Here is a 144,179-nt window from a genome sequence, read left to right as displayed (position 1 = left end):
AGCTCTTGAAAATGAACTTGATGAGTATGAGTTTTATTCCTTTTTTTCAAGGGAGGAAGGTTCATGCATATCAGCTTTTTAGAAAGACTGATTCCAAAGCATTGTGTTAAAGGGGTTCGAGAAGACAAACCCAAACCAGAAAAGTAAATTGGGGCAAAATTTCAGGATGTAAGTTTAAACTAGAGAAAACTGCAAAATAGAGTTCTAGAGCCTTATTCTATTGACAAAGAACTTAAATTTAATATTTTTTCCAATGTTCCCTCCACTGCCCCACCTTAATTGAGAACTGTCTTCTAATTGTTAACCCTGAATCTTGGAGAATTCTTATTTTATTAGTCATACTGGTAAAAGTAGTAGTGGTGGCTATTATTTGATAACTTTTGTTGATCACTATGTAGTTAATGTGTGGTACTGTGTGTAAGTTACATGTTGAACTGTATGACATTGCCATTCTTACTGGTTAAAACAGTAACAAAGAGCAGCAATTTCACACGGTGCACTTAATCCCTGCATCAACCATATGAGTTAGTTACTCTTATTATTAGGATTTCCATGTAAGGAGACTGAGGCAGGGGGAGGTTTATTTGCCCAGGGCTGTAAGAGCAGTATGTGGCAGAGCTGGGGTTCGAGCACCAGCAGTGTGGCCCCGGAGTTCACGTTCCAACACACCTGTCGGCTGCCTCCACGGTACCAAACCCTCATATCCTGGGTGATCCTGCCCGTAATCTGAGGAAATAGACACATGCTCGTTTGAAAGGTAAGAAACGTGACACGTGAAAAAGGAATCTGCCCATGGTGCCCACACAAGAAGAAACATCCGGATGTGAAGCTGGCCCTGGCTGACTCCTCAATGTTTTCCCTCAACCCCTGTCCTTCTTGGAGAGAGGAGGAAAGGTTGGGGACCTTCCGGGTCCCCACTCACGGTTTCAGCAGACTGCTCCAAAATCTTTTTCGGCTTCATTTATGGACGTTGTCAACAACCGGAAGTGTTCCACCCCCGCACGCTGATACTGTGAAATTCTATCCCTCTCAGGTCTACTCGGCATTGCCTTGGACTACGAACTGACATCAGTTGCTTAATCACATTTTATCTTACCTACTAATCCCTTCCTTGTTTCCCTTCAGGCCCAAATCATAGCGGAGGCTGCAGTTGTTTCATTTTCAATTTCCTAACCCCATTCAAACAGTCGCTTCAGTTTACCGGTTAATCTGCACCCTGGCTCCACCAAACTATCAATTTTCTCTAATTCTGTTCCCAGGCAATATGGCTATAGCTGGAGAAAATGACAGAATCGGGTGGGCTGGCCTCAATATGAATGTGTGATTTCCCATTAAGTTTCACCCTTGATACTACACAGTAATCTTTGTTTTTTTGAAAAGTCATTTCATTCATTTATCTCATTTTGAAAGTTTGCAAATACAGGCGGAAGTTGTTTTGAACTGTTTCTTCTGTCCTTAAACTGCCGGTTCTTTTCTCAGTCTTTCTACCCTTCCTCCCTAATTCAGCGAACAGTTAAAACTGGGCATTGCTCAGCTTCACTGCCATCCTCACCTCTCCTCGCAGACTCACACTACGTCCCACTCACAAGGAAAAGCTGCTCCATCTGCTCCCTCCCTCCGGAGATAACCCTGCTCCCAAAGTTTCCTCCTTTCCCAGGATTTTGAGCATTCCATTATCTTTTCTCCTTGGCATCATAAATCTCCCACCCACTTGTAATGAATCTCTTGTTCCTGCTTAAAAACATACTCAAGGCTTCAGCTGCTCTTTCCGAAAAGACAAACAAACCTGCCCTGGATCCAGATGCAGAGAAGACGGTCACAGTGGCAGGTGCCGGCCCCGCCCCGGAGCCGTGGAGGGGTCTCACTTGTCCAGAACCACTTCTGTCTTCTTTGTCTCCTCACCGAATGCTTCTGAACTCCTCCAGCTCTCTCCTGGCTCTCACCTCACGCTCCGTGTGCTGTTCACAGATTCCCCTCGCTCTCTAGCCCACAGGCTAGAGAGCAAGCATTGCTTCCACTGCAATCTATGCTGCCTTGTATTTTAATATTTATTAGTTTTTGTTTATGTATGTATGTATGTATTATTTTTTAGGCATATTCCCCTTATGGAGGATTCTCTAGCCATTTGACTGGGATTTGACTTCTTTCACTCTTTGATGTCTTGGATCCTTTCTTAATGACGCTCCCAAGTCTCCCCCAAGCACGCTTTACCTGTGTCTCCTACTCCAGCCTTCCTAGATGTTTCATTCTCTCGCAGTCGTGTTTTATTCTCAGCACTTGACTGAAACTACTCTTCCTGGGAAAATCGATGATCTTCAAGTTGAGTTTGTAAATCAAATTCTCTCATTTTAATTTTTTCCTCTTTCTCCTGTGCGGTCACATCATCTTTCTCCAGCATTTCTTTTTTCTGGATTCGTTGATAAGACTGCCACTTATTATTTCATTCTGGAAACTCTGGAGCCTGTTCCATGACATTGGTGGTATGTTAGGCTCTGAGACCAGGAAGAGGCACCCGGCTGGGCACGCCTCCTGCTGCGGAGAAGCCGGGGGGGGCCTGTGAGGGACGCGGCAGGAGCACCAGCTCTTGGGGTACGAGGCACCAAGTGCTATGAGGGGGTCCAGTGAAACCTGGAGGGAATATGGCAGCACAAAACGCATGAGAGGACAGTTTCTTGAGTTGGGGAGGTTTACTTTATCTTTTTTTCCTACCCCTTAATTATCAGCATTCTCCAGAATTACCTTTTCACCTTTTTGCCCTCTTTTCTAACACTGCTCTATCTTTTCTGTCTGATTTAATGTCCGACTCAATACTAGTAGCTCTCTTTCACCTGCTCAGTTCAAGACGAGTTGCTGCCTCCTGTAATTTCTTCAGTGCATTAAAAATACATTCATTTCCTTTCTTATAAAATCTGTGTTTCCTCCTGAGAAGTCTTTTGTAGCTAATAGTCTTATTTCTTCAGTCCCCAAGTCAGCGACCTCACATCAGTCGGGAATACCAGCACACTGTTTATCGTCTGGGTCTCCAGCTGAGTAAGAATGAACTGCTTAAAGACGGACCCTGGGCTCCTCTGTTTTCTTTTCTTTTTTTTGCAAAGCTCAGTGATGTTTCTAAATGACCACGTGAGAGGAGGGAGCAGCTTCAGAATCATCAACCACGTGGTAAGAATCATAGGCGGTGTTCGGGTCTGAGTCTTGGGAATGGGGAGGAAGGTCACGTCCTCCATCCTGAGTAAGGGGTGGAAAACGTACACACGCGGTGTGCTTTGACTAGTTCCAGGTGTGCGGTGTTGGGGAAGCTTGCAGGTAGAGCAGCTCAGGCTGTATTTGGAAATACGCTCTGGGCCTGACAAAGACAGGCATCCGAGAGGAGTCACTAAAGAGAAGGATGGGAATAGCACCATTAGAACTCGGATACGGGAAAACAGGAAAAAAATGGTTCAAAAGTTTTAACAATGACTAATAGTATTGTTTGGGTACCACTACAGACATGGAGACATCCAGGGGGACTCTCTGTCCACGGTGTTTCTGGTGCGCATTGAGGATCCGAGGGGCAAAGCCCCCGCATAGTTAATTAGGCAACTGGAGACAAGCTGGGGGGACGACTATCGAACCGGAATGATGTCTCATCACCAGAACCAAAGGCGACAGGGGAATGATGTTTGGTTTGATCCAGCTGGTGAATAACAACGACCCTCCTTCCTCACCGTTGTATGTAACAGCCAAGAAAAGAGACTTTTGTAAGGAGATGGTCAGCCACATCGAAAAAAATTGAAACTGCACCTGAATGAAGTAGAAAAAAAAACACCAACTGATTGTCGCATTTGGCTCAGTGACCTTGCAGAATGATCGGGGCAGGAGTTGGGGGGCAGGGGGGCAGGGAGAAACCAAGGGCAGAGGTCGTGAATGTAATGCATGTGTGAAGGGATCTGGCAGAAATGGAGGAAGAAATGTAGCATATTAACTCAAGAAGTAAAAATGTAAAAGTATTTCATCGTATTTTAACTTCCTTTGCTTCCCCTCCCCCATTTCTTTTCTTTTTTTTAACTTTTTTTTTCTTTCTTTACTTTTTTTTACTGGAGATGGTGGGGAATGGAAGGGTTCCTGCTTTGTCCATAGGTACACGGAAGGGAGGGAGAGTGGAAGAACAACATGAAACGGAATTATTTGAGCACAAACCCAGTTTAACGAATGGCTCCCTGGAAGGGTCTCGTGGGTTAAACACCGCTCAGCTGGCGTCAGGGAAGTCCATTCACTGAGCCAGGCTGCAAATAGTTCTTTCCGCGGGGCATAATGCTTCTTTGGTGGCCGGAGTCCAGGATTGTAAGGAGATTTTTTTTGCCTTAAATTGGGGATGTTCAAGCATGTAGAGATCTAATCCTATGCCTGACCTTTACATACTTTACTTTGTGGTTTTAAAGGAAATGGGCCAAGGCCATGAATGGGAACATGCCATTCACAGCGGGGAAGCTGGTTATGCACAATCTTGATATTTTTAGCATTTCTTTGCTAACGGTTTATTGGAAGGATGCAGAGTTAGTATTTGTTCAGGTGCAAAGCATAGGGATTTTATCAAGTGTAATAGTAAAATAAAATAATCAAAATCTTCTGTAGAAATTGATATATTTTATTGTAAATTGCCTTGGTGAATACTAATTCACGGAGGCCAATGTCACCCACCAACTTTTCCACGTGAGACCCCTTACAAAACAGAGAGTGCGCTGTGTTGTGCTCTATCTGATCGACAGCATTCCTATAATTAGGTGACTTCTCTTGTTTAGGGGAACGTTTCTAAAAGTTTTATTCATTATTAAGCAACATACATTAGTATGTACTTTTCTAACTGTTTAATGAACTCATTCCAGAATCCACATTTATTTAAAAACACCCCTTTTTAAAGTGATAATGTAATAACCTGATTCATTCCCGTAAGTACATGCTGGAGTTCTAGCTTCTCCTCCAGCCTAAGAGTTGCTCACGAGTGACGTACGCTGCTTCCTGTGAAGAGTTAACGCAGTGATTCCACATGACGAAAGCAATCTTCCACTCAATGCTGACATCCATTCACGTCCTCAAATTAGGTTTTATGTAAAGGAATCACAAGTTGTTTCATTACGTAGAACTACGAGCATGTCTGACCCAGACAAATGCCTAGAACTTGGTAAAAAGACTTAGTTCTTAAGGAAAAGGGGATTGCCCCTCGGTGCCCGCATCACTTGTGACGAGATCACCAGGAGTTGATGCCAGGCGCTGTTTATGTTCCAGGCCGGTGAGCAAACCCGTTCGATGTGCAGAATTATTTGTCTGGTAACCGGGTCTCGCCCAGCCTCTCAGCGGATCTATCTATTTGGGCCATTTCTCTCTGTGGCTGAGAGCGCCTGCTTTTTAAGCTCAAGGCAGCCCGTGAACTTGGCATTCCTGTTATCCCCCTTCTGAAAAACACTGCACGAATCTTATTTCCTGAACACCCGTGGGACTTCTCTGCAGCTGCCCAGCAAAACCGAGGTGGGGGGCGGCACAGAGAGCAGCGTCTGGTCTCCAGTGGGAACGTCTGGGACTCGACCCCAAGTACTTGCATAATTCTATGACACCTCATTTCAATTTAAATGTATTATATATCTAATATCAAGTATAAAATAATATGTACCATCTAATATTTATCATTTAAATGCTGACTAACCAAAACATATTACCAAGAATTGTCAATTTTATATAGGTATCTGACCCCAAGATCATTTAGAACTTTAATATTTGACAAAACCCCCCAAAAATCAATGAATGAAGAAGTCAGCAAAAACACAAAGTTTTCCACTAATTCCAAACTCACAGGCTATAGTTTTTATTGTCTTAAAGGTCTTTGTGATTATGCAGTTTTGTTAGAAGTAGATCCATGAAATTAGCTAAGAGTAATTTCTTCAGATACTATTGGTTTTGTGTATGTGTATCATCAGTGAATTCAATTCTAACTATGTTCTTTGGGATTTGTAATAGTTAATACAATTCCTGTTCACTATCAAAGTTAGTATGCTTACATGCTGGTAAGGTATATAATTAACGTATCCCTGGTTTTAGAAGTCTACAATGAGTGGTATGAGAAGTCAGAGGGGATAACATATTTTTGGAACATATTTCTTTGGCATACCTGTTTACTCAGAGAACTGTGTCTCAGATATTCTAATTGGCATGTAAATCATTAGTTCATTTGTTACTTTTTTTTGTACAGTGGGCAGTCTATTATCTCTTGGAGAATTACCGTCTCTTAGTATTTTTATAACAATTGGTCATGCAATGGTTTCTTCCTTGACCAGGAAAAATACAATTGTACTCATCTGATTTCAAACCCACATGAGTTTTGAAAACATTTAAGGTACAAACTTTTATACGTAAAGGGAAGTACATTTCAGTGCGTTGCATGTTGCAAATCTTAGAGTAGCTCAGATATTTCAGGAAAAAAAAGCTGTATACCTTATACCAGTGATTAAATATATTCGCCAGCTTCTCAAATTCAAATCTCAATCCTTTTTATAGCTCCATCTCATTTTGCATTAATTCAACTTTGATATATTTCATAAGATACAATGCCATTTTTAAAAAGTTCTCTTTTATGTTTATAGCACACGAAAAATGCTTTTAAGTGCCATTGATGAAAAGATAGACCCCTTTTGGCTCTGCCAAATCCGCCGTCTCGAACCGGCAATTAAAGGGTTATTGAATCGGAGAAGTTCAGAGTGGGATCAGCATTTCCCAGTGGCACGTATCTTTAGCAGCAAGTGTGGACGCCAACTCGGAAGAAACACGTTTGAAGTGGCAGAACTAATCATGCAGAAGCAATTTGTGATTTTCCCTCCCAGCCCAGATAAAGCAGAGCATTATGACATTGGCTGCGCCGAGCAAGGTCAATTTACTGTGAAAAGCCAGCCATAGGCCCCGACTTCAAATAGACTTTCATCCCCGGAGCTAAACCCGGGATTTACTCTATTGCTTACACTGCAGAGCGGGCAAAATGAAGTGGACAATTCAATTAGGACGCATCCGTACGTGTCACTAGTTTTTCTTTCTTTCTTTTCTTTTTTTTTTTTTTTAACTGTTTCAGAAAATCAGCTTGTAACTGGATCTCAAGTTTTTCCCCGGGAATGAAGCATGCATGCTTGGTTGCTCACGTGCTGTTCAATCAAGTTTTTTTTTTTTTCTTTAGTGTTTTTTAAATTTCAGCAATAAGAATCCACTGGTTACCTTTAAACAGTTCAATGCTGATTTTCTCTTATCCCACTGGATTACGTTTTGATTTAAAATGAAATGGAAGACTTCTCACAGAAGTAGGCCCCAAACCGTCTGTACAAAAATGCAGCCCGTTTAGAGCACACAAGAGCTTCTTTGGTTGAGCGTTCACGCAACTGCCATGCGAACGTTCGTCATCCCGAACGCAGGAGATGCCACCGGGAGAGGCCCCTGCTTCTGTGGTTCTGGATGTAAAATTCGCATAATTTTTGGGAATGATTACATTTGTGGGAGCCATCATATACACTGTTGGGCTAATCACAGGGCATAAACACACCCCATTCTCTTCGCCGTTCTCCTAGCCTACCCTCTTTTCTGGCTCATGTCCAGAGCAGATGATTCTTATGAACAGTGAAACAAGAGTATCCTTTAATTAGCTGCTCAAGGATTCGGCCCTCTGGGATGTCCATGTTTGAGAGCATTTAACTTTCTTAGGTGCCACTGATGATAGACTCCTTTGGCCACAATGTATATCGATAATGGTGCCAATCATCAATTCTACTCATAACCCCAGGAGAGTGGGCTGGGACTTGTTCTTGCAAGCCGAGCCAGAGAGTAAACGAAGATCGGATTAAATGTCATTGTTATTCGAGTTCATAATAGAAACACGCATCCCAGCCTCGGGCGCCACAGCTCTGCACATCAACGCCCTAGTCAACAGTTCTCTGGATGGTGTTCTGCCGCTCCCGTGGAGGTTTTGGCAGGCGGGGAACTCCACGGTGCTGACGGTTGCTTCTGGAACAACATCGAAGCGAGTCTTCCGTGCTCTGGTTGGCTTCCCGAGTTGCCGAGGTGACGCAGAGCTCACGGGTCTCACGCTTTACTCGCCCTGGTGCTCGACAGCCATGCGGTGCTCTTTAGCGCGTATGACTCAGGAAAGGACAGAGCTCTGAAACGCGGCTCAGGGCAAAGCGAGAAATAATATCGGTGACGAGGCGCTCATTTTAAATAGAAGTGTGGAATCATTACAAACTTGAAATAATTGAAAACAATGATGATATTTTGTTTCCACAAAGACTAAATGTTTTCTGCTTAGTAACAGTCAAAAATATTGAAAAATTGAAAGCAGATATGGGTAAATTTGCTTTTCATTTTTCAAACGTAAGCATTTTGGGTCATTTCCATATTTAACTATTTCCTTTTTGCTTTATAGGACATTTGTGATCTTGGATAACCCTCCATAATTCAGAGTCTATTGTGAATTCATAAAATAGATATAACATTTATAATTTATATTGTGAATTTCTAAAACTAGTTAGGGCCGGTGGTTTACAAACTCTGTTTCTATTGTACTACAGCACAGTTTAATTTCATTCTATATAACAAATTATAGTCCAGTCGATAATTTGCATACACTCTATTTTCACATAAATTTTTTTTTAAAAATAGAGTGTTTGCCCTGGCTGGTGTGGCTCAGTGGATTGAGTGGCAGCCTGAGAACCAAAGGGTTGCTGGTTTGATTCCCTTTGGGGTGCATAGAGGGAACCACACATTGAGGTTTCTCTCCCTCCCTTCCCCTCTCTCTAAAAACAAATATATAAAATCTTTTGAAAACTAAAAATAGAGAATTTAACTATGGTATCTGTTTTGAGTACCACTTTAACAGACGCGTATTATTCTCTAAACGCGACAGTCGTAGGCCACAGTAAGTGATGTGAACGCCCTCTTCACCGCGCCCGTCACAGTGCTCAGCTGCGCCGCAGTCCCCTGGCCGGCTTCGGATTACGTCGGGGTTGGTTTCACCGCACGGAACTGTGGTCTCATTGGTCAGGGATACTGCCCGACCCTACCAGATAGAAGTATTTTTGGTCTACATAAAGCCAATCTATTGGTTAGTTCATTGGAAATTGTGGCATAAATATCATAAGCTTTAAAGAATTTTTTTCTCTTGTTTACCCTGAGCATTACGTTAGCTCCTCATCTTGCCTAAGTAGAAACTAAATTATAATATTTTTCTTTTGTGTGTCTTGGAGTAGACCACTTTCTCAGGAATCAGTTTTCATCCAAACGTTTCGGTGTTTCATGTATGAAAGGACTTTAAAAACATTATTTGAAACGTACCTGTACAAATTGTTTCTTGGAATTATTTGTGGTTAAAGAATCACTACAGTGGCACTTTTTGGTTAAATCAAATTACATATGAAATGATACAATACATTTGAAAGTGCTTTTAAAAGGTAAAAATGCTACATAAATGTGAAGTATTGCTGCTCAAGTGCTATTTTGTTCAACAACAAGTGCAAGGACAAATGCCCTTAATTGAAAAGTCTTCATGCTCACGTTCACCCCTAATCCAAGCATTCTCATCATGAAGAATATTTGAAGCACCTTTTTATGCAGTCTGTCTGACATTTACATTCCATCTCACCTTAAGACTTCAGAGTTTGGGGGGTGTGTGTGTTCAAAAAGCAGCCTCTACTGTGGCACATACTTTCACATTGGGGTAATCTAATCATGACACGCTAATACTTTTGATTTAGTGTCCACATAAGTTACATCTTCAGGCTTGGTAATTATCAAACAAGTTATGAAAGTATTTTGCTTTCCAACCTGCCATGGCTAAGATGGTTGACTTACATCATATAGATTAATTACACTTAAAACTGCACACACCCCTTCAGAAGAAACGCACCCACGAAGGAAGACAGGAGTCTGAGACAGAGCCAACTTTCTGTCCATCACTGGCAACCGACAAACCAGCGCACAGACCCGGCTCTTGTTGTCTGTGTACATTTTGAGGTACAGATTTCTTAAAATTTCTTACAATTTATTTGACCACAAATGGTTTGTCAACAGTACAGCACAGCAAATGAGCAAAAATGAGCAAAACAAAGTCAAGTCCTCTTCCCCGCCACCCCTGCTCCTCTCAGCCCAGAAGGCGACCCTCCGCGCAGGGCACACAGCAGCTGGGGAGAGTCAGAGGCGGCACTGTGCGCCTGAACGTATCAGGCGTGCAATTATTTAAACACACACACAGAAAAATATCTTGAGTGCTTTATGGGAAGCTTTTAGCAATAGTTGTAAAATTAGTAGTCTTGAATAATCAAATAAAAATCTGAGCATAGCTATTTTGAGGGTCATCAGTTTGCCTCCCATATCGGAGAACAGAAATTTGCAGTAAAAGTTGGAAAAGTTAGTCATTAGTTCTGTGTAGAAAGGTGAAAAAAAGAAAAGGATGAAACATATGCATTTATGGGAGAATGGAAAACGAGGAGAGAAGTTGGTATTGGCATTGCCTCATAACGTATTTGTTGAAACTTTGTAAGCGAATTCCTTCCCTTGGATTGGGATATTCAGCTCAGTGTGTGTGTGCGCATGTCTGAGAAAGTTCTATAACCAGAAGAAAAGGTGAGATGGAAATAAAATGACTGATTGGTTATACTTATAAGAAAGCTTATACCGTATGATCTCACCTATAAGTGGAACCTAATCAACAAAACAAGCAAGTGAACAAAATAGAACCAGAGACGTGGAAATGAAGGACAGACTGACAGTGACCAGAGGGGAGGGCGGAGGGGGATAACGGGAGAAAGGAGGGGAAGGGTCAAGTCAAGGAACACGCATAAAGGACTCACGGACAAAGACAACGGGGGTGGGGAGGACTGAACATGGAAGGTGGGGGTGGGTAAGGCAGGGGAGAGTCATGGGGGCAAACGGGGACAATTGTGACTGAACAACAATAAAAAAAATTAAAAAACAAACAAAAATAAAAGCATCTAGGGTAACAGCATTATTCCCAGAAGCCCAAAATGGAGGAGTGGGGAGAAGAAGTCCAGCTACATTAAAAAAAGAAAGAAAGAAAACATTTGGCACGAGATGTCTAGAATAACAGAATACCACCAACCCATCAAAATGGAACGATCCTCATTTCCGAATTTCACTTTGGGATAGCAATAAGATGGAAGTTGTTGGTGGAGGAATACTGATTTTGAGTATTTAGCTGTCTTAGAAATTGAGATTATCCAGAATGACAGGCAAAGAGAAATAAAGCAGAAGGTGAATAAACTTGCAAACATACGGTTCTCCTGGAGGTTTTCTTCGGAGAGCTGTGCATTTCTTGGTTCTGCCCACAGTGGACCCCCTTCCTGGGAGTCATTGAATCCCAAGGCCCCGTGGCCAGGTGGAAATCCTGTCTGCCTCGACTGTATTGAAACCTGGGGTAGTGAGTATATTTTAATTCGTTATTCAACAGCAGCACACACTATGGATACTTTTTTCTTCTTCCCACTGCTGATTCGCTGCTACTCTTCTGGAAAGCCAGCGTGTCATGTCTGAGAACTGTTCAATGCCTTGTCTACAATCTGAAAGCTTCTCTCCCTCCCCCCACCCTCATAAAGGGGAGTAACCAGCACCCGCACATTGGCTGGTGGGGAAGCAACGATTCACTGCCAGGACTCTTGGGTTCCTACCAGAGGCAGGAAGGGCGCCGACTTGGGTGGCTTAAACAATGCTGAACATGTCTGGGGGTCATGCCGTGCAATGACCGTGTCTTCGGTGTTGAGAATGGTCTTCTTGGAATAATCGGCGTTTGTACTTGAAACACATTGGTTTTGAGACCATAAAGGTGTGGGTTAGCTGGAGAACGGCAGAGCCCCGTGGGGAGGTAGGCAGGAAGCATCGGAGTACCCGATTCCAGCTTTGGCTTCGCAATATTGCACAAACCAGCGGTTGCTCCCCGTCCGGCGGTCCTCTCCACAGAAGGAAAGTTGTGTGCTTTCACGCGCCACCAAGAGGAGAGGCGAACGCATGTGATTCCCAGGGCTGTTTCAGATGTTTCGCGTGCGATGATGAGCCTTGAGGCAGCTCTGCCTCCTCCATGAGGTATCTCGTGACCTAGCAAACCATCTCCCCCTCCGCCCTCTGCCCTGCCTTCCTGCTTTCCCAGGGACCCTCCTTCGAAGAGCCAGCCAGTGCAGGATGGCTGCAATGCAGGGCCACCGTTCCCAGTGGACGCTCATGCAGACGTAGGTATTTGCATGTCTACGTAGACAGACTTCAGGCAGATGGCAGTAAAGCATTTTGCTCTAAAAATATCCAACTTGACAACAATGTTCTGGCAGCTAGAAGTACAGTGTTTTGATGAAGGAGGACTGTTCTTCTGCTGAGCACAAAAGCGTTGTCCGGGTCAACGGCGGTCCATCCCACCTGTACTCTAATCGGATACAGGCCTGCCTTCCTTAGTAGACGGCGCTTCACGGGGGCAGGGGCTGTTTCTCGTGTCATGGCCTCGGCCCCATCTTTCTGCAGCCGTGTGACGTGCACACGGAGTTCCTGGGACAGTGGACAGCAGACTCTGCATCTAGACGAGACGGGGCGGGGTGAAGCAGAACGTGATGGCTCCTCTTACGGGTCTAGATCTTACGAAAGTTTTCACATACAAAATTTATACATGTCATTTTGTTTTTTAAAAAAGATCTTATTTATTTATTTTTAGAGAGGGAAGGGAGGGAGAAAGAGAGAGAGAGAGAGAGAGAAACATCAATGTGAGGTTGCTGGGGGCCGTGGCCTGCAACCCAGGCATGTGCCCTGACTGGGAATCGAACCTGCGATGCTTTGGTTAGCAGCCCGCGCTCAATCCACTGAGTTACGCCAGCCAGGCTATACATGTCATTTTCATGTATCACATACATAAGATGATATTATTTGTAATGCTTACAACATCCCTTACACACTTTCACAACCATTTTTTAAAAGTTGTTCTTTAAAATAAGTTTTCCATCACATTGGTCTGTCAGTGGACTTGGTGGTGTAGGCAGTCCATAGGCAGGCTGTCACAGAAATGCTTTCTGAGAAGTAGAAAATAAATTTACTCTCTGAGACCTCAGCCATAAATCAAGATATGATCCATCCAAACAGATATTTTCAAAAGCATCTTAGAAAGAGCCGGGCAAGACCTGCCTTTCATCCAGTGAAAGACACTGACTGGTCTGCACGAGGAATGCGCCCCTCAGGAGGGGTCGGCCACCTGCGTCAGGTCAGGAGAGGGACCCCTGGAAGCCCCACACCTTGCCTCTCCTGGACCGCGGCCGTGCCGTCCAAGCTTGTCTTCTAGGCCCCTGTGTCCTGGCTCCTAAAATCCAGAGTGACCCTTTACAAATGAAAATAAGATGATGTGAAGACTCCCAGGTGAAAACTTCAGTGGCTTTTTCCGGCATTTAGAACCCAGTCGCCGACCCAACCAAGTTCCACGTCAGGTGCTCTGATCCACGGCTCCACCCACATCTCGGGACACCCTGGCCCCTCCTTCTCGTTCTTCTCCAGACGCTCTGGCCCGCCTGTGCTCTCGAACGATTCTCCGACTTTCACTAGAGGTCTCTGTACTAACTGTCCCCCTTCCCGGAATGCTGTCTCCGACAGAGTCCCTTTCTTCAGCTGTCCTTTTAGAAGTCACGTCCTCCACGACAGCTTCTGCACACCGTCTGAGAAGAAACTCAGCTACTCTGCATTACGCTCATGAGTTCTAACCATCTCCACAATGTGCAGGCATGCATCCCTAGCTGATCTTCCGTTTGTTTGTTTACTTGGGGTGCACACTGTCTAGCCAGTCGTGCAAATTTGTGTACAATTGTTTTATACAGCAAGGAGCTTACCATCTAGTTGCAGAGACAGACAGTCAGGCTTGCCTGGAGACAGCCCTGTGGGCGGAAGCCGGGGGTGGGCCCTCCCGGGGATGCCCAGGAATCAAGCAGAGGCCAGGGAAGGGGTGGGCTCCTGGAACTCGGGGAGGCTGAATTTTAGGACAGAGATAAGTAATCTGTTCGCGCAGAGCCACATGGCTGGTTTTGGACGAGGCACTAGCTGGGCAATGGGAGTCCCACAGGACTTGGAAGAGTTTTTCGAAGCGGAGCCCGAGCGTGTGCTTTCCACGTCCCTGAGCAGACAGCCCAGGGCCCCTACCCCAAAGAATTTTCCCTGGGAAGCAGGTTTCAGCTTGCCAGCATGCCCCAGGAAGACAAAAGTAAATCCCATTCTGGAAGTAGGCTGACTCTGGCGCATAATAAACTTGGAACTAGGAGTCCAGCCTCACGTTGTCCTGGTAACTTTTCAAGGGCAATGCGGCCACGCCACGGGTCAGATTCTGCCCTCTTTGCTCTGGGTCTCCAGGCGCTGGGGCAGAGCTTCGAACACGTTTGATCCCAAGTCCAAATGTCCCCCCTTGAACCCCATTCCTTGAGCAGGTCTTCCAGCGCCCCCTGCGCCCCAAGCCTCTCTCCCCGGAGACCCCGCACCGTGGGGGAAGCAAGCAGGAACTCGGCACCTCCGCGCGTGTCTGCGTGGACTCATCCGCACGGTGCCCACGGCACTGGTGTGGGGCGGCAGCTTCAGTGGTTTTGAAATTGAGTTCCACACCTGTCTTGCTTTGTTTTTAATTTCGACTACTGTGAATTCCATCTTCGCCGAGATTAAACACAGCAATGGGGAAAAGTGGAAATTACAAGTCGGTCGACTTAAACATCAGGAACCTAGACAGAAGAAAGTTTGTAATTGCTGGCTGATAATCCCCGTGGCATGCGGGCCCGCAGCGCGCCAGATCGCTGCGGGGGGATTGTCGGCCTGGGAACCGGGCGCTTGGGCCCCGGGCGAAGCAGCCAGGCTAAGCTGGTGATTTACGTTGCCACCCATGACTCAAAGAACATCTATTCTTCCCAGTGACAGCTTTTCTCGTTTAAACCGTCCGCATGAAAAGGAACATGCCTTTCACTGCTGCATCATTGTTCCCGCGGTTTAACTTCTTAACCCCTCTTCCTGCGGAAGATTCCTGCGCCCCCCAGCCGGCCTGTCTGCGGCTCCGGCCCCCAGGTAGAACCCCACCGGCAGACAGACGCGGACAGGGGAAATTTAGGGGAACGGCCTCTTGCGAGGTGCGCGTTCAAATCGTCTTAAACTAATTCCTATTTTGGATTATTTGGCAAAGGCACAGCTTTTTCTGACAGTCTCTGTAATTAACCAAACCATTGTTTCTTGGTGAGCTTCATTTTTCCTTATGAAAATCAACACAGATTTTAAAGACACGATGATTATAATATTTGTTCTACCATAACTTGTTCATTTGAGTAATTTAATATTATGTAGCAGAAAAGTGTAAAATTGCTCAGAAAGTGTAAAGTTGTGTTATGATTGAATTTGATTTGTTGTATTTATGCTGCCGCCTTCAAGAGGAATTTTAAAGACAAATATATGTGTTTTTTTATATATTTTCATACAGATAAGAAGGCACCCAATATCGTGATCTTATTTATTTATTTATTATTATTAACACATTTAATGTATCTTTATTTCTTCATTCTGTAAACCCTCCCCTCAGCCTCTCCTAATGCTAACACCTTCTACCCCACGGAGCATTGAACAAAACGAAGAAATCACCACTGGTACCATTCTGTTAGCTAAACTGCAGACCTTATTGGGCTTGACCCAGTTTTTCCACGCGTCATTAGACATGGGTGCAAACCCACAGGGGGCAGGACACCAAGAACGACCCGTCGTGGAAACGGAGCGCAGGGCGGGGATCGCTGTGCAGGTCCGTCAGCCACAGCAGAGGGGCACCGTGCTGGCAGGGATGCGGGCCGCGGGGGCAGCTGTCTCTGGTTGCTGCAGGGCGGTGTGGGTCCTCTCTGAACCGTCCCCTGACGTTTGCCAGGAATCGTCAACTGCTCTGAAAAAGTAAAGTCTTTTTTTTTAAAGATTTTATTTATTTTTTTTTTTTTAGAGAGGGAAGGGAGGGAGATAGAGAGAAACATCAATGTGTGGTTGCTGGGGGTTATAGCCTGCAACCCAGGCATGTACCCTGACTGGGAATCAAACCTGCGACACTTTGGTTCGCAGCCCGAGCTCAATCCACTGAGCTACGCCAGCCAGGGCTTAAAGTCTTAATTTAAAAAAAGTTAGTTGACTGTATTCATATGTGTCATTTTCCAATTCCCTGTCATGTTCCATCGGATACCTGCATCCGTCTGTCCTTTCGTGAAGGCCCCGCTGTCTTGATTATTATAAGGTTGTATAGACCTTGCAACTGCATAGTGCGAATTCTTCAGCGCTATTCATCTTCTATAGAATTGTTTTTGGCAGTTTTACTTCCTTTGCAATTCTGTCTAAAATTTAGAAGCAGCTATTCTGTGTCTGCGACGGCGCCCGCTGGGGTTTAGCTGGTGTTGCCCCGGCTCTGCTGACGAAGCTGGGGAACACAGACGTCTGGACAACGCTGTTTCTTCCAAAATACAGAAAAAGTCCATTGCTCCCTATTTAGGTCTCTGAATATGACCAGGTTTTTTCTTGTCAAGATCCTGCACCTCCTTTGTGAGACTTATAGGGAGGTGTTTTATTTTGCTGGGGCTACTGTAAAATTAAACAAAAAATGGTAACTTCCAGTGTTTATTGCTGTCCTTGTAGGAATGACATTGACTTTCATATGCTTATTGACCTTTCAGCCAGCAACCTTGTTAAAGACGCTTATTCGTGCCAGAAGATTTTTAGTAGATTCTTTGGGATTTTCCACACAGGTGATTATGTCATCTGAAAATAGAGGTAGTTTTATCGCCTCCTTTCCGACCTCTGGGATGTTTCCCCTTTCTCTTGCTTCGTTGAACTGGTTAGAGACTTAAGTCTGACGTGGAATGGGGGTGTTGGGAGGTTCGGCCTCACCTCGTGTCTGCCCTTGGGAAGAGAGCGCTCACTCTCCCATCATTCCCTATGACACTCACGTAGGGTGTGTGTGGGTGCCCTTCGATAGTTTAAGGAAGTCCCTTTCAGGGATAAATTTCCTGAGAGTATTCATCATGCACGAAAGTTAAATTTTCAAATGTGTTTTTTCTGCACCTGTGGAAGAGATCATGTGATTTTTCTTAAGTCTGTTAATATGATGAATTACACGGATTGATTTTTTTGTATTAATTGACCTGACACTCTTGAGAAAACACCCAAATGGTTATGGCATATTTTTCTTTTCCTATATTGCTGAATTTGATTGGGTAATTTTTATTGCAGATTTTGCGTGCATGTTCTTGAGGCATATGGTGCTGTGTTTGCTTTTTCTCATTATGGCTTTGTGTGCTTTTTGTGTAGGAATAATGCTGGCCTGGTTAAATTATTTGGGAAGTATCCTTTCCCTCCTATTTTTTGGAAGAGATTGGAATCTGTTCCAAATTGAGAAGAATTGGAATTGGAAGTGTAGAATTGGAATTACTTATTCCTGTGTGTCTATTTGTTTATTACACTGAATATCTATTTTTCTACTTCTCTTTTTAGTTCCATCAGCTGCTGCCTCGTGTATTTTGAAGTTTTGTTTTAGGTGAATGTACATTCAGGAATCTTATGTGTTGGGAACTTAACTCCCTTATCAATATGTAATGTTTCTTTTTATCCTAAATGATATCTCCTGTTCTGAACTCTACATTGTCTCATATTAATAAAGCTAATAGAGTTTTCTCTTACTTGGTGTCTGCATGGTATAACTTCTGCCGTAGTTACTTTACTAGTCCTTTGTACCAAATCAGGTTCTTAAAGACAGTGTATGGGCGGGTCTTGACTTTTTAAGCAATCTGACAATCTTTAATTTTTTTCCTTTTTTATCATTGATACTATTATCGATGTCTCCCACCGCCCACCTTTATGTGCCCACCCCCCCCAGCCCCAGCCCCTGTCCCCTGGCCTTCGTCGCACTGTTGTCTGTGTGCACGGGCTACACATACATGCTTGTGTGTTCTTTCACTGATCTCTTCCATCCCTCCCACCCCGCTCTCTCTGAGACCTGTCAGCCTGCTCTGTGTGTCTGTGCCTCTGGTTTCATTTGGTTTGTTAGTTTATTTTGTCCATTAGACTCCACGTATGAGTGGGATCACATGGCATTCATCTTTCTCTGACTAGCTAATTTCTCTTAGCAGAATCATCTCCATTTCCATCCACGCTTTCACAAAAGGTAAAATTTTAATTTTTTTTTTCACAGCTGAGTAGTATTCCACTGTGTCAATGCGCCATAGCTCTATTATCCACTCATCTACTAATGGGCACTTGACCTGTTTCTAGATAGTGGCTATTGTAAATAACGCAGCAATGAACATAGGAGTGCTTATACTCTTTCTGATTGGTGTTTTGGAGATTCTTAGAGGCAATCTTTATTTTTTTTAGTTGGTGTGTTTCAACCATTCACATTCAAAGCAATTTTTGATGTGAATAGATCAAACTACCATCTTGCTTGCTTTAAAAAATTTGTTCCATTTTATTTTTCTGCTTTTTTGGGATCAGTTGAGCATATTTTATGATTGTGTTTTTATCTCTTTTGTTGAATTATGTGTATAACTCTTACTACAAAAAACACTGATTTCCAAGGCTTACCACATACATTTGTATTTACTCTGAGTCGGTACTTTGACGAAAAGGCGCTGCACTGACTGTGACGTCTGAGACTTACGACATTACACTTCTAGTCCTCTCCTCCTTAATTTGGTGATATTTTTGTCACAATTTTCCTCTTGCACATGCTACCAACACATAGTACATCATCCTACTGTGGCTTTAGGTGGTCGAGTACACTTTAGACCAGGTAAACAGGAGAAAGTAAATGACTCTTATATTACGGTTATTTATCCCATTCCAGAGGACTTTCTCTGCGTAGGTCCAAGTTTCTGATTGATATTATACTTCTCGTCCTGAAGAACTTCCCTTAACATTTCTTGTGGCAAGGAAGTCCCTCTGTTTTGATGATTTGTCGCGTACAGTTGAAGCTCTCCTGCCTGGGCGGGGCCCCACCGGACACCCTGTGCCCGGGCCTTCGCTCCCGTGGGCTGTGATTGTCCACATCCGCTGTCTGTCTCCCTGGCTTTGGGGCAGCGGCCTGCCCTGTGACCTTGATTTTCAGACGGAGCTATGGAGACTTGTTGATGCTGAATGTGCTCAGTTTCTTTGTCTTGTAAGGACACGAGCGACGACTTCAAAGCACTTCGTGTGCGGGATTGGAAACCAGCAGTCACGCTAGGTCATTTTGGTTAGGATGCGCAGTTAGTAAGTGGCCCTAAATTTGGTCTCTTTCATACTCAAGAGGAAACATTGTCTCTAGTTTTGGGGAAGACCTAATCTTCTTTATTAAGAACTTGATAGAATGCTGGACTATACATTCAATCTTAGTAAAATTTACCACACTCTTTACTGCATTTTTCCTAATCTTTACTAATTTTTCCCCTAGCAAACTTCACCAGTATACATAGTATGTGCACGCTTGTAGCAAAAAAAAAATTAATTTTGTGCTTCAAACTTCTTGTTACAGATTTTGCTTCTGTTGTAGATAAGGAGTACTCTGTGCAGTTGGGTCCAGATTCAGAACCAAAAGGGTAGTGATTTGGACCCCATACTTTTAAGGGATTTGGAATAAAAATGGCTTGTGTTTTAATTCAACTCTTCATCCTTGGGTTGCTTCCTTAACTTTTCTCAGCTTCAACTTTTTTACTTCAATAATGGGAAAAATAATACCTGTCTCAGAGTTATTTTGAAGATTAAAATGGAGATGCACAGGGTTAATCACGATGTTCAGCACATACATGGCCCTCAGAGTATTACTGCTATTCTGATGGGTCGGTAGGAATTTGGGATGGGGGAGAGAGAGGTTCCAGAATACGGCATGGAAGGTGATCTCCTGTGGTTACTCCCCAGCGATGTGGGCTGCAGTAAGGACTAACAGCTTTCAGCGCCTGGAAAGATTCAAGCTAAGGAAGGACACTCTTCTTTCGGGGATACAGGAAAGGAGCTTTTGGATTGAGTGATAGTTAACTACCTGACTCGTAAGAGCCCATGCAACTTGGAGTGTCTGACTTAATTAGAAAATGCCATCAGTAGTGTTCTGTTTATATATGAGTCGTCAAATTTAATTATTGGTTTCAGGAATGGTCTCTTTACCTCATTAAAGTCATTAGTGCCTACCATGCCTATCAGGGAGCATTAATTGATTTGAATTTTGCAAGTAGAATCTCCAGACTTGTAAAATCACTGGCTAGCCTATAAATTTCTTTAAAATATAAAACGCTTCTGATTAAGAAATGTCAGAAATGCAATTTTGCCTGCACAGTTTTTCTTTTAATGTAAATTGGTTACAGCTTTTAAGGACCATAAGTACAGTGGTTTGGAATTGATGTCGCTGAAGTTAATTGGTTGCAATGAGTCACAGCAGCTCTCTGGATGGAACTTACGTTCCCCAGTTAGCCACAGTCCCCACCACTCCCTCGTGCCCCTCACAGAGCCTGCCCTGTTCAATTTTGTTCCTTGCTTGTTCTCGCTAGGCATTGGGGCTGTAACCACTGCTCTGATTTATTTGTTGTTAAGTCCTGTCAATTCTTCTAGCTGTTGAAATTGACCCCTCAATTTTTGAACTTAGTATCTAAGTTCAAGGGAGGAAAACATTTATGAAATCAATGTTATTGAGTTTCTAGTAGTGTGTTTTAATCTAATTTTTTATAGACTGGTGAGATAAAAGAGTCATGGTCCTAAGTGGTCCAGAGATGAAGGCTGCAGTTGTGGGTCGGAACTATCTAGAAGAAGGAAAATACAAGTAAAACATCATGAGTCAAGAAAAACTCAGAGAGTTTGAAAAGGAAAAAATAGATTGATAGGTCAAATCTATCATTATGTCAGTGATTTTCAACCCATGTGCTGCAGGAATTTTTAAAACATGCAATACTTGAGCACTAACTGATATAGCTCAGTGGATTGAGTGTAGGCCTGTGAACCAAAGGGTTGCAGGTTCAATTCCCAGTCAGGGCACATGCCTGAGCTGTGGGCCAGGTCCCCAGTTTGGGGCACATGAGAGCAACCGTACATTGATGTTTCTCTCCCTCTCTTTCTCCATCCCTTCCCTTTTCTCTAAAAATAAATAAATAAAATCTTTTAAAAATGCAATACTTGACTATTTAGTCAGGGACGCTGACCTCTTTTTCCTTAATTGACAAATAAAAAATGACAACAGCCAACCCAACGGTAACTGTCCAGTGTGAACGAATCAAAATTATACCTCTATTTTTGTCAGATAGCAAAAAATACATTTTAGTGATTGGTTGGCATGTACCACGTGAGGGAAAAGGTTGAAAATTGCTGAGTTAAGTCCATCCGAGTGGCAGAAGTCGGCATCAGAATGATTTGGTAAAGGATAAATGCACTCGTGTGTGCCACCAATTAAATTCATGTACACAAATATAAATAAACATTAACATTGTAGATCAAATACAGAACCACCTGGCTGTTAGGATTGGATGGCAAATGAAGTATACTAGCTACAGGTTTTTCTTAAGATTTTATTTATTTATTTTTAGAGAGCAAAGGAACGGAGAAAGAGAGAGAGAGAGAAACATCAAGGTGCGGTTGCTGGGGGCCATGGCCTGCAACCCAGGCATGTGCCCTGACTGGGAATCGAACCTGCGATGCTTTGGTTCACAGCCTGCACTCAATCCACTGAGCTATGCCAGCCAGGGCACTACACAGTTTTTAAAAAACCTTTTAAAAAACATTTAGATGCATGCTTTAAAAACAAAATGATATAGCGTGGGGAAAATTTTGTTCAGAAACCCCAATATAGTAAAATGTACCTACCTTGTTATGTTTCACATTTACTTAACATTCAGTAATGTCACCCACTATTTTTTGTTCATTCCCTCCACATCTGGGCTGGGTAATGGGGAACTTAATTATGAATCACTAATTATCCTATATTCTTTGCTAAAATCATGATACTATAATTCTGAATATTTATTTGCTTATTGGTATACCTGTGTCTTCTAAGAAAAAATGGATTTCTCAGTAACAGGTAAAAATATATGCTAAATATTGATATTTTAGAATATTGATGGAAATCTGGAATCGTATTTTAACTACAACCTAATTCTTCATTTAGCTGAAAAAAGAATTGACTTTTTGGTCTTACAAGTAAATTTTACACAAATGACATATGAAGTATGAACTAATACAAATACGGTTGTGCTGCAGTAAGAACAGTACTTTTTATTACTACATGTCATGCTATTATTAGTTACATTAAATCCTATTTCAGAGGCTAGTTCCAGTGTACGTACCTATTTTGAAGGTCGCTTCTTAAACTTTTATAGGCAAAGTCCAATGGGCAATGAAAAAATGATTAAAAAAAGATGGTTGAATAGAAAAACAGCTGGCAGCAGTAATTCATTCTGGATACAGTTTTACTTTTTATGAATAAGTCTGCAAAATATCAACATAAAGGGCATACTTTTCTTGATGAATACAGCCTTAATGCCGAAAGCCAGTTCAAATAGTGAGCATTTAAAGATTCTTATGACGTGGGATTATACCCTCGTGGTCCACACAGCACATTGGTATATTGGTCTGATTTTATACCCAAAGAAGGGGAGAGTACAAGGGACATGATTTGGTTTCTTTACAAAGGATCTGCATTGTTTTATTTTCCCCTGCCCTTTAGGGAATGATGAGATGAAAGCCATACAAAAGTAGCATCTGTCTTTATGGGCATTTCAAATTTCATGCGCATTAAAATAACATAATCATTAGTAAATGCTCACTTTATGGGAAGTATGATCCAGAACCACTAGAAAACATGAGACTTGACCGCAGAGCATTTTGTGATTAAAGTAGGAGCAGTATAAGGCATATTTACTAGCCCATATAAACATTTTACCAGCTCCTCCTGCCCTGTGGAACTGAAGTGAAAAGAACTAGTATTTGTGACTGCTGTCCAGGACCAGTGGTTAAAGACTAACAAAGCAGGCAAACGACTTTTGTTCTCCTTAGCTAGAGACACGGAGTAGATCAGAAGATCAGAGTTCCCACTGAGATAGGGGCGTAGGTAGAAACACTTCACTTCCTCACACAACCAAAAGACGGAAAACAACCAATTTAAAAACAAACAACCAGAACTGCCAGAAAATCAAACTGCGTGGAACTCTGACAACGAAGGAGATAAAGGAACACTCACCCAGACAGGTAGAAGGGGCGGAGAGGACCCGTGGCAAGGCAGTGGATGGGGCTGGCAAGGTGGGGCTGGCTGGCTGGGCAACTAAGGCCTCAAAACCTCTAGCTGTGAACCAGTGCAGGGGCTGCGAAGGCGGGAGAAACTCCCTGGCGCACAGGAGACTGCGTTGAAAAGTGGGGAGAGGGTGGAGCGTTGTTCCCTCTCTGACCCCTCTGCCACAGACAGCACCACGAGGCAGCAAAGAGGGTCGCCCCATCCTGGTGATTACCTAAGGCTCCGCCCCTTACAATATAACAGGTGTGCTGAAACAAAGAAATATGGCCCAAATGAAAGAACAGAGCAAAATGCCGGAAAAAGAGCTTAGTGACAAGGAGAGAGACAACCTATCAGACGCAGAGTTTAAGAGCCTGGCACTCAGGATGCTCACAGAATTGACTGAGCTCAATCACACGATGAAGGAAGAAATGAAGGCTATACAAAGTGAAATAAAGTAAAATGCACAGGGAACCAACAGTGAAGGGAAGGAAACTGGGACTCAAATCAATGATTTGGGACAAAAGGAAGAAAGGAACATCCAATCAGAACTGAATGAAGAAAAAAGAATTAAAAAAAATGAAGAGAGGCTTAGGGACCTCTGGGACAACTTGAAACATTCCAACATCCGAATCATAGGGGTGCCAGAAGGAGAAGAGGAAGAGCAAGAAATTGAAAACTTATCTGAACAAATACTGAAGAAAAACTTCCCCTGTCTGGGGAAGGAAATAGACTTCCAGAAAGTCCAGGAAGCCCAGAGAGTCCCAAAGAATTTGGACCCAAGAGGAACACCAGAGCACATCATCATTAAGTTGTGCAAGATTAAAGATAAGGAGAGAATCTTCAAAGCAGCAAGAGAAAAGGAGACAGTTACCTACAAAGGAGTGCCCATAAGACTATCAGCTGATTTATCAAAAGAAACCTTATAGGCAAGAAGGGGCTGGAGAGAAGTATTCAAAGTCATGAAAGGCAAGGACCTACATCCAAGATGACTCTATCCAGCAAAACTATCATTTAGAATGGAAGGGCAGATAAAATGCTTCCCAGAGAAAGTCAAGTTAAAGGAGTTCATCATCACCAAGCCTTTGTTATATGAAGTGATAAAGGGACTTACTAAGAAATAGAAGATAATCAAAAACTATGAACAGTAAAATGACAACAAACTCACAACTATCAACAACTGAAGCTAAAAAACAAAAACTAAGCGAACAACTGGAACAGGAACAGAATCACGGAAATGGAGATCACATGGAGGGTTATAAAGGGGAGGGGCAGGGGGTAGAATGGGGGGAAAGGTACAGGGAATAAGAAGCATAAATGGTGGGCTAAAAATAGACATGGGTGGGGTTAAGAACTATAGGAAATAGTGAAGTCAAAGAACTTATATGTACGACCCAGGGTCATGAACTAAGGGAGGGGGGCGTTGCTGGAGGGTAGGGGGTGAAGGGCAGAGTGGGGGATAGAGGAGAGAAAAAATTGGGAGAAGTGTAATGGCATAATCAATAAAAAATACTTAAAAAAAGAAAGCAGAGCAAGTTATATACGTCAGAGTTCTGCCCTTTTTCTGATATCCTCAGGCCAAGGAGGCACGAAATCACGGCGATCTCTTCTGTGAACGATCAATTAGCCCATCAAATAAACGTGCAGGCTCAGAACACTTTTTATTTAAACCCCCCCCCCCCCTCCCGCCCAGAAAACTGTCTAGGTACATCCTGCAGTGTTTTCTGTAAAGAAATTTCAGAGCCACTCCTGTCCCGGGGGGCAGAGTGAAAGCAATGGAATGGCAGGGAGCTGCTCGCGGAAACCGCACGCCAAGGGGGAGGGACTCCAGTGGGGGGGAGGGGAGATTTCCCCGAGTGAGAATCGAAGTAACAAGGTGGCTGAAGCAGAACCTGGATAGTAGTAACTGTTCCAGTTATAGACATGAAATCACTACTGCATTTCTAGTAACTTGTTTATTTATACCCTAACGGCAAGAAAGAAAATGTACTAATTTTTATTAAAAAATAAATTTAATTAGTGAGGTTGGTAAAGGGAGGATTCTTCACTGAGAAAGATCAACTTTACTGATTACATTGAGTATATATTTTTTAAATGCAACTGTATTTTTTTAAGATTTATTTTTAGAGAGGGAAGGGAGGGAGATAGAGAGAGAGAGAGAGAGAGAGAGAGAGAAACATCAATGTGCGGTTGCTGGGGGTCATGGCCTGCAACCAGGCATGTACCCTGACTGGGAATCGAACCTGCGATGCTTTGGTTTGCAGCCCGAGCTCAATCCACTGAGCTATGCCAGCCAGGGACACATTGAGTATATTTAAATTTGGTTAATAATACTTCAAAATCTTCATATTCCTAATTTCTGATAGGCAATGTTTTCTTATAGAATTCTTTTTTCCATAAATGTAATTGAATTAAGGGCAAGTATAAGCTTCAGCCACCATAAATGGCTAAAGTAAAGATGGTCAGATTTGCTTAAAATAATGCCACTTTGGAGTTTATCTCATGTATCATTTTTACAAAACATAATATTAATTAATTACAGTATGGAAATGAAAATATTCAGAAAATGTGAAAAATTTGAAATCTCAAAGAAGTTCTGTTAATAGTTTAGTATATATTTTTCCTATTATGTTAAAGAATAAATATAGACATAAATGTTATATGTTACTTATTCAATTAGACTGAGATGAACTCAGATAATGCTATATAGATAGCATTGTATGAATATATTCATATAACAAAATATTTGTTCAAATATAATTTTTGATAGCTTAATAGTATTTCCACTTTGTGGATGAATTTTATTTACTTCCTGAACGTTAAGTTTGGGTTGCTTCCATTTTAAATAGCTCTGTGTTAAAATGAATATTCTTCCTACTCTTAACTAAATCTTTCACAATTTGGCGGGAAAAGTGGGTTATTAGATAAAACCTTATGACTATGACTATTGGAAGTGTCTTAATCCAAATTTCTCAAAAATTTCCCAGAAAATTTGCTACATGTAACACATTTCCAAAGTGCATGAAACTACCTCATCTCACATAAAGCAAAAATGAAGTATTGTTAATGTAGTCTTTGCCTTTGAAAAAATGTTCATAAAACATTATTAGTCTCACATTTTTATATATTTAAAAGTTATTTATGTGAATTGTTTGAGTATGTTGTGTCTGTATTAATTGACCTACAGAATTGTTAGTTGTTTTAATATACTTATAAGACCTCTTTCCATTTTTAGGGTATTAACCCTTTGCCATATTTATAGCAAGAGTATCATTGAGTTTGTAAATAATGGTTTTCTGTTTTGACACAAAAACTTTTGAAACACAGCACATTCAAGCAGATTTTTGTCATTGTAATGTTTCCCACTGCTTTCTATTTAGAATGTCTTTTCCTCCTATAAAGCCCAATAAATATTTATTCCAGCTGTGAACAGGCCGGGGAACTGTTAAGGGACAAGAAGGCTGATAAAAGCCATGCAGAAGACTGATATCAGGAATCGAAATAATAAACACATCATTAATTTATATTTACCTGTTGATAAAGCTACAGTTTACCACACTGAAAGTATTAAGTACTTAATACACTTGGAACTTATTTTCATGTACTGTGTGGCGTGGGGGGATCTCATTGATCTGTGGGTTTGTGCAGAGCACCTCTTGGATGCCGGGCATCCCTTTCAGGGCTGAGAACAGAGCCCCGGCCACCACAGACGCAGATCCCGCTCTAGTAGGGTACGTTGTCTAGTGACATCAATTTTTTTTTTAAACTCAATGTGTTTGCCCATTTCTTTTTTTAAAGATTTTTTAAAGATTTTATTTTTATTTATTCATTTTTAGAGAGGGAAGGGAGGGAGAAAGAGAGAGAAACATCAATGTGTGGTTGCTGGGGGCCATGGCCTGCAACCCAGGCATGTGCCCTGACTGGGAATTGAACTTGCGACACTTTGGTTCACAGCCTGCGCTCAATCCACTGAGCTACGCCAGCCAGGGCATGGCATCAAATTTTTAAATGAAATGCTTAACCAGTTTTCCAGCATCGTTTCCGTATTATGCCTGTCTTTCTCCATTTGTTTCTCAGGATATTTCTAGATTTTTATAAGAAATAAGACTATTTCTGGGTTACTTTTCTTGTGCTGGAATGACTAATGATTTATAGAAATACAGTTGATTGCTATAGATTTATAGTACATTTAAGTTTTTGATACGGTATATATTCCCTCACTCAATCTCTTAAAGAACTTTTTCCTGGCCTATTCACAGCCAGGATTTCACCACATGCAACTCTGAATTACTGGCAAGTTCCGCATATACAAAATTGTAGTGCTGAAATTTGAATTAGAGTTCTAAATTATTTCTGAAAGCCTTGACTTCTTTATATTACTCCTTCTTCTTCCCCAGGATCTTGCAAAGTCTCCTTTTTACTGAAGTCTCCATTTATCTCTCTCAGTAAAATTTTAACAGTTTTCTTTGTTTAGGTTTTCTATATTTCTCATTGAAGTTTTGCTCTTTATATTTCTATTGCTCTTATAAATAGTTTTGTAAGTTGAACTATTCCTTATTATTATACGGGAAAGGCTTTCTCTCTGTATTTATGTTGTACCTTGTCAATTTGCTGATCCACAGTACTTGTGCCAACCATTTTTCAGTTCCGTTTGTGGGGTTTTTTTTTGGACAGATAATTTTTATGAGCAAATAATTGCAATATTATTTCTTCTTTCTGGTAGCTGTGTTCCATCCTTATATTTTATACCCAACACTTGGACAAAATATCTAAATTTGTAACATCTAGTCTTTTCCCTAAATTAAAACTTTAAAGATGCTCTTATTTTGCTATTGAACATGGAGTCAGGTGTTAGCTTAGGGTAAATATTCTTGGTTGTGGTACAGAAATAGCTAATTTTCCAATGATTGCTAAGTTTCCTATTTTCTTCTTGGGGACAAAGTTTCAGTAAATTAATTTTTTTGCCTTTAATCCTTATTTAGTTACCCTCTTTAACTAATTGATATAGATCGTTTCTATTCCTATTGCAAATTATATTTAGTGTTATACATTATTTTTAAAAAATCACTTTAGGAATTTTTATATATAGGCAGTAAGTTACAGTTTCAATAGTATCCTTTATTTGCTCACTACCTCATATTTTGGAGTTTTGACTAATAAATTATTATTATTATTTAAAAAATTCTATTCATTGAGTTTTGAGAGAGAAAGAGGAAGGGAAAGAGAAAGAAAGAGAGACACCAATTTGTCGTCTCCCTTATTTATGGACGCGTGAGTTGTTTCTCGCGTGTGCCCTGACCGGGGATCCAACGTGTGGCCTTGGCGTGTCAGGGCCCGACTGCCACGAGAGTGATTTGAAGGCTTTTAATTGTCTGCGTGTGCTCTAGAATTACTTCTATTTTGTCATAAAATATATCCAATTACTGAAATTTGGAAAGAATTTCTTTGTGAAGCTATCGTGTCAAAAGTCTCATTCGAGGCTAATTCTTTGGCACCTTTTCCATTTCTTTTCCTGTTTTGTTTTACTTTTGTTTGAAAGCGAATGCTCTCGGATGAACCCACTGAGGAGCGCATCAGGAAGGACATACAAGAACTGAAGAACACGAACTGTTCTGCAAAATCGCATTTCAGTAATTACACCTGGAATGCTGGGCGCTCCGGTAAAGTCAACTCTTCCAGAACGTTCTTATACAGGTAAGCAGGGAAGAACACAGACAGCAGTGACTTCTCCTAGCCAAGGACTAGGAGGGGGATGGCGTGGATCATGATGGAAACGGCAGGCGGTCAGAATGTGTCACGCTCCACTGTGAACCGACAGTCTGGCTGGGGGCTTGGGGGCTGACTTGTGGGGGCTGCGAGTACCAGAAACAAGAGGCACCCCCCAAAAAAAAACAAAAACCCCAGGCGGGTGATGTCCAAGAACGGCTTTTCAGTTATGTGAGTGATCTATTTATCAATTCGTTTATATTTGTCATGTGCTTTTTTTAGGTCGTCCTCACCATGTTATCATGATCATCTACTATAGATCATGCATGTTCATTGATGTATTATATATTTACTTACTTATTTTTATTTATACTTTTAATCCTCATCCGAGGATATGTTTTTACTGATTTGAGAGAGAGAGAGAGAGAGAGACATCGACTGGTTGCCTCCCACGTGCAGCCCGACTGGTGATCAAACCCGCAACCTTTAGTCTACAGGACAACGCTCCAACAAGCCGAGCCACCCGGCCAGGCCAATGTGTTACACATGTAAATGACTGCTCACTCTGCATACATTTCTGTACAAGGTATTACGGAGAATAGCAAGAAAAATGATGATCACAATACAGTCTATTACAGTTTATGAAAGCATCTGTTCATCCATTACTAAATCACAACTTGCTTGGGACTGGGTTAAACCATAAATCCTGACCACGTGTTCCCGTGAGCTGGTGAGGCCAGGGGAGGCGTCCCAGAGGCAGGAGGAAGGAAACGGGTCTTTGGCACGGAGTATCATCCTACTAGGGATGAAGTACTTTTCTCTGACCCGAGTGTGTCATCGAAAGGTGTGGGGTAAGAGACTGCCATAATCAAATTGCTCTTCAGGATTATAAATCTGGAAGTTACGTGTAAAATGAAGGATAGAAGGGAGAGAGGCAACCCACTTAAAAAGCTGCTTTCCCCATCTGGATAAACAATCTGCAGAGCGGATCTGTGGGGGCTGCTGCCACAGAACGGCACCGTTGAATGAGTGGGGAAAACGGAAGGGAGACCACGAAGACCACGCAGGTGCCGCCCAGGGGGTGCTTCCCCATGGCGCTGGTGCCCGCGGCCCGCGGGAGGGGAGCACAGCGGCCGGCCGTGCTGCTGTGTCCGAACGTCTGAGCAGCTCGGTGACGTCCGCCCCTTGCTCGTGGATAAAACATAGATTGTGGATTACCTAGAAACTCCTTTCTGTATCTAGAATGTGGTGGTGCTGTGATTCAACTTTCAGTCTTCCTCCCGATCTTCTACTGGGAAGCAGTGGGGGAGAACAGTGCGTTTTAGCCTTTGTGTCCCCTTAGGCTTTGGGCTGGACCACTGGTCTTGGTCTCCACCGACGAGACATCAACGCGTTCAGTTATTAACCTCGGTTCCGTTCAGACGTCAGGCAGAGGAGTCGTGCGGAGGAGCGGCAAGAAATGCGTTACGGCCCACTTCATCCTGGCGTTTAACACCCTACAGAGTACGTCTTACACACTCTGAGTTTGCTAAAAATATTATATTTACATAGGAACTTTTATTTCCGGATTGCAAAAAAAAATTTATTCTCAGATACTAACACAGATTTAGACAATAAGAATTTGCATTTCAGGAACTAGAGCTATACAAACAATGATAAAACATTATTTTAAACAACAGTGTCCAACGTACTGTGCCTCCCTCCACTGGGAATTCCAAGCACTGCCCCCCCCCCCCCCCCGCCCCCATGAGGTGGCCACAGCATTGCAGAAGCAAATAGAAGCGCCAGAGGGTAGTGACCTTGTTTTCCAGGAAAGGCATGCAAATGAGCCACAGTATAAAACAAGGGGCTGTGGAAAAAAGATGTTACATGAAACGGGTTTCTTCTTCTTTTTTAGTGTCCCTTGTCCCTTTTCCTCACATCGCACTTATTACATATTTTCTACTCAAAGCACAAGAAATTTTACCATAATGGAAGCAGAAATTGATTTTTGAAGACCTTTTAAAAATTACAGTGCGTCTCGCCTGTGATAGACAGACTGATTGACACAGGTTCCAGGAGCGAAAGGAGGAAGTTCCAGGAAATGTCACCAATTGTGAGCAGGAGTATCAGCTTATACTTGTTACACAGAAAGGGGGCTTAGTGTCCATAAAAATGAGGAGAGAAGTAAATGCTTTTAATGGACAGCCCGGTTGCAAAACATCAAGGATAACTTTTCAGCCAGGCTAAATTTTATTCCCGTATTTTTTCAAAAATCCTGACACGTCCTCATGTCTCCTCTCAGTTCTTGGGAGTTGGCAGAGGCGGAGTTCAGGGTCGTCCCTAACTTAGAGACGTTCCAGAGCCTGAGTTTCAGCGGGTGCCGGGCAGCTGGCAGTTCCGCTGATAGGGGGATGTCGTAAAGATTTGAGGGTGGCAGCCGGTTCCTTGGGAGGAAACAGAGCTCAGACAAAGGGATGCAGGACAAGCGTTCTCAAGTCAAAAGCATGACCGTAGACTTCCAGTTATATCAAGAAATATTTCATAGGAGGCTTTTATGTAGACAACTATATGTGGGAAGTTTAACTTTAAAGAAAGGCCATGAAATACAACTAATTACGACAGGCTTTGTCGCCCAGTTTTTCTAAAAGTTAAATTGAATTAAAAAATGTCACCCTGGATGTTTTGGAATGCTTTTGTCATCCAAATCAATGACACCCATGCATCAACATGCACAAAATGACTGTTTCAGACTATATCTCTTATATGTTTCTTTGTACTGAGTTATCAATATAGTTGATTTAACTGGGCACTCTGTGAAACCTGTAAATACTTAGATGTTGGGGGGTATTAGATATTTCAACAAACATTGGACCTTATGTTAAAAGGGGGCATTTTTTTTGCCAGCTTTTTCCCATAAAATGTCAGTAACATGAAATTCGTTCTTATTTTAAAGTGGCACCAGTTCAAAGGGTTTTGAAAACTAAAAGCATTCTTTGAAGTGCTCTGATTTTGAAAAACATCGTCCACAAACAAATTTGTTTTCAGAGACTGCCTGCTCACTGACGCCACTTCAAAAGTCAGGGCAGGGCTGTGGCCAGGCGGGGAGGGGGCCTCCGCAGCGCCCGGGAGACCGGCGTGGACAGGCGGCGCTTTGGGGAGAGACTTGAAAAAAACGAAGTCCCGGGACAACGCTCTCAGACCGGAGGTGCATCCGCAGAGCGCACCGGTTTCTGTAACCGGAGCCTGCGGGCCCGACCTTGTGCCCCGGAGGACAGACCTTGTGAGGGGCTGAGCTTGGCAGGCACCTGGGTTCCCGACACAGAACAGGAGTGCGGTAGTGTCTTTGAACTTGGAGATTAGCAGTGCCTTTGCTCATCAGTAAAAACAAACAAACAATTTTCAGTCACATTACCTGTATTCCCACACTTTCCAAATAAACATACCTCTCTTAACAATAATTTTTAAAAATCCCATTGGGTCCTGAGAAGCTCTCGGTGCATATTGATGGAGAAAATACGTAAAAGGTCAAACTATTAAGAGTGTATAATATCTTCAGTAAATTTTAATTTTATTAATCAGGAGGGGGCTTAGAGTCCTTTGAATTCGAAAAACTCACATTAAAACGGTAGTTAGTGAAGCACTGTGTGGTGCTGGGGGCCCTGAGGCTCATGACGTGGAAACAGTCACACGACGTTTTGTTCCCTAGAAGTTTTTCTTTTCTTTTCTTTTTTACATTTAAGTTCAACTAGGGATGTAGTTCAATTTACAAGTTCCTGAAAAGTGGTTTTAAAAATTAAGTAAGGCATATGAATCAATGCAATAGTGGAGTCTATCACTAGGAACTTGTAAAATCTTTGGAAAATGAAGACTGATTTTGTAAAGTAAACAATGTACATTTCCAGTGCTTAGCACGTGGTGTACTGAGACACAGATTACCTAAGAGTTGGTCTGGATATGAAGGTATTAGACACTTACAATATGAAGCAAATCTTCAGGCAGGTAATCACACACTGTCTGACTGGTATGGGAGTACATGTAATAAATACATGTGGCATAGCGTAATTAAAGATTAAATGCCAATTGAAACATTTTTACTATACCTATAATTATTACATTCGAAAAGAAACAACAACCTGGCATTTCGGATAAAAGTGTTGGGGATCAGAAGGAAAGGCTGGACCACAAAACCGGCTCAATGAGAGGAGAGGAAGTTGTGAACTGGATTAATGACGACATGGGAAAGGCTGGGCAAATGTTGCATCTGTACCTCTGAGTCGCAGAAGGAGAGGCAGGCAGGGTTCAGGGTTAAAGTTAATTAGGGGGGAGAAATATATATATATAAGAGCCAAGGAGATATTTACAGTTCAAATTCTTCCTATTATGGGATGCATGAGTAAGAATGAGAAATCTTGAAATAAAAGTATGTCTGTTCTAAAAAACCCTAAAAGCTACAAATTTATTGCAAACTCTTTTAGTTACCATATTGACTTATATAATAATTTATGCCTTAAAAATCAAATGGCATAAAGTATAAAAATGTAACCATTCAAAATTACAAAACAATAATTTGATGGCTTCATTAGTAGAAATACAAGTAGCAATTAAAGGCAGCCATCAAAACTCAGTCACGGAAACTAAGAAGTAACAGATTATTGACTTTAACACTTCAGGAAAAAGAAATCAAGGAATGCTGGATTTGACATGCTACCAAAACAAATTCTCTGTTATATTTATACTGACAATATAGAGACTTTCTTACTCGGCGCTAATTGTTAAAATGTTATTACAGTTCTTGGATGCCGAAGAGTTACAATGGAACCATGTTAAAGCGCCCCATCATTATTGGTTATCATAGTGAATGAAGCAAAGATACATTTTTAAATGGACTTTTTTCTCAATCTCCATCCATCCTCTGCTCAGCAACTTGAAAAACAAATGTTTTGTGTGGTTTTGGTCACAGACAGTAATCAGGCCCACGGAGCTGTGCTGCCTTCAGTGGCCCAGGCTGCCGGGGGGAGCAGTGTTACTGGAGGAAGCCAGCCACCTTCAGTTTCTACGTATTGTCTTCCCCAAAATATATCCCTTGTGCTTCTTGAGGAAAGGATATCAATGTGTTATTGACGGTAAATAAAGGGCATGCGTAGAATACAGCACCTTATAATTTCTCAGTCAGATTGCTTATGTGTGTGTTTTTTTTTCTCCCACTAATAGATATGCTGAGGTCCAGACAATCCCTGGTTCGCTTTCTTGGCGTTCACTTCCTTGTAATCCACACGAACACCAGCAGAGCAAGATAAAATGCTACGGGATAGCAGTAAAGGGACCCAGGAGGTGTTAACCCAAGTACCAGGTATTATTTTTTAAAAGGAGAAGTCAAAGGTTCGGTTTTTAAAACACAGAGGCCTCGGTAAACCTCGTGAAAATACAACCTTATTTTCACGTCAGATGTTATGCGTTATTTGCTCGTGTCCATCATCCCCGCGGAGAGCGGGTGGATGGCTTTCTCCGCCGTGGAAGCTGGCGCTCGCCCGCTCCCGCCCTGGCGGCTGATTGATTGGGCCTTTCCGCATCCATCAGTAACCACGGCTCGCAGGAAGAGGCCGGCTCTGTGGCTCTGAAAGAGGATTTTTGTTTATTTTGGTTACTAAAGAGAGGGGGAAAAAAAGCAAGCTCGTATATAAACAGCAAATGCTCAAGCTGAACTTGAGATCGTAGGTGACATTTGCGCTAAGCATCACAACAAAGGGGCCAAGGGCGGGGGGAAATGTGAGGAAAAAGCAGGGAACTTTTGTGTTGCTGCAAATATACACAGTGTTCTAGGAGAAGATGTGGCTTATAGGAAAAAGTCTGGGTAAAATTTCAGGATTTAAGAGAATACCAATAAAGTGCAGATTGACGTTAACCAGACCAGGCTATAAATACCACACAAAGAGACCAAACCAGCACCCCCCCTCTCCCCAGGTCTGGCCACCTCTCCCCTTCAGAACAAACCCAGAAGGAGCCACCCTGGAACGAAACCTGTGGTTCTTTTAGGCCCAGCCCCACAACATGTTAGGGCGCTTTTGTTTTTGGGTGAGTTCACGCCGGCGTGCTCTCCCGCCCACCGGGTCAAATACACGCCAAGTCACGCAGCGCAACGGTGCCGGCGGCGGTCCACAAGTGCCATCGTTTCATCATCTCTGTTGTCGTTTTGTCCTATCACTCAGGCTAATGTATGGCTTCTCTTCCCTCCACAGCATTTTGACGTGGAGGAAGAAGCCACTTCCATGTTTAAGAAAAATCTCTGATGGCCTGCCCCCGGAAGAAGGAAAAGACTGACATGGAAGCAAACCTGCCGCCCTCTCTGCTCCACCTCCTGGAAAACGCTGCTGCACACAGCTTGTTCGATGCTGGTGGCTCTGGCCCATCTGTTTGCCTTTCCCTTTTAATCTTTTACCACACGCCTTGCGACTGCTATATTCTTGTAGGAGTACCATCCCCTGCAGTTAGTTATCTGTTACAAATGTTGGCCATTATTCTTGTGAAACAGGCCTGTCCAGAAAGTATCCGGACATGTTTCATGTCTCCTTGAAAAACAGAGACATTGACTAAAGAAGATACAAGATACAAGAAACACTGTGCACAGGACAAGGATGCCCCAGTCCCCTTCAGAGTAGGCACCTTGGGACCTCACACCGTTCTCCCAGCTGCCATCAGCTGCCCTGCTGTATTTTCCTGAATCTCATCGACGGCCTGATATCTCTTCCCTTTCAAAGGTGATTTTAGTTTGGGGAAAAGCCAGAAGTGTCAGGGCACTAAATCTGGGCTATAGGGGAGCTGAGTCTCCTGGGTGATTTGATGTTTTGCCAAAAAGCTGCACTGGATGTGATGCATGAGCAGGCACACTGATGTGATGAAGCTGCCAGTCACCAGTGTCCTATAGCTGCAGCCTTCTGAATCATCCGAATAGTTTCCAAGGAGGAATGTTCAAGCTTAATGCCAAATTTGATGCAGATTCTTTGCTCTACTCACTCAGTAATTTTGAATGCAATGGCCACACAGTATACACGCTCACTCAATGATGTCTACTGCCCCCACTGACTAGTACAGTGAAGTCGTCATTGTTCACCCGTAATCATTCCAGTCCACTCTCCTGGGCTGCCAGGTTACACTGATGTCACGCAAACCATTCTTGTTATATTAACAATGGCTGCACTTTTTCTAGACAGACCTTGTATATTAGTGAGTAATAAATGTGTTTTATTATTTACTGTTCAATAGTCTAACAATGATTACAAGTGTACAATTTCTGATAGAATTCTCTTTTTTTTATCCTCACCTGAGGACATTTTTCCACTGCTTTTTAGAGAAAGAGAGAGGGGGAGGGAGAGAGATGTGAGAGAAGCATTGATTGGTTGGCTTCTGAATGTGCCCAGACCAGGGATTGAACCACACCTAGAATTCTTAATAAAATATATCTTTCAGGAGTTTATCTATAAGTGATCAATATATGTAAGTGATATGTAAAGGTATTGATAATCGATTTCAATATCATCTGACATTAACACCTAATTATTATCTAATGTATATGTTGGTTAATAGCTCTAAATTTCATTTTCAATGATTACTTGATTAAGAAATGTTCAAAAATTATAATTGAAGAATTGCTGTGCGAGAGCAACATGATGGCTACTGAACTTATCATGTGGTTCAGAATAGCATCACAAAAGTGATGCTATTATATGTAACTTTCCAATAAAAATAAATATTCCACCAAATGAATATTTGTAAGTAATGCATTAAACGAATGTGTCCGTGTGACCAGTGGCTCCAACTGCAAATGTTGTTCTGCAAAGAAAGAGCACTCCACGACAGGTAATTAAGTGTCACAATGAGAATGATGATGCAGGAGGAATGCTTGACGCATTCGTTTCTAAAGCAGACGAGAGAGTCCTGGTCGAGGGTAGGCAAGATGCTGTACCAAGAGCCGGCCTTTTCGAGGTGTGCTCCACAGCTTCCCAGAGGGTTTTCGAATATCATTCGAGCGGGGACATGGATCGGAGGGCCTCCTTTTCACATCGCCAGTGCCGGTTTTCTTTGGAGAAAGAGCTGTGCTTCACAGGAAAGTTCTAGAAACCCCTGTTCTGTCATCTGTGGAGACAGTTCAGAAGAGACACACATGCTTGATTTTCATGCTTGAAAATCATCACGGCGAGAGCCTGGGCTGTTCTCCGTTACACCCTGGTCTGTCTCCAGGATGGCGCCCAGCCCTGGCGCGGGGCGGGGCTCAGCAAACGGCCATTGTTGTTGGTGACAATGACAGTGACAAACTGGCCAGTGCCATGTCTATAATCCATGAGCACACATCCAAGATATTCTAAAAGTCCCTAATCACATAAAATCTCAACAACGTGACTGGGCATGAAGAGGGATGTTGCGGATTTCCCCTTAATTATTGTATAATTCCCTCCACAGGCCAATATAAAATAAAACACCGAAAATATTTTACTTGTAAAACATTAGAGAAGGGCATACTGTGAAAAGTATTCACACTTTTTGTTGCGTTATTAAATAAATTGTCTTGTAGTGATGGTTGTAATGACTAAGAAGCATAAAAAAGAATGTAGGAGTAGTGTTTGGTTTTCTATTTTAAAATTCAGTGTATTGGCGTGGCACTGGTTAATAAGACTGTGTAGGTTTCAGGTGTGCACTTCCGGGACACGTCATCTGCATATTACACTGCGTGCCTGCCCCCAAAGCCCTGTCATCTTCCATCAGCATCTATTTGACCCTTCGCCCTTTGCTGCCCCCCCGCCTTCCCTCCGGTCACCACCACACTGCGGTCTGTGTCTATGAGTTTCAGTTTTATGTCCCACATAGTGAGTGAAATCACCTCAAAGCACTGAAAAAGAAGAATGAATGCAGCCCAAAGTCAGCAGAAGAAAGGAAATAATAAAAAAGAAAGCAGAATTAAATGACACAGAGAACAAAAAGACGATACCAAAAATTGACACAACAAAGAGCTGGTTCTTTGAAAAGATTAACGAAATTGACACACCTCTGGCTAGGAATAGTGGTTTTGAAAAAGCTGTTGCAGAAAAATATATTCAGCTTTTATAATTGTTCTTAAATGTATCACCTTTTATAACAGTGATACATGTGCCACGAAAGTATATATTTTATTAAGATTTGATCTTTCAACTGCATATACTTTTAGAGCTACTAATAGTAATAGAGCAATGAGTTTCAAAACTTCCATTTTTTTTAAGAAAGGGAGTTTATTGACTGTCCCCACGGCAAAATGTCAGTACAAATATTTGAAAAAAAGAGAAGAAACACTCCGTTTCCTAATAAAGATAGTCATTAGCCAGAATCAACTCAGAGGTGGCATGGCCTCCCCGCCACGTGGAGTTCACTGGTGTCTGGAGTACGGCAAAGAGCCTCCAGTCACCAGGTGTCGTTGGACACCTGGAAAACTGAGGGTCAAGGGTCAGCAATGGAAACAGAGCTTCGACATTTTGATCAGCAATGCAAACAAAATGTATTCACCGGTTTGAAACTTTGGTGGAGATAGAGTGATGAGGCTGGTTTTGCAAACTGGCATCGCTGAACACAGGATGCTAAAAGATGCATTTGAAAATTATTTTCCAAAGAATGATACTTTTAAAATGGAGGAGAAACGGTTATTCCACCAATTCCAACTGAAAAATTTGATAATTAAGGATTAGGAACAAATGCTGGATAATGAAACAATTTTCTGCTACTTCTTCCTCGGTCCTCCAGATGAGTTAAACTGAAGAGCATCATAAAATTGCAGGACGAGCTGCTCAAAAACTGTTATTATTTGCAAGTGTTCTGTGCAATGCAAATTTTGTTTTACATCACGCAACCCAAAATAAAATACAGAAATGATCTGGATGTTCAAGCTGGTATGTGATGTTAGGTCTTATTTACAATCACTACTTACCAATTTTGGGGGTTTGAAAATAATCTTTGTATCATTGCTGAGTGCCTTTAGAATAGATACTGTACATTAAAACTTAAAACATTGCATACAAATACATTACCATTTCATGTAGCGACTGCTTGTGATTCTATGTTAACTTCCATTTGGAGAAAAGGGTTCGTTTGTTCTAAGTGTTAAAAAAGCCGGTTCTAGGTGTTCTACTCAAGTGTTAATGTAACATCTCTCACTTCCTTATTTGAGACATAGTGATCACAATACTCAGCTGTTTGGGTTCTCAGAAGAACAACGACAGTACGTGAAGTGTTTAGAGATAACTTACGAGGCCACTTGAGCACTTAGCACAGCGTCCGTCGGGAAAAAAGGCATGCTGTAAATTCTGTTATTATCGGTGCGCAAGGAGTTGCCCACCTCGTCTTGACTGAATGAGGGGGGGTCCCCTCGGGTGCTCACTGGACTGTTTGGGACCTTCTGGCCGCCCCCTGTAGCAACTCCGTGGCTAATATTCCTTGATGTGGATTTTGCTCCAGTTCCTCCCGAAAACCTGATGAAGGCTGTGGACTTGCTCCTGCTCACGCGAACGTGTTCTGTTCTGTTCCCGTCCGCCCCGGCTTCCCACGGGATCCCACCTACCGCAGGCTCCCAGTCACGGCCCCTCCCTACATTTCTGGTCTGTGCAGCTTGTAATACAACGAGTTCCTCAGTAAAGGGAGCCCAGAAATTTGTTTCCGAATGCACATTAAACAATCAGAGCAATGATAGGATTTCGAAGCCCACCTCACTGATTTGCTATTCTGTTGTTTGTTTGTAAAGAACACTCCTACGGCTGCTAAGTCAGTTACTCGCAAATCAAAGTTCCAGTTTCTTAAAACTGACTTAAAATGGTCAGGATAGCTGTGAGGGAAGAACACGAGGACTGGCTTTCCTTTCTTCCAGCAACAAGCCTGTACTTTTCAAGAATTCCTTCCTCAAGCTACCAACGGGTGCTCATAAAACAGAAACAAGGGTATCTCGGGGAGGCACACACTACAGGGGGTGGCCCACGAGAGGCTGAAACTTTGACCACCTCTTCACATGCACCAAAAGGATAAACTTTGCTAAGGGAGCCGCAAGGGCTAGAACTCATTCCTTGTACATTTTGAATGTTTAAAAAAGCATTTTAAGATAAAAAACCAAAAGCATTTTCCTCTTCTTTCTTTGAAAGAAATAAGAGACACGGATGCTTGGTATTATAGTCCATCCGTTAGGGTCTCTGTTCTCTTCATCATATATCATATGTCAAAACTTCTCTCTTTAGAATAACAAAAATGACCTTTCGGTGCCATAAGCTCTGGCTGACCTTTTAGTAGCCATAACAGTGGCAGAGAAACAATAAAGATACATCAAGCGGGAGTTACTTCTTGCCAAGGGGGTATTCAGGGCATGAGCCAGAGTACTGTATGGGACTTGTGCTCCTAAATCTGTAAGGGGAAATTAACAAAAGGACTTTCTATTATAAGACTCCGCGTCACGACCTTGAAGTGGCATTTGAGCATCTCAGTTAACATAAAGCTTACAGCAGTCTGCACTTTAGAGAAAGTGCCATTTTCAGAACGTACTTTTGTGAGTGATGTAAATATCAACATTTTGAAAGCTGCAGATAGAGCTTAAAGTAAATTTATTAATGGAAAATAGAGTTGAAACACAGGGCTAGTGTGGCTTCATTTAGGAAAAAAATTTAATAGAGAATAATAGTTTTTTTATTTGACTTCTTCCCATTAATTAAAATGTTAACATCAGCTTGTCACAGAGAAACAATCTCTTTTCAAAAGACTTGGAGCCACACGCCAGCTGATGTTTGAAATGCTGTATCTATATGATTTATCTGCGGGGCACCGTTTGAACATTTATTATCTTTGCTGTCCGGAGCTTCTAATTTTGTTTATGTTTTTCATGAAGTGTGGAATCACAATTATGAATTTATGTAAACCCAAGCTCACTAGTTAAATAAGATGAAAGAGTCGGATTGCTCTGGTACATTCCAGCGTGTGCAAATTGGGACTCCGGTTACAATGACGCTCTGTGTGGGGGGAGGGGAGGGGAGGGGAGGATGCTTCCATCAAAGGGAACCGGGTCTCTTTGAGGGAGCTGTGCTCGCCAAGCACAGAGCGCCTGGCCCTCCAAGTAAGGCTTCTGTAGTTCCTTGCGCGCGTGATGTTTTCTGTGCATCCACAAACACCTGCGATCCTTTTTCTCTTGGCTAGTTTTCACTGTAGCCTCTTAGTGTTTTTCTTCATTACCAGCTTTTTAAAAACACACAAGCAGTCTCCAAGTCCATAGCAAGATAATTTGGAATCTCTCCTACCATAGTGGAGTGACGGTTCAATTCTCTTAGGCGTTTGCATTGGAAGTAGCTCTCAAAGCAATGTGTCTTTATTCACAGGTCTTTTCTCCGTAGAGTTCAAGTTTGGATTTAAGTGTAGAGTAACTTTCATTGCATCTTGTAAATAACTCCTGGCCTGGTTCATTGATTCAGCGGGCGTTCCGTTAAATGTCCCCCATGTGCTGGGCTCTCTCCTGAGCCTCTGGAAACAAAAAGTGAAGCGAACGTAACACCCAAGGAGAACACGCTTACCAAAAGGCGTCCCTGTTTGCACTCCAGTTCAGCCACGTCATGCTCAACTGGCTGACCGGTGGATTTCACAGAAACTGCTCTCTGAAGCACATCCGTTGCGGGAGGGCTCGGGAGGGGGCTGGGAAGGAAAGCAGCTCAGGCCGTATATTCAGTGGTTTTGAATAGGGGCTATTTTAAAGGTGCCTTTCGGCTTCCCTTTCGGACCGCCTCTGCTTGCTGCCCTTGCAGACAGAAACCCCTTCTCCCCTGCACGAGTCTTCCTCCCCAGGCGTGGCTGCAGCCCAGGCCCCTTCCAAGCAGCTGCCCTCCTCGCCGCCCCTCGGCCTGTGGAACGGGCTCAGGTCCCTACTGCCAGACCACTCCCTCGACGTTGGAATACATTGCTATGAGACGTGACCTAAATTTACAGTCGGTATTTAAAGACAGAAAAGAAGGATCCACAGCTTCTGGGGGTTTGTTTCCCCAGTGAGGCGCCTGATTGTACAGGACGCTGGGGAAGTGACTGTGAGAATATTTTTTATGCCATGTGGCCAAATACAGCGCCTCATGTATTGCTGGCTAATAACAACTATTAAATTATCTTAATAAATGAGATGAGGAAATATTAAAATTTTAGTGGGCTTTAAGTGACAAATATAATGATAGATTTTACCTCTCAGGAATCATGTAGAGTATTATACAGAGCGTCAAGTAATGCATTTCTGGGGAGAAAAGAATTTGCAGTTATTTGATAGTTTATAATCCTTTTCCAGGACCATTTATCCCCCTTATACTCTGCTGCACCCCCAGCCCCTCACTGTCACCACACTGCTGTCCATGACCATGGGTCCTTTGTCTTTTTTGCTGGATTCCACCCCCTCTGCCCCCCCCCCCCCCCACACACACACACACAAGACCTGCCAGCCTGCCCTCTCTCTGAGTCTGTCTCCATTTGGCTTGTTAGTTCGGTTTGTCCATCAGATTCCACATCCCGGTAAAATCATATTTCAAGTGGCATCCCAATTGGAAAGTGCTTCCTTCCCACACAGTTTAGGAAGGCTTAAGAAGTTTGTTGTGCTGCAATTGCCAAAGTCTTCCGATCCATTTTCCAAGTGGCAGCTCTTTTAAAGCAGAAATCTGAGACCCCCATCCTTCTGCTTAAACACCCCTTGGTGACGGACCGCCTCTGCTTTCAGACTCCTTCCCAATGGCGCACACGAGGCTTCTCAGGATGGCCTCTTCAGCAGCACCAGGCTTTCAAAAATCCAGTGCATTGGGATAACATAGGGTAACACCACCGTACACATTTCAGGTGCACAGCTTTATAACACGGCTTCCGTAGACTCTCTTGAGTGCTCACCACCCCAAGCCTTGGTTTTACGCCAGTGCCTTCCTCCTTCTCTTGCTTCGGGTCAATCATCCCTTCGGGCTCCTCTCTGACACCCCCTCTTCCCTGCTCTCAGCGCCCCCATAGTCCCTGACCGAGACTGCCCAGTCCCCCAGCGACTCAACTCCAGGGCCACGGTTACAGTTCACATTTCAGTCTGTTCTGACTGCGCCGTGGGAAGCCCCTCACCTAGGATACAGTGCGTCTGTGACAAAACTCTAAGGCCCTGTCTGTGTTGTAATTGTAACCCACCGCATGCTTTCTATCTTTTCCTCTAGCTTTCGCCCTCCCTGGCCAGAGACCAGGGCTCCTGCAGCATGGCCGTGGGACGCCAGGGCTGCCTTGCGTCGGAGCCCACAGGTGCACTCGGAAGAAGGGGGCGCTGCCTCCCTGGCCCTCCGTAGTCGCAGTGGCCGCCATGGGGTCTGGCGTCTGTTTTTGAAACAAGGTGAGAGATGCAGTTGCCACCTCCACGTAGTTTAATAACCACTGCAGCTGACTGAAACACCCTGAGGGCTCCCAGTCACCTCTGTGTCTCCGACGCATATTTTGGGATGCAGCAGCATTTAATCTTTTTAGGTGACTGTGTGTTCCTGAATATGAAAATGACCTCGCATCCCGCGACCATGCTGTATTCACTTATTAGTTACAGGAGGGTTTTTGGGAAGTCACTGGGATTTTTTAAACATGATCGTCGTGTCTGGAAACAAATTTTATTTCTTTGTTTCCACCACCTGTATGATTTCCTTTTCTTTCCTTTTCTCAGTCCTGCTGCATTAGCAGGACTTCCAGTGTGATGTTGAATAGGAGCAGTGAGAGAGGATGTTCTTGCCTGATTCTCAGTCTTGGGGGAAATTATCTAGTTTCTCACCATTAAGTATGATGTTAACTGTAGGTTTTCTGTAGCTGTTCCTTGCCAAGTTGAAGTTCCCTTCTGTTTCGAGTTTGCTGAGTGGTTTTTAATCCTGCATGGCTGTTGAGTTATACCAAATGCTTTTTATGCATGTATCGATATGAATACATGATTTTTCTTCTTTAGAATTCCGATGGGGAGGACTTCACCCATTTGTTGTCCAATGTATCAGTTTTGCACATCTGGAGTATATCCTGTTCTGCCGTGGTGTCTAATTATTCTTACACATTGTTGGATTCAATTTGCTGATGTTTTGTTGAGGATTTTTGCATTCATATTCATAAGATACATTGACCTGCGGTTTTCCTTTCTTCTAATATTTTCATTTGGTTTTATTATTCAGGGCATGCTGGTCTCACAGGGTGAGTTAGAAAGTGTTTTCTCTGCCTCTCTTTTCTTGAACACATTGTAAACAATTGGTATTATTCACATTATCTATAATGTTGCTTGAGGCAATATGAATATCCTAAAAATTAGGATATTAGGAATTAGGGGGAAATTAGAATATCCTAAATTGTATTGTATTCACACTATAAAGTTTTATGTGGTCATTAAAAATTATGTTACCAAAAATGTATGTCAAAAGTTGAGTGAAAACTCAAGATAAAATTAGATGCACAGTAAAAGTTTTCTAAAATAAAATATATTTATGTCTCTGCCTATGTTCCTCAATATAGTTTAGATGTGGATTAAAAAATATGCCATAGTTTTACATTTGATTCTGAAATCCATGTTGTACAGTGTGAGGTGAAGCCCCAGTATAAAACATTTATTTGGATAATAATAATGATTACTGTTGAGTCAATACCAATCGTTGCATTCTCACTTCACTTATCATCGTATTCAGTGGTTTTGCCAAAGCTGATGTCATGCTGAAGCCACTGAACATAATGAAACAAGTGAGTTTTCAGTCCGCATCATGAAAAACCACTTTAAGATGAAGATTTCAGCAATGTACTGCACGCTAAAAAAGCAAGGCAATTTATAGCACACCCTTGGAGTGAAACATAATCACATAATGAGGCAATTTTTTACAGAGTTCTGTGAACTCCATTTATAATTAAAACTATATTTGTAAATGTGTCTTTAGTGACCAAGTGTAAGATAAAGGAAGTAAGGCAAAATTGTTTTAGAAAAGTAGACTTGGAAAGTTATGAGAGATTCTGAAGGAAGTTCATAATTTCACCCACTGCTCATAATGATTACGCAAAAACCAGAGCAGGAAGAAGCTGGACTTACTCGAAGAAGCATTAAACAAAGCACTAAACCATCTCAGCTTGCAAACTACTGAATCTAGGAGCTATGCTCCCCTGTGGACCTGCCAGAGAAACATAAAAGACTAAGAATTATTGATGATATGAACCTAAGAAACAAAATATCCCACCTGGAGCAGCATTCTCAAGTTTTCAGATCTTGCTCCTTTCCTTAAAAGCAATTCGCATTATGCTCATAGTTGCGAGGAAGAGATGCCGAAATGTTTTCATGCAATTAATTGTCCCAACTTCCTATTTTTGTTTCCTATTGACGCCCAAAGTCCTAACTGCATACTTTTTCAGAAGTTCAATAGCATTCCGGGTTTGTACCAAATATTTAGGACTTTACTATTTTTTATTATATACTGTTCTCTTTAATGAGAGCAAGATGTGTTTCTTACTTGAAGTTATCCGAGGAAGGAGCTGTGTGTTCCATTTATTATACATATTTTCGCCAGGACCCAGGACTGTGCAGAGCAATGCTTAGTAAATATACCATCTAATTTAGCTAGTGTTAGTTTTTCTGAATCTAAAAACCTTTGTTTACTTGCACCCAGACTCGGCATTTCCCTCCTCCGCTGTGCGTTTGCGCTGCCACGCCCCGCCGCCACGTCATGTGTTTTCTGTGCTCGTTCACGGACCCTCCCATCGACAGCCGTTGTGCAGCCTGGCGCTCTTCTCTTCCGTCAAGGGCTTGGAAAACTTCTGAGGCACACAAAGTAAATATTTCGGGCTTTGCGGGCTACAGTGTTTCTGTCGCAATTACTCAACTCTGCCGTAGGAGCGCAAAAGCAGCCGCGACCGTGCAGACACGAAAGGGTGTGTGTGTGTGTGTGTGTGGGGGGGGGGGTTCCAGTATCATTTTGTTTGTGAAAACCAGCCAAGGGCAACGTCGGCCATCGGCCATCGGCCGCAGATTCCTGCTCTAGGCCATCTTTTCCTCGCTTGTACCTTCTCCACGTATGTGTCCCGATAACCACACGGCAGAATCTTCTAGAGATCACATCACTGCATTGATGATGAATCTTCAGTGGTACTAATAACATTCCCAGCTTATACAAGCTCAAGTCCACTTTCTAACGCCCCTAAACAAGCATCTGCCACTGCCACTGAACTCGTTGGCTCCCCCGAGTCCAGAAGACACCTTGAACATCCCATCCTATTGTCAGCAAACTGCCCTTGACTTATTTCCTGAAGACCCTCTTCCCCCATCGACCTGGCATGAACGGCTCTTTCTCTGCCCTCTGAGAGTTATTTGCGTACTTCATTTCGGCCTCTCTCATTTCCTCTGCATTTGTATCTCGTCGTTTATGAAGCATAATTGTTGTTTAAATGCTCTTACCTTTTGTTTAAAGTTTATCATCTTTATGTTAATTCGAATATGATTTATTAAAGAAACTGTTTCGTGCTTACGGATTTTCTCCACTGTCTCTGCACAGTGATCAACAAAGGGTACACGGCAGCCTTCCCGTCTCACACACAGAGCTGGGCCTGGACTGCAGACAGGACGTGGCATGGAAAACCTGCTTTTTTGTTTTAATGCAGAGGAGTGGTCCCTTCACTGGTGAGATGCCTTCTTCGATAGTGAGAGCAGGGATGACCTTCCTCCCAGTGGAGGACTCGCTGACTCTCATGGGCACGGATAATAGGGAGCCCGGGGTCCAGGAAGGCGTAAATTCAATGCAGATGGTTGAGCTGAGTGTGAAGGGAGAACCCAAGGAGAGAGGAGCACCACTCAAAGTCTGACTATCACTGGAGCGTCTCCAACAGATGAACAAACAGGGACCTTGGACAAGTGTGCGGGAAGGGAGGGAAGACACCACCTAGGAGAGGCTGTGGGGTGGGCTTCATGGAAGACCAGATCCCAGGGGCAGAACCTGGCCATCTCTTCATTCCTGCGGATCGAGTCCTTTGTGGCGTGATGATTGCAGTTAGTACCTTCCAGGAAAATGTGACCCTCTCTTCCCTTGGCTGTCACCAGGCAGATGCATAATTTTCAGATGTGCTTTTGTCAGTGAGATACATTGGTAAGAAACGCTATAAGCACTTAACTGACAAGTAAGTGTGTACAACTTACACACTTACCATTTGGACATTCCCAGCAAGTGCATGGAAACTTGTTTTTGAATGTGGCAGGTAATTTGTGACAGGGCTTGAATTACTTAATATATTCGGAGCCATCCCTTGCTACATAGTCATATACTTCCTTATATTTTTACTTGTGAACTGCTGTTGCTTTGATTATTAAAAACCAAAACAAAACAGTGCACACACAGCTCCACTGCCCAAGAAAAGCTCCCGGACAGGGAGACGAATTTTTCCTGGACCCTGCAGACAATGACGTGAACACTTCCTTAGCAAAACTCTCCTCGTTATAATAGAAGAGCTCCATATAACGGTGCTTATTTTCCAGTGAATGTTATAGTTTCAAAATTAAAAATAGTAGAATTTAATATGCACTTGCATTTAAAGTTTGGCGCCCTGTGATATGGTTGGGAAGCTAGAACTTCCCAGCGGTGCCTGTGTTTGGGTGCCGTGAAATGCACGGGCCACCCCGGGAAGCAGCATCAAAGTAACTCACGCAAAATCCCCTACCACTGTACGTGATCTATGGTAAGTGAATGCTCAGATGATAAGGTTGTTTTTTTTTAACGGTTTAGGACACAGAAGAAATAACAGAGGACAGTGGGAATTTGTAAAATGAAAATCAATGGGCAAGTCTTTTCTGGAGAATATGGAGAATGGTCTTTGTTTTCCTTGTTCACCTTTGAGGTGATATATCCTCATCAGAGTATTAGCCAACTGGACTGTTACTTTCCTTTGACCACTGGATGCTCCTCAAACTAATCTTCTTAATTTGCTTAGACCTTCTTAAATGACAGACATAAAAAGTGCTACCATTTGACTTCCAGCCAAGATGGAGGCATAGGCAGACATGCTGTGCCTCCTTGCACAACCTAAAGAAGGACAACAATAATTTAAAAACAAAAAGCAATGAGGACTGACAGAAAATCGAGCTATATAGAAATCCAACAAGCAAGGAGTTAAAGAAGAAACATTTATCCAGACTGGTAGAAGGGGCAGAGATGGGCAGCCTGGCAGAGAGGACTTGGGACAGGGTGTCAGCTGGTGGATCGGGCGGTCCCATATTTGCGTGCAGATAAACTGGGAGGAACAACCGGGGAGTGAGACAGACCCGCAACCCAGGGTCCCAGCGGGGAAATAAAGCCTCAAACCTCTGACTGAAAACACCTGTGGGGGCTGAGGTGGAGGAGAAATTCCCAGCCCCACAGGAGAGTTCAAGGAGAGACCCACAGGGTTCTAGAATGTGCACAAACCCATCCACCTGGGAACCAGCACCACAAGGGCCCAATTTGCTTGTGGGTAGTGGGGGAAGTGACTGGAAGCCAGCAGAGAGTGGAGCAAGCACCATTGCTTCCTCTTGGACCCCTCCCCTACATATAGTATCACAACGTAGTGATGTGGGTTGCCCAACACTGGCCAATACTTAAGGCTCCGCCCCTTACTACAGAACAGGTGCATTGAAACAGAAAACATATGGCCCAAATGAAAGAACAGATCAAAGCTCCAGAGAAAATATAACTAAGCTACAAAGAGATAGCCAACCTATCAGATGCAGAGTTCAAAACACTGGTAATCAGGATGCTCACAGAATTGGTTGTATATGGTTGCAAAAAGAGGAAAAAGTGATGGCTATGAAAAGTGAATTAAAGAAAAATGCACAGGGAACCAACAGTGAAGGGAACGAAACCAGGACTCAAATCAATGATTTGGAGCAGAAGGAAGAAATAAATATTCAACCAGAACAGAATGAAGAAATAAGAATTCAAAAAAATGAGGAGAGGCTTAGGAACCTCTGGGGCAACTTGCAACATTCCAACATCCAAATCATAGGGGTATAAGAAGGAGAAGAGGAAGAGCAAGAAATTCAAATCTTATCTGCAAAAATAATGAAGAAGAACTTCCCTAATCTGGCAAAGGAAATAGACTTCCAGGGAGTCCAGGAAGCTCAGAGAGTCCCAGAGAAGTTGGACCCAAGGAAGCACACACCAAGGCACATCATCATTACATTAGCCAAGATTAAAGATAAGGAGACAATCTTCAAAGCAGCAAGAGAAAAGGAGACAGTTACCTACAAAGGAGTGCCCATAAGATAATCAGCTGATTTCTCAAAAGAAATATTGCAGGCAAGAAGGTGCTGGAAAGTAGTGTTCAGTCATGAAAGGCAAGGACCTACATCCAAGATGACTCTATCCAGTAAAGCTATCACTTAGAATGGAAGGGCAGATAAAGTGCTTCCCAGATAAGGTCAAGTTCAAGGAGTTCATCATCACCAAGCCCTTATTATATGAAATGTTAAAGGGACTTTTCTAAGAAAAAGGTGATATGAACAGTAAAATAACAAACTCACAGCTATCAACAACTGAACCTAAAAAAATACAAAAACAAAAACAAACTAAGCGAACAACTAAAACAGGAACAGAATCACAGAAATGGAGATCACATGGAGGGTCATCATCGAGGAGGGGGAGGGAGGAGAATGGGAAAAATGTACAGGGAATAAGATGCATAAATGGTAGGTAGGAAATAGACAGGGGGAAGTTAAGAACAGTATAGGAAATGGAGAAGCCAAGAAAGTTACATGTACGACTCACGGACATGAACTAAGGGGCGGGGGGGAGGCAGGTTGGAGGGGGGTGGAGGGCAGAGAGGAATAAAGGGGTGAAAATGGGACAACTGTAATAGTATAATCAATAAAATATATTTTTAAAAAAGGTCTACCATGTGTTGTCTATTGTAGATATCACCTACCTTATAGTACCTCATCTTTTACAATTAAACTCAAAACAACTCAAAGATGTAAAAATGATACACATATATGAACATGTTTGTTGAAGGAAGAGGAAGGAATTAATAAACTTACATGGCTAATGAGTGATTTTTTTGCATTCAAAGGCAATTTTACATCTACAGTCCAGAGAAAGAACAACCTTTCTCTGTATGTATAATAACCCTTGAACATGAGTTGCTTACTGTAGAGTCGGCTTATCTTCAGTATGCGCCGATACATCAATCATGCAACACATGTTAATGATATGACATCCTAATGTGTTCCTGATGTAACATATCACGATGCCATCCGTCCTTTTGCGTCCATCCTTGTAAGAGTGTTATGCACAGTTTGGTCAGAACACTTTAAACAGGTATTGGATTGGCGACCCACAAGAATGCCCAGGTATTAAAAGACGCGAAAGCCTCGGAGAAGGGAAAACATGGGGTGGAGCCCCGCAGTGGACAGAGGAGTGAGTGGGGGCGGGGCCTCGGGTGTGCGTGTCAGGAGAAACGGTCCAGGACGCGGAGCCTTCAGGTACAACTTTTGAGAACGACACCTCTGGAGCTCGGGGAGTGGGGGTGGGGGGGCGCTAAATACTTGGAAATTTGAACTGCGTTTAAGCTAAGCTCTGGCGTCAGATAATTTCCCGAGTTTTCCTTCAGAATTATGACTCTTTGAAAAAAAATGGACTGAACGGAGGTTTCAGAACATATGCGCCATTATGTGATTGAAATAGAAAATCCACATGTATCTCCAGCAATTGCCATGTTTGACTTCGGCTCTCTCATGATCTTGATTCTCTTTTTTAATTAAAGAGTTGTTGCAGTGATTGGTTTTAAGATAGCGGAAGCACGGTATTAGTGAGGGTGCTTATCTCAAACCTGTTGGAGAATTCAGAGTCCAGAGACCATGTAGCAGGGTTTTCTCTTGGGTTTCCAGGCGTAATTTTGTCGTTGGAGCTTAGCACTCGGCTGCACCCATGGTCCTTGCATCCTCTTCCAGACCTGCTCATGGCCCCATAATCCACCTAAAGGATGCCCCAAGCTAAAGAATATTGCTCCGCAAGTGTGTGAAGCTTCTGGTGAGTTTGGTGTGCAGACCATTCATTCTGTGACACTTTTAAAGCATTCCTTTACGGTAAGTCTGAGCTTAGGGCATGAGGACGTTTTCTTGTGGTGCTTCTGAAAAGCGTGACCAAGTGCGTGCTACTGAATAAATCTTCAGACGAACTCCTTGACAATCCTACTCTTCCAAATAAAAACTGTAGAGTGAGAAAGAGGTGGGAAGAATTAATTTGGTAGTAGAGAGTCTAAGGAATCTACAATTTTTCTAACAGGGAGTTGTGAATATCGCTTAGGAGACAAGGTGACGGGTGTCAGAGTAGGGCCAAAGGGCTCTGTGATACTGGAAAGAGCAGAGATGGAAAGTCCAGAACACTCGCGTCAGACCTCAGACCTGCTCCTGCTAGTGCACAAGTCGCTTAGTCTGTGTCTTACTTTCCCCATTCACAGTCTGGAAATAACACCCATTTAAGATAAAATAAATTGTTAACCCCAACAAAGAATGAATCTTGCTTTTATAGAGGGGGGGTGGTTTAAAGCTTGTCCTTATGTTTTTTTTTTTTCTCATTGAAGTGGGAGTAGTTTCATCACAACAGAAACAAAGTGGGAAGTCTTCCTTCACAGGGCACCAGGCGCGCCTCCGCAGCGCTGGTTACGGGGAGCACACACATCACTGGAATTCTCCTGGGTCTGAGGCTGAAACCTGCAGGTCCCCGCGCGGCCGGTGTTTGCACAGATGCACCCATCTCTCCAAGCAATTATTTTGTAACAAAGTATTGTTTATATGTTGCCTGCAAATTGGTTTGGAGTGTTGCTTCGACAATCTTATTATATTTAGGAATAAAAACTTCCATCAAGAAATTGTACAAAAGGAAATAGACGCACCAGCTGGGGAAATCTATCATATGTGGGTGGTGGAGGGGGTGGGGGAGGCAAGCACTTTTAATTAGCTGAGTGAATGCAGTTTGCTGAACACGGAAAGCACAGCCTGAGTCATATTAAAATGTGCCTAATTTTCTGTGAAAAAGTCCCATCTGAACAGGCCTGACCACAGTCAATCATACTAAAAGCCACTGGTGCTTAATTTGATTTACCAATATAAAATGCAAATCAGGTTATTAAGTGGAGTGCCAGACTGAGTAGGGCCCCTTTCAAACCATCAAGTTAAATGCAAGCAGACAGCAAACTGGCTGTGCAAAGAAAATTTTAGCATATTCGTTTGATTAGTGCTACAAAAATTTAATTAGGTTGGCTAATTACTTGACAAATTGCTCTACACCAGAGAAAAGGCAGAGGAGGTTTTTTTTTTTTGCATTGCAAAGATCCTGTGTATATTTTAGCCCAAATGCTATCTGCCAATTTGCAAAAGCATTATTAAATGAATAGAAGATGGTCCCCAACAATAGCAAATTGTATAATGCATATAATTAGACAAGACCCATACAACTGTACCCATATGTCCATACTCTCGTGATTAAAAATATTTAGCACACTCTTTCTATGCAACTACTGTCAAAACAGGTTATTACCAACAGTCAGTTGTTCTCAAGAAAGAAAATATTGTGCACACGATATAGGAAAGAGACACTGGTGAAATCCTTACCTCCCAGAGGACTTTGGGAACCAGTCACCGAGGTAATGGTGACAGGTTGAGCTTCACCATCGCAGAGAGGACCCCCCAGCGCAAACATGGCTGACCGGAGACTTAGCCGGGGCTCCCCAGGCCTGAGGCAGCGTGGAGAACATTGTCTCCTGGTGACACCTTCAACATGCAAAACTGTTAAATAATTCCCAGAGTCCATGACATGTTATGAAACACATTTCATTCTTTTTCCCAAATGCTACCTATGATGCTTTCTTCCTGCCTCTCTCCCATCAGTACATGGTGGAGGGGAGACTTCCAAGGTCCATTTTTGAGAAAAAGCGGCAAGCTGGGTGACCACAGGACGGAAGAAAGTGTTGAGCCCCATCAGTGTGATATTGAGGGACTTGGGATGGTCCCCAGTCGAAAGGAGAGTTGGCTTTGCTAGAGAAAGCATGTGTTTATAGCAATCTTCAAGAGAGTAAGAAAGGGGATTTTGCATAATCACGGCATCGACTGGAGAATTCCCAATTGTTTTTTCAGACACTCTATTTTTGTTAACTTTCTACAGAACTAGTGAGCCTGTCCTAACTCAAGCCCCATGATCTTACACGCAGATACAGACTTTGCCTGCTGACGTGGGAAAAATAAGTATCATATTTTATAAACATAGAGCTCAGCAGTGAGTAATTAGATACTGCATTTAAACTGTTCTAAAGGGACATCTTAGGAAAGTACACGTTATAAGAAATATTTGTGAACATTCATTTATGCAGGCTGTACTTCGTTTTTGTTTTTTTTTTGCAATAAGCATTTTCTAACTTAAGTTAAAATCACAAATCTAAGTACATCGCCCAATACAAATGTCGTGAACTCCGTGTTTTAGGTAACACTCTTATCATTACTGCTATTTTACTCTAATTTACCACTTTTACTCTTCTGAGATTTGCCACAGTTACCAAAGGAGTTAGAAGTATGTAGGTTTTTCTGTAACCCTTAGACCGTGGAGGCAATTTGACAGATACAGTAAGGTTCTGGGACAGATCGGTGGCCTGCTCCGCCTCCATGGGCCGCACGTTGCCGGCGCCCCGTTGAAAGGCTGTCGGAGCGCTGTCTCCGCCCGGGGCTCAGGCCCCCGCGCAGAACAACACCCCACGGCACGCTGAGTCGGAAGGCACTTAACGCAGGTAGCAAAGCCGTCCTTGCTTTTCGCTCCGAGGAACTGTACCGGCCCTGCCGTTTCTCTTGCTTCAAGGGTTTTCTTGACTCTCTTTCTCTTCATGTGTTTAATTTGGTAAGCGGACTCGGGCTGATGTTTGAAAATATCTGGTAGACACAGTTGCAGAAAAGAATTGAAGTATGAGGCATTTTATGAAACGTGTGGGTAAAATTACTAACTTGCAAATATGTTTTGAGTGTGTTAATGTTAAGTGTGCCCATGACTGAATAGTGAGGGGTTGGTATTAAATGCACTCGGCTGTCCAATGAATGATGGTGTATTAATTGCTGAAGAAGTAATACACTCTTTGCCTTCACGTTGTAGAAACTCAATCAAAGATAACTAATAGTAGCACACGTGCCTGCCATTTGTTCTAAGCAACACGTACGAATTATAACGAGAGATTATTATGCATATCAATGGGTGGTAAAGAGTGATCAGTTATCTGAATGCCTTTCTAGATGTTATTGATGTTCCTGAATATTTGGTTTAAAAAATTTGATAGACAATAAATAATTTTTTTCATACAGAAATAGCAACCCTCTTGAAGTAGATTTGCATTCATGGAAAAAATTCCCAATAATGTCCCAATTTGAAAATGATCCTTCAGACACTTGAACTGATTTATACAATTCTATTTTAGGATTAAAACTATACAATTTACTACATTTTAAAATATATTATACCATAAATTATATGGTATTAATATATCAATATAATAACTTCAATGTCATACTCATGCTCTGTATTCAGAAAAGTATCCCCATTTAAGTTGAAATTTAGAGAAAAGTCATGCAGAATTATAGAACCTAAAAAAAATGAGTTAGTATTTTGGATCGAGTCACTTCCTCGGGTCTGCTTGTATTTCTCAGGCCCCGACTTCGTCAGGGTAAACACACAGCCTGTAGTATGTACGGAGCTCCCGCGTCCTAACAGGGAGCGCTCTGCTCAGCAAACGCTCGCTCCACCATCTGCAGGCCGGGGGACATTCCTCTCCCAGCCTGGGAGCTCTCCTCCGGCACCGTGGCCCTGCTCGCACCGGGTTTTCCTGGGTTCACAAAGGAGACTTCAGCCTCTGACCTGCGGTTTCACGTGACCCCGTGCCGCTGCGCGTGTCACCTCGATCCAGAGTATAAACACAAAGGCTGCCCTGTGGCTGCGGTGGGAGGTGCCCGCGCTGACTGAGCTGAGGGGACGCTGGGGGAAAATGCATGCTCTTCGCTGGCTGCTCCACGCCAGAAGAAAAAAACAATCCCCTGATATTTAATGCATACACAATAAGAAAAATCATCTTGGCAGAGGAAAGCAAAGTTCAAGCATTATACAACACCAATAAATCTGGGACTGATTTATGTGGATTACAACCGAAGAAGTTGCGCTGATGAAAAGAAAGAAATTCTGAAGAATTATTGCATTTCGCTTTCAAAACCTCAAATATTTGAGGTATTAAGCCTAAAATGTTCACGTCTTGTCATAAATATAAAGTTAGCAAGGATGCTATTTATTATTTATGTACCGAAGAGTTCAGATCATTGTATGATAAGGGGATGGCTTTCCCCCCTTTGGACATAGTGATCGGATGGCTGGACCTGCAGGTGGCTGAGCAGGCTGGGCAGCAGGCTGGGCAGCAGGCTGGGCAGCAGGCTGGGCAGCCGGCAGGGGAGTGCGGAATAAGCCAGAGACGGGCTGGTGAGTCCTCAGGTCTGTTAGCTGGCTGGCTTCAGAATCATTCCCTGTTTCGGGGACTGCACTTTAACCCTCTGACATAAGACTTTAAAAAGCCCCAAACCCTGTACAACAGACACCAAATGACCCCCTGCAGCTCCTCACAGGGCCAAAGGTGGGCGTGCCGAGTGAGTCTCCGTGGTGGCTTTCCCGCGTGGCGTTTCTGGTCAGGGCTCCCAAAGCAGGGCTCGTGACAATAAAAGCTCATAATAATCGTGAATCCAGAGAGAGAGTGCCTTGAGGCAGCGGTCATGTTCGAAGGACATCTTAGGCTGGCCACTTGCTATCACAATAGCCCACATATTCACACACAGGCTTGTATTTTAAATCCACCAGCTTTTTTTTATCTCTCATATATTATGTCACTTTTCGAAAATACCTGATACCCCTGCGTAGAACTTAATATGGTCTGGCCCTGGGTCCCAATAGTTAGTTACCTTGCCTTGCCTTAGCTATCAGCCCGTGTGTGTGTGTGTGTGTGTGTGTGTGTGTGTGTGTGTGTGTTGAGAGGGACTTGCAGGACCAGAGGGCCCCAAACTGGGTTTCCCATTTCAGTCTTGAAGGGTGTCTCTCTGCTTTCCCAGCTATCTTCCTGGGGACAGAGTGTGCCTGCAGCTGGTGCCCCAGGGGTCGCAGCCCTGGAAGTGACTCCTCCCCCACCCCGCCCCCTCCCCACTTCACGCTGCGGCTGCTGCGTTCACCCAACAGAATTCCCACTGAATGTGCACTCGCGACATGGCCAAATTCATAACAAATGCGGTTTGCGCTAGAATGGCTTTTTACTAACACTGCAGAGGCAGTGAAATCTTTGCTGCAGAAGAAGTGCTTTTCTCTTTAATCCCCCTCCTTTTCCCTTATTAATGAGTACTTTTTCAATAGGAATTGTTTTCTTCCTTTATCTTGACGCTGGAGAAATTATTGCTGAAGCTGAAACAACAGAGGCTGTTCATCCAAGGCTATTTTTTTTTCCTTCTACAAATCCAGGTAACTTTGGGTTTTAGCAAAATTTATAGATTCCCAGGAGGTTCCCCCCGCCCTCCCCCTGCGTTAGGGCTGATTTTGCCACTGTTTTTCCCCGGAGTTAGAAACTGTCGGTGCGAGTCACAGTAACAAAGGCTCACCTGTGCTGAGGTTCGACAGGGAAACCCGGCCAGGTCTCCTGCTATCACGCAGGCAACGGGTTAATCAGTGCAATCTTTCCGCTGAGCAGGCAGCTTCTTTCTCCAAGGCGAGGCTAAGTCTGGAATCATCTTAATGTGGGTTTGGAAGCCCAAACTATGCACAAGAAAACTGCACATTGTCTCTGCTTTTTTTACCCATAAAATAAACCACTGATGAATATATATGAGAGTAATATTCTATACACAATGAGCCTCTATAACTTGGCCTGTTGTGGTCACTTCTCAAAGTGTTGAATTGTCCCCAGGCCTGATAAGGCACTGGCTTCTTTTATTTCCTAATATTCCCTAAAGTATTGGTTACACATATGTGAAACATTCGCAGTTTATCATGGTACTAGAAGTGTAACATTACCAGCTGTGAATGTATTTCAGATACCTGAGAAAATAGGTACAATGTGCAGAGTGACCATTGGACCATCTGGGTGCTGCTATGGTTTCTTTGCAGAGCCATAAACACATCAGATCTTGCTGCAAAATGCTACCAGCCTTCTTTGCTTTATATGAGAAAATTGTATTGAATGTCAAAAAGAAACGTAGTTAACAAATAACACCGTACCGCTGAGAAAGGGGGATGGAGAGAGGTACAAGAAGGTGAAGTGGGAATAAATGGTGATGGAAAGAGACCTGACCTGGGGTGGCAAAGACACAGTGTGATATACAGACAATGTGGTATAGAATCATACACTTGCAACCTGTGTAACTTTATCCATCAATGCCACCCGATAAATTCAATACATTTTTTAAAAAGAAAATAAATAAAAGCTTGAACTTCAAAAGAAAAAAGAAAAACAGATAACACCAATATAAACAAGGCCACCTCCCCAAACTTGTGAAAATAGAAAATTATTTGAGCAAAAAGCTGTTTTCAAAAATAGTGGTCCAGCTGCTGTGGCATCAATTTAACAGCTAGGGTGAACTCTTCTTTTTCTACTGAGCTGACCAAAATAATTGTGAATGCTAATTTTTTAAATCCTAAGATAGGATTCTAACTTTGGTGTCGCTGCATGTGCGTTATGCAGGAAGGTAAGAAAAATTTTAAAAATTCAAGAATTATCATTATTGATAAGTTTTCTTTGTAAATTCCTTTAAGTCTTTCTAACTTGCATTTCCTTTTCTTCTAAGGATAATTGCTCTATTTACATCTAATTATATATTAATCTTATTTTGACTAAAATATATGACAAATTAACACAAATATTAATTCTATAAGGTTTATTATATTTAATCATGTATAGCAGCAAGTTAGTTTTTGATGCATAAACATTTTTAAGTGAACTCTTCTGATGACCGGGTATATTAACTGTGGTAAAGTCAAAGGGAAATATGCATGAGCAAGTTGTTTTAAATAATTCCAAGGTAAAGGTGACATGATTCTGAAAGGATTTGGCATTTTACACTTTCAAATATTTGCCTTTTTTATATATTTCCTCTATCTAAAAGTAACCATTTTTTCCAAGAATAATGTATACATATCCGTAGGAAATGAGTTTTAGGTTGGTTTTAAACAGTTGTTTCACTGAACAGGTAGGCAAGTGCTGTGCGGACATTAATAAAGACTCTTCCTTTCCATGCACTGGTTTGAAAATTTGTCTAAAACTCACTCCCCCACCCCCAGCGGAGGCATTTGGGGCCATCTGTAAAATGCCAGTCTTAGAGGGAAAATGTGATCAACAAACTTAATATATCTTTTCTCTTTTGAAGTAGAACTATCTAGGATTATGCATTTTTTTCTGAGTAGGGTAACTGGACCCTGCTGGGTTTTTTTGAAGTCACTGAATGGAGGGTGATATTGTCTTCTATAATCTCAAAGTTCCAACTCATTTATTATTCATTAATTAATTTGTTCATTCACAAACTTTATCTGTTACTGAATTCATTTATTACAAAAAATTTTGTCTATTTAAAGCCCTAGGAATCTTTATTGATGAGTATAATTATGAAATAGGGTGAAAAATGAATATACACAATTTTGGATTATTCTGAATATTTGAGAGTGGCAAAAAGTAGACGATGAAAAAGGTAGATTAAATAATGAGTTCAGCTCTGGAGTTTATCTGTGCAAAACCTATGAACCTATCACAATGGATACAATGGCAGATTTACAAGAAATAATAGCTATGCCCATGTTATCAAGGATGTCATATAAACCTTCAGGGTTTAGCCCTGGCTGGTGTAGCTCAGTGGATTGAGTGCGGGCTTGGAACTAAGCATTACAGGTTCGATTCCCAGTCAGGACACATGCCTGGGTTGCAGGCCACGGCCCCCAGCAACTGCACATTGATGTTTCCCTCTCTCTCTCTCTCTCCCTCCCCTCTCTAAAAATAAATAAATAAAATCTTAAAAAAAAAACTTCAGGGTGTAACCGTGAAGGGTGAATTTTGGACACAAGCAGTGATGATAATGAGGGAATTGTCTTCTCAAGAGGTAATGACACTCCAGTCTCGGAAGGCTTAACAGCCTGAGTCAGGAAGCGGTCCCACTAGTTTGTCTCGGGGACCTTTCTCTCAAATGCTCCTTGAGCCTTTTTTATGCTGAAGATAGGCCTTTTCTTCTCAGGTGGATATATGTTTGCTCTCTGAAACCTTCCCTAAAGCAGGATAGGAGTCTGAGTATTAAGCTTCAAAGGATTTCTCCGCATGCAAGCAATTGAGCTGTCAACAAAGCTCTCGTTAATGGTATTTTATATGAAAATTTATGGGAAATAGCTAGGTGCAATTAAAAATAAGAAGGGAGCATTTATTTCTTGAACACTTGAAAATTACACATGCTTGTAGTTACTCATGGATTAAAACTATTTTAGACAACTTGTTGAATAATGGTTAACAAATCTAATTTTGCCTGAGGACACGTATTATACCTTGTGATGAAAATAAAGGCGTTTGTTTTGTTTCAGGAGACTTCTTGCCAATGACAGGGAGGGAGAGAAAGAACCAAAACCTATCTTGTGGCCCCGTGCCTGTGTTTCTCCTGTAGAGAACACAGTACAAAACAACAAGCCAGGAAACCAGGAGAACGGTGATGTTTTCAAGTACGATGAGAACACATCATGTGAACCTTCAACTTGCTGCCTCGGGGATTCCTGGAGCGACTTTCCTCCTTGTGATTGCAAATTTCAGGAGCAAAAACAAAATCGTGTTTTCTTTCTAGTTTATTTTATTCCAAGATACTTTCTTCTTTCCCTTTTCCTTCCTCATTTTGAAAAGCTGATAGGAAATAGAGAATTTTGTAACACAGGTGTCAGGAAAACAAAACAAATACACAGCATCGGTAGTCTTCAAATCCGTCACTGCCTTCCTCGGGCAGAGAGGAGACCCTCACCTGGACGGACACCTGGTTCTTTCAAAGAGATGCGTGCGCACCAACGACTAGGGTTCCTTCTGGTCTTCCATTCACTTGCTGCCACACACAGTTCTGTGCATTTGTTCCAAGCACTAAACAGCTTTCGGGTGTTTGTGTTTAGGACAGCCAAAAGTGAATCGCAAACCCAGACAGATAACGCATCCCTGGTTCTAGGCAGGGTTGTAGATGAACCTGAACTTGCGCGGTGGAGCCCCGAGGACAGAGCTCTCCTGTTGAAGGACCTCGCTTTCGGTTCTGCTGGTATCTGCATACTCTTTTAGAGGTGAAAGCAGGACATGGTGATTTCTGGTGGGGAAAGTTAGCTCTCTGTGGGCCCCCGTGCATGTCTCTAAGTCTTTAATAGTGCTCTGTTTTCTGCAGACTATAGAAATAATGAACATTTCAATACACAGAACTTTTTTGAAAGATTTTATTTATTTATTTTTAGAGAGGGAAGGGAAGGAGAAAGAGAGGGAGAGAAAGAAACATCAATGTGCGGTTGCTGGGGGCCATGGCCTGCAACCCAGGCATGTGCCCTGACTGGGAATCGAACCTGCAATGCTTTGTTTCGCAGCCCGAGCTCAATCCACTGAGCTACGCCAGGCAGGGCAATACACAGAACTTTGAAAGTAGAGAAAACTACAAGGAAGGAAATAAAAATGAGCAAATGCTTCTGTGTGATAGAGTGTTAGCATTTTATGCCTTTTTTTCAATAGAGGTGGATATATATGCATTTCCTCTTTTATTTTTATAACACTTAAACCATACTTTATATGTTTGTGTGTGTGTGTGTGTGTAATTGTACCATGTACTTTTCGCTCTTCATCACCAGCATTTTCCATGTTATCAAATATTATTTGAAAACGTGATTATTAATAATAGCATTATTATAATGGATGGACTATAATTTACTTGAACTGGATTTATTCCAATGTTTTACAACTACAGTGAGATTATGCGTGCATAAATTATTGCACACATCTGGTTTTCCCTCCCATAAGCTTTTATTACTAATGTAATGGATGCACATGATAAAAAAATTCACACCACACAGGCCAGCCTCAGGTGAATCCATGTTTTTGTTCCGTCAAATGCCTGATCTCCATTTTCACAATTAACAGTTTCTTAGGAGTCTTTTCAAAATGTTTGAAAAAAACGAGGCCATTTTCTACATCTTGTATTTTGCCTTAAAAACAAAATGTCTGAAATATCTTGTGGTTTTTCATACTTGAACATAAAGAGAGAATTTATTTCTAATAATATTTCCATTCTCTTCTACATATAATCGGTTCCCTAAGGTATATTTAACTGTTTATCTCAGATAGTCAATTTAAGTTTTTTTCAGTTTTTTCCTATTAAACAGTGCTACAAAAATATTTTAATTCATGTATCTTTCAGCACGGGCACCAATTGCTACAAGATAAATGCTTAAAATATAAGAAGCTAGGCAAACATTTGAGTGTGTTTAACACTTTATTATTTTCAAATTTCATCTTCAAAACTTTTTAATCAACTTACATTTCTGAAATAACATATGAGAGTGGCTGTTTTTCAACATTTTACGCCTTTGCCTTTGACACATGCTATTTATCTTTTACCTTGCACTGCTTTCACAAGGAGTGAAGTTAAGCATTACTTTTTCGGTTCATTTAGCCATTTGCTCTTCATTCTTTCCTCTTTCCTATTACTTCCCATTGTGAAAATGTTATAGTTTAATGCAGAAAATGTCTAAATAATATCCTTTATCTATAAAGACAATCATTTATGCTTTTGTGTGTATGAACTTGACTACATATAAATGTAAACATTTTTGCACAAGAAATCATTAAAAAAAGAATAGGGGTTAATCGATTCCTATTTTAATAGTTTGTTGTACACAGTTTTTAAATCTGATGTAGTCAAATCACTTTTGATATCTGGGTTTTAGGTCATACTTATTAAATCCTTTTCTTCTCCAAGATTATTTTTTTAAAGTTCATGTTTTTAAATGCATAAATATCTGGACGAACTTTTCTCTGTGAAAATGGTAAAATCTGGCAAAACTGTTTTTGAAAATGTTCTTAGGAGTGTCAAACAATGGACACAATAGTAAGATATGTTGTGTCCAAAATATGCTTGGAGAAGGAAATTCAGAACAGTGGGGGGAAGTCTGCGCCTTTCTCTGTCCCCAAGGTCTTTGTGGAGCCAGGGTTGACTCAAGGTGGGCGGCCTAATGGGAGAAACTCCCCCACCCCCAGGGCAGGCTGTGGAGGCTCCCTTCTCCGGGAAAGTGTGAAGCCAAGGTCAAGTTCTCCGCCTCCATTTCCCCAGTTACACAGGGAATTTGATTTAAGTCCCAGCAGAGCAGGGAGGAAGATCCACAGGAGTTGTAATCACTAGCCCATTTTTTGTGTGGATGTGCAGAAAATACTTTTATCACCTGATGGTGCAAAAACATTCCAGGTCATTCGTTGAAAGGGCTGGCTGTCTAGCAGTGTGGCCAAGGGCCCGTAGGAAGCAAACTCAGATTCTCTCTGGAGGAAAAAAAAAAAAACATCTTAGCTCAATGTAAAAATATAAAATGAAACAAAATAAAAAAGCTCTAAACTCAGATGCAGTAAAAACAAAAATACCACGAGTAAAACTTCAACGCTTTCAAACATGGGAGTTTCAGGTTCAGATTATACAAATTAAAAATTAGTGTGTGGCTGTGGCTGGCGTGGCTCAGTGGATTGAGCGCGGGCTGCGAACCAAAGTATCGCAGGTTCGATTCCCAGTCAGGGCACATGCCTGGGTTGTAGGCCACGGCCCCCAGCTACCGCACACTGATGTTTCTCTCTCTCTCTCTCTCCCTCCCTTCCCTCTCTAAAAAATAAATAAATAAAATCTTTTAAAAAAATTAGTGTGCTTATTCTATTAATCAATTAGCATCAAGCCAGAAGGTGAAGGGATTAGCTAGAGCATACCCACAGAGACAGACCGCAGGGTGGGGATGGCTGGAGGCGGGGGTGGGGACAGAGGCTGGTGGAGGCGGGAAAGGTGGGGGTGGGCGTGGCGACATCTGTAATAGTGTCAACAATAAAATTAAAGTTAAGAAAATAAACAGAAGATATATCCGGGGAAGAGGAAACTAAAATACTCACCGAGAAATTTGAAGAAGAATCTAGTGGCATATTAAAAGTCGTAAGAATGAACAAATTGAAATTAAAAACATAATCACGGTGCATGTCACAGCGGATCAGACACAGGTGGAGTGTTCTGGGGGGGGGAGCGGAAGCCAATCAGAACGCAGCACAGGGAAGGGGGGGAGGAGCGGGGGGAGGGGGGAAAGCTCGCGGGGCGGGGGGGGCGCGGCAGGCGTAAAAGAGGTTCACAGATCTGGAGGCGGCGGGAGCTGTTCTAACACTCAGCTCGCCAGCATTTCAGAAAAGGAAGAGCGTGGGAAAGAGTGGTATTTGAAGAGATGTAAACTCAGAATATTCTACGCTATATAAATTCAAAAATACCAACGAATCCCAAGCAAGAAATGGAAAAATCAGTCTAAACCTAGAGACATCAAAGGCATTCTGAGGAACAGTTGGAGACAAAGGCCTGTTGAAAACAGAGAGGACAAATGAACTTCAAAGAAGGAAGGTTTAGACAGACATCCGACTTCTCTACTGCCTCAAACTAAACACGAATGCCAAGCTCAGATCCCACATTAAACAAAACTGTCTTTTAGGAATGAGGACAAAATAAAAATCAGGACACCGATGTGTACAAACTGTGTACAAACGTGTACAAAATTCTCAAGGCATAAGAAATATGAACCAACTGAAGGTGTGAGGCAGAAGATTTAAAGACCTAAACACGTGTAACAAACCTAAGTAAAATTAAGTATATAAAATAACAATCTATTGCAAGGTTAAAAGAAGATTCTATAACAATAATGGACATACAGTATTCAACAGGAGAATAATGAAATTGCACCCTAGCTACACAGTGTACTAAAAAATCAGTTGCTAGTGGATTAAAAACATAAATGTGAGGAGGAAAATGATCAGACTTTAGAAAATAATTTGTAAGACTTGTTCTTTCATGCCGTGATGAAATTTCAGGTTTCTCCAAGCATAATGGAAAAACTTGATAGACTGAGAACTTCTGTCCATGCAAATTTCCATACATAGATGGAAAATATGGATTGTGAAATAGAAGATGACATTTGCAAAATATGTGACAGAGGAAAATGCTGGCATTTAGAAAAATACAGAGCTACACATATAGCATCATTTTTTAAAAGCCACAAATTCAATTTTAAGTAGAAAAAAAAGACTTATGCAAACATAAAACAGAAAAAACTGAAGAGATCAAACTCAATAATAATCTTCACAGAAATAAAAAATTTAAACTACAGTGAAGTACCATTACACACTCTCCCTATTAGCAAAAAACGAAACACCTGGTCGTACGAAGCCCTGGCGCTGATATAACACGGCAGCAACCCTTCTGCTGCTGGGGGGGGGGGTGTCCATCAGTAAAGCTCTTTGAGCAACAATTTGGCGCCATTGAATAATTTTACCCCTTGCTCCAGGAGAAACTTTGGCCAATAGGCATATGCCAGGAGCCACGCGCTGGGATATTTCCTGCAGCGTTGCCCATTGTAGCTGAGGTAGGGATGCTCTAAGTCACAAGCTGCATGTGGCAATGAAAGAACTAGAGTGATGCAAATGAATACGAGGCACAAAAGGATACATTATGACACTATTTACACATAGTTCAAAACCCGGTCAAGCGACTCCGTGTTTTTCAGAATCTCTGTGGCCACCACAGAGTCGAAGGGACTTCTGTCAGCTTGCAAGAGATGACTGGTAAGTTTGCAGGAGATTGTTCATCATTGGTGACTTGCGATTTACCATTGTGAGAGTATTTATTTATGCCACGGAAATCAGACAATGCTACCAGTTAGAGCCTTTTCTCCGGAGAACTACTTGTTCAACATTTGTCAGCGTACTGCCGGCTGAGGGGCACCAGACCTTTGGGAGTGATCACGACGGCCTAGTTCTAGACTGGGTGGTTAATCAGCCTTCCTTCCCTGCATAGGTTTTCAACTCTCATACATTTTTGTGTTCTTTTCTGTGTAGGTGAGGTCTCACAATAAAAACAAAGTGTTTCTCTGTGTATCTATGCGTCAGCCTTTGACACATCTGGAGTGTCCTTCCATGATGAGCGTGACACGTGATCTGGCCTCCTGGCTTCCCAAGCCGGTCAGTGGCCGAGCCCGGACTGTCCAGTTCAGAGCCCACGCTTCTGCCGCACTGGAAGCTGCCTCCGGTGTATCACTTAGCTTTTGTACCCTTTCCCAGGTGTCTCTTTTCAGTGTCCTGCTCAAGAGGCTGGAGGGGAATGGTACAAAGTCACTGTGGTAGCACTAGAAGGTCAAAAACATGAACCCATCCTGCCAGTCCCATGGTGGAGTTGGTGCCCAAACGATTCCGAGACCATTGATTCTAAGACAACCGGTGCTCTCAGTGTACATGACCTCAAGCAGCCCCGCGGGATCACGAGTACCCAGAGGCTGGGGGTGTGAATGCAAGTGGTCAGCATGGTCTTCTAATAATCACTGGATCGTATTTTCTTAGTGCCTCCTTTAAGAATTCTGGAGAGAATTGTCAGAGTCAGAAACATTTTAGATTACGATTGCTTTTAGGTTTCACTTGATACTTTAGAAACAAGTACGATATAAATACAAATCCCTTTTTTCCTTCCGTATCTTAGTTTCTATTCCATGTCAGAACATAGATTTTATTTGTGGTATATGGATTTTTCTCCATTAATTTTATAGATATGTTTTCTGAATAGATATGTTTTCATGGAAAGATATCTTTTGTATATTGTGTAAGTGCATTTTACTAACAAAGTAAAATTAAGACTGCTAATTAAAAACTTGGTATTTAATATCATTGGCTGCAAGACAATATAATTTACAGCTTTGAAATTCCCTGTGATGGAATACAATCTTTCTCCACTTTCTTCCGGGGGAAAAATCATGCCTTATTAAGCAGACTTCTGAAACTGTCACGCTCTTATCAGATTACAGAAAGCACTAATCCTTAGACCACTCATCTGACGCCCCATTCCTGAAGTAATCCATGTTGGGTCTTGGCTGTTCTCTCTGGAGTTTGTGCCTTTGGAAGGGGCTGAGATCAGCCCTGCTGTGCAAAGTTGCCTTGGCCTCGTGAAAACGTGTCTTAACTGCAGATGTTCAACAAGAGTTGTTTGTGCTCATTGAGTCTCTTTCTTCCAACCTCCTCTTCTGCGATCAGTGGGACAGGAATTGTATCTGTGACCTTTACAAAGCTGAGTGGAGGTGGTAGGAGAAGAACTAATAATAATAAAAAAGAACAGAATAAACGAGGCCTTAGATAAACTTCATTTTATTCATGCATGGGCGCTTTATCCACCCAGTTGCCACACACTTCAAAGTTGTATATTGCATAGCTAGTCTTTTTTTTTGTCATCGTGAAAAAAAAATATTTGTAGGTGAAAGAACTTAGTTCTTTTCTTAGGATCAGGAATGAATACTCCTAATAAGGTACATTATTTTGGAAACAAAATCAGTGGGATTTAGGTGGAAGAAATGCCTGCAAATGCGGCTTGAAAAACATTCTGAATGGACACGCACATCACTGCAAACACGACTTCTATCACTGTTCTATGGAATGCATTCCCGGGAAATGGTGATCTACAGTTGCTGAGTTGCTGGGCTCCGAGCCGGGAGAGAAGGGAGGGCCGGTTTTGAAAGACTAGCATGTCAACACACTGTGTTCCACAGAACACGCCACTCCATAAGATGCTAAGAGATGTTCCAATCAACGGATCAAAATGAGTCAGTGTTTCCATGATTCAGGAAATTTTAGAAAATGTGGCTAAAATAACTTGTGTTGACTCTGTTTGGGTAAGACCTCTGCTCATTCCACGGTAGAGACCTGATTCAGCACAATTTCCCATCACCCGGGACCAGGGCCAAGGGCCACTCTCTGTGTCCGTGTGAAAAGTAGCAATCTCTGGCTATACATCACGTGTATTTACAATCTTGAAGTATATATTGACATCTTATGCAAGAAAGAGCTCAGCGAAGAATATTACAATGAGCATAATCAGATAGATGTTCTCAACAGGCAGCTGGGAAGCGTGTCTGGGGCATTTAAAGTCAGTGAGCAGAGTGGACTGAGCTATTGAGGAAAGAAGTATAAAGGTTGAAAACCCCAGAGACACAACTATAAGCACACTTTGTGCATACCAGCAGGAGGAAAAGTCAAGGACATGGAAAAAATGGAATTAGAAGAACGCACTGGAGTCCAGCAAGGACGCGGAAAGGCTGGTCACCTCTGTCGTGGGCCACGGAGGGGGAAGCAGGGACGTGGTGAACTAAATCTCTTGAACTTGGTGATGAGGGTGTCGGTCCTGATCAACAAGGGGGCACCTCTGCACTGACGAGGCAGAGCCCAGGCAGGTGGTGGACGAGTGAGCGTAGAGACCTCACCCTTCTGAGCTGAAATTCTATTTTGAATATGAGAGTAAAGAGGGGTGGGGGAGCCGTGGGCCTTGCACCCGCGGGAGAATGGACCCACGACGTGGAGGAGGGAACGGAAGGAGAGAGCGATGGAGACCGAGCCCAGGGCAGCACACGGCGAGGGGGAGGGCTGGCCAAAGGAAGGTAGGAAAGGTAGGCTGACTTCCTCCTGTAAACTGTCAGGACGGACACTCATCAACACTTAATTTCAGGAATCTCTTCTCTCTGGTATTGACTATGAGGCATCACGTTTAACTGAAGGTTTTCTTCTTATCATGTATTTGGGTTAGTAGCAGGACTCAACATTTAGTTATTAAGGGTTGAGAGGTATACAAAGTAGCTGATTATATCTTTATCATTTTTTTAAATGAGTGGCATTTTTTTCCCTTTTTAAAAAAGATTTTATTTATTTATTTTTAGAGAGAGGGGAAAGGAAGGAGAAAGAGAGGGAGAGACACATCAATGTGTGGCTGCCTCTGGAACATTCCCTACTGGGGGACCTGGCCCACAACCCAGGCGTGTACCCTGACTGGGAATTGAACCTTGGCCTTTTGGTTCGCAGCCCGCACTCAATCCACTGAGCTATGCTGGCCAAGGATATCTTTATCTTTATTGAGACTGTAGTCTAGAACGTCATTCATAAGGAAATTAAAATATCTCAGATAATTTAAAAATACAGAGAATAAACTTGTCTTTAGTCACTCAGGGTTAGCTCCTTGATCTACATATACTCTTTGTAGTATTTTGCCACTTTTCAGTTCTGTAAATAGAAATTGATTCACTTGACATTGATATTTGATAATTATTAATATTATAATTGTTTCAAATCAAAACAAATATTAACACAAGACCAGGATTTTAAATCTCATTTCAGCCACAAATATATTTATTTTAAGTTAATATAATTATATTAGAGCCCACAAAGAGTTTATTCTTGTGGATTTGACTGAGTTTTTGCCAGACAGGTTGTTCCATGGCTACATTGAGATAATTGCCTGAGAATTGGTATTTTCAGTATTTTGATGGGATGATGGACTGTTGTAGGGAACAGCGAACACTTTACACAGTGTTTCTGCCTCACCCTCTAGTTAGCTTCATTATAGCCCACAGTTAATTCTGGCAAATAACTTATGTAAATGATGAAACTCGGGTGTTTTTTTCTGAATTTCCCAACAATGAGATTTGAGACTAATAAGTGTGGCAAATTTCTGACAGCAGGTACATGTCTTTGTTGCATTTTGAGAAAAGAATAATCCAAATACAAGAATGTATTTAGCTTGGAGGTTTTCCGTTTCCAAAAGCTTTGAAAGTACGACCGAGAAAAAGCAGACGAAAAAGAGCTCGGGGTCTGATTCACATCGCAAGAACAAAGAAACAAATGAAAATATGGCTATTGTCTTTAGCTTTATGTGATTGCGTGCAGTATCCTTCTATAATCTTTTCTGGTAATGAGGCTTAATAGCTGTCTTTGAGATATTAATGGAAATTGTCACAGACAAGGGAGATATTACTGCCTCTAATGAACTGAAGTAAGACTCAAAGGGGGGAAAAAAAAGAACAATAAGTAAAATCGGCACAAATAAAACGAATTTAGCTAGTTTCTAAAATTTAACCCTATAGATGACTCTGACATCAACTCTAATGATGGGAATGCATTATTTCTCAGTTTTCTCGAATTGCATTTGTCCAAGGCAACCGGCAGTTTCTTTTTTTTATTATTTTCCATTTATGTGGTATTTAAAAATATCTTGACTTCAATTGCATACAATAACTAAAAGAAGCAATTTTTACATGGCTCAAAGGCTAAATCAAATCACTGGGTGCATTGCAGCAAATCAGAGGACAGATTACAAGAGGGGAAAAAAACCCCCCAAACATTCAAGTAAACTAGTGATTAATAATATAAAAAACAATGTAATAACTTTAATTGGATTCCTCTGCATATTGAGCAGATGTTTGGAACATTTCAAGTTTAAATCAGTGTTTTTAGCAGCAGTGATACTATTGACTCTGCCTTTTTCAATGCTCACCTTCGGGTTCAACTAATTTTCAGAGAAGTCAGAGCTTGAGTATTATCATTTCATAAATACACACGCTTTCCCTTGTTTCTCGAAAGCTGATCGGCGAGTGGCTGGCAGGTAAACGCCGTAGCGTGGGCGCTGCCGCCTGATGAAATGAACGCTGGACAATTGTGCTGTCGCGCAGAGAAGTATGAGGTCAGAACCTAAGTTATGATGGCAACCAGACTTCTTCTTTTTCCAGGGCACTCCCTGAGGAGCAAATTGTAAATAACGCCATGCAAACTTCCGCAGGACGAGATGCATGCCAGGGTTCTGCCAGCCGGGCCCGCGGCTGCTGTCTGATGGGGAAACGTGACTGTTACAAGGTCCCTGGTTTATAGCCCTGAATAGTGCCGCGCTAATGGACAGGCTCCACGTCAGACTTGAAGCGTCGGCCCCCTAGCAAAGAGTCTTTATGATTTGGCTTATTCAAAAACAAAAATAGAAACGTGGAGACTGTTCTCGGCCCGACCTGTCTGCAGATGGATGCTAAATGTTTATTGCTCTTTATATGAAAATTGTTCACAGCACATATACAGCTCTTCTAGTAAGACCTGACTGGTGAATGGATCAGTCTTGACAACGGCATTCCATGGAAATCATTTATTTTGATTCAGGAGTGGAAAAAAAAAAACGGATTTCTTATCCATTGCTGCCTTCTTTTTTTTTCACTGTGATTTTCAGACATGTAGAACATTCCCGAAATTTTTAGACCGTTAATGCTGATCCTGTGCTTAAGAAGAAATACTTATTTTTCCCCTTTAACTGTGGGTATTACAAACAGGGATTAGTGGCCTCTCGCTGCAGAGCTGTCAGCGGTGAAGTGGCCGGAGCTATTAACATTCTGTCCTAAGTGGTCAGGAGCTTCCTTTGGTTGTGTCCCAAGGGCGCTACGCCCTCCAGTTTGTGCTGTTTTCCCAGGACAGTCCCGTCCTGCCCTTTCTGATTGGCCGGTGCTGCTCAGTAGGCCCATGTACTCATTTCCCCGCAAAACTACTGAGTCTCCTCTGTTTAAAAAACAAGTGAAAGCTAAGTCTTCAATGAAGGTGTGCTCATATTGACCTTCTCATTTGACTTCCACAGACATACTCTGCTCCAGGAAAAATAAAATGAAACACAATGAATAGCTTTTGGACTACCTTTTATTTACCAAATAAGGCTCAATATCGTGCTGGTTGGTACCAGAACAACTGTTAAAAGTATCAGAAGGCCGTTTGTGTAAACACTCTGACGGTCCCACCAGGCACCAGTGGGGGTCCAAAGGCTACACAACATCCTTCTCTGGCTCTGGGCCTCCTCTCAACTGTACGCTCATCGCGGGTTCTGAACCATCCTAGTCTGGCACCTGTTTACTGAAAGAGTAACATGAGCCCTGGCTGGCGTAGCTCAGTGGATTGAGTGCAGGCTGCGAACCAAAGCATCGCAGGTTCGATTCCCAGTCAGAGCACATGCCTGGGTTGCAGGCCATGGCCCCCAGCAACTGCACATTGATGTTTCTCTCTCTCTCTCTCTTTCTCCCTCCCTTCCCTCTCTAAAAATGAGTAAATAAAATCTAAAAAAAAAGAAAGAGTAACATGACACTGCTTATTTATAAGAAGACTGTCCCTGTATCCTCGGTCACCTCGCTCAGCTCATTGACAAGGTATCACATGTTCTCTCCCAAAGGCCCTCACTGATAACTCTGTCTTAGCTGGGGATCAAAAGATAGAACGTGTTTTCCTAAGTTCGAGTATGTACCTGTCACCCGAGATCATTCTCATGAGACAACTGCTGACATATTTTTGTAATTAATGAGTTAAGTAATTATTTCCTTCAAATAACAGTCTGTGGTGTTCCTGTTTCCTGATGGGTGCTGTGCTAGATGTTCGAACTGGAGCACTGGCCACAGTAGGCACAAGAGTCCTACCTCTACCACCGGCACTGCAGAGAGAGGGAAGGGGACCTGAGTAGGTAATCATGGTGTGTCAGATGAGGAGGCCTGCCGTGAAGACACATAAACTGTAAGCACGAGGGTGGCGATAGCGGCCTGCTAAAGCTCACACACCCGAAGCATCCATGCTGGGAATCACAACTTGGGGTTCACCCTTAGTCTAGCAAACTGTTAGAGCGGATTGATTAGTCAGAGATGAGAAATTTAGTTGTGCTATTGGATAACTTAATTCTGATGCTTTTCTTCATTATATTTTTGCTCATGATTTAAGCTATAATCTAGACCTTCCACTTTTACGTGTTTCTAATAGAGTCATGTGAGTTAGCAAAAGGAATTCTGCCATCTCCTTCAGAGAAGGTTTTTGGAAAGAGATAAACATTTAGCCAAGTTTCCTTTAGGTTTAGTTCTGTCTTGAGTCACATTGATTGCTAAATCTCCCTCAATTCTGTTAGTCTAGAATGCATAGATAGATGATAGATAGATAGATAGATAGATAGTAGATAGACACACAGACAAACAGAAGCAGAGAGAATTGTATTTCGGTAACTGAGATAACAATCTTTTAAATATTAGACTTCCACTGACAAGCACAACTCTTCCTAAACAACTCCTCCTAAACTTTGTATGTGGCACTGCTTTCACTGCAAGCAATTCTTATGGAATAAATTCCATTTTTAAAATTAGTTTTATTGTGACCAGAAAAGGCTGGTTTTGTGGACTCTGAGGAGCCAGACTAATTGTGACCCAGTTAGAATGGGACGGCTTTGCCTTTATTAAATGAAGTCCGAGGTTAATGTCAGACAGCATTTATCAACCTCGGTCCCCCTCCTGGCTTCGCCGGGAGCCGTCTGAGCACACGGGGTGTGCATGCGGCCCGACAAACCCAGCGGGGAGGGGGGTAACCTGGGTGACTTTTTTAGGGTCCAGCGACTCTTTTTTAAAAATTGATTCATCTCTTTGACAAACCCACTCCCCCCACTTTTTTGGAGTGTAAGTGATGTACATTCCCTTGAGAAATAAACAATCTTCTAGCAATTCTCATACACACTTCTGTCTATCAGAACTGGCCTTTTTAACAGAATGCCCAGTTACATATTTTTATCCAAAAGAAATAAAACCTCCTTTCGTATGATGTGCACAGTGTACCAACTTTTAATTTGTATTTCTTGAATTTTAAAAGTTAGAATTATTTACAGTGATTTACAGTTTCAGGGGATTCTAATTAATACTAGAAACGTTTATTTTATTGATTGGTAAGTAAATTTCAAACGATTATTAAACTTTTGCAAAACATAAATCCATTTTTCCACTTCCATCTTCAGAAGAGTAAATTGCTACATAAAATTAGTGTTGCTTCTCATCCTAACTAATTACATACAGGAAGTTATAAGCAATAAAAACCACATGGTACCGGGACTAGGGAACATCACACTTCTGTTTAGCTCGTGTTTCTGCTCTTTTCTACTGATAGTCACTTTCTCATATTCAACAACTTATGAGTAGCCTCACATGAAATATACACGTTTTCTACTGTGAAGAAATATTCTATTGTGTGGATAAAAAATAAAATAGAATCTATTTGTAATAAGAATAGACTGTCCAAATGCTTAATTGAATCTCTGACAGCGCTTGTTCAATCGTTTTCACCTGTAGCCTCATAGTAAATGAAAATAAAATCAATCATACAATAAGACAAATATCTAGAAAATTAAAATAAGTGTATTAACCCTGATGAATTGCTTTGAATGACAAACATACACAGTGAGGACATTTTATTATGTGACTAATAGTGTTTATTTTAAATCTCTCCCACACTTGGAGTAAATAAAATCTCTTTTGATATTAAAAGCCTTAGTGTTGCTGCTTGGACAAATTAAGATACATCATTTATTCATTCCCGACTCCACAAACATTTATGGAAATGATCTGTGTGCTGGGGTGTGGGCTAAAAATGTATACGAAGAGCTTCCTGCCGTTTCCTGCTAACGTGAAAGGCAGGCAACAAAGTCAATGATGAGGATGTAATGGGACTGTGCAGGACCAGAAATATGTCCGGGGGACAGAATGTAATAAAAGGGAAACTTTGCACACGGGTCAAAGAAGGTGTGGCACTAGGTGTAATACCTCAGCTGTGCCTTGACAGATAGCTAGAAGTTCACCAGGCAAAGCCGGATGGAGGGTGAGGATGGGAGACATTCCAGACAACGGGGGAAATCAGGATCTTCAGTAGCAAGCAAGGATGACATATGCAGGGAGTACGAGGCAGTTTTATGTCATCGGAGACAGGATCCTCCCTTTCCAGGGATTAGGCTTGGACTAGCTCACAAAGAGCTTTAATTAATTTATGAACTCCAAAATGACTGGTAGAGAATCCAAGGGAGTTTTCAAGTACTGTATTCTTTATTATGATTGTCTTGTGTCCTTCAAAATCCTACCAAAACATGCTACAACTATTCTTCAGATTCCCAGCATTCAAACTGAAAAGGTAAATATGTAGATACTATACTCAAAGGATAAGAGAAGCCAGTGCATTTACCTGGGTTGTGCAAGCATTTAGAAGTAGAAACATGGTATCCCTCCTTGGCTCTCTTGTTTTCTTGTGTTGTGTTCAGTACAGATAAAAGAGATATGTAGTCATCTAAATCAACTAGCTCATGTTGGCCAGAGCTTTGCCACCAGTCCCGGGGGTACAGCACACCACAGGGTCCAGACGGATTCAGTAAATACCAACTGTGTGCCCTCTACGTGCTGGTGGCCAGGGCTACGCATACGGATGAGATCCACTTCTTTCCCTGGAGGGTTTTCTGATCTCCCCAAGCAGGCTGAGACATAATCCATCTGAAGACACTGAGGTGAATTACATGAAAGGAACAGCACATGCAGGGTGCCTGGGGTACAGAGCAGGGTCTTCCAAGAAGGTAAGCAAGACTCCTCGGAGGAGTTGGGGCTCAGCCCTGTCTAGAAGGCGAAGTATCCTTTAGTGGAAGGAGACTAAATGAAAAAGCAGGAATTTCTGTGCTGGTTGCAGGAACACAAGGCGTTTGAAGGTCTTAGTGTCAAGTGTGAAGTGAATGGATGAGTCTGGGAAGTTGAACCTATGGAGCTAGACAGGGAGCAGCAAAAACAGAGGGGTCTCCCATCCATCTGTTGGAGTCTGGAGTCGGTACTCTGGGCAAGGGAGACATTAACTGGTTATTCACAGGGATGGGGCACAATCAAAGCTGTATTTTAAATTTACGTTGAGCTTCAGTGAGCTCATGCTCTGCAGGGTAATGGGGAGAAGACCCCGGCTCTGGGACAGCAGGGAGAGAACTCACTACTCATCACAATCAATGCTAACTAGCTGGTGTTCTACACAGTTTTGTTGCAGAAAGGAACGAATAAACAAAGATGTTGGTGCTCATTGGTGGCAGAGACGAGCCTGGACCAGGGCAGTGGTGGTAGGAAGTGGAGAAAAAGGAAGGAAAGAAATATAGAAACTTTTTCTAGGAAGTAAGATTAAAAGAACTTGGTGATTGGTCCTGATAGCGAGATAGAAACATTTAGAATGATCAGGGAGAAGAGAATATTTTGGTCATGTTAATTTAAAAAAACCTTTATGGAACAGAAATGTACAACACACATATTCTTGCTTCTTAAAGGTGCATTTACGTTCTTGGCTCCTACATCCAGCATTAGCAGGACTCCAAAGGGGTTATTGCACGGTACCGTTTTCTTTTGCATGAATGTGCAAGGAGATTATGAGATTTCTATGGGAAGAAACTGTACTTAATACTTTTGAGTTTCCTACATGCAGCGAACAGCACAGAACTTTATTAAGTATCAACTGATTGGCATTATTTTTCCAATTTAAGTAAAAAAAATCACACAGTAAAGTTTTAAGAAATGTAATTTCATTGCAAGTGTGTGATGGTACATTTCTACATGATAGAATCCCTCTACAATACTGTCTTCACCATGTTGCAGGGGCAAGGTATAGTTGACATGTTCTTACAATTACTTCTTTTTGGTACTCGGGGAACTCCACCCCCGTGATCGGCACTGTGGGCAGATCACTTTGATAATGTGCTGTGCCAGACAGAAGCGATATATCCCCCTTGCCCTGACAGTTGGTCCAGCGTCGGAACCCAGATGGGCCCGTCCTGTTTATCACCCCCTGTGCGGCCTCTCGCTTTCTCCTGGGGCCCGGCAATCTTCGCTAGACTCCCTGTCTCACTTCGGGTGGATGTGTTTTCAGGGACCTGCCATGTATCTTACAGAGTGTGTTCATTTACCTAAGTACCGGTGATTATTTAGGCAGGAGTGATGTTACAGAAATAGCCATTTTTTCCTTTAGGGGAATGAGGAGAAAATATAATTGAGAATGAGCAGGACTTCACATTCTTTACAAGGGGGTGTGCGTTTTAGCGTGAAGCGCAAATGACTGTAGCTACTCATGGATTATGCGAAGGGATCTGTGCATGTTGGTAAGGGGAATTTGAAAAGTGGGAAAAATGAACCTAATTTATATGTCTATAAATTAATGTTATAATAGTTACACATACTTTGTGTTGCTTTTGCCAGTAGAAACTAAGCATGTTGATGAACCGTTAAGGAAGTAAAAGAGGGATATAATACCCTGGCTGGTGTGGCTCAGTGAACTGAGTGCCACCCTGCGAACCAAAGGGTCACCGGTTCAATTCCCAGTCAGGGCACATGCCTGGGTTGCAGACCAGGTCCCCAGTAGTGGGTGCATGAGAGGCACCCCCACACTGATGCTTCTGTCCTCTCGCTCTCCCTTCACTTCTGTCTAAAAATAAATAAATAAAATCTTTAAAAAAGAACTAAAAGAGCAATATGACATTTTCATGGTTGCATTTGTTACCTTAACACTTGAACTTTCTTGCTGTAAGAGTGAAGGATTTATATGCAGTCTTATTTTTGTGGGTGTCCATAGGTAAAAATTCTGATGGAAACAAACTCCCCTTGAATGGGAAGCTTCTAATTATCACAAAATCAATAGTGAGTTATAGTCCTATAACAATAATTGATTCAATGGGTTTCACTTGGGTGACTTATTTAAACCTACAATATCTTTTTTGGTCTGTTTCATTAAATGACAAAACGCATTTATATTTAAATCTTGCTGTTAGAAACTGCTGGTGCATATATAATTAATGAGGAATTTATTCCTCATTTACTTCCGAAGCAGCTTAAGTTAAAATTCAGTAGTGAATGTGGGAAGGATATAATTCCTAAATATTTTTTGAATAAATGAATCAACAAGTAAAAAATTACTTGATGTGGCTAATGCATACTCTACATGTATGTACAATGTTTAGATTTCTACTTATTGTAAGTGTTGAAAATATTGAAAACATCTTCTGATTTTATATATTTACATAGCTACTAGAAAATCTGATATTGTTTGTAGTTTTTTTCAAAATTCTGCTTGATTCTAGACAATTCTCTTTATCACTTGAAATGCACGTTGCAGAATAATTTTGACAACCTATAAACATTGTAAATAAGAAAATAACCGTAACTTAATACAACAAAGAATAATTCATCTGGGACCTCAAAGTCAGATTTGTTCTTTATATAGCAAGAGGGAAGACAAGTGGATTAAGAATGAGCAGAATTTTTCAGCCCGGGAAGCTGTGTGGTCATAGAGCCATATATTTCCCGTTGTATCACTTGGCTCTGTTTTCAGGAGAATATCACTCAGCTGTCCCTGTCCTGAGCATTTGGATTTTTAAAAAATATATGAGTCTCCTTTAAAAGCTTTCAGGCATAAACCTTGAAGCAGTAAATCAAGCTTACCTGAGTATGCATTTTAACTGTCTAATCCATGAAAGTGATACTCTATTTGTTTTGTGCTATTTGATTCCCTGTTAAATACTTTAAAATGCAGGTTCCTGTCTGGCTGTGCGGTGTGAGGGTCCTTAGTATCTAAGAGGATTCAGTTGTCATGAATGTATTTAGAGGGTCTTAAAATACTCCTCTCGAGTGGGATCATTTTGAAGAGTAGTCTATTCATGGGCCATCTCTAAAAGGTAAAAGTTGGCAATTATAATGCATCATGAAGGCCCATATATTTCTCCTCCTTCTATCTAGTTCAAGTTCAAGAGTGCACTAAAACCAAGCTACAGGGGATGTTAAGAAAAAATAGACTTACGCATTATCTTCACTTTTAGGATGCAACCCAAACTAGAATAATTGCAATCGACATGCTTGTTAAATTTCCTGGAATTCTTTTATTGGGCAGAATGCATTCAGTCAAAACTATTCATACATATGTTATAAAGAGATTTTTCTTCTTCCATTAAGAAATTTATAATAAATGGAGCCCTGGCTGGCGTAGCTCAGTGGATTGAGTGTGGGCTGCGAACCAAAGTGTCCCAGGTTCGATTCCCAGCCAGGGTACATGCCTGGGTTGCAGGCCATAACCCCCAGCAACCACACATTGATGTTTCTCTATCTCTCTCTCTCTCTCTCTCTCTCTCTCTCTCTCTCTCTCCCTCCCTTCCCTCTCCAAAAATAAGTAAATTAAATCTTTAAAAAATTTTATAATAAATGGAACACCAATATGGTCAAATAACATTTACCTATGAATAGAAAATAGAACCTCAAACAAACTTAAAAGGAGTCACACATACCTTTAAAATACTTACAATTTGGTAACCAGTGGTAATATACCACACTAAATTAAAACCGAGCCGACACATCGGTTCAATTTTTATATTTTGATAAAATTTGATAAACTTGATAAAATTTTATCAAATACTCTAATTAAGCTTGAAATTTAGGTTTGTGACAAAGCAGTACTTTTATTTTGATGTTGCACTTCAAATCAAGGTCTTTCATTACTGCATTTATCTTTCAGCATATATGTAATCTTGGATAACTGCAATTATTCAACAGGAACTTATTTATTGCCTCCCAAATTGTGTGTTCTACTCTAGGCACTAGCTACATAGTGTTGGAGAAGATGTTTTACTATTCAGTGAATATTTATAAAGCACCTCTCATATGCCTGGCATTGCCGTACGCCCCAGGGCTATGATGGGCAGGGAAAAGGGAGGACCCTCAGCCCTAATGGTGTGAGTGTGTGTGTGTGTGTGTGTGTGTGTGTGATGGGAAGAGAAGGCAGAAAATGGACAAGATGTTAACTTACAATCTAAGGTCCTCGGATGGCTGTCAGTGCTCATCTAAAAGGAAAAATGTAACGTAGGGAATGGACATGGGGAGTGTGTGTGGCCGCCGCGGTGGGTCTCCAAGCTCTGCTTGGGTGGCTGGGGCAGTTTTTGGGGGGACTGTGACGTCTGGAGGAAGGCCCGAGAAGAGAGGTGATTGGGCAGTGAGCCGCGGAGAGGCAGGGGGCCGTGCATTCAGGAAGAGGGGGCAGCAAGGGCAAAGGCCCCCTGAGCCGGTGTTGGCCCGGTGACCGGTACCACAAAGGAGACTGTGTGTTGCCAAACATCTCAGGGGGTCATCGGAGACGGGCCGGGGTGTGCAGGGTGGGGAGGGTGCTTCCCGAGAGCTTCCCAGCCGCTGCAAAGACTGGCTTTTCCTCAGAGGGAGATGGGCGGCCCCTGAAAGGCTCGGGGTGGTACGGGGCAGGAGGTGAGTTGTATTTTATCGCATCATTCTGGCTGCTGGGTCAAGAACGGATTGAAAAGGGAACGGCAAACCCAGGAAGCCTATTACCTAGCAGGTAATTTGTGAGAATTCACGGAGAGATATCGGTGAAGTAGAGCAGAGGAAAGAGAAAAGACTGGCATCGGGATGTATTTAGAAGGTAAAACGGCAACTACACCTGATGATCATTTGACTGTGGGATTTCCCAGGAACACAGGGGAAAGGGGAGCTCCCAAAGACCTCGGCCTGAGCAGCTAAAGGCATACATGCATCCTTTCCTGAAATGAGGAAGACTACGAGAGGATCCCTCAGGCACGAAAATCACAGCTCCACTTCGGTGCGCTAATTTTGAGTCGAGATAGCTGGGTAGTACTACGGAATTTAGAGAGATTATCTGGGCTACGGAATAGAACACTTCTTATCCTGAGAATGACATTCAATGCCTCGTTTCGGCGAGCCCACCAAGGTTGCGAGAGCAGATGAAAAAGGAGAGGCTGAGCAACTGCTTCGTGGGCCTCTCCAACACGCGGAGTGTAAGGCGGCGAGAAGGGGCCAGTGATGGAAACAGAGACGAGCTATTCCGGGGAGGCAGAGAGAAAACCAGATGAGTCGTGTGTTACCCTAGAAGCAGAGGGATGCCATGGGGATGAGGGGATAACCAGCCGTGTTGCACGTGGCTGATAAATCAAGTAACATGAACACTGAGAATTAGTCACTGGATTTTAAAACTCGGGGATCATTAGGGACCTCGGTGAAAGCGGTTTCAGTAGTATCGTGTGGAAAAGGTCCAACTCAAACACATTAAAGGGGAAAAGTGGGAGCAACTGTGATTGCATAAACAATACATTATAATCAACATATACATTTTTTAAAAAAGAGAGTTAAATGGAAGGAGAGATGCCTAAGACAGTAAGTTTGAATTTTCTCTCGACTTTTTTCACAAACTGAGAGAGAAAAGGATCAAGAGAATTTTTTTCTCACGATTGAAAAAAAAAAGTGTGCGTGCAAACTGGCGAGAAAGACCCAGTAGAGGTGACCGTTTGAGACACGGTCGCTCCTCTCATGGAGGGTGTGAGAGGTGGTGGTGGTCTAGTCGCTGAACAGTGAAGCCCCCCATCAGGTGCTGGGGCGGAGTGAGGCAAGCCCTCGTGAGACGGGAAGGAAGGGTAAGGAGAGGTCGTTTTTACGGAGATCACGTGGCCACGAGGAACCAGGCCACATCGCATGAGGCAAAGCGACCGCCTAAGTGTGAGGACCGCAAAGCGGGGGCCAGCTTTGTTTTCCGCACACAGAGCAAAGCATTTTAGAGGCTCGTGGGAGGAGTTTGCAGTCTGTCCTGGGAGCAGGGAGCAGGGCTCTAAGAAGTCGCGTGGGTCACTCTGTGGGGACAGGACTTGGGAATCAGACCTGCGAAGACGCAGGAGTGGTCAGAAGTGGGTTTCACTGGCTCAGCCAAGTCGACGGCGATGTGGTCTTAGAACGGCCGTGGGGAACGTGCCCGAAGGCAGAATTTTAACGTTGCTTCAATGGAAGCATTTAGACAAGCCTTTTAAGGAACCCTTCACAAGAACCTTCCATAGTCACAGCAACTGGCAATCAGTGAGCAGTTGCCATTTTTCTGAGCGTTATGGTAACCGTCTCGTAAACAAGATTGTACTTATTTTCACATCCCCCCAGGTGACACAGTTATTCTCACTCGGAGATGAGGACACCGGGCCACAGGCAGGGACTCACACCTGCTGAGACGCACGCAGGGGGCACGCGGCCGTGGGTCTCCGGCCTGGTCTGCCGGCTCTGCAGTCCCCTGACCGCCCGCAGCAATCCTGCTCTGTCTCCCACACTCCTCGGGGCTGCAGGCCTCGCACAGTTCCTGCCGGTCCGCTCCAGCCTGCCCCTAACACTCGTTACAAATCACAGGGAGGGGAGGTCTTGTCCTCCCTGTGGGGGTTCACGGATCTCAGAAAGTGTCTCCGAGTTCCGTCTCAGTGGTTAAACAACTGTACACCTGCTGAGGGATGCGAAAGATTTTCGTAGCCACTAAAATCTGTGGATGAGGACTCCAGTTTAATACAGTGGCTAAAGGGAGAGTAATTATTTCTTGTCGCATCTGAGACGGCCGTGTGGCACACGGGCCGAGCCGCGCTGCCTGAATCTGCAGTTCTGCTCTGCTAGTTGTGCGGCCTTGGGCGAGGTGCTTACCTCAGTTTTCTCATCTGTGAAATGGGGGTTTTAGTAGTACTGACTTCAAAGCTGTTATGGGAATTCAATGAGCGGATATAAAGCACTTAGATGACTATGGGCACACTTAGTCAGAGCTCTGTATTTATCAAATACGCCATTTAGAAGCATCGCACTCTGACCTTTTGCTGGTTGGTAGGTTTGGGTGAAACAGCCGTCCTGCCTCTGCTCAGAAACCGTGAGGCGGCCTGGGCACCGTTTAAGAAGCCAGGTGTGTAGATTGTTCCAGCTGCTTGTGGAAGTGTTCGGAGACCAGCTAGGCTCGCTGTGCAAATTTAATTATTTTTATCCGAATGAGATTTTCAAATTCAGCTAGTGCAAACCCTTCTCTTCACGGATGTAAAGTCTCCGGAGCAGACAGAGAAAGGCACAGGTGGGCAGTTCTAGAACTCAGATCCCTTGACATCCTATCTGGTTTTGGAGACACATTGCAATATTTTTTAACACGGTGAGTGGGGCTCCAGTTAGGGTCCCGCCAGCAGTTACTCCTGGTTACACAAGAACTTGCCATTCTGTAGAGCTGACCTTCCTCGTGTCGGCTCGGGTCAGGGTTTGTGTGTCCTTTCCAAGTGCAGCCGGCTGTGTCTGGGGGCCAGGGGCAGGAGAGAACTCATCGCAGGTGTGAACTCAGGAGAGGTTATTGCCCTGACGCTCTGTCTCAGGTTTTGCCTGCTTACACAGGGCAGCTTCAAGTTCCTGCAGCGCACGGCACAGAAAGGGTGCGTGTTCAGAGAGGCATGCGGTAGAGCATTCGAGCTGTCCATTGACCTTGAATTCGCTTATTCTAAGCACATGATGGCACTCTGTGGTGGGCCACAGGGAACGAGAGCATCTCCATCTACAGTGAGCGATAAACTTGCGTTCGCGGCTCAAAAACACTCTGTGGGCTGAACACAGAATAACTTTAACATGGTTAGATACAGTTATGTCCCAAAATAGGTCTGAGTGAAATTACCAGTAAAAGAACTGGAGATGGGTTTGGAGACATGTGGAATTATCAACATTGATTACAACAAGGATGAGATCCCTTTCCACAATCAAATCACAGCAGCCACCATGCAATGCTGACGGGGACCCAGATCCCAGGAAATGCTCGTCAGAGACCTTCAGGGCAGACCCCCAACCCTTCCACTCAACTTGTGAGGAGGGCGCAGCGAGACGGCCGGCGCACAGCCCCACTCAGTGGTAACCGTGCACGCACGTGGAGGACGCTGTGCTCAGCGGGGTGTCGAGGAGGTGATCAGACCGGAATTCCAACTCAGTGTGTCCCACCGCCGAGGCCAAGCTGTTCCTCCCCACTGTTTTCTGTCCCAGCATCTTGTGAGGGCCACAGCACTGCACGGTGCATGGGCTGACCTCGCTGCGTTGTTTTTAGGGGGGTTCATGCGTATTTTCAAATCAACGATCTTTAACACCCAGACAGCTGAAAAAAACTTTTAAATCTTGTTTTTTGTAATGGATGGAGAGCAGATTCAATTTAAAAATCTGTTCCAATACTAAAATTGAGAAGCATTTACAAAGGATGCTTTGTATATTGCATTATTTCTTCTGGTGCTTGTAACAATGGGTGGTTGAAGTTTGTCTAACGCTCCAAGAAGGAGCTAATAATTTGCTGATATAAATCTAACACTGAGTATTGAGGAAATGGAGAAAAGATTGGAAAGTTACCAAAAGCAGCTTTAGGTATCAAACTGTTTGTGCAGAGCTGAGTGAGCTGAGTCTAAGAAACCAATTTACAATGTGAATATTGAGGAAAATCTAAAATGCTATTATCTCATTCAAGATAACTAGCCTTATTATTTGTAGTTATTTAACCACTGGAATACACACAAGTATTGATCAGGGTTTCCAGATACACTTCAGAGAATCTTTATTCCCTAGAAGAGATCATATTTCTCAAAAGAAATGCAATTTACCTCTAATGCTATTACTTATGAATTCTAATTTTAAACAGAGATGTTGTTGTACAAGGTGTCCTGTGACTATTGATGAACAGGTTTTACAATTTACACAACAGCTATGGTTATGAATATTCATTAGGAGGAAATGAAATCAGGGTGAATGAGCACCATGCTCTCATTGTCCCCTTTCCATAGGATGCGTTTTCCCGCGGGCTGCCTGGCCGTTCACCTGCTACAGAGCGTGGCTACGCACCATGTTTTCATCATTTACCACATAGCCCTCATCCTGGGACTTAAAAAATCACCTTTGTTTACTATTTTACTTTACCTTAGTTTCTAATACTGCAAATATTCATTAAGATCGCAGGTAGACACTTACGTAAAGACACATGGCATGGAGGCATTTGAAGACTAAACTAGGTCATGTTTTGCCCTGGCTGGCGTAGCTCAGTGGATTGAGTGCGGGCTGCGAACCAAAAGTGTCCCAGGTTCGGTTCCCAGTCAGGGCACATGCCTGGGTTGCAGGCCATGGCCCCCAGCAACCGCACATTGATGTTTCTCTCTCTCTCTCTCTTCCTCCCTCCCTTCCCTCTCTAAAAAGAAATAAATAAAATCTTTTTTAAAATCTTTAAAAAAAAAACTAGGTCATGTTTTGCACAAACAAGTGGACCATTCTGTGAAAAAAAGCTCCTGCCTGGACGGGAAGCCTAAGATAATATGAAAACAAAGTCTGTGACCTGTGACAAATGTAGGGCAACTACACGCGTGTGTGACTGGACCTTGGCCAGAGGAGTGCGCGTGTCAGTGTGTTCAATCTTACGTTCAATTAATATTGTAATTACTCCATAATTAATATCAATGACATTGATGTGAGCCCATGGTCCTTATTTGATAAACGCAGGGAAAATGCTTTGAAATATAAACATACTTAATGACTAGGTGGATTTAGTGATTTGAAATTTAGTTTCTTTAAAGTTTGTATGTTTGAAGTTTTGATATTAGGAAGTGCTGTTCTGAGATTCGAGAGCACAGAAAGAAATGCACGCCTCTCAGGTCAATTAATATGTGACAAAGGCGGCAGAGACATACAATGGCATAGAGACAGTCTCTTCGATAAGCGGTGTTGGGAAAATTGGACAGATACACGCAAAAAAATGAAACCAGACCAACGACTTACACCATGCAGAAGAGTAAACTCAAAATGGATTAAAGACTTAAATGTAAGTCATGAAACCATAAAAATCCCCAAAAAACATAAGCAGTGAAATTTCAGACATTTCTCATAACAATATTTTTGCTGCTATATCTCTTCTGGCAAAGGAAACAAAAGAAAAAATAAATAAATGGGACTTCATCAAACTAAAAAGCTTTTGCACAGCAAAGGAAACCATCAACAAAATGAAAAAGGAAACCTACTGAATGAGAGAACACATTTGCCAAAGATACATCTGATGGGAGTTTAATTTCCAAAATATATAAAGGACTTATACTACTCAAAACCAAGCAGGCAAACAATCCAATTAAAAATGGGCAAAGGGCCTCAATAGAAAATTCTCTAAAGAGGACAGACAGGTGGTCAATAGACAAATAAAAAGATGCTCAATGTCACTAATCATCAGAAGATGCACATTAAAACCACAATGAGACATCACCTCACACCTGTCAGAATGGCCACCATCCATAAATCAATAAACAGCAAGACTTGATGAGGACGTGGTAAAAAGAGAACCCTCATGCAACGTAGGTGGGAAGGCAGGCTGGTGCAGCCACTGTGGACAGCAGTATGGAGATTCCTCAAAAAATTAACAATGGAACTGTTTTTAAGACTCAGTAATCCCACTTTTGGAAATATATCTGAATAAACCTGAAACACTGATTCAAAAGAATAAAGGTACCCATATGTTCATTGTAGCGTTATTATAACAGCTAGAGTCTGGAAGCAGCCCAAGTGCCCACCAGTGGATGAGTGGATAAGAAAGCTCGCTGTGGTACATTCATGCAATGGAACACTATTCAGCTGTGAAAAAGAAGGAAATCTTCTTGCAACAGCATGGATGGACCTGGAGAGCATTACGCTAAGGGAAATAAGCAGTCAGAGAAAGACAAACACCATACGATCTCACTTATATGTGGAATCTAAAGGACAAAATAAACTAACAAACAAAATAGAAGCGGAGGCGTGGATGCATGGAACAGACTGAAAGATCTCAGAGGGTAGGGCTGTTTGGGAGGATGGATGGAAGTTAGTGAAGGGAGGAAGCAAAAACAAAACAAAACATATATATGACATGCGTGTGTGACATACATATGTTCAACACAGAGACACGGACAACCGTGTGGTGACAGAGGGAAAGGGGGTGGGCTTAGGTGGGGGCGGGCAAAGCGAGCAAACGGCACGGAAAGAGACTTTGCTTTGGGCGACGGGCACAGGATGCAGGGAGCAGACGATGCTTTGTTGACTTGTACACTTGAAACCTGATGGTTTTGTGAACCTGTGTCACCCCAAGATTCAAGTAAAAAAAGAGATGCTGTTCTGAATTACAAAGTTGTCCCAAAACACCAACTGCAAAGTTCACAACTAATACGGAAGGGTAATGTGCCATGTCACAGGTGTGCGTCGGTGTGGGTCAAGTTCTGTTTTACAACAGAAATGAAATGAAACTGTACACACAGCACTTGTGGAGGCACACTGTCTTCTTAAAAGCATACAGACGTGTGAGAAAACTCAAAACTGGTTTTGAGTTCATCCGAGTGAGATCATACGAGTGAGAAAACTCAAAACTGGTTTTGAGTTTTGAACAGATTCCATAAGTATTTGCAATATTAAAATATTTGTCTATACTTGGAAATGAAAAAGTAGAGAAAAAATATGATTCAGTTTAAGATGTTCTTAAATAGTAAGTGTGAAATAAAACTCAGTATTTGCATGAAATACTTGAATGTTATAATGGGCAGAAGACTGTAGGTAGAAAAATAAACACTCTCCATGTCCCCGTATTCCCTTCTCAGAGGTACCATCACTAAGAGGCTCCTCACTTTCCATTCACACACAGAACTCTTAAAATATTATTATAGACTGGATTATGGTATAAAAATTACAGTACTTACTGTTCTCAGTTCAAGGGGAAAAAGTATTCACATCTGACTGTATCACAGAGTCTTTATGCAAATCATTTATGTAGTATTTTTTTACTTACAAATTGATTTGCTTAAATATTCCAAGTTGTAACTGTGTGGTACCCAACTAATACCTCTGTCCACAAAAGAATAACTTGTATTAAAAGCAGATACTTCAAATGCAAATAACTGCTTATTGTTAGTTAAACGGATTTGGACAAAATGCTTGTGTCATTATGAAAATTTTGTAGGCGCAATATGAGGGCCTTTGGAGTTGATGATCACCAGCCCAGGGCATCCTTGAGTACCGGGAGGACTGACAGATGGAACAGTGATTTCTGTTAGGTCCTTGTCAGAGGTAAGCCCGCCTAGACTTGGCTTCTGGGGAGTTACCTGCGAGCTCTCCCGTACACCCCTGCAGTCCGTGCTTAAAATGGGGGCCGCGATTTGTGCGGACGGCGTGGTGTCTAAAAGCTCCCTGGCTTCAGGCCCAGCTTTTCAACCGTTCTTTGCAGGGTAATAACTGTTAGGTATCATAATTTATTTTACTCTCGTCCTCTGCGGCTCCTGGCTGCAGGTCCTGATTCAAGTCGAAGCGTGGTGATGCACACACTTTTGAAGATTTGTAGATTTTAGTAAGACCCCAGTGAGAGCAGAACTTATCTAAAACTTATACTAAAATGCATGAAGGTGTGTAATTAATTTCACTGAAAGATTCAGAAAAAAAAAGTCATTAACAATGAATTTGGAAAGGACTGAGAATTTTACCCTCCCTTTGGCAGGTGGGGAAAATGCTAAGGCACTGAAAGAGATAGATTTAAAAGAATTAAAGGCTGATTTATTTTATCCCGGTGACAATTCACTACTTCATCAAAATACACGCTGATTCTATGAATGTTTTGTGACTCATATTTACAGAATGACTGGGCTTCACAGAATACTTTCTAAATCTAACTCACGTTTCTAATAACGACAGAGTAATAACATGCGGGAGGTTTTAGATATCTGTCTGCTCGTTAACCGTCATGATGCATGTGCATGTTTTCCAAGGCTTGGACTAGAAGATTATCACCTACCTTGCAGCAGTTCCACTCCCGTGCTCGGATAGGAGCGAAGAGGCCCCGACGCGGCCTTGCAAAGGAAATCGAGTGAGACCCCTCGCGCGACGGGCAAAGCCATGGATCTTAGCGAGATCAGAATCTCCGGGGGATTTATTGCGCGGGGACTGTTGCCCACCCTCTGAAGCCTGCCCGTGAGAGCTTACAAGGTGATCTAAACGCTAACCAGACCTGCGAGCTCTTTTTCATACGCTCTGAGAGAGCGTGTTTAAAGGAAATTTGCTACTTGGAGAAAAGCCATTTTCTCCCCATTTGCACCATTCGGGTCTCTGCTTGCTGCTGGCAGCCGTTCCGACGGCCGGACCACGGGCCGGCAGCGTTATCACCGCTGCTGCCAGTCGCGGGGAACGCCGAACGTCCCAGACGAAGATGTGCACCTCTTGATGTGAAAATCATGTGCGAGGTTGGCGCAGGCCTGGGAGGGCCCTCTAAGCGAAGTATTGATGAGCTTGGCGAGCACAGCCTCGTGACCGTGACCGTGACCGTGACCGCTGTGGACGGGCACGCTTTCGGTCCCCAGACCCGGGAGCCCGGGTCCCGCGACTCAGGCCGGTCCCACTGCTGGCTGCGCAGGTGGCCCCGGGGGCGGGAAGTCTCCGTGGGGATGAGAATGGGACTCACCACCTTTTCAGATCTGCTGCGCCTGGTTCTGGCTGCTCAACTATTGCTCTATATCCTAATGTCGTCCAGGATTTTTGAAGAACTTAAAAATTGTGCTTTTTCCCCCTCCCATACAGGAGTTACATAGACATGGTTTGTTTCACTAAACCAAAATTTCTTCAACATCCACGAGGGCAAGTGTTTACACTGAGAGGAAAAAAATAACCTTTTCCCTGTCATATTTCAGTGAACTCATAAAATATTCAGGGTTTCCATTGTGAAATCAGGAGCGCTGGAACCGCAGGAGACTCGTGAAACCGGGTGCACGCGGCCCGGAGGAAAACCTGAGGACGGATTGCGACCCGGGGTCCCGCCAGCTGCTGGCTTGAGAAGCACGTCCGAGGACTCCTCCTTCGTCTTCCTCCTCCCCGCTGAGGTGTGTGTGGTTTATGCGGGTTCCGGTGAAGGTCATCGGACTTTGGGCGGTGGGCACACAAGGGTCATAGAAATGTATCACAGAAATGTCTACTTGAAACCTATATACTCTGATTCACCAATGTCACCCCAGTACATGTAAAAAGCATTTTGAAATATATATCTTCCCTTGAAAAAACTGTTGTGATTGGACACAATTGAAGAAAAAATAGGGTTGACTTTGTGAAACTTGCCTATAAAAATGTTTCCGGCAAGGAATGACTTGTAGTTTCTCGTAATCGCCCTCCACTCGCCACCATGGCAAAGGGGTTCCAGAAACACCAGCCATGACCGTCATTTCACAGAGCTGTAAGGATAATAACGGAATCACTAGCCTCTCCCCACTGGCCGATGCTTGCTTGACTTTTTGGCTAATGTCCTTCTCTTGACCCCTGGTCTCGTCTGGAGTGTCATCTGGAGTGTCAGGTCCCTTCTGGTCCTGTCTCCCGAGTCTCCTCTAGACGAAGGCGGGTATTCAGATGCCTTGCTTTGGTGACCTTGAGTACTGAGGAGCCCTGGGCAGATGTTTGCAGAATGTCCTTCAGTGTCGGTTGCAGGATATTTCTGCCATGACTAGACAGCAGGGAGTTTTTTTTTCAACATATTTCACTTCCTTTTTTAAAATATGTTTTATTTTATTTTTATTTTTAGAAAGATGGGAAGGGAAGGAGAAAGACAGAAAGAGAAACATCATGTGTGGTTGCCTCTCACATGGCCCCCCACTAGGGACCTGGCCTGCAACTCAGCATGTGCCCTGACTGGGAATTGAACTGGCGACCCTTTGGTCCGCAGCCCGCGCTCAATCCACTGAGCCACACCAGCCAGGGCCAGCAGGGCATTTTATGGAGACGCGCTACAGGAGTCAAGGGCCGTTTCTCACTGTGCCTTGCCGTGGTTACAGATTATCAGCATGGCATCACTGTTGATCACCTGCCTGAGCTCCTGCTGGCTGAGTTTCTTCACTATAAAATTTTCTTTTTTTCTGCTTTCTATGCTACACTCCTTGGGAGGAAGTCACTACATACAGCTCATGTTTCAGGGGTAGAATTATGCTTAACTTCTTTGATAGGGAAGCATCTATAAAATTATTTAGAGGTTTATTTTTTTGCACAGGAGATTTGTCTGTGTCCCCCCATTTATTTATCCAATCATTTATTTATATCAATATGGACTCGTGAATATTTATTTTATGCTTTGTGTTATATTCCAATACTACATTATCCTGCTGCCTATCTTGTCCCAGCCTAAGCCATTGGGAACTTTGTTGGTTGGCTCCTGTGTCACTTTCACATACCCCAATTTTGATGCTTAGGTCCCTCCCTCCCTCCCTCCCTCCCTAGGGTCTCCTTGCTTGCTGGCACTACGTAATGCCCCCAGCTGATTTTGCATGTTCCCTGTGCCCGTTCAGATCCAGCTCCCGACCAACCCTGGTTTCTGTAACTGGAGAAGGGTATCTGAAACCCACACTAGGTGCCGGGTGAGCCCGTTGCTCCGGGGTCACTGTTGCATATGGGCCCTCCCAGCTGAATTTTATTTCTGTGATTACCAAGGGCCGCTTCACCCGATGTGCTCATTTGACATTGGTATGTCTGCTTTGCTCTGTTCAAGTCTATTACTCATTTTTAAACTTGGATTGCTTTCTTACTATAAATGTTGAGAGTCCTTTATATATTTTAGATACAATTTCCTTGTCAGAAATGTTTTTTAAATGGCTTTATTGTCCTGTAATTTGCTCATTCTAAGTGTACATTTTAATGATTCTTAATAAACCTCGAGAGTTTTATAATTAGCATTATTATTGTTAATATTACTATTATTTTTGGGTTAAAAATGTCAAGCTTATTTGTAATGTATTGAAACATACCACTATTGAGCTTTTCATGTATTGGAAGATAAAATTTTGCGTATTTTTATATCCTTTTCTTTTTTTTTTACTACCTAAAAGATTTTTGGATTTGAACTTAAATTATGGGTATTACCTCTTATCACTGAGACACTTTTAAATCTCCTCTTTAAGGAACTATTTTTATGCTGACCTTATGTTGTATGACTTTAAGAGTGATTAATTTAATGTGTCTTTTAACTCCTTTCAGTTTACAATGCTTTTGATATTTCTGACTCGGTGAATTTATAAACAACTAATAACTGTAATTAAACCCTGCAGGGTCAAGATGGAATAAAGGGAGATCTAATCACAGGTATATGTTTAGTTCCCTCCGCCTATGCTTAAAAATTCAATTTTATCTCCGTTAGAACGTAGTCCTTGTGTCAGTGGACAGAGTCGATGAGAAGTTGTGAGTAAGCTGAGGGTGGGATAAACGTCAGGCTACCTTCCCCAGACACCGCGGTTAGAACGCTGGGGAGAGGAGTCGCACGCCGGGACCCACGGACCGGAGGCGTGCTGGAGCACGGGGTCCGGTTTGGTTTGCCACTCTGTAAGGGAGACATTGACAAATTGAGCCTGATACATAGGGCAACCAAGATAGTAAAAGGGCTACACATGGTGTCACATCAGGAATGTTTAGAAAAAACTGGAATGTTTAGTCTGCAAAAGGAAAGAATGATGGCGCTCTGGACTGGTTGGAGGAACATGATAGCCATCTATCTTTAAACATTTACAGGACCCACAAAATAAAGAGGAGTTGTGTTTTTTGGGGGGCGGTCACAAACAGACTCACCAGCAATGGTGGATTAAGTGCAAAGGAGACAGGGCATGACATTAAAATGAGAACGTCTTCAAATTTAGAAATCCTAAAAAAAAATTTTAAAAATGACTCCAAGGTCATCAGCACTCAAGAATCCTGTTTAAATGTCCTTGAAGTTTGCTAATGAAAATTCTCCATAAATCTACATTCCAAGCAGTATTTTCCATGGTGATTGATAAATATACGATTTTAATAATAAGTTGTCTGTTGTTCAGGATGTTGAATATAAAGTATACTGGAAAGAATCATTAATGGATGATTAAGTAAAGATTTTAAAGATAAACAGCTTTTGAATAGGCAGAAAGGTAACTGTTTTAATCAGAGAAGCTCTGGGAATACAGAAAAGGGCAGAAAAAAGTAAGTTATTTTTGTAAGAAGCTGAGCAGGCCCATCTGACTAAAAACAACCGTGTATGTAAATGTTTATGAAATAACTGTTTGGAAGGAGTGATCAGTTTGTCGTTAATGGTCCCCAGTAACTTCCATCGTCTCAATTAAATGATCAGTGTACTGTGCTCTTACCTGGCCGACCACCAGCGGTTGCTAGAGCTGGTCACTTCTTCCTCCTCCTCGCAGCGAATGCGTCACTGGCTTCCAGGACGGCGCACGGGCCTGCCGTGTCTTCCTCCTCTCTGGGGGCGCCTTTACAGACGCTCCGCGCTCACTTCAGAGGTGACGTGGTTTTAATCACACAGCTTGATGTGTTGCATACGGACCGACATCTCCCCAACGTGTATCCTCTATCCTCTACTTGTCAAATTCCATATTCAGGTATAACTGTCTATGTGATATCATATCTTGTGTCTTTAATCAAGCAGGCAAAACTGAACATGCCCCACTCTGAAATTCTGCTCTTTACCTCCCGTCACCAATGCCTCCTTCCCTTGTCGTGTCCCCAACTTATTAGATTACAGTTCTATGATTAATCACTCAGCAAACTGGATTCATCCTTGACTTCCATTTTGTCTCATTGGCACATGTGATCCATCGCAGATCTTGTCGGGTCTACTTCACAGTGTATCCAGAGAAACCACTTCTCACCTACATGACTCTGGCCTCTTCCCCCACCTGCCTGCTTCCACCTGTTGGCACATTCTCAGCGAAGCAGCTTTTATTTTTTTAAAGATTTTATTTTATTTATCTTTAGAGAGGGAAGGGAGGGAGAAAGAGAGAGAGAGAGAAACATCCATGTGCTGTTGCTGGGGGCCATGGCCTGCAACCCAGGCATGTGCCCTGACTGGGAATCGAACCTGCGACGCTTTGGTTCGCAGCCCGCGCTCAATCCACTGAGCTACGCCAGCCAGGGCTTTCAGCAAAGCAGCTTTTAAAATACAAGTCAGATTATGTCCCACTCTGCTCAAAATCTTCCAACGGTTTCCACTTCACCCCCTGCTAAACTTTTAGAAGGACCCACCAAGTCCTAGTAACTTAGCATCCTTCACCTGTCTGGGCTCAGTGCTTAGTATTTCCCCTCGCTCATTGTACTCCCGTCCACTGCTCTTCTTGCGTTTCCCCAAACGTACTGACAAGGTCCCTCCGCAGGACCCTTCACGACTGCTGTTCCCTCTGCCTGGAGCTCTTTCCCTCCACACACTCGTGTGACGTGTGCTCGGAGTTCCTGCAGGCGTTGGCTCAGCGCTCACCTTTCTGGTCAGCCCCGCTGTAGACAAAACCACACCCCTGCATCTTTTCCCCGATTTATTGTTCATCCTTACCACTTCTCATGTACGTAATGCGTAACTTAATTCAATTATTTATAATTTACTTATTTACATCTCCTCCTAGATGCGAGCATTGATTTTTGTCCAAGTTGCTCACTAGCTAGATGAGCCCAGGCAACATGGTTGCTTGATCAATATTTATTAAACAGTTTTGGGGGGGATGTTTTTTGAAAGTCCTGAGCATTAGTTTAAAAACTTAGAATTGGGCTTTCTTGACTTTGGGAAGTGTGGGGGAGTTTCCTGAGGTCAAAGTTATGGTAACGATGTGTTGCAGGAAGATTCGACCCCCAATCTATGGTTTGAGTATACAGAATGCTCAAAAGCTGCCAAGGTTGAAGAGAAAATGACACCTGACAGTGTGTTAATTACACTAATTTGCAGCAACTGGAGAACAAAAGGGAATGGAACACAACGAAGAAGAGACTAACTATAAACAAAGAATTAGTACCCAAGGTTGGTTATTGGATACAAGGGGGGGAATCAAACGGACTTGGGCGTGAGATTAGCTGTACCCGGGATACAAGGCCCGTCAGAGGACAGGGAGATATTCAAGAAAGAGCTCATTGAAGGGGAAAACAAAAGCATGAGCTGACACTGCTTATAACATCAAGTAATAGTAACAGTAGAAAAGAACACCGGTTTTACTACTAATAAAATAACACTGGTTTGCAGTTTTTAAAGTGGCTTACTTTTTCCTTTGGAGTGATGAAGAGAGACACTCAAATAAAAATATACAATCTATGTTTGCAGATGAAAGAAATGCAGAAACACTGAGGACACTGATTTGATACATTCTACACGTACTCTGAGAATTTACACTGAAGGAGGATGGGTATTCCGACAGGAAGAATGTAAAGAGAAAAGAGATGAGGTAGCAATGGAGTAGAAAGACAGTCAATTAAGTTTGGCAAACAAGGGTGGAACGTTTTTCAAGATCTAGTTGCTCACTTTTATAACTTAGGAATGGTGAAGGTCACACAATGCAAACAGTGACGTTTGCAATTTTTTTTAAAGTAGAGAATCGAGCACATAAGTCATGCTACAAAGGGCTGCGATAGAATAGTGTAGTGGATGCTGGGGCGCACCGCCCCGATGCCTTTCTGGGGTGACGGTCTCATTTCTCCCCTTCCCGGAACCGTGGGTGGCCGGCAGCGCTTAGCTGAGTGACTCCCCCAGAGTGGCCCTTGGCTAAAGGATGCCTGTCACCTGAGGTCGCGTCCCCTCCTCTGGTGGCAGGTCGAACCCAAAACGGCCAGTGAGGATGTACGAGGGCCAACTCCCTTGCATTAGGGTTGGACAGCTGGGAGGGGCCATCCCCGCTCCGCAGCTGTCAGTGGACACAAGGAGGGCTTTGCGGCAACTGCCGTGAACCAACCAGCCCTCCTGTCCAATCTCACCTGACGCCCCCTGCCCCCACGTTGCTGTGCACACTGCTCTCTGTACTCTCCCTGTGTGCACACTCCCCCCAGGACGCCTGACCTACGGCAGATACGTATGTCAGACACCTGAGAAACAGTGAAGAAAACATGTGCGCTACGAAGTTGGGAACTGATAACACTCACGTTCACGATAAACAAAGGTGTATATTACTCACATTCTTAAGTTCACCTAAAGCCATTTTAGTGCCATATGGGTTCATTGAACATCCAGTGTTTATAGAATGCTGTACGATTTGATAGTGGGAGCAGAAAAAACAAGATGGCCCCAGCTTCTAAACCTCAACATAAACACATTAAACTCATGAGAGAGCGCTGATTCGGAGGGAGGCTGGGATCCTCCCCGATTACAAGCACACACCTGAGTCACAGCCCGCAGATGTGCACCAACTGGTGAAAATGCAACGTGGCTGGGAAGAATGTGAGATGATACTAGTCTGTGTCTGTGAGACATTCTTCCAAAAATGCTCCGTGCATCTGTGGACTGTTTAATATTTTAACTACATTCTCAGTCTCTTAAACAGGCGTGCATCTGTAGTTCTAAGGACACAAAAAGAATATAAATTGGCTCACGGCCCTATCATCTTGTAACGTTATCCTCCTGATCTTGGATTAGGACTGTATACAGACGGGCAGTTCCTAAGGATATTCTGAGAATGTCAGTTCATGCTTATATTTTTAGGAAATATAATCTGTGGATTCTAACACTAGAAACATTGGCATGATGATATTAACTCGGCCTTTTGCCTTTGAACATTCCCTATAAAACAGTTCCTTTTTCTCCCAACCCATTTAGCAAAACCTGCACAAACTCAGTGTCCGAACTCCTAGCACTTCCATTCTCTCTCACAAGGACGTTGCTGGTAACCTATGCCACTGTCTGGTTAAGCACTCAGTGACTCTGGATTGCAATAAAACAGGGAAGATAAAAGGAAGCGCTGTTGCTAGGTGGAGAAGACCTACAGCAAGGACAGAAGCCCTAAGAAAAATAATGCAAAAGTGAGAAGTGGCATTCACAGGCAAAGATGCTGTAAAAATACTTCTTACAGTTGTTGACCATGTTCTTACATATTACTCAGGAAAGAAATTCTAAGCTTCTTCAGAAACTCAGAATTCACTTGTTTCACCCATCATTCTTAAATAATCTTGTTGTGAAAGTTGAAGTCCGTTCCTTGTTTTTATATCTTGAACGCTCCCGGTGGCCCACAGAGCAGCCTGTATTAAACTGTCACCATTCTAACTGAGAAATCATGGAATCCACTGTGTTTTCTGCCACTTCCCATTTGGTGTGAATGGCTTCATTTGCTTTTGTCATTCAAAAATACACATAAACTATTCTCATCTATATTGTTTTCATAGTTCTCGCCCTGAAGAATCTTACATTAATATTGATATTATGACCAGGATTGCTGTGTCATTATGGAACAATAGAAGGCATTTTTAAGCTAAAAACATTCATACCATAATGACACATTATTTTGTCCCCAACACATTCCTAAATGGCCTCCTACCTACTGTTAACTAAGAAATATGAAGGAAGAGTACAATATTCTGCACAAATACAGCATTCCAAATGACAATGCTTGCTTTATGTCGGATTGTTAACCTAATGTCTCATCCTTTGTTCTTAACCTGATTTGTTCACCATTGCTTGTGCCTGGAGATAGAAGAGGCTCCTATATCGTGCTTGCTTTTCTCATTTTAGGACTGTTTACACAATTTGTAGGGAATGGTCGGTTAACAATTATTGGATTAAATTTTTATTTACAGAGTCCTGCTCTGGGAGTAAGATTGAATCAGAGAGTTTCCTTGGTGAATAAGCTCACATGGCTTACTCCTACCCATAAGGCCCTGCTCACGGTACATTACCTTAATCAGTGTGCGCTGTGTGTCTGGCCGTGCAGAGTGGCAGAGAGAGGCTCTGCTCTTCCGGGTAGGTGTCTACTGACCATGACATTTATGCGAGACAGATGTTTCCTTCGGAAAGGGGGTTAAAAACGGGGCTTGTTGTGACAAGTGTAAATGTTTAGCCCAAGTATTAATTAATAACTTTTTCCCGGGCATGTCTACAGAAACAACACACCATGCAGGCAAACACCCGATTGAATATCAAAAACTGGGATTACCCTTTGTAAGTCCCACTTTTTCCAGAAATATCTTAAAACAAAGCCATGGCAACTGTTCAATCCCAATGTCCACCTGACTGACTATTTGTATATCTGTCCATCTGTTTGTCCTGATGCATTTGTCTGGAGCATTACCTGTATTTCTTCATAAGTCTGTGTCCATAGTTCAGAAAGGACAGGGATTTAAATGGTAGCAGCTGGTCTGACGCACATCACCAAAGCCTGAAACCACAAACTGTTTGCGAAAGCACTATATATCCTTTGTATATTGTATTATTTAAGCCATATAATAAATGGAAAGAGTGAAGCATTATAAAAAGATTGAAATTATATTTCATTCAACTGAAAACAAGGGGGCCTAATATGTATAAAGCATATACACAGTTTATACATAAAAATACATAAGGTATTATATAACATAATATATATAACATGCACATATGTAAACTATATGTATATGCTATAAACGATATGTTATATATATATATATATATATATATAAAAAACATATAATAATAAAATACCCAACTTGGCAAATTGCTTACAGAAATATTGAGTGATTACTTTTGGAAAGAGGAATGAGCTTACATGGTGAAAGTGATGTTTCTATTGATCTTCATAATTCTCTATTGTTTAGGTTGTTTTAATAGGTGCACAGTTTTTAATGAGCATCGAACTGTTTTCACACTTTAAAACACACCAGCAGTGAGAGGAATGACCGTGCTGCTCCGGAAATGGCTCTGAGCCCCTCCCGCGTGGGCGGGTCAGCTGGGAGTCCGCGCGCGGGAAGGGTGCTTGTATTTGTCACCCATCATTTTGTTCTTTGTTGTTCCTATAGCTTCTAAATGGTTTTCTGCAGATTTAAAGATCAAGCAACCTGTATGTATTTTTTTCTTACTTAGGCAAAAGAGAGCAGTGCCCATGTCCACCAGTGTTTTGAATTTTTTTTTTTCAGGGAATAGTTTTTAGGAATTTCTCAACAAGGAAATTAAACATAGTCTAAAGCCGTTGGAAAACTGAAGTGGAAAATAAAAATTGCTGGATAATACATAAATGTCCCCCAAATTATATTCAAACGCAAACATCAACAACTTATGAGTCGCAATTATTGAGGGCCCAGCAGCTGCAGCGCACAAAACACTATGAATTTTTTATAGCACCAGGTGTGAACATTATGAGTGGGGAGCAGCTTTGTTTGGAATTAACAATGTGCTGTTAAATAAGCCAATAAAAAATTTATCTATTTCATTTTTACTTCGGGCAACATTTTTTCCATTATAAAAATCCTTTCTTCATTTCTAATTCTGTAAATAATTCTTCTATCTTGATGGTAACATGTGGTTAGTGGGGTTCTAGTGGTTGAATGACGACTTTCTAATGGTGACTTCAGTTGGAGACATTCTGAAATTTGGTGCAAAGTCTCCATAATTTCCTTTTCAGGATCATTAAGAAGGACAAAGTTGGTTTTACAGGAGCTGATAATGACTACCTATTCTTGGATGTGGCGGCCATTCGTAGGAACATTTATACCTTTAGCTTGCTCCCAAACTCTCTAAAGAAGATGACTACCAAGTAGAAAGGCAGAAGAATCCTGGAGATTATCACAGCTTTTGTCCCTGGAAAAGGGACACCTTTTCAAGTCCTGAGCACAGTGGTCCCGAGCACATGTTTTCAAGTTGTTTATCACTTGAAAGACTTTGCCATCTTGGTAAAAAGTCGTAAAGAGATAAACATTAAACATATACTAAAAGCATTAAATGATACCTATGTATATACTCTCTTACTACAGATAAATGGAAATTCATGAAAAAATATATTAGGATAAATTTACACTTGAGAAAATTCTTGCCTTAGTATTTATTCCATTTTTTAAATAAAGACTACAGTCATTTAATATGTACAATCATAAAATTGTGGTGCTCTAACAAAAAATCATTTCAGAATCTTCCCATGAGGTATTCGTTCATTCATCATTTGTCAATCTTGAGTATTATAATTGTATATCCAACTGCCTGCTTGATAGCTTCATTTAGAAGTTTAAAAGGCAGTGAAAGTTAAACGCAGCAAAAACAAAACAAAACAAAACAAGACAAAACAACACGAGAAGACCTCTTGGTTCCATACGCACAGCCCCACGCCCTCCTCCTGGGCATCCTTTCTCTGCGAACGACACCACAGTACCGTCAGTCGCTCAAGTCAAAAACCCTCGCAGGGATCTGAGATTCCTGTCTTCCCCTTATCTTATATGTTTGATACATTTCCCCCCAAACATGAAAATCCAACTTCTCTTCATCTCTTCAACTGCTACTCTGGTCTAAGCTGCTGGATCTTCTTGGCTTCATTTCTTCAGGAACTTTCTATTAGAACTCCAGAGCTCACACCCCTTTACAGCCCATTTTCCACACAGCAGTCAGCATGATCTTTAAAAAAAAATCAGCTCATATCACCCCCTTCTGAAGCTTCTCATGCCTTCTCAGTTCACTTAGAATGATGAAATGCAAACTTCTTTTTTAAAAAAAATTTTTACGATTTTATTTATTTATTTTTAGAGAGGGAAGGGAGGGAGAAAGAGAGAGAGAGAGAGAGAGAAACATCAATGTGCAGTTGCTGGGGGCCGTGGCCTGCAACCCAGGCATGTGCCCTGACTGGGAATCGAACCTGCGACACTTTGGTTCGCAGCCCGCACTCAATCCACTGAGCTATGCCAGCCAGGGCGAAATGCAAACTTCTTAATGTCTCCCACACCCGACGCAATGGATTCCTGTCTGTCCCATGTCCTGCCCCCTCTGCCCTTCCGTCTCCTCTCCTGCTCCACTGGCCTTCCTTCTGTCACTCAAATACACCACGTGCACGCCCGGATCACACTCCATAATGATTACTTATGGAATGAGTCAGGGACTGTTTGGATCTGGGGGACACAAAGAAGACCAACACACCGAGTCCCATCTCCAGAAACTCACAGTCCCGTGGAAGGAGACGCAGCAGCAAACAAAGAAGAGCACACATATTCTGGATGGCATGAAAAGCCACGAATAGAGGTTAGAAAGCTACAAAGAGGAGTTACCAGTTTTCCTTAAGAGCAATCTGTTGAATTTGGTTTCAGAAGGTAACTAGGGAGGCATCAGTCGGGGGGCCCAGACGGAGGGAGAGGCTGGTGCAGGTGGAGAACTTCCGGAGGTTCACCGAGGACCAAAACCATGTCAGAAGTCAGGGGACACGTGTCACTCAGCCTGGCCCGACCCAAGCGTTAGACCTGAACAAAGGCCCACCCTTCCATTTCACTCTGAACAAACAATACGGACAAGCAGGAAAAAAATACTATGGAGGCCGAGCCGGATGAACAAGTGAGACATGTATTTCTTTTGCCGGTTCAGACTCACGGGACCCACTCGAACACATTATTCTTTGCTTACTGAACCAATATTTCTAGCATCTACACTCTATCCTCGGCGCTGTCCTCACTGCTGGAAATTGAGGATCAAAAACAAAAATCCTCATGGTCTGGTTTGGAAGGCAAACCCAAAACAAGCAAATGAGTTCTTCCTTCCTCTCCGAGGCAGCAATACTGTTGCGAGGACAACCCAGGCAGGGTACAGGACCAGAGGGGGGGAGGGGGAGAGAACTGCTGTGTCACCCGAGTGATCGTGGAGGGCTTTCTGAGCGGGTGACAATCTGAGTGGAAACCCAAATGTGCTAAGGCAGGAAGATACGGCTGTGGGGAGGAAGATCATTCTTTTTTAAAAATTTTTAACAGATTTTATTTATTTATTTTTAGAGAGGGAAGGGAGGGAGAAAGAGAGAGAGAGAAACATCAATGTGCGGTTGCTGGGGGTCATGGCCTGCAACCCAGGCATGTGCCCTGACTGGGAATCGAACCTGCGACATTTTGGTTCGCAGCTTGTGCTCAATCCACTGAGCTACGCCAGCCAGGGCATGAGGAAGAACATTCTTGACTGCAGAAGTGGCGACAACAGGGCCTTGAAGCACGCAGGCAGTCGCACCCCTGGAGCAAGAGCGGGGTGGAAGGGTTCCCCGGGGGGCGTGGACCAGGGAGATGGAGAGAGCGGAGTTGGAGCAAGAGCCCTCGTTGTGTGAGGCCTTGCGGGACTTGAGCTTGTTGGGGTGACATGGGCGCTGCTGGAGGAAGTTTTGCGTGGAGGAGACATACCTGATAACATGTTATAAAAGAATTACTGCTTGCAGCGTGTTCAGTGACAGACAAGAAGGGAACTCGCAGGCTAAGTGGTTGGCTGTAGGAGGCGCCCAGGCGTCGGATGGCGGCGGGGTGGGCTGCGGACGGAGTTCCGTGGTTTCAGGGGGCAGTGCTCAGGACTGCGGGACCGCTGCCGGCCGTGAGGAAAAGGAGAGACCAAGGGCCGGTTCTTGGGTTGGTTCGTTTGTTTTTTTTTTTGTTAGAAAAGTTGGCTGGATGGTTGTGCCATTTTCTTATGTAAAGAGATAAATTTGCAGTTAAAAGTCAAAATTTCTATTTTTGCCCTATTAGTTTTAGTTTGTGATACCTATTAGTTAAGCAAATAGAAATGCCATGTTTTGCTGTGTCTAATGCACACCCATGGTAGACCCACGGCATGCGATCACTACACCCAGGGATATTGTGTATCCTTATTTCCTCTTGCAAACTCGGGCAAAACCCCTGCACATTATACATGGCAAAACACGGGTATTTAGACTAGCAGCAAGCGGGCATTGTGATGGAGTTAAAATGGTGCACATTTGCAGGGACAGAAATTTGATTTGATCACTTCAATGAGTCGATAAGCCTAAGTGTTTCAACAGATAGTAACCCAATTCATAAGAATGGATTGAAAACTAAAGCTGAAACTAGAGGAGGGACACCTCCAGGATATTGCTGTTTATTACAGTTAGGAACACCCTAGTTAGCAATTAGAAGGCTGTACACTGAACCTGGAATTTGAGAAAATGGAATCTCACGTTCTGATGAGTCTTTCTTTAAGGAAAGCATGAATCACAGTCCTGCCTCATCAGCAAACATCCTAAGCTTTTCTAGTGCCAACATACTAAACTTACAACACATAAAAACATACTAAAGTTATCATCTATACCACCTCTCTGAGTTGTGCCAACACTGACTGACCTCAGCTCAAAGGAGCTACAGTCCACTTTTGTCTCTGTAAAAATCACATTTCAATCCAATCGTTAAGGGTTTACCCTGCCCGTGATTAAACTTTGGTAAATCCCTGAGGATCAATAATGACATCGATAAAAAAGAGTAAATTCACTTCATGATGTCCAAGGACATTTATTCTGTTTAAACTGTACTAATCATTAATTTCCAAACTGCTGGTCTAGCTAGACTTCTCAGTGTAGAATTCAGTGCACTTTTCTCAATATTTTACTTTTATGCTCACTCATTTAGGATGATAAAATTAGAAAACTGGAAAAAATTCAAATTTGAATAATATTTTATTGCTGACATATTAAAATGATTTTAAACTCATGGCAACATAAATAGGAACAGCTTTCGACTATAACTAAAAATTGATTTTTGGTGAATTTAAATGGAATTTTAATTAAAAATAACATCTACATGTAATCATTTTACTGGCTAAATATCTCTTAATTCTGTCTAAATTCATGTCTTGTGAATTAAAAACAAAGAAACTGAAGATGATTTCTAAAAATAAAACCATAATAGATATGACCTTCGAATTTTATCCCTTTCTATTTAATGAATACAATTAATGTTCTGTCGGGGTAATTTCTCTGAAACTACTGTACTCATTATGCTAAATTTCCTCTAATTATTATTTTCAGGCAATTTGGCACAAATAGACCAAGTTCAAAATTACAATCCTCGCGAGTCTCTGGTGTTGGATAAACAGAAAGTTATAACTTTATGTATATAATCACGATGTCGAATCAGCAGCCGACTGAGTGGAGCCCGGCGGAGCCGGCGCTTTCCCGTGGCTGGGACCCTGAATAGGGGTCCGGTAGGTGTGTGTTTTATCCCCACCTGGCCTTCCTTTGGTGAGGCACAGAAGCGCTCTCCTAAATGGGAACGGGCCCCGCTGCCTGACTCATATAACTACCGAGACTGGATTCAGTTTGGAACTCATTAGCTGAAAGGAGGCACTTTATTGTGGTCGAATAATACACTTGTGTTCAGGACTGGGAGAGAAATAACAGCCAATGATACAGATATGTTTTGGTAACGAGCAGTCCCATTAGTAACCCAAGTCCCCACTGAACTTCCCGAGAAGGAAATAAATATTCTCAGGGACTATAAAAGCTCTGGTCTGTACCCTTGGTTCACACTTGATTTCATTCTTTTTTTCCTGAGAAGTTGTGAGCTACGAGCTTTGACAGTGGGAACAAGGGATCTTGATCAAATAGACCTGCAAGGAGAGGCCTTCCCTTCCCAACGCTGAAGACGATCCCGGCCTCGGAAAGGTCTTTGTACCAGGGGACCCAGCCCAACAAATGCTTTCTGCCCTAGGGGCCTGTCGTACAAATAGCAATTCAAAAGGAGTACAAGGGGCTGACTGACAGAGGGGAAAGAAATGCGGTTAGGTTCAAGGGAGGTTATGTTTAGTTAAAAAAAAAAAGGCTGGTTTAAGGATTTCTTAAAACGCTCTAAGAATCTCAAAATGCTGTAATCAAAAGCAATTGTAAAAATTTACTTTGACATTTGTTTTACATTTTGGAGTCTTATGAAAATCACATCTCAACCTTTTATAACTTTTTTGTATTTGAAGACACTTTAAAAAAGTCTTCAGGGAATAAATACATTGAAGACATATTGCTATCACGACAGAAAGTCAGAGGTATATAAATATTTTGATCAAATTAGTAGAAAGCCTATTGCTGGAATCACTCTGAAACTAGAAAATATGCATCGTTTGTGATTTCTTATAACGCATCTAAATAGATACAGGGCACCATGTAAATACCTATAGCTGAATTCTAGCCGTGACATAGACAAGTGGTCAAATAGAATTCCTTTCCAAATACTGAGGTTATTCCCTGGAACAACTACAAATGCTGGTGTCCACATGTCCCCATCTCGTGTAAAATGCGACCCAATTCCACAGTCCCTGTGCAAGCCAGACGTGGTGTACTGATGACATTTAAATTAGGTTAGTCTCTGCTCACACCCCGGCTAGAGATTATGAAGATTTAAGTTTCTCCTTTGCAAAGCTTCCGTCCAGGGCTGCCAGATTTTGGAGGATTCTCAGGACGCGGTTTGTAATTTAACACTTCTTGTGAAATCGTTGCACTGAAGGGCTTGTTCTATCTCCCTGGCGATCCCACGCCTGGCCCCCCCGATCTCGGAGCCCGCTGTGGTTGCCACGTCGCCCTTGCTCACCTGTTTGAGGTTTCTCCTCCTCCCTTTCTCTCTGCCGTTTCCACCAGCAGACCATCCGAAGTGGGTGTCACTGAGGTGTCACCAGGTCTGTGACGCGTGAAAAGCTCGGCCAGTTAACATAAAACAAAATCCCGGAGGTTCCATGGAGTCACGTTTCCCCACCGCAAAGAAAGCTGAGAAGCGAGCCAGGTAGCCCGAGAGTGGGAGTTTGAATGAGGACACTTTGCCCATGAATGGAAACTCTACATTCTTTGTTATTTTAACAGGCTGTGTCTGTTCTCCTTGAAAGAAATTGTATGAAGGAAGATTGGATTAAGTCGTTTTTATTTTATTTCAAAGCACTTGTACACTTTTGCAAAGATCAGCTTACTTAGCCGAGTAATAAACTCTTGTTTTACAATAATACTAGTGTATATTATATCACTCTAGCTTACTACAAAATACAGAATTAGAGTTGTGGAACAAAACATTTGTTTCTTTGGTGAATGAGGCGTATATCATTACCTATTCACTCCGCCAGGTATAACGTGAACCTTTTAAGCTACTCAAAAGGAATGCCCGACTAGTTAATCTGCTTTAGGAGAAAAAGAAAAAAATAGCTTTGCGCCTACTCAGCCTCTTTCTGGTTTTTCTTTTTCTTTTCTTTCTTTCTTTCTTTTTTTAAATCAGCCATTTTCAGTCCAAAGGAAGTCTACGTTTATGTTGATATTTTCCTTGCATGTGTGTGTCTTTGGAAAAGTTAAAGAAAATGTGTCCTGTGTGTTTTCCGATCGCATTTCTCACACTCTTTAGAGGCGGTGGTTTCACGTGGCTGACTGTGCTCAGGGAACCAAATACTGACTTGGCTGTTTATTTCTCATCACAGAATATGCAGATTTTTTTGAATCGTAAATAACTTAAATTACAATATTGTTTATTTTGCAGGCTTCAAACTACCTCAGCGTATGACTGTTATTATTCATCTATAAAACTTATTACTGTCTCCTTCTTCAGTCTCTTGTATGCCGCTAAAGCTTTACTTTTTGAAAGGCATCCGTCATTATGACCTCAACATGTGCTTAGACGCCGCCTTAAATAGGCAAAATCTGTTTTCATAATTTTTATTTAATTACCTGTAATCTTTCTTGTTTTCTCACACTGGTCAATTCTTTGATGGTTTACTTGCCCCTCCCCCCATCGCAGGAAAAGAATGAGATAATTTGCATGCCTTTTGCTAACTAAGACCTTAAAAAAAAAAACCATATATTTCCAATTAAAACGTCATTTTCCTGAACTCTGTCAACTGGCTCCCTCACACTCCCTGAGGACACATCCGCGCCCTACACTGGTCCCTGACGTTTTGTCTACAAAACAGCCCGAGAAGTAGTTGTGGGTGGTCTCGGCAAATACGTGAATTAACTACCTGATTTCTGTTTCCACTAAATGCTCCAGGTGAAGTGATTATTTCAGTCAGAAGTGATGCTTCCAGACATGTCCCTGCAGGTGAACAAGCTGAACTAAACCTGGCGCTCGGGTGTCTTTGCACGTTGCACGCCGCAGCACCGCAGGACAGGACGCCCCGTCTGAGTCACAAATGGTAAGGACCTGTCAGCTTCTCCTGAATGAACACAGCTACCAGTACAAAAACGTCCATCACCCAGAATTATCCCCTTAATAAACGTTCGAAAACTTAGGGCATTCTCGGATTCTGAGAATGCAGCTTGGAAGAGCCCCATCTTACCCGTGACCCCAGCATTGTCCTGATCGGTGTCATTGAAAAAGATGTCATTGTTCTCTCTATGCTCTGCAATGACTGGGTGTCTCTCTCCTTTTCTCTACACTTAGCGAGTTCAAGATCAGTGGGCAGAAAGGTGTCCCGTGGGAATGCGGGGACGAGCTGTCCCAGGTTCTGCGTCCCATCTTTCCGCCCCTGCGGGCCTGCGTTGTCACCGCTGGACACCGAGGGCACGAAGGACACCCCCTCCACCACGCTGCGGAGGCTCCTCCCCGGGCAGGGCGCGTCCCTACGGGGAGCAGCCTCCCCTTCGAGCTGGTGAGGTTTTCGAATTGTGTTTAATTCAGCGGCAACCAAACCTTGATATTACAAAAGGCCTTGTAGGGATGGAACAGGAGGAGACAGAGAAGTAAGAGGAGAGTGAAAGAAAGGAGAAAATAAAAGAAACAGGTATGGAAATCGGTGGAGGAAGAAATACCCGCATCTGCTTTGGCAGTGGTCCTACTGGTACGTAGTTTGTGCATTAAAAACAGACAGACAAACAGGAGAACAAATCCTCGGTCTCCCTCCCAGCTCCGGGGACTGGCCGACACCGATGTGGGCATGCACGACACGGTGTTTCCCAGCAGCTGGCGCCGGGCAGGGCCCAGAGCACGTGCTCCTGAAGGGGAGGCGGGAGTCACGAAGGAGCTAAGGAAAGGCCGCATGGGATTTGTATCCTTTTGAGACAATGACCTGGAAGGGAGAGGAAGGGCCTGGGAGACAGGGTCCAGGGCGTAGTTCGCACTCAGGACAGTAATGGGACAAAGGACAGAGTTGGCTGTCGCTGGGTTTCCTCTTCTCTGGAGGCTGGAGGCGGGACATCATGACACAAAAATAAGTTTACACAGCAAATAAGTGATTTAATTTGGTAAAGATTGCAATGATTTTAAACTTAACGCTCTGGATACATGAATCTGGGTGTAACTTTAATTTGAAGTAAGATTAGGCCTGATTTAGGGGCTGGTAAGGCTGGGTATCTTCTGTAATTATTTATAGTGTTTTGTTTGAATTGTTCAAATTCCAGACTCCAAAAAGAAAAGAACCCACAAAGATTTACATTTGAAGAATTTTGTGTAAATTATATTTAATGAACTCTAAATGGCCTCCCAACACCCAAAATAAAAATTTTACAAGATCACAAGCATTTAACCTGATATTAACAGAGGCTACAACACCAGACCCCTAATTAGAGCAATAGCAATGTAAAAGTAAGAAAAATCTCACAAATAGCAGGTGGATGAAGCCTTTTTTTTTTCACTCTGAGGATAACGGCACGGACGTATTCAGAGGGCAGATGCAGTCTCTGCTAGAAAATCTTGTGCGGTTTCACTGTTCCTTCACTCGTGGGGGCCGAGGGTCGCATCGTGGTAACTTGAACATCGTGGTAACTTGAACACCTGTACGTCCCCAAGTCCTCAACGCTTCCCACGTGTTCACATTTCTAATTCTCAAAATGACCCTCCCAACTTTCACAGATGAGAAAACCGAGACACAAGGTCATGGATTTGCTGACGATCCCAGCGCCACGATTCGAGAGCAGGGGCACGGTGCTGAGCCTGGCAGCGAGACGCCAGGGGCCCTGCGTTAGCATGTTGCTCTGAGGCCTCTTGACGTGAAAAGAAGCTCCTGTTCTTCTCAAACGGTGGTGGTTCTTTGTGGACTAGTAGATGAACAATCAGTGTGTAATTAAGTGGGATTCTCTCATCCGCGGACTGGTGGCAAATGGCACCTCCAGGCGGAAGCATCAGGGTGGGGGCCACCCCGCTGACAGGCGCAAACAGGTGAAGCTCCTCCTCAGCCATCACTAGCTCCCGTCCGCGACACCCTGATCAGCAGCGCCGACCTGCCCTCAACAACCGAGGGCCTTTCCGCAGACGCCCGCTCCCAGACGCTTCCCCCCCGTGTCAGCGGCAAAACCCCACGTGCGCACCCAGCAAGGCTCCCTGGTTTGGGTCTGTCTGAACTTCCCGCACGCTCCAGCATTGCATCACAGTTACACTAGTGATAGAGGTGTTCCAGGGGACTTTGGGGTGGGGGCTGGCCAAGAATGAGCACTTCTACAGAACCAGATGATTTGTTTAAGCAAATGCACTTTCCTTTTTGCATTGGGTGTTATTTCTCCTTTGCCCCTGGATCCGAATCTACCCACATCGGCCTCCAAACCGCAGCGCCCCACACAGTCGGCGCACAAAGCCCTCCGCTCCCACCGTACAAGAACTCGGCTCGGTGTGTCCTGCTCCTTCTCTGAGGTTGCTGAGCTCACCTCTCCCTCCCACCTGCAACGCCAGGCTTCGTCGAAGGCCGGTGAGCGGACTCTCCCCTTGGCTCTGGAGTTCTCTCATCGTGTCCCTTTCCTGAGACATGAACGTGGACGCCCCCCGCTGCAGGAGCGCTGGGGCAAGTCATGAAGTACACATAATTTTGAGGACAAATCCTCTTGGCGAATACATCAAAACATGAACCTGCCACAATGTTTGAACCCCTTTTTAAATAAAAAAATACAGGAAGGGCTTGCAAAGAAAGAAGAGGTCTCCATCCCACAAGGTTCCTATCAGCGAAAATGACAAACGCATCTCGTGATGCATCCTTTGCTGGCCACCGGACATTGCCTGGGCGACTTCCGTTTGGCAATTCCTATAAGCCATGCAGACTCCCTTTATCCAAATTTCGCCTGGAGATTACTTGACCAATGTATGCCCTCTATCCGTTTTGTCAAGTTGTACATTTTGAAGGTCAAGAGACATTGATGTTTTCTCCTTTACACATGTAGTCCACAGACAGGTATATGTAGGGCCTCGAAATATTCCACACATTTTCTCGTAGGGTGTCCACGTTGGGGGAGTGACTGTGCAAGTTGGGAATCACTATTAATGACCAACATTTCCTGTGCTCACCGCTTTCTGCTCGTTGATACATTTTTTTTTCTGCCAGTATAAATAAGACTTACACCGTGTTAATGCCAAATGGAAAGAAAATTAATATGGATTATACATCAAAAAGATCATTGAAGAAATGTTGGACTCATAACCAACTGATGAATTGAATGTAATGGAATTCAACTGACTGACTAATGGTGAATTTAATGGAACCAAATGAGAACACGTTTAACTTATATCTCCTAATTAATTATATAATTAACTCAATTTGTAGAAGGAAATGGAACCTTGTTAGATCTCTTTAAGATCAATAGAGAATCAAGGCATCTCCCAACCAAATGCTACACCCGGTGAAACAGGAGAGCCAATAAAATACGCAAAGGTTTATTCTGTGATCACTGTATTGGTCATGAAGTTGGGGAATTAGACCAGGCATTTGAACATAAGAATACTTGTTGGCAGTGGTGTAGTAAGGGGTGTCAGGGGTATAATCTTTCTTGATGGGAAGGAATAATTTATCACTGAGATTCTTTAGAGTTACCAGCACATCAAGACAATGAAAGACTGACCTGTCCTTAGATGGTTTATTATTTGTTTTAAACATTCATTTGGATAATGTACCCTCTCAGTGGGTAGGTCCCAAGTAGGCAGGTTCCATCCCTGCCGTTTTGGTACACAATTGCATTTTGACTAACTTCAGAGTATGTTTTTTCTTAAGTTTTGCTCAGTAACTAGGCTCGGTGCAAACACGCCACCATGTTGACTGAACTCGCACAGAGACTGATGCCCAGGAAAGGGGGCCATCATTTTCCCTGGAGGTGGAAATACAGGCGTCCCGGGATCGAGCTAGTCTGCTGGAGTCCCGGGAGAGAGGCCCGCAGCGCCCCTAGCGACCACACGGGGAGAAGTCATCGCTGTAACTTCTAGGCCAAGGCTTGACCTGTCTCAGGAATAGTGTTTGTCTTGCAAAACAGGACATTTGGCGGGGCGGGGGTGGGGGGTGGGGTGTGTGTGGGAATAACGGAAGCACCGAAAAGTAGACACTCGGCAATATAGACGGAACTATTTCTTAATTGGGGAGGGCTCTGGCGTCCCTCGAATCAAACTTCTCAGGTGAACACGGGTCTCACATCTACAAATCAGTGGCTCCAGGTTTGGGTTCTCCAGTGGAGACATTCCCAAAAGTAGGAGACAGGGGGTCATCGACACCAAATAAATAATGTGTTTGAATAGTTGGGAAAAAAACCTAATAAACTCAGAGCTATTTGAAAATGTATGGATTTCATTTTCGAAAAAGAAATCACCTCGGTTTCCCAATAGGGTTGTAAAGTACGAGTGCCAGCACACGTCAGTGCAGATTGTGAAACATTAAGTAGCGCTGGAGAAGATCTACGTCGCCCTGGTTTGTAGGGTTTCCATTTCAGGAAAACACCCATTCAGGTTACCCCGGCCCCCCACCCCACGGCCCCCAACACGCCTCCCCTTCCCAGAGTGTGGCACAACCGCCCTTCACAGGGACAGCCGCAGCCCGCAGCCCCCGTCCCCGCGGTGGCGGCCGGAGCAGCTGGGTGGCCAGAGGGAAGCACCGCTGTCGTCCTTCCAGAAAGCAAGCTCGCTCTGCTCGTGTCTTTCTTCTCTTTCCAGCTAGGATGTTCCGAGTGAGCTCACACACACCGTTGAGAGGACCTGGAGGAGCAGGGCCCGGTTCTCGCCTTCCTGTGGGTTTCTCCCCGCATTCCCAGCTCCCCTCTGGGCTGCTGCGGGTCTGCCGGTGGCCGCTTGAGCCCCGGGCCCACACGCCTAACGTCAGGAAGGCTTTGGCCGGCGAGGTCAGTGTTCAGACCCAGGCCCTGAAGGCCGGGGCTGCCCGGCTCCGCCCTGTGCTCATGCCAGTGGGGATTGTCCTTTTCGTTCTCTGCTTGTGTTCTCACCCTCCGATTCAAACTGACGAAAGACTTCCCGTTCTCTCCGCAAAAGGACGGCTCTGTCCACAGAGAAGGGTGTAAACGTCTTTTAAACTTGTAATCCTACCCCGTATGTTTCAAAATACCATTCATTAAATGCATTTTTTTTCATGGAAAATACAAATATTTGCCAGTCTCGCTTCACGAAGGAAAGCAAACCTTTATTCGCAAATCGCTCCCCTTCCTGTGCTGCTCCCTGGGCTTCAGGCGTGTCCTTCTCCATGCAGCCGGTCCCAGGGGCCCTGTCTCAGCGAAGAAACCGAGTTTGCATTCAACAGGAGGCAGGCTTTGGTTCTCACAGGCCCCCTTCCCTCTTTGGGGTCCGTTTCTTTTCTGGTCAGGTGCGAATGTCTCTGCACAGCTGCCTGCAGCACCCTTCCAAGTCTTGCGCGGAAAATAAAAATATTTTCCTATTCAGTTATAGCAACAAAATATAAAAAAGCAGGCTTGCCTGTTCTACTTTCTGAGCATGTGAGTGGCGGTCCCACACTGTCCCCTCCCGGGAGCCGGGCCCCAAACAGCGCAGCGCAGGCCGTCTGCCAGCCCATTTGTGTGGAAGTGGTGTCGGCAGGCGTTTGCTTTGGCAAGGGATCTGTTTCTTTCTCAACCCAAGGCTATTACAAGCCTCCTCTTGTATCTGCTCTATGTGACTTGTTGCCTGTCATTCCGCTCTGACTAGGGCCACCTCTTCATCTCCTTGGTGCAGGAGGGGACTGGAACAAACTTTCAATGAACGTGTCTTATTCCAGGCTGGTTCACCACTCCTTTTCTGTTTTACGGTTTCTCTCTCGGTGCTGGAGTTAGAAAGCTATAAAACATTAGTCTGTCTTACTCATCAATAGTTAGGCGACTTGGTAAATGGCCATGCTTGAGTGCCCTCGTCTCTCCTACGCCTGTGCACACTGCTTACAACCGCTGAGAGTGACCACAGATCCAGGAGTTAGATCATCCCGGCCTGAGTGTGCCGGCAGAATGTGGAGAGCTTGCGCATTCTTATTTTGGTACTATTTTAATGCACACATTCTACTTGAAAATCAAAACAATTATACTAATCTCATAGCTCATTGAGCTCATTGAGATCTTCCTAAATGAATGAATAGTTAGCCTCTGTAATCAAATACAACTTTGTTTAATTCCTGTCCTTGTAAATTTCCGAGTAATTCCGGGAAAAGAACCTGAGCTGGTCTCGACTGTGTCATCTTTAAAGATGGAGATTAAAATAAAATTTACAGCGTTGGGTTACTGTAAAGCTTGGATTCTGTGACATAATCCACATACAGCACTTCCCATATTGCCGGCATTCTGTGCTCCGCCAAGATGATGATGAAGATGGCGATGATGAAGATGGCGATGAGGACGATGAGGACAATGAACTCCAGTTAGCAACAAGCCCGCTTTCCTGAAGATTAATTATTCACTGGCTACTGGGTGACAAAGTCATAATGAAACAATATAATATAGCTCTAAATGTAATTTTCTTGCCACTTCTTCTTACAGATGCAGGAACTATGATTTAAATAAGCGAGGCAGGAGTCACAGATTTCAAAGTTAGAGGAAGGTTCGGGAATAAGCTTTCATTCCTTGCCCCCGGGGCCGGCCAAGTTCTTGTTTTTCCCTCTACGTTGTGTTACTTTTCTGTCTGACAGTTTTCTTTGTCCTTTCCTCCAACAATAAAGTTTACAAATGGAGTGTAGATACGAAGGCCAGATTTAGAGGAGGAGGTGATGAGGGTGGGGAAGAGAGAGCATTCTACATTCCCATATCCATAGCAAGCTCACTGAAATCCACCCTGGTTAGACTTCCAAGAAAGACAAGCTTGAATAGGGACTAGTTTTCGTTACTTGCTACACTCGTCCTGGGAAATGAGGCTGGACCATATGTAACCAATGGAGACTTCTTGTTTTTATTCCAGAAGCACCCTTGGGTTGACCTCTTCAACTTTATCCCAAGACTCAGCTCGCTTTCTGTTCGCCCGTCTGGCAGAACTGTTGGCTGTAAGAAAGCCACGCCCACTGATCTCTTTCTTCTTTAGCAACTCAAGTTGAGACTGGGAAGTCAGGCAATGTCTTTCCAGACTCCTTGAGAGCAAGGAGTGACCAGGTACGGCCCATGAGATGCCTCCTGGGAGCTTCTAAGAAGGGTGTTTGCTCTCCTATGAAGAGGAATAACACCAGAGGAGAGCTCATTCTCCACATTTAAAAAGTTTTGAATATGAGTATTATCTCAAGTGAAAATAACCATTCCCCCTGCCCCCCATGAAGTGGTAACCATGAAGACAATAAGCCAACCACTAAGAATAGTGGATGGAAAGACAGAAAAGAACTGAATCCTTGGAAATATCACGGACCTGCTGACCTATCTTGAGATTACATAATCGTAGGTCTGTTGTTAACAATGACTGCTGTTTTAAGTCATTGTTAGTTGAGTTCTCCATTGTTTATAGCAGATGCTATTTCTAAATAACAATTCTTGGTGGAGAGTGTTAGGCATGCGGGCAGAATCTCCACCTAGGTGGAGGAAGATTCCAAATTCTTTTCACCTGCTAGCTTCAGGGAAGGGAAAAAAGTAGAAATTCACAAAGTAATCCATGGAGAAAATTATTTACAGATGATTCAAAAGTAAAGAGATTTACTGCCTCAGCAGAGGGTCTAATTATAACACGGGTAATCCTACCATTAGAAGCTTTACCTTTCAGCGGGGTAGGTCAATTTTCTGCCTTTGATTGAGTCTTGAACCATATTACACACCATCTAAAAAGCTGTGTTTAGAGTTTCAATGAGCTTTGCAGATAAAGGAGAAACCCTAATCGTTTGCCTTAGAGACGTCTCATGGTTTTCTGACACTTTATACCAGAAGTCGTGTCTCATTGGCTGAGCTGTGTGTTCTCATCACCCATTGACTCTTTATGAGAAACTCAAGAGAACACATTCAGTGTCTCCGAGGGCCGCTCAGAGACAAGGAACATGTCAATGTGCATGTCTATTTGAAAGTACACACTGAAACTTCTTCACAGTGTGTTTGGTGTACATGTTTTGGAAAGGGATTTAAAATGCACGTTCCTTTTGACCATGCAACTACACTTCCAGGAGCCTAGATTTCCTCACCGGGTTAATGTCAAGGTGACTGCACTTACTTCTGTCGAGAGGGAGAGTCTAATTCCCCTCCCTGTAACTTTGGGATGGCTCTCGTGGATCCCCTGAGCTGCAGAAATGGCAAATGGGATGTGATGGACCTTCAAAGCTTAGCTCATAACACACATTGCGGCTTCCGTCTGGGTCTCTTGGAACAGGCTTTCTTGACCTCTGCGTTGCTCTGTGAGGTGCCCAGCTCTGCAGAGACCTCCGTGCTGAAGAGTCCATGCGTCGGTGCTGTTGTCAACAGTCCCCACTGAGCCCAGCCTTCCCATAGCCCTTGTCATGGTGCCATCATTCATAATATGGACGTTGACTCTGGCTGGTGTAGCTCAGTGGATTGAGCACAGACTGTGAACCAAAGTGTTGCAGGTTCAATTCCCAGTCAGGGCACATGCCTGGGTTGCAGGCCATGGCCCCCAGCAACCGCACATTGATGTTTCTCTCTCTCTCTCTCTATCTCCCTCCCTTCCCTCTCTAAAAATAAATAAATAAAATCTTAAAAAAAAATAAGAGGGATGTTGGCTTGAATCCAGACCAGCACGCCTGACACCCACACACCACAGAGCAACTTTCATTTTCATTTATGCCATGTGAAACAGAGGAATCACCTATGAACTCCAGACACACAAACCTTTGAGATACAATACATTACTATTTTAAGCAGCTAAATTCTGCGGTAGTTTGTTATACAGCAGTAGATCACTACCATGCTCACAGAAGTGCATGCAGAGGACAATGCCTATTGAAGCACTATGTGTCAAACTCAAAACATGGGGCATTTAAATTCCATAAACAAAGCAGCAGTTAAGAAACCTGTGGCAATTCCATGCAAGAAACTACTCTACATCAGGCTACTGAAATGACTTCGATAAATACATGTCTTTATGTAAAATGATGCCCAGGTTGTCTGAAGCTTATACCATTCCAAGCTGAAAAACACAATAATATACAGTATGAATTCACACGTGGAGATGTTTGGATAGATAAGTGAGTGTGTGTACATCACACACGTACAAGTCTGTACACAAGGCTATCAATGGTTTCAACATCACGGAGATGAATTTGCCTCCTTTGGCCAGTATGTTTTAGCATTATTGTATACAGACGATTTTGTTATTGTTATTCGCTTACCTTGTTTAGGCAGTACATATGCATGACAAAATTTTGGAAATGAACGAAAAGTGGCAAAAATGCAGACACTACAATTCTAAGCTTTTCTATGCGTTTTTCATTTTAAGTGAAGGTCAAGGGCTACATTGCTTTACATCTTTATACATTCGGGCTTTCCAGATTTAATATCATATCATCTGCAAATAATTATTTCGCATTCTCCTTTCCAAGTCTTACCAGCTAGACTTGGGCCAGTGTCCAACAGTAATGGGGTCTCCCTACGGCGTTGGATTAAGCCTCATGTTGTTTATTGGGCCAAGCTTGATCATCTTCACCGCGCCGAGGAGACACTTTTATTTCTGCATATTGAAAACTTATACTAGTTAATGGTTCTTGGATTTTCATTTTAGCCTTTTTGGGTATCCGATTGGAAAGGCTACATTATTTTTACATTCAACTTGTCTATGTGATAAATTTTATTAATAGATTTCATAATAATGGATAGTTTTATTCTTAGACTAAAGACCATTTTGTTGTAGTTTCTTTAGGATTTTGCCTGTCTACGGTCATAAAGAATTGGTTACACGTATTTCTTTTCTGTTTATCTTGTCAGCTTTTATTTTCAGAATAGTCCCTGCTTTTCAAAGCACATTTGGCAACTTTCCTTTTTTGTCTGTGTTTTCAGTAAGTTTTGCAGCACAGACATGGTGTGTGTCCTGAAAAGTGAGAGAAAGTCAGTGTAAAACCATCTCTCTCTGAAGTGCTTTTTGTTTGTGCTGTATTTCTGACACTTTCCAATAAGTTTACTTCATTAAAACTGTTCTGTTTAAGTCTCTGTTGAATTAGTTTTGGCTATTTCTACAATTTTCTTTAAAATTGTCCATTTTCTTGGAATTATTAAATGTATTAGTATCAATTGTGTTCTGAAGATTATCACTGTTAAAATGTCCCCTTTCTCATTTTTGAAATAATGTAATTAATCAGAGTTTTTCCTATATAATTGTATATGAAACTGTTATATGTATATTTATCATTCCCATTATTTGGCAATGTAATTATTTCTGCTTGAAGTTCTGTTATATACTTACCTCTGAATTATTTAGATTTTGTTAATTTTTTTCCTCTAACTTAAGTAAGTCATTAATAGAAAGTTTCATTTATTTGAAGAATAATGAAAACACTCTGAATATAGCTTTAGTCACATCTTATACGTCTGATGTGTTTTTTCTTCTACTCATCCTGTTAATGGTAACCCAATTTTATCCTTGAGTAATTGTTATTTACAAAAATGTATGTAAAAATTTCCAAGTGTTTGGGTTTTATTGATGTTGTTTTCATTTTTTTCTTGGTCTTAAATAATAATCGTGGAATATGGTAATTTAAGTAAAAAATTGATATGTGGTTTTAAAATTTTTCTTAAACCAACTTATCAAAGTTAATAGCACCCTGAAAATTTACCCATCTTTGTAAGAATATAACTCCTCCACTTCCACCCCCGAACTTGTGTGATGCTAGCCTTATAAATTCAACTTGGAGATAAGTCCCAATAATTTTTTTCTCTGTTATTGCTACCATTTTTTAAAGAAAAAAGTTTCTAGAGAACATTCTCGATATTTTTTTTGGTACCTGAATGGGATACATTCTGAGTGTAAACAAACCTGAGAATATCTTTGCCTTGCTTTGCACAGGAATTGGAACTCGGCTGGGTATAGAGTACAGATGCTATTACTGTTAAGTTTTATTGCTCTTACTCTAATTTCTTATTGCAGTAAATAGGGACCAAATATTGGAAGCCAACCTGATAGTTTCTATATCGTGGGAGTAAACATTCACTGAGGATTAGGCTAATTTGATGATACAGTCTCTTCTCGTCTGAAATCCTTCGGTTCTAGAAAGAGTACAGACACACTTTATAGTCCTGTTTTATCCAGCAATTTCATTTATATTGAATAAAGCTAAGAAAACCCATTTGATTTAGTGATGCAGCCTAATTAACCCACAAAATAAATTCTCTACGTTTTATATATTTCATTGGAAACAGAATAAAGAGGAGAGGAGGGGAGAGGAGAGGGAAGGGGAGGAGAGGAGAGGGAGAAAGAAAGGGTAAAGTTAGGAAGATTGACTTTCTTTTGCCATTTGTATAAAATTAGCCAGAAATCTCTCTTACAGAAGAATTAGCTATTTCAGATGCCAAAAATATGATTTCTAGTCCTAAGAAAGATCTCCCAAATCAATAATAGATCAATTAAATTGGTATATTTCAAGAATTCTTTTAGACTCAAATGTGCTGCATCTCCACCTCTGCTTCCTGGGAGAAAGCCTGACTGTTTCAGTCAGCCAGTGCCCTTGGAGCTGTGTTTGCCGTCGGGTGAAGTTCATCAACACTACCTCTCTGTTCGCCTCATTGAGGAGGGCATGGTTGTATAACGAGCAGAAGCAAATCTGAGGAACATGGCAATTTTAAAAATTGACACTATTTAAACAGTGTGGTTCCTTCCGTGTATTTCTAAACATCTCGCTGGATGATTGTGAATTCATTGATTTGGTTATGAACCCTGGGGATTTTCTTATTTTATCTAGAAAGAGAATGTAACATTTTCCCCGTGAGAATCAATTAAAGTATGTATTTTCCTCTATGGTGTGCACATCCTAATAGCCATTCATAATCAGTGATATCATCAGAATTTTTTTTTTACTGATGACTGAGGTTTTTTGAACAACTAAGTGGTCCTGATTTCTAGGCATACACTATATATTTATACAACTAAGTTAAATATCAAACTCACTATGGTTAAATAATGAAAATGAATGCCCAGAGAAATACACAGATAAAAAAAATCACTCACTGATTTGGGTTTATACGTAAATTAATTTGTTACAGTGTTTTCCCTGTGAGCAAGGGCGATACCCAGGAAGGGTCTGATTTAGACTAGTGAGATTTTGGACACGTTACTTAAACTTTTGAAATTATTTTCCTCATGGTAAGATAAGCACAACCTTGCACACGTGCACACTTTTTTATGAGGAATAAATACAATTATGCGAGAATGTCTTACATATGGCCCATGTTTAATAGAATGGTGGCTATCCTGAACGGTTGCAGGTTTTTCCATGATATGCAAGGAAAACATTTAAAATTGTTCCTGTATGAATGTTGTTTATAAACACAAAAATGTTAGGTCAAGAATTTCATCTTACAGAGTGCACAAATATGCAATCATATTTTGAAAATGGCATATACTTATTTCCAGGAATGTGATACATATATCACAGATCACATTTCAGAAAGTGATCTCTTTAAGAAATAGTAAAAGGAAGTGGTTCAGAGTCTATCTTTAAATTTACATAATTCAAATACTGGCATATGTTGTTTAATTGAATTAGTTCTCCCCAGGCTTGCCTGATCATGGGGGTCCTCTGGACTGGGGCCAGGTAGGTTTCTTAAAAATATCAAGTCTTGGACTCCACTTTAGATTTGATGAAGAAGAACCTTGAGATGCTTGAGATGGTTGCAAATTTATTTGGGGGAAGAATGTGTTTTTGGAATGTTTTAAGATTAGTTAAGTCTGGGAAAAATTGAATGGAAAATATACCCAAATAATATAGCTATAGTTATGAATAAATAACTAAAGAGACTTTTAAAAAATAGACATGAGAAATGGCACAAACGCTTATCCTAAATACCTTCACTCGAGGGGTCAGTTTGTTGCATTATTTAGGGCTGCATCTCACAGTGGGTAGGCGCATCAGGGACCCGTGAGGCCTTACGCCAGATGCTCTCTACGGCACGGCTGAGGTCTTCTCCGAGGGACGGGGACCCACCGGCACAGACGCGGACGTTGTCCGAGTTAAAAAGCCTTCCTGCGCCCAATTGATGAAGATTTGGGGTCCCACAGGTACCTATCTGGGCGGCTGAAAGAAACCTTGATGCAAAGGGCGACCCTCTAGCAGAGTGAGAATGAGAATTAGACCTTTCAAAATACAGTGTTAGCTCCCCATCCACTGTTTTCTTTTCTTTCCAAACTGGTGTGCGTATTCCCTTACAATTGTCTGGGTCAAGCACTGTAACAGATAACAACATCTCCACCAAACACTGGCAGCAGCGGTATGCCATCTCTCTACTTCTCTAAGTTTTCATTTTATTGTTTAATTAAAAAATTTTATCATTGTATAATTGACATATAATATTATATTCGTTTCAGGTCTACAGCATGATTCGATGTTGTATGCACCGTGAGATCACCGCACTAAGTCTGGTTACCATGCATCACTATCCACGGCCACACAGTTTTTCTTGTGACGATAAATTTTAAGACCTACTCTCTCCACAACTTTTAAACCTGCGGTACAGTATTATCAACTGTAGCCACCCTTGAGCACTGTACACCCCCGTGACTTATTTATTGTGTAACTGTGAGTCTGCATCCAAACAGTTGTTTTAGTGCAACAGGCTAGGACGCACGTGGATCGCAGACGCTGCTCTGACGCCCACGGGAGGGCAGGGAGGAGTGGGGGCGGGCGTCCAGGCAGGGAAGCGTGCGGAATGGCCACGGGCTCACTTTGAGGGACAGGAGGGGTGGCCATTCTCGCTCATGGGAGAGGGGCTCGGAGGCTAGTGTTAAACACGGTATTATGCATCTATTTCTGTTTTTTGGATCTATTTTTATTTGTCTATAAAATTAGTTTATATAGGGTACTAGTCTGTCATGAAGTGATAAAAGAATTATCTGCTACTTTGTACTTGAGATTTAAAACTTCCTCTAGAGTTGTAACTAACCAAAATAATCACGGATATAATTAAAACAGATGTCAAATGTCAAAAGCTGAAGATAGCATTCGCTAATTATTAAATTCTAATCTTTTGGCAATTTCTACCAAGTTATCCATTTCCTATTTTGAAGGTATATCATTAAGACTTAATTGTATTTCAATTTAATTACCATCCATTATAATACATTATAATTTTTTGTATTCATAAATTAATCAAAGAGAATCTTAAGCACTGCAGTTTCTCCGCGCCTACCGTTGATTGCTTCAGCCTTCGCTCACACTGTGACTACCACAGGTTTCCATGCCGTCACCTCCGCAGAACCGATCCCGGGTCAATGCTCTTCATTCCGATGCAGCCTCTCGTGTTTGATTGACGGCCCTTCTGTTAGGATTGGTCATACCCCTTTATTTCCCCCCTTGGTCGCTACGCCTGCTCGAACTGAATTAGACCTTAGACAGAAGGATCCTGGAGGAAAGTGGCTCGTGAACGTGCCAGTCCTCCCCGTCCGGTCCCTGTCTGCCAGGCCGTCCCCAGCGTCTCCCAGCCCTTGTCCCTCAAGGCAGGGGGCTTCCCGCTGGGCTCGACCGAGGGAGCCGGTGGTAAGGTGGGGAGAGCGAGTTCATGGTGCTCTTCCCGCTGCTCCCTCAGCTGGCGCTGCGTGTCCGACCACGGGAAGTTCAAGGCCGTCTTCTTCCTCTGCTCCGGCTTTTTGCACGCACGTCAAACCAGTGGGCGCACTTCCTCCGCCAGCCCGGCTGCGGTGAGGGTGCCTTTTCCACTGCCAGTGTTCGCTCCTGGTTTCAGGTTGTCCTTAGCCTTGCTCTTCGTTAAATCTCCTGATTTTAACCACGGAGGGAAAACTCTTCTTCCAGCAAAGGCAGGACTGTTAACGTAAGTGAAGAATATCCACCCCTCTGAAAACAATAATTATGTGACGATGATATTAAGAATCTTGAGACTACACGGTCCATGCATACATTTATAAACTAAAATGCACATTGTGTGCAAATATTCACAAACCCTTCATTCCTCGTTGACTTATGCCACTAATGTGCACCTTCTGGGACGGCGTGCACCTTCTGGGATGACGTGCACCTTCTGCGACAGCGTGCACCTTCTCAGATGGCGTGCACCTTATGAGAAAACCACAGCAACACCAGGAGGTCGTCACGTGGCTTCAGAGATGTCCGTGTTGCCACCTCCGCCTCGGTTCCGTCTGAGACCGTTCTCTTCCCGGGGAACACGGAGCTGCTGCTATTAGGAGCCACTGTTACTTCTCCAACTTTTTCATGCTGGATGGGATCAAGTGCCCACTCGTCAGCTCACAGTCGCCTAAACCGATGTTTAAAATTTTAAATGCGTAAAAAATATTAAAATACAAAATGTGTAATAGTTTGAAGTACAAACCTAGTTTTTTTGAGGATTGATAACATTATTTCCAATTCGTTAATGATTTAAAGGTTCCTTACGTCAAAAATTGAGAGATTAAAGAGGATTAAATAAGACCAGTCTACGCAACAACCCTACAAACCATAGCTATCTAATATATATAAAGTGAGACACAAATGAAAGCATATATGTAAATTAAGGTGCACAGTGGTCACGTAAAAAAGAAAGGAGTGAAATGAATTTCAATAACATATTCTATTTAACCCAACATACCTAAAATACTCTTTCTTTTTTAAAAAAAGATCTTATTTATTTATTTTTAGAGAGGGAAGGGAGAGAGAAAGAGAGAGAGAGAAACATCAATGTGCGGTTGCTGGGGGTCATGGCCTGCAACCCAGGCATGTGCCCTGACTGGGAATAGAACCTGCGACACTTTGGTTTGCAGCCCGAGCTCAATCCACTGAGCTACGCCAGCCACGGCCTAAAATACTCTTCCAACATGTAATCAAAATAAAAAATTATTTATGAATACTTCATTCTTTGTTCATACTAAGACTTCAGAATCTAGTGTGTATACCTTACTCTGGAAGCGCGTCTCAGTTTGGACGAGCCACAGCTGAGGTTTTCCAGAGCCCCCTGTGGGTAGGTGCCACGGCACCGGCACCGGCCAGCACAGCCAGCAACAGCTGGGCGCGTACACCTCTGGGGTTGGAATGGGGGACTTGCTTCCCGAGATATTTCGCCTCTGGCTTCTTTTTCCTTGCCTTACCTATTTCATCCAGCCCTGAAGATTCCGTTTCTTAGAAATCCTGATACCCAGGCTCTTCTGTATGTTTCAGTAAGAGTCACCAGAACGGATCTCTTTGTAAAGACAACAAATAAGGTCTGTCCACAATGCTCCTTAGAAAGGAGAGCTAGTAACCTGAGTCCAGGAGGCTCTAGCTATCACTTACCGTGCGGGCGACAGGTGGCAGATGTGCCCTCCCCTCAGACCACAGCGCTGAAAGAGCAGCCTTGAGCTGGCTGGGTGGGGGTGGGGATGGGGTGCCGCAGAGACCCCTGCCGGGATCTCAGGCGCCCTCCCGACAGCAGGGTGAATGTTGCATGTGGGTGCTAGGTGTTCTCACCTTTGCACTCCGATTTGGCTGTACATCTATTATTTTACTCCTCCTTCCGTCCTCACTACTGGAGTGCTCTTGGGAGCTGGACATACTTGATGTCTTCCTCTCACTTGTAAAAAGACCCAGCGAGTTGTAGGTTTGATCTTGAATTAAACGTTAGTGAATGAGAGTTTACACTTTTATTTGTTCACTGGGCAAACGGATTTTGCTTTTCACCCTGATGCTCTCGTGACCCTTTTATGAAAACAGGTCCTGACAGTATCATGGGGAACCCAACCACCGAGGGAACACGGCAGGTGCCGTCCCAGGAATAAAGTGGTGCACACACCTATTCAAGCTAGTGTTAAGTGACGACTGGATTCCACCTCTGAAATTATACTGACCTTGACCCAAACACTAGCTTCCAAATTTATCATCAGCGTGATATTGGGGATTTCTCCTAACTCCCTAAATCTCAATGACCTCATCTGTAACCCGGAGGTGATAATGGTCTTTCAGGTACTGTTTTGAGAGTAAATCAGAGAATACAGTTAATGTGCTTAACACAGTGTCTGGCACACAATAGAAATGTAATGAGTATCAGCTTTCATTGCAATTATCATTATAATTGTTTTTATCACTGAGCCACTCCCAGATTTCCAGGCTAAGGTAACTCCTTCACTCGCTCATTCGTTCACTTACTATTTACTGGGCAGTGACCCTACCCCGGGCACTGTCCTAAGCAGGGAAGGCACAAAGGTGGGCAAATGGATGCTGGTTCTGGCGTCACAGGCCTCCATCTACTAGATGATACAGACACCTGCATGACCCTCCCAAGGTGCTTTATTGAGGATGCACGGTGTACAGCAGCAGAACCCCAGACCTAGATCTGGAAGGCAGTAGCAGGCACCCAGAGAGCTCTTGGCTGAGAGTGAAATTTAAACATGTGACGTTGGCGACTAGTCCAAAGGCAAGAAGAAGGTGGCCCGTTTCCAGACGGAGGAAACAGCCAGTGCCCATTGAGGAGCAAGTGTGCCCCACTCTGGGAACAGGAAGGGGTTCAGAGATGCTGAAAGGCACGGCGCGGAAGCAGGACGGGCAAGGTCTGGCTGCAGAAACGTGAGCAGCTGCCCATCCACGTCAAGAAGGCCGGGCCGAGTTCCTTGGCTAAGGAGCGACTTCCTCTCTCTTTGCTCCCGGGGGTGGGGGCTTCCACTCTGTCCCTGCCTTTCCCATCTGGGCCCCCATGGGCACTCCGTTATTTCAGGGGGTTTTCTGGGGGACATTTCCTCTCTGGGCCCCTCAGCCTCCTCCTCCCGCCCTGCCACTTCCTGGCACACGGAATGGCTCAGACACCATTCGGGTTTGAAAGCTCTTGGTTGCGTTTCTCTCTAGTTACTGTCTTTTCTCAACCAATAGACACAGCTCAGCCTCATCTGTCTGAGGCCGATGCTGAATAGTGGTTTCTCTGGAGCAGCTCTGGGTCTGGCGCTCCCGTGTCCCGGCTCGAGAGGGAGGCAGCCCTGTCTGGGTGGGGAACTTCTGGAAAGCGGCCCCTGGAAACCAGTCTGGTCGGACGTGGAAAGGGAAAAGCTAACAGTGTATCGTTATGGTGAAGTAAGCTTCCAGAATTTATGATCTCGGGGGACTTTCCACTTCTCCAAGAGTACCTGGAGAGGAATCGTTTCAGGATGCAGCAATCAAACTCCCTACTTCTGAAGAAGCATGTGATTTGGGAGTAGGGAGGGCTGGGAAATGACTATGGTACGGTTAATGCGTCTAACAGTACTGGGTGAGAAGTTATTGGCGTACTCTGGAAGTTTAAGTTACCTAAGATCTTTCTTTGTTCTGCAACTGATCTCATTTCATTTTTTATCCTCTTCGTCTTTCAAAAATATTTTTCCAGAAGATAAAAATATTAACATTTGGTATTTTTCTTTTCGATGCCCTCATTGTTAGAATAAGTATTTGCGACTCAGTTGCACATGAAAGTACTGCCAAATTCCTTTCAGGACTGTGAGTGACTAACAGAATAAAAGTGTGGGCAGCGTGCGTCACGGGCACGATGCGTAGCGGTGAGTTCTAGAAGAATGAGAATAGAACGTAAAAACCCAGGCACCAGCCCCTCTTCGCCACGCAACTAATTTCGTTTCATTTGGTGCCGCCTTCAACTTTTTCGACTATTTGCTTATTTAATTTTCTGGGTCTAGAAAACTTCACTATTTTCACACCCACAACGGTATCTCCCTTCTTCAGATATGGAGAAAATCTTTAAAATCATCCTCTTACAGGGCCTGTTCTTATTCTCTCGCAGAAGGCTAATGACTCCGAATGCACTTGTCACACATGTAGGCGCTACTGTTCTCTGGCTTGGCTCACGCGTGTGTGCGACTGTGCACGTGGGTGTTTCTCTTAGTTCACTGAGAGAGCTGAGTGCATCCATGTTCTTGGTTACTCACACATCCTTGCGCACAGAGAACATTACATAAAACCTTGCTGAACACAAATACACACCTGGGTGTTATTCCTGAACATATTAAATGTTTGCAGATTCTTCCATTGTAATGACTACTTTGAAATAGAGGTAAGCTTTATTAAGAGAAAAAAACTTAAATTTTACAATCCACATGGGTCCTAGTAGTATATTCTAGTAACAACTCAGTAATTATTTTTATTAAGGCTCTTAGAGTTCATGAATAGACTCGCAAAGGAGCTGAACTGACACGAGTTGATAATGAGTCCAGGCCCACATCTGGGCCAGTCATCTGCCCTGCTCCCTGGTGAGTGCAGCACGGCTGAGGTCCGTGTGGGAGCCTGATGAGAAACAAGAAGGTTTCCCCAGCCCTGGCTGGCGTAGCTCAGCGGATTGAGCGCGGGCTGCGAACCAAAGTGCCGCAGGTTCAATTCCCAGTCAGGGCACATGCCTGGGTTGCAGGCCACGGCCCCCAGCAACCGCACATTGACATTTATCTCTCTCTCTTTCTCCCTCCCTTCCCTCTCTAAAAATAAATAAATAAAATATTTTTTAAAAAAAGTTTTTCCCAGACACAGTCAGGTCAGCGTTTCTCTCCTGCACTCTTTGACTTTGAATGGCTGCGCCACGCAGCTCCAGCTAGCCCAGCTCCGCTGCACCGAGTACCGGGTGAGAGGGGCCATCTGCAGTCGTGTGCACCTGGTTTAAATCCTCACTCGCTCTTTCAGCGTGTTGTAGGGCAAGTTATTAAATTGTCCTGAGCCACCACTTTCTCTTCCATGAATTAAATGCAACCATAGTACCAGCTTCATAGGTCAGCTGCGAGGATGAGAAAATGCTAAACATTTAGCATTTTATAGCTAAACATTTAGCTAAACGCAGAGCTCGGAAAATAGAAACGAGTCCCTTTGAGGAAGCTGTGGCTACAACTGTCACTGCCGCTACTGTTAGGGGTGGTGTTCTTAGGGCAGTGATTCGTGGAGCGACACGATCTTCCTAGGCTGAAGGGCTCTGCTAAGTCAGCTCTTCAATTTTCTACTCCACCAAATATTTAAATTCCTTCTGCAATGTCCCTGATACATCATTATCTGATTCTGCTTGAAACCTGCCCTAAATGGGGATTCTCTAATTCCCACGAAAGTTCATTTTATCTTGGGACAGTTCTGACAGCTACAAAGGGTTTCAGGGTGTGCATTTCAGGGTGTGTGTGTGTGTGTGTGTGTGTGTATGTGTTCTACGTATTCCCTCCATGTGTCCTTCGTGACCTTCACCCCCTGGGTTCAGTTTGGCCGAGTGGGGCTGTCACAGAACACTTACTGCCCCCTTCCTGAGACAGGTCTTCCTGCGTGGGAAGGCAACCATCGTTCTGCTTCTAGAGCCAGGAAATACTTTTTGGCTTTTCTCAAACTTGACCCTGTTCCCATTCTCATCACCACCTGCAAGCATACCCCTGTGTCTCAAAGTCCTAACCAGTGAGGTACAAGGACTGACAACGGATTCAGGGTGATCGTTGCAAACCAGGTTTTGTTTGGCTGTTTCGGAAATCCCTCTTCCGTGGTCGCCTCCTGCTAGGTTCGCACTGCACTAAAATCCCTGAGTCTTTCTGCTGTCAGTACTGTATAGGCATGTTTGTTTCCTCTTATAACTTAATGTTAAAAAAGGATCCAAAAGCAAAATTAATGCACACTCTTGACCCATCCATCTTTACGACATTGAGTAGGACAAGATTGGGGGTGGAGTCTTGCACACTATCGCCCTTCACAGCTAAATAAGCATTCCTTGATATGGTCTTGCTCTCAACGCATGAACATGTCCTCTCACCCAGCCCTCATATGTGGCTTTTAATTACTGAAGACTCTATCCAGGATGTTGTCACATGAATTGTAAGAATTCTGATACGTTAAATTGATGGAAGTCTCCTTCTCTCCCTGGGTAACAGTGATGCTACCAACTCATTTTCCCTGTGCTGACGCCCAGCCATCATAGTTCCCGCTCTCTGCTCAGAAACATTGTTTTAGAAATCCTACCTCAGGACTTCTCTCGGTATTGTTTATGAAGCTACACATATATCTATGGTTTAAAACATGTATTATTTTTTTTGAAAGTTGAAACTTTAAAAAAAAAAACCTCTGGGAACCCATGCACTATCTTCCAATAAACACCATTTTACCCCTCTTCATTAAAAGGTCATTTTGTTTTCATAGAAAAAAAAGGAAGATGGATGGGCATATACTTAGAACTGCTTATATTAGTTTCTACTTCATTTGGCCCTAGCTTTGTCCGTGAAGTTAGCATAATCATGTTCTACACCCTTCACCTCTTATTTTGGCTGTGACTCCTTCTGCAGATATAATTTAGGTTTCCTCAGAACTGGAAGCATCCAACCCACTGTTGAAGCAAGGGAACGCTATCTTGGAAACTCCTCCGTACTTATCGAAACAAGAACATGTTCAAAGGAGAGAGGCGACACAGGTGCTTAGGCGATGCCTATTTTCCTATCAGAATAAAATAGAGAATATAGACAGTAATTTACATCTTCACTTGGTTCGGTAAATGTGATTGGGTTAAGAATAAAAAAGGAAGAAATGAGACATCTTTAACTTCACTTAACAAGAGTCTCTTTTCTTCTTGACGCACTCCTGCAATCCACAGACACTTATTGGACAGCCAGTGCTTCGCACGTGTTGGGGCAGGGACGTAAAGATGTGGGAACGTGGTCGCTGGCTGCAGATCGCCCACAGTGTGATGGGCGGGAGGCCCATGAAGAGCAGCAGAGCCGCACTGCATTCCTGTAAGTGTTACAATGAAGGCAACTGGCAAGAAATTAAGGAAGAAGCTAGCAAAACCACTCAACCCAACTAGCAATTGAACATGGGTTAGAAAGCCTTCTTAGGGAATGCGACATTGCAGGCAAGAGTGAAAAGACAAACAGAAAACAGACACAAGAAAGGTAGAAGGGGCTGGGAGCACAGAGATGGCGCATCACGCCGGCAGGGAGGAAAAAGGTGGAAGGAGGGAAGGAGCTCCAGGAATAAGAAACTGCACGTTCAGCAGCAGGGAGACATAACGCCGTCCGTGTGTTCGGAGGGGGGGTGGGGGGGGACTCTGAGCACTGGCTGCGGCTGGCAAGCAGGGCGTTTGCTCGGCATCTGCAGGGCGGGTGCGAGGGCGCCCGTGTGAGAGATGCTGGTCCACGCGGGGCCGGGCGATGCACAAACAGGTCTACCATGTTTCATTCTTATAAGATTTTCAGAAAGGCAATGGCGCGATCAGGTGGGTGTCTTAGAAACAGTGACGTTGCACAGCCTTACTCAGATGTACGGAGTGTGTCAGAGAAAGTGGAAGGCACCAGCCCATTTGCCCCGCACAGGTTCGGTGTCTGTGACTCCGGTTGGGTCTGATCCGAACTCCGTCACGGCGACTGCCAGTTCCCAAGGCCAAGGGGACTTCTAGGCAGCAGATGTAAACTCTAAAAACTCACGCGACTATTATAGAATCTGGGTGCTTCATACATGAAGTTTTTATAGATTTATCTTTTGTTCTACTCTATGCTGACACAGCCAACAGACCTGCTGTGAAGAATCCCGTCACTCACCCAGCTGTCTGGGTGATCTCTGCATGCTGTGAACTTCTCGCCAATTGTTCTCTCCCAAAAAACATTTTGTTTTGTTTTGTTTTATTTTATTTTATTTTTTAGAGAGGGAAGGGAGGGAGAGAGAGAGAGAGAGAGAAACATCAATGTGCGGTTGCTGGGGGTCATGGCCTGCAACCCAGGCATGTACCCTGACTGGGAATCGAACCTGCGACAGTTTGGTTTGCAGCCCATGCTCAATCCACTGAGCTATGCCAGCCAGGGCCCAAAAAACACTTTGAAAAACGTATCTAGAAGCCTATGTATAAAAATGTTTACAAAGCTATTGAGACTTCTATACAAATAGAACCAGAAAAACTGAGTTAACAAACAATGTTGTATTTTTCGGACAAGCAATTTTATTTTAATGAAACCAAAACGAGTAGGTGTTAGAATTCCCTCATCTGGGGGGTCATTCACCTGACATTCTTGCCTGTGTGGATCACAGCTAAACACCTAAAGATAAGGAAAAAAAGTCTTCTGGGGAATCAAATAAATATCCGAACTCTCCCGATCAAAGCCTCTGTGGTTTCCTAAACCATGTCTTCACATCCTGACTCGCCGGATCCTGGGGGCTTGTATTTTACCAGCAACCTACACACGTGGGGGGGCTCCCAGGAGCACGTGTGTGTCAGGGGATGGATTTGTGCCCTGGGGTTTTTCTGAGGTGCACTTTGGAGGCAGAGACTATACAGGACTTGGTGACAGGCGAGAAACAAGAAGCAGAGACATGAAAAATACCCTGAAATCAGACAAAAAAAATTCAAATGGCAGTAATCTGTAGCCATTTGCAGTATCATTGTGTCTATCCGAAACAGACACCCGATCCGTTACGTTGACTTTTCTCCAAGAGTATGCAGAACAGTGAAATCTCAAAAGGATTTTTCATGCCAAGTGACCAAAACATATTACAAACGTTACAAGCTGACCGTCCGTAATTTGCTGAATCACTCCCAGACACTGCATGGATAAATGAAGTTCCACAGCTTTTGCTTAGATAACAATTTGCACACGTTCGACATTATTTCTAGTTAACACATTTGTGAAAAAAATGATTTAATAAATAGTAGGAAACCCAGAGCTAAATAACATCTGAGCACTGTTGTCTTGGTACTCATTATGAGCTTTCTGCTTTGTCCCAGTCACCTGTGGTTTCATGACATATTTAAATAAGTGTAGGAGGCAGATGGGTCATTCCTAATTTACCCATGTGGACACTGAGGCTTGCGATTTTGAGCCAAAGCTGCGCAGCTCAGGAAAGTAACCGAGCCAACCTCTGAACGCGGGTTTGCATTTCCAGGCTCTGTGTTGCCTTCCACGCACTGTTCTGTGTCTTCGGGGCTCCTGGGTTGCAGCGGGTGGCAAGCCTGTGGGTGACACACTGCAGCCCTTTAGGGAATACGGATCAGGTTGCAATTGGCTCCTTCTTCCCAGCATCCACTTATCTCCTTAAGTGCCAAGCTGCTCTATCTTTTATCTTTTTAACACTTTCCATTGTCAGAGTGTCTGCAATTTGCTGCCTGGCACTGGGTGGAATGAGAAACAGTTGTTACCGCTGCTGCCACCAGCACTATTGTAAATCACTCTCATGGTGGCTGGAGCTGCCGCTCTGCTTCTCTTCTCCGTCACTTCCCGCGCCCGTGGGCCGCTTGCTGCCTCTTGAGGTTTCCGGCTAATGCGAGGCTTTCGTCTACGAGCTGTGGATGCGGGCTCTCTGCGTCTAAGTGTCGGAGCTTATTAACTACGGCCGTTCTGCTTCCTCCAGTTTGAAACTGTAGGTGTAATTACAGGGTCGATTAGGATCCCTTTCTCCATCAAAACTCTTGTTAGGGTGTTTCCGTGTCAGCCTGAATCTGGGGACCAGAGAGTTTCTGAAGTCTGAGGGCTAAACAGCTAGTGTGTGTGTGTATGTGCAATGTGTTTGTGCATGCGTGTGCATGCGTGTATAGCACATACTATGCATAGCAAAAGGGGAATGAGAAAATTTGGGGATTTAAGACCATGATGACTGAGGCCTGAATTAATTGATTAAATCCCAACAAACTATTTACCATCTTAACCTATGTGTTCTTCTAAACACAGTTTAATTGCTGGTAGCTTCTAAAGCACTGCTGTGATTATATAACAATACATAAATAAATGCGGACCAGTAGCTCATCAACAACACTCAAGCAGCCCACGGCGGGCGGAGTGGAGAGTGGGCAGCACTGGAAAGTGCGACACAGTAAATGAACAGACAATGAGGAAAACATTCGTCGAGGTAGGGGTCGGTCCAGACAGTCCCGCCTGAGAGCCGAGGCCCTCTGTAGATCCCTCCTCCTCACCAGGGCCAGGCGCACGTCCTCACGCCTCATTTGCATAAATCTGGGAGCCGCAAGAGGCAGAGCTGTAAAAACAGACCTTGAGTCCGAGCCTAGGCCTTTGCAGACTTAGAGGTAAGAGCTGTTTCCGCTGGACATCTCGTTCCTGACTCAAGTTAGGGGTCAGAGTCCCGGAAAGCAATCCCGATCTTTCACAAAGGACAACACGAAGGTGAGTCGTGTTAGAACAAAGAGGACGGACAGACAGGCAACGGGTGGCAGAGAGACGTTCTCGTCACCCACATTCGGATTTTCATCATCATTTCAGTGAGCAAACACTGGAAACGGACACCACACTTCACACTGGGGTCGTTCTGTCGTCATTTCAGTTCCCGTGGTTACAGCCCATGGGAACTTTCCCCCACACACGTTTTTTTTTGTTTGTTTCTTTTTAAAGATTTTATTTATTTATTTTTAGAGAGGGAAGGGAGGAAGAAAGAGAGAGAGAGAAACATCAATGTGCGGTTGCTGGGGGCCATGGCCTGCAACCCAGGCATGTGCTTTGACTGGGGATCGAACCTGCAACACTCACACACGTTTTTGACCACGATGGTCTTTCATTTGAACGTTGGTGTCACGGCTTCACTGAAGTTGCACTTCTCCTAAGGACTTCTGCTGGGCGTTCTAGGCCGCAGTGATTTCTCTTCTCCTTAGAAATCTCAGGATCTCCACCACTTGTTTTAACCCTTGATTATGTATTGTCTTAAAGGGCGTGGTCTCATTAGAAGTTTAATGCGGGGTGAGGTAAGAGAACTTCTGAGGAGGGAGTAACAGGAAGCAAAGAGGCTGTTTTAAAACATAGGGTGCTAAGTGCCTGATGGAGAAAAGTGGGAGAAGGGAGAATATGAGTACTTTATGAATTCTTGGTATTCATGAAGTGCAGAATTTAAAGTGTGCTGGTTGGTTCTTTCAGAAGTAACTTCTAGAACGTTTTCCATAGGAAGGTCAAGTCCTTGGAAAACTCTTTTGTTTTGCATTTTCTCTGACATCTAGAGCCGTCCGCAGTGGGACCTACTGTGGGGGCCCCCTGTACCATGCCGCCTGTGTGTATGTGCCTCTTACAAGAGCGAGACCTTGTCATCTGCTCCTGTAACACAATATTATTTTCCAACCTGTGTTTCATTAAAATATTGTCTCTCCAGACATTTTTTGAATAAAGTCTCCAAGTCACATGACTTGGGGAAGTTTAAGCATAACCTCAGTTTTTGTGGATCAGCTTTACGTATACGTATTTGACATTCTCTGATATGATATGGTAATACACATGGCGTAAAGCCGTCGCAAAACTCTCTTTAATAAGAGGCGCATTTTCATGGGAAAAGTTAACTCACAATAATATTTGGAATTCTGGGTATTGTACACTACTTGCTGATCTTAAAGCCTGTTTGAGCCATCACAGAGAACAATGCAGTTTTAAGGGAAGAGTGCAGTAACATCGCAGCTTTAAATATACCCTGTAGAGATAGCCCGCTCTCGCGGCCACCGCCTGCCCCCTTCCTTCTATCTGTCCCTTTCTTCAGTCACTTGGGGAACGCCAGTCCCCGTGGGAGCATGCCATTATGAGGAATGACGATAACGAAGCAAGGCGAGCAGCGAACACTCCAGGTTTCAGCTGCTTTGCTCTAATCACTTCCTACTCCGCCGCCTGAATGTTGCACAAAATCGATTGATTCCAGGAGAAGGAATCCGTCGCCAGGTCCAAACCGAAACAGCAGAAACGAGTGAGTGTCTCGGAGTGCACTGAGGAGTTCTCTCGTCTCCTCCTTCCATGCAGGGAAGACGCTGCAGCTTCCTTCCATAACGTGTGAAAGGCAAAGGGGCAGCCAGGCGGTGTTTTGCTTTCTGCCTTTGCCTCCAGCTGGTCCGCGTGAACACTGTTCTGTCGGCTGACGGGGACACGCGCGCGTCACACCCTGGGTGTGGCCATGAAACGTGCAGTTTCCAGGTTACACCCTGCACACTGTGAGAAGATGGAAAAAAGTATTTTTTTTTAAAAAAAGTGTACGTTAACTCCAACCTATTCAAACCTTGATGTCCAGTTCTCGGTACAATATTGAGTTAAACATACTTTCACCTCTTAGACCACCTCCTTTTATTACATCTTGGAACGTTGCTATTATGCTGTCCAGTGGTGAATATTTTCTGACTGCAAGCGCAGGCCACATTACATAAAGGGGTAACGCATCTCCACGGACTCAGAGAAGAGCTTTTAAGACTTTGGATCTGACAGTGCTTAAATGGCCGGGGTGGGGAGAGAGCACATTAGGATGATATTTTGGGGGGCTTTATTACCTTAAGTATACACAGCAGATGTCTGAGGCGCTTCACAGTGTGATAAAAATATAGGGGTAGAAAACAGCAGCGCCTCTTAAAAGTTTCCAAGTTTCCGAATGAAATAATTCTAACTCTGAAACACACTTCGGTGCCGGCCTAAGAGAGAGTTGGCGCTGCGCTCAGAGTGGAAGGCGCATGCCCGGAAATGCCGACGGCTCCGATTGGCTGCTCGTGGGACCCACCGGCGGGACTGGCCCCCGGAGGGGTCCATGTGTCTTCCATTCGCAACACTTGCTTCTAGATGAGTAAATACGGTTCCCCGGGGCTTCTGCTCATATCCGCATCGGCCCTGCCCAGAGAACTGTTTCATGTCACGCATTTTACAGAATATATAAATAGATAAAAGAATAACAAATGGTTGGTATATTCAACTTCCGCGCAATTCACTGAGCGACCCTGGTATAACAGGCCCTTCATTCAATAAAATAGACGGAATCACCAAATTTCAAAGCCCAGAATAAGAAAAATAACTCCTTTGCCACAGTTTTCCTTTGCTGGTATTTTAAAAGCCAGATGATCTAAGAATACACACATTTGCTTATCTCGCAAAGACATAATCACACTGTCATCCATTTCTGAACTGCAAAAGATGGATAGTATAACATGGGCTTAAAATGGATTCATTAATTATCAAAACAGATAAGTGTTTCATCAGGTATATACAGAAGATAACATTGATCTTTTCTCATAGAAGAAAAAGATTAAAGTCATTCTTCTCTACATATTGGGCAGAAAAAGTCTGCTCCGCTGAGACTTTCATAAGGTGACACCAGATAACACGCTTCGCCACAGACGGCCAGCTTACACAAACAAAGGCACGGGCGGCTGGTTTCATACGCAGCCCAGGCCGCCGATTGCTACAGGAAGGACGTTCATTCCCACCATAAATACTGCACAACATTTATTTCGTTTCTTTCTAAACATGAAATCACCATAAAAATCTCCCGATCAATGTTAGGGACTTCATTTTTTCTGGCACGTCTTTGAGAAATTGCAAAGGACTCTCCCAAACGTGGTCCAACAGGTTGCCAATAATGCTGGTGAGGAGCCATGTGTTTGGCTCAGGGGTGCCTGTTCTAACACGGGGACTGGGTTTGCGAGGTGTACACCATCAACTGGTGGTGTTGATTCTAAGCATTGAGGATCCTAGATTAAAAACAAATTTTATATTTTTCTGAAAATGTAAATGGGTCTATTAAAATAAATACGTTTCATTTTCTCTGCTAACATTGCTTTTTTTTTTCTTTATAAAGTGTTTAAAACTCAAGACCTCTATTCACTTAGGTATGTCTAAATCCATTTGAAAGAAGAACAATAATGTTCTTCAGTTGTATGTTTCTGTTTATACAGGTTTGAATTTGCTTATCCTTTGTAATATACTGTAAAATATTATATTTACTTTATTTCTGCCACTTGCTGACTGTAAGTGATCTCATTACACAAGCACCTTATAGGAATACTCTCTGTGAAAGTGAAAAAAGAGAATTTCCTTTGCCTGTTAATCTTTAAGTATCTGATAGATGCACCGTGTGTGTATGTGTGGCATTCTGTTTAACCGCATTATCTCACTGTCAGATTTACACTTATAAAATCCTGTGCAATCAAGGAAGTTCCTTTAAGCCTAATGTATATTGTGGTATTGATCACGCTGAACACTTTGAATTGTAACATCATTGACTAAAGAACATACTGCTCTCCACGTATGCAACTCACTGAATAATGCATTGCTGCTTAGGGTAGAGACACATGAAATAATTCAGTGGTTAGCAAACTACTTAAATGCACTTTGCCACCCTGAGTGAAACAAATGTGTGTGGATATTAAATGGAAAATACCAGAAATGAAAGCAGTCAGATTTGTGTGTTGTTTAATTTTAACGGCACTCTACGAGTGGAATTTGAGTTTGCCCTTTTGAATCATTATCAATTCATTTGAGGACTCAAATAAACATTGATAAAGGGCTCCCGGGAAACGTCAACAGGGAGGAGCATGCTCGGAGCGGGAACATGGTCGGAGACCGCTGTTTGGGGGAGACGGACGGCTCTTCTCGGTTATGCTGACGGCTCGAGTTTCTACACACTCTCAATTGTGTGGTTAGCGTTAAAATAATTTTTAGTGACACAAAAAAGATAAATAAGAGTTCAGCTTTTGCTATTTTGCTAAAGCTGGGGTAAATTTCTAAAACTATTTTAGAGTTATTGGACTTTCAGTGTACAATTATTTCTGGGAACTGGAAACACAATGATACAAAGATTTAAGATTTTTAAAAAACTATTCTATAAAATAACCTGATGTCTTTTGGCCAATGCCAACCAACACCTCCAAATTGAAATCACCCAGGGTTTGCCTACCCAATAGTATTCATGTTGGCGTAAGTTTAATTGAAAATAGTCAAAGGCAAATGTAAAAAGTGCTTGTTAAAAATACATTTTAAATAAATGTATTTAAATGTAAAATGTTATAATAAATCATAATTATAAAATAATAAAATAAATTCACATTGGAAATCATCTTTCTAAGAACACTGAAACTTTATTATCTTTTTTCCTTTTATAACACTAAGTCTCACTAAATACTTTTATCCCATAGCTGCGTTATTTTTAGACCTAATTCAAAGGTTACCATGCCAGAGGCTGTTAAAATTTATGACACGCGGTGAGTTATTTCATGGATTAAAATGCATCTTTTGCACAGCAAATATATCCCTTCACCCCAGAAGTCTGTGTCCATAACGAGTGAGTACTAGGTCCCCCACGTCGGCTCGAGGGAGCTGGCAGCCGACCAGTGACCGTGCGCTTCTGGACCTCTCTCCTCCAGCCTCCCTCCGGATCGGAACTGGCACCTTCGCCTGGGCAAATGACATCTTGTCAGAGACGCCGCCCAGTCCACAAGCCACTCGAGTATCACTAGTGACATTACCTTGCAAGGCCTTTCTCTCCAGTCCCGGCCCACCAAGAATCGTGGCTGGTTCCTCTCTTCTTCTTCTCCGCACAGCGGACGGATCCCGCATAATCCCGGGAATGATGTCTTTCCTCGGGAGGCAGAGCAGCGCCCCACGCCCCTTTGCCTCAGGTTCATGGAGCCAGGAGGCAACCTACTGATCTTTTCTCACCGTGGCTTCCACAAGCATTTGACAGACTTCCTTACCAGTGACGCATCCAGGCTTTCTGAAGTGGCTATCGAGCTTTGTTTTTGATTTTTCCAACTTTTTTTTTTTTTGCAATCCTTGCTCATCTGTAATCTTGAAAAGCCCAGGGGCTGCCATGCAGAGCAAGCCGTATTTCTTTGCAGAACTCATCTAGGCGCTGTCTAGTGTTGAGCACAGTTGTCTGATTCAAATCTTCTGTTACAAAGCAGATGACATCCAGCTAGATGTCACGAGAGGAGCCTCACAATGACAATTCACTTATCCCTTAGAAAGAATCAATTCTCCCACAATGCATCTGTCAGAGAACTCTCACTCAGTAAAAGCAATTTTTCCGAGCTGTCTGACACTGTAATTGCTCTTAAATTTTCAATGAACGTTTTACAAGGACTCCCCTGAACCATGATGAAAAACTTAACTTTTTTCTAAAAGTGAGAGACTGACAGGATGAAAGAGGTCTTTCTCTTTAAAGCCGCGCTTGCTCGAGTAGGAATTCTTTCATATCATCAACAAGCTGTTGAATAGAGGATAGATTACTTTCCATTTATTTCATCAATCAGATTAAAGGCTCTCCTTCACAATGCCCTTTAAACAAGAGCTGTTTATGATGTCCTCGCAGGTTTGACTTTAATGTAGTATTAAATCACCATGAACAGCGCAGTCAGCACGGAATATAAATATGACGACTATCTGACAACATTTAAGGGTTGCATATATTTCGGTCATTATCTTCATTCTTGTCATAAAAGAAAGGTAAACAGTAAAAAAAAATACAGCTATAGATTTGCCCATTCTTTAGCCCGGAAAAAAAAATTCAACACCATTTCTTTGTATGGATCAGTAAGCAGAAATGCCAAGCATAGCAGGGATTTTTTCCCCTCTGAGACCAGTCATTTACAAGAAAAACTAATTTAAAAAGAAAGAAGTAGAGATTTGTAAATTTCTGTTCTCTTCAAAATATGTATTGACAGGCTTTAAAAACAGAACTCTGAGCCCAGGCACTCTGTGTGGATTCGGAGTCCAGACTGTGGGTGGTGTGCGTCGTCATCTAGTTTAAGGTTTTCCAAACGGGAGGCAGCGCCAAAGAACTGTTTATGGTTTTACCAGCAATTTAGTAGTCTTTCCAGAGAAAAAGGTGTATGTGTCAAATAGGTTAAAATGATTACTTTCATGGGTATGTGCCAATACATGGGTGTATTTGGTGAGCAAATAATTTATAAAGTTTAATGCATCAAAATTCCTTGAGTGTTTAAGGTGCCTGTGATCAACCCTTTGTCTTAGGTACATGGTGAAACTGCAGTTAAAAAAAAAGAGTAAAATTTAAATTTTAATCTCTATTATGAATTACCAAAAATGAGAGGAAGATTGTATATAGGATAATGCAAAAGTAGGTTTACAGTTGTTCCTATGGAAAAATAATATAATAAGTAATAAATAACAGTACTAGAATAAACTGTTTCATTACACCTGTAAACCTACTTTTGCCCACCTCTGCACTGTAATTGTAGAATTTTTTTAAAAAGTCAATTGAGGAAAGGACTTTTATCACCGCCTTGTCCTGTCTCCACCTTGTTCATGCAGCTCTGGGGCAGAAGCTCTGGCATTTTCCCACCTTCTGCTGAAATATCCTCAATGACTGGAATCTCACCACCTCCCTGGCAATTTATATGGTGCTCACAATTCTACCTGTCAGAGTAATGTTTTTCTAATCCTGACTCCAAATCTTTGTGCTGTGATATATTACCCATTCTCTATAGGCCGTTTTTGTATATAAACTAAATTTTAAGATATATAGTACTTGGAACAATGAACCATCAAGTATTGAGACAATTGCTTTTTGAAACCAGTTCTCTTGTGCTCTTTACTCCTCTTTCTGGAGCTGACCACTGCCAGTTGGTGCAACAGCTTCTTAGGTATTCATTGCCTCGACTTCGTAGGAACAGATCTCACGGCGTTGCACCTACACAATCTCATCGAATTGTCAGTCGGGGTACCTGCAGTAGGCACATGTGTTACTCAGAGAAGACAAACGAGGCATGGAGAGATTAAGTGAATGGCCCACGTCACACTGGTCGTAACTAGAGAGTCAGAACGGAAGCCCACGTGTGTGAGGCCCCCACAGCCACCGTGGTGACATGATTCTGCCTTGTCCTCAGTCCTTCCCAGGGCACCAGCCCTTTTCTGCTTCCCTTCTGAGTTCATATTCATCTGAGTTGAGGACCCATAGAAGCGGGAGCAAGGAGATAGGATCGCGGCGCTCTGGCGCACACACGAACCGTGATGGCTAAATCGGGATGGTGGCCATGGAAATGACTGTAAAGGTGGGTGCACAGATTCCGTCCATCTGTCCGTGTCTGTCCACCCCTGTACGTCATCTATCTGTCTATCTACCTATCTAATCTACCTGTGTCTGTCTCTATATCCTATATATATATATCTTCATCCATATCGCAACCTATGAGGGGAAACCAAAAAAGACTGGAATACATTAAACATTGCATATTCATTATTACATGTTTAAACTTCAGTCACTTTTAAAGTCCGTTCCATTTGCTGCAATATGCCTATTGCGATGTTTTTTCCACTGCTCAGAACATTTTTTTTAACTCATCAATGTGGATGCCTGTTAGTGCTTCTGCCGTTTTTTGTTTTACCTTGTCCACATTGGCAAAACATTTTCTCCTGAGGACTTTTTTCATTCGAGGAAATAAAAAAAGTTTCTCAGGGTGAGATCAAGTGAAGAGGGAGGCTGGGGTGGGGGGGTCATGCCATTTTTGGTCAAAAACTGATAAACACACAGTGCGGTGTGAGCAGGTGCACTCGTAAACCACCCATCATGAAACGGGCAAACACACTGAAAGCCTTCGAAAGAAATTCACTGAAGCTTAACGCAGCCTCTCCCAACAATGCCAGCTGGCACACTGAGACAGATGGGTTCCCAGAACACTCACTTCGTGGGGGAAGCCTGTACTAACTAAAAGGGGCCTGCCCTTCGGAAGGTAATTCTGCTTTTGGGGGGTCCCCCCCATATATCTACATCTCTTTCTACATCTACATCTATTTATTATCTCTGTCTCTGCATCTGCACCTACATGTATATCCCCATCCGTATCTTTCTGTCTGCATATCTCTCTACCTACTAGTACCTTTCTCTGCGTCTGTTTTCCTTCCCCACCTTCCTTCTCTCTCTCTTTCTCATTCACACTTCTGTTGGCTTTCTGTTTCCGCCATAAACACGCCACATATTATGGCATCCAAGTCAATGATAAAATGTTTGCAATAGGCAAGGGGGAAAATTAAACCTTTCCGTGTCCCCATTAGAGGCTTTCCTACTGGCTAGAGACAATTGGCGGTCTTTCTGCCGGCCACCAGTTCTCCTGGGTCAGTCCAGTCATTAAACCCACTTTCCCTCGGCTTGTCAACAAGGGCCATGCAACGCCTGTGCCACTTTGGGTCCAGCATTTGTCATCTCAGAATCAGACTAGACATTGTGGCTACTTCGGTGTGATTCGTCTTAGTGGTTAGAAAAGGAAAATAATCCCTTCTGTTTCTCCTTTTTAATGTCTTACCGAAGGCATCGTTTACTGAAACATGAGCCCCTCATTCGTCTGCCTCTGGTTCCTCACGTAGCTCGTGCTCGGCCTACGCTTTCTGCAGAAACCGGAGCTCATCTCGGAGGGTCTTCGGCATTGAACGCTCCGTGGGGTTGGGGCGGAGGGAGTGATCTCCAAGTGTGGAGCAGGGATTTTCTTCTTGGAAGAAAATCTCCGCGGGTTCCGTTCTGTTCCGTGCGTCATTTCATGGATTCGCGTGCTCATTTCTCGCTCCTGTTTATGCTGGGGTTTGGCCAGGCTTGGGCAGACCACTTGGGGGAAAGGCTCTCACGCGATTTTATTTTCCTTGTGCTAATCTGTTTCTCGTTGCTTCCAATTTCACTGAGAAAACTGAGAACTTCAGGTGAGAGCGCCCTGTTTCCTCTGCCGACACCCGCCGAGCCGTGCCCACCCCCTGTCTGAGACCCTGTCTGCCACCTTCCACTGAGGCTGCCCGGCCTGGTCCCCTGTGAGATGCGTGTTTTATGGATTCTCTCTTTTCTCTGTCTGTCAACCCCCACTGCTACTTTTTTTATGGCACTTAGCATATAAACTGGACTGGTTTCTGCTATTAAACGTATATCAAACTTATGCAGCAAAAAGTCCACTCCGCTATTCTCATTTCCTTTTCTTTCCCTGCACAGTCAAGATTCTTTTTTTTTAAAGCAAGTCTTTTTTTTTTAAAGATCTTATTCATTTATTTTAGAGAGGGAAGGGAGGGAGAAAGAGAGAGAGAGAAACATCAATGTGCGGTTGCTGGGGGCCATGGCCTGCAACCCAGGCATGTGCCCTGACTGGGAATCGAACCTGCGATGCTTTGGTTCGAAGCCCAGGTTCGATCCACTGAGCTACGCCATCCAGGGCCACAGTCAAGATTCTTGAACGAGTAGACCAACCTCAGCGAGACGACTTTTCCTTTCTCCCTTTTAGTCCTCACCCTATTAGCATTCAGCTTCAGTCCACTAAAATCTTATTTCCAAATGTTTATCTCTTCTTACCTTTGTTAATGTTTCCTTGTACTTGAAACTATAACTGAGTATGCTGAGTTCTGAGTTACTAAATATTCTGGTTATTTCTGAGCTCCCCTTTTTCTTCTTGCACTTGTGATATGGGCTTTCCTGAGGGTGCTACTTCCAGTTCTCTACTTTTTGTCACACCGGATCTTCTGCTTAGATGATCTCACCCAAAGCCAGAGCTTGAACCGCGCAGCCACTGACTGGCACGTCTCTGTCTCCATCCCAGGCTTCTCTTTCCAGTCCAGACTCAGATATCTAACCGTGGTACCGTGGGATCTCACTGATGTTCCCACTGCCCAAATAAATAAAGCCGATCCTTTGTTTCATTTTTGGCTCATTTTTTTTATTGGTTCTGGGTTTGAACCCAGAAAGGTGGCTGTGTGACTGGCACCTCCTGAGCCTCCCATGACATTCTTTTGAAATTAAATTTAGAGCATACACTCATAGCCTATAGGGGCAGTAGAAATAAATGGAATTATTTCATTTCTCCCCAAATTCGATGCCTGCCAGCCCACCCAGATGTGCCACAGCGGTTTGGTGTTGACTTGCGCCAACTCCCACGCACAGCAGATGCCTTCACCACGCTCAGGGATGCCACCTGCTCTGCCCTCTCCAGCGGCCATGCTCCTCCGTGTCCTTCACTTACATCATCACTTTCTGTTTGCCCACACCGGCGTAGTCTCCTCAGCATGCCCACCTTCCCCAGCACCTTCCAGCCTCACAAAGTATCGCCTTGGTTCGCATCCTTCTTCAGTAAAGTCTTCACATTTTTACTCTCATTCAAAGCTAACCTTGGAAAGACTTTTCTGCAGTAACGATCTCTACTTTCTCATCTTGAAACTTTTCTTCAACCCCCTCTCCCTGCACTACATCCCAAAACCACTCTTTCAAAGTTACCAATGACCTCAAATCCAGATGCCCATGCTCTGTCCTCCGGTTTTTTAAGCCTCTCGATTGTTTTTGACAAAATTTAAAGTTTCCTGTTTTGGCCACACTATTTTAAGATTACAAACTGATTTTTTTCATACTCCCAGCACTAGAAACCCTTGTTAACCTGCTTCCCTTTTAAAACTCTGCCACACCCCAAAAATCATCTTCTATAATACATGATTTTTAAATTGATTATATTTATTGTTTTATTGCCTGTCTTCTCCAGGAGAATATAACCGCCATAAGAGCAGTGATTTTTATCCATTGTAATAGCCACTCACGCATGCCAAGTGCCTATGTCACTGGCCGTCCCATCATGAGCGCTTGGTGAGTATTCGGATGAATGAAAGAGCTCCGTTGTGCGTGTGTCTCTTGGCTTTCAGTGTGTGCTCTTGGTTTTGCTGGTCCCTGGCTATCCATGGCTCTTTAGAGGTGACTACCTCTAAGTTTCCCAGTGCCAAAGACTCAGTTCTTAGCTATGTCCCTTCTTTAACCACAGTTTCTCCTTGAATAATTTATCTAGATTCATGGATTTAACCATCTGATCTTATAGACCCCTTAACGTATTAAGTACGGTCCTCGCGTGTTCCCTGGACCGGACTGTCAGACGCTGGCTGCCTGCTTGACATCTCCTTTTGGATATTTTGCCAAGAATCTAACCTTACTTGACAGGTGCCAAACAGAGCTGTGCATTTCTAGCCGGAACCCACTCCGGCCACAGACTTCTCCTTCTCGTCTTTACCGTCCCTCAGCGGCCGAAGCCCCGAACTTGAGCTCATCCCCGCTGCCCCCTTTTCCATATCCCCCGTTAGAACTTCAAGGCTACTGACCTCATCCGGCCAACACCGTTTCCTGTTTCTTCTTCCCCCTCTGTTGCACTCCTTCCTCCCACGCTGATCTTTTAAAAGCATAAATCACGGCATGGCACGTGCCCACCTTCGCCATTTCAGTCTCCCTGTCTTCCCCTGGCACAAAGACAATCCCAAGCCCCTCTCCGTGGCCTGGCCTGGCCTGGCCTGGCCTGATATGGCCTCCGTGTACTCGCTTTGCATGGAAGCCCCTTTACCTCGTTGCTGCCCAACTGCGTTTGTCCTTTGTGTTCCTCCAACCTATGCAACCTCTCTCCTCCCTAAGACCTTCCCGTGAGATGTTTTCTCTTTCCCGGCCGCTCTGTCCCTCTCTCTGCTCACAGGCCTCGCTCCGCAGTGGGAGTGCCTCCTCTTCCGAGAGGGCTCCCAGGGGATTGCTTAAAGTGGTAGCTGGCTGCTCTCCCTGATATCTCCTTATTTAATTTTTTATCAGAGGACGTATTACTATGATGAAAAATTATAGTTTGGTGTTTATTTTCCATAGTTTACTTTTACATAGAATGTAAATTTTATGAAATCAGAAGCCTGGTCTTTCTTGCTCATCACCGTATCTCCAGCGTCTAGAGTACTAGTGTGCCCTCGGTACTCCACAGATGTTTTTAATGAATGCACAAAAAGTTTTTTTTTGGTTGATCATTCTAGTATGAATAGCACTTTTATTTTCCCTTTCCAGCGTATTCTAAGTGACATTGCCATAATTTGGACTTCATTTCCACAAGCATTAGGTCTCCTGATTCAATTCCATGGTTCATTAAGGTGGTTTTTCTCTTTTTAGTCTTCTATTCTTTTTGTGTTTTTATTTGTGTAATTTCTAATAGATCAGTATTACAAGCGCACTGATTCTTTATGTGTATATATACAATCTGCTATAAAACCATAAAATGAAATCACATTTTTCTGTTCTAGGATTTCTGTTGATTTCTTTTTTCACAGCTTCTGTATCTATTCAGAAATTTATATCTCTTCACCCAATCTAGCCACCATCCCTATAAATTTTTAAATGTATTCACTTTAGGTATTATAAAATATGGTCTTCTCATCTCAACATATGAGTTCCTTTGTCTGCTGATTTCAACATCTTTGTTTCCTTTGGGTATGCTCCTATCTCTACCCCTCCCCCCACTCCTCTCTGGTCTACAGATAAGTTTTCCTGATTGTTTTCCATGTCTAGTCATTTTTGATTATATACTAAACATTGTGGACATTACATGAAAGAAACCGTGAATTCTATTATCTTTGAAAAAATGAATTTTGTGTTAGTGAGTCATTAAGTCACCGGCAGCTGCCACACTACTGCGAAGGCTTGCCCCACCCACACTGTGTTGGAGAAGGTGCATTCCAGTGGGGCCTTCCCTGTCGGGCCAGCATCCTTCATCTCGGGATGTTGTCGTTTTCCCTTATCCATGTCTCTTCCAGAGTTCGCTGGGAAGCCGAGTTCTTCACGCTCCACAAACTCAGTGAAACTGAAATCTGCACTCTGTCTTCTCCGCAGTGCCAGTGATGTTTTAAATCTCTTTCTAGCCTCTCCCCTTCTTGCTATTATTTTGTTTGCTTGTTTTTTTTTAATGGTTGAAGTCTCTTTTTTTATGGTTGAAGTCTCACCCCATGCACAGACCATTGAGGTATCAGCTTTGGGTGTGAATAGAGACATTTTTTGCAAATCCATTCACTCTTTGTTATTGTCGTCTCTTATCTGCCATTATCCTTTTTACCCCCAGGCGTCCTGGCTAACCCAGATTCCACTTCATATATTCTATTATTGGTTTATTAAATTTGGGATTTTATAACCATAATTTATGATCAGGAATCACTTCCATTAGTTT

This window comes from Phyllostomus hastatus, unplaced genomic scaffold (genome assembly GCF_019186645.2).
Source record: "Phyllostomus hastatus isolate PE091 unplaced genomic scaffold, TTU_PhHast_1.1 phas_contig_329, whole genome shotgun sequence".
In the NCBI taxonomy this organism is placed as follows: domain Eukaryota; kingdom Metazoa; phylum Chordata; class Mammalia; order Chiroptera; family Phyllostomidae; genus Phyllostomus; species Phyllostomus hastatus.
The sequence above is the reverse complement of the archived record's forward strand: the minus strand, read 5'-3'. Positions refer to the sequence as shown.